The sequence below is a fragment of the Schistocerca cancellata genome, chromosome 7, assembly GCF_023864275.1.
Source record: "Schistocerca cancellata isolate TAMUIC-IGC-003103 chromosome 7, iqSchCanc2.1, whole genome shotgun sequence".
Lineage (NCBI taxonomy): Eukaryota > Metazoa > Arthropoda > Insecta > Orthoptera > Acrididae > Schistocerca > Schistocerca cancellata.
In genome coordinates this window covers 252,252,499-252,396,677 of record NC_064632.1, presented here as the reverse complement: position 1 = coordinate 252,396,677, position 144,179 = coordinate 252,252,499, and the positions used below count along the sequence as shown (strand labels likewise).

At 40.4% G+C, this 144,179-nt stretch overlaps 1 protein-coding gene across 1 annotated transcript; it reads right to left on the bottom strand.

Moving 5' to 3' along the window:
* Positions 1-29,517: 29,517 nt before the first annotated feature.
* Positions 29,518-143,898, bottom strand: LOC126092214 (WD40 repeat-containing protein SMU1). Its single transcript, XM_049907710.1, has 11 exons — positions 143,783-143,898; positions 143,636-143,702; positions 121,769-121,912; positions 119,050-119,164; positions 100,651-100,839; positions 93,917-94,146; positions 79,746-79,969; positions 67,616-67,717; positions 48,246-48,429; positions 45,333-45,485; positions 29,518-30,679 (listed from the first exon to the last, which is right to left on the bottom strand). The coding sequence occupies exons 1-11, from the start codon at positions 143,806-143,808 to the stop codon at positions 30,581-30,583; spliced, it is 1,533 nt and encodes a 510-aa protein (XP_049763667.1). The 5' UTR covers positions 143,809-143,898; the 3' UTR covers positions 29,518-30,580.
* Positions 143,899-144,179: the final 281 nt, after the last annotated feature.

Here is a 144,179-nt window from a genome sequence, read left to right as displayed (position 1 = left end):
ATCTGTATATTGAGCAAGCATTAAACAAAACATAAGAAAGATTTGGAGTAGGAATTAAAGTCCATGGAGAAGAAATAAAACCTTTGAGGTTAACCAACGATATTGTAATACTGTCAGGAACAGAAAAGGACCTGGAGGAGCAGCTGAACGGAATGGACAGTGTCTTGAAAGGAGTATGTAAGATCATCAACAAAAGCAAAACAAGGATAATGGAATGTAGCCGAATTAAATCAGGCAAGGCTGAGAGAATTAGATTAGGAAATGAGACACTTAAAGTAGCAGATGAGCTTTGCTATCTTGGAAGCAAAATAACTGATGATGGTCGAAGTAGAGAGGATATAAAATATAAACCGGCTATGGCAAGTAAAGCGTTTCTGAAGAAGAGGAATTTGTTTGCATCGAAATATATTTGTCAGGAAGTCCTTTCTGGAAGTATTTGTATGGAATGTAACTATGTATGGAAGTGAAACATGGACGATAAAAGTTTAGACAAGAAGAAAATAGAAGCTTTCGAAACATGATGCTACAGAAGAATGCTGAAGATTACACGGGTAGGTCATTAACAAAGGGGAAGTACTGAATAGAATTTGGGAGAAGAGGAATTTGTGGCACAACTTGGCTAAAAGAAAGGATCGATTGGTAGGACCCGTTCTGAGGCGTCAAGCGATCACCAATTTAGTACTGGAGTGAAGCGTGGAGGGTAAAAATCGTAGAGGGAGACCAAGAGGTGAATAAATTAAACAGATTCAGAAGGGTGTAAGTTGCAGTAGTTACTCAGAGATGAAGAAGCTTGCACAGGATGGAATAGCATGGAGAGCTGCATCAAACAAGTATGTGGACTGAAGACCACAACGCAACATTTCTGAATAGGAGTCCCCACAGTTTGTCAGAGCTACGGGCTTTTACTACCGTGGTGTTTCCCGCGTCAAACTGTGACAATGCCCTGAAACTTGACTTGGTCTTGCCCTCTGCTGTCACCCACCTCTGAAGTCACTACTACCCTCGCGTTGCGCTCATCTGGGAGGCATCTGGTTCGATTCTTGGCGCCGCAGGATGTTTTCACCCGAAGGAATTTGGCCAGCAACAGCAGCAGAAGTGGTGGCGTACCTACTGGTCCGCAAATTGAACGCCCATGCTGTTTGTTGAGTCCCAGGCAGTTTCTAGCGGATTGTGAGACTGTGAAGCTGTCGTGCTGATCCGTCCATCGAATGGGGTTCTTAAACTCGACGGCCTGTTTGGTGCTAATGGCGAGGGGTGAGCTATGCGCCTATACTGAGATTCATTAGGCACTTCTTTGCCATCGTCAGCAACGATATAAACACTACATCAGACCACATACACCAGTCGGTCATCTGCAGAAAACGGCGTATGGCCTTTTCGAAGGAAAGATGCCGGTTACAACCAAGAAGAGAATCTTCCCATCCAGGTGGTCACCCTTTTCCTTGGATCTTTTTTTTTATTTTATTTTTTCATTCTCTAAACACAGCGGCTGTTTGAGAAACGACCCATCGCAGAGTGAGGGACTCTTCAGGCAAATACTAGGCGACGTGATAGTGAGGGCGCGAAGACCCAGTTGCGAAATCAGCGAAGAGGTTCAGATTCCGCCATTTGTCATACAGTCAGGGGAGACTTCCCGAAAACCTTCGTCATAACCGAGGGGTGGCAGCTATTTTTTATTTAATTCTGGATTAAAATGTGTCACGCAAAAGACTGAAAGCCTGGTGTATGTGAAAGTGTATTTGTTTGCAAAGTAAATTTAGCAACTTGCTGCACTTACACAGTGTATTTGTCGTTGACAGTAAGAGTTTCACGCAACAGTATTCCTACTTTTTATGTGAAATTCATGTCCGAGCGTACTTCTTTCATTTCTCAGTTCTTCTAGCAATCCGTATAACCAGCAAAGCACAGCTGAACGAAATCGGCATGTATATATGAATAATGACTCTAACTGTAGACATGAACGATACCATTTCAATTCTAAGGCGATTATTTACAATGTTAAATCCTTGCTGTTTAGAAAAAGTACCTGCGAGTGACACACGTTTCATTATTAATATTATTATTATTGTTTTGGGGAAAGCAGTTTCTCATTTAGTAAAGCACTGCTAGGTAGTAATAGTTCACGATTTCTTTGATAACGCAAATCTCACGTTTCGTAGCAGCACATCTATTAAGCAAGACTTTTGAAGAATTATCTAAGGGCTTACCCTCAGACTTCAAGAAGAATATAATAATTCCAATCCCAAAGAAAGCAGGTGTTGACAGATGTGAAAATTACCGAACTATCAGTTTAATAAGCCACAGCTGCAAAATACTAACACGAATTCTTTACAGACGAATGAGAAAACTAGTAGAAGCCGACCTCGGGGAAGATCAGTTTGGATTCCGTAGAAATACTGGAACACGTGAGGCAATACTGACCTTACGACTTATCTTAGAAGAAAGATTAAGGAAAGGCAAACCTACGTTTCTAGCATTTGTAGACTTGGAGAAAGCTTTTGACAATGTTGACTAGAATACTCTCTTTCAAATTCTAAAGGTGGCAGGGGTAAAATATAGGGAGCGAAAGGCTATTTACAATTTGTACAGAAACCAGATGGCAGTTATAAGAGTCGAGGGACATGAAAGGGAAGCAGTGGTTGGGAAGGGAGTAAGACAGGGTTGTAGCCTCTCCCCGATGTTATTCAATCTGTATATTGAGCAAGCAGTAAAGGAAACAAAAGAAAAATTCGGAGTAGGTATTAAAATCCATGGAGAAGAAATAAAAACCTTGAGGTTTGCCGATGACATTGTAATTCTGTCAGAGACAGCAAAGGACCTGGAAGAGCAGTTGAACGGAATGGACAGTGTCTTGAAAGGAGGATATAAGATGAACATCAACAAAAGCAAAACGAGGATAATGGAATGTAGTTGAATTAAGTCGGGTGATGCTGAGGGAATTAGATTAGGAAATGAGACACTTAAAGTAGTAAAGGAGTTTTGCTATTTGGGGAGCAAAATAACTGATGATGGTCGAAGTAGAGAGGATATAAAATGTAGACTGGCAATGGCAAGGAAAGCGTTTCTGAAGAAGAGAAATTTGTTAACATCGACTATAGATTTAAGTGTCAGGAAGTCATTTCTGAAAGTATTTGTATGGAGTGTAGCCATGTATGGAAGTGAAACATGGACGGTAAATAGTTTGGACAAGAAGAGAATAGAAGCTTTTGAAATGTGGTGCTACAGAAGAATGCTGAAGATTAGATGGGTAGATCACATAACTAATGAGGAAGTATTGAATAGGATTGGGGAGAAGAGAAGTTTGTGGCACAACTTGACCAGAAGAAGGGATCGGTTGGTAGAACATGTTCTGAGGCATCAAGGGATCACCAATTTAGTATTGGAGGGCAGCGTGGAGGGTAAAAATCGTAGGGGGAGACCAATAGATGAATACACTAAGCAGATTCAGAAGGATGTAGATTGCAGTAGGTACTGGGAGATGAAGAAGCTTGCACAGGATAGAGTAGCATGGAGAGCTGCATCAAACCAGTTTCAGGACTGAAGACCACAACAACAACAACAACAACAACAACACATCTAAGGGCTGTCTAAAAGAACATCGTTTTTAATGCAAGCCGGCAGATACAACAGAACAGTTCAACCCAGTTCGATACTCGTCTTGTGACAGTAGCGAAGATACATTCATAGGAAAATAGATCTCTGTAGCAGTCTAGAGTCAAAACGTATGCCTCTGAGCACACTTACCTTGCTGCAGGGGTAGGTACTTTGATCAGTGCAGCTAGGGTAAGACATATTTTTGTGAAGATCGATTTATTCGCTCTCCAACTTGGATAACGTGAGGCATTTTTGCGTTCTAAGATTTGCAAAATATTCTGGATTTGAAATGTTTAACAACGAAACAACTTCGTGCATGTGACAAGTAAAGTTCACTGTGTAAAAACGTCGCAATTCACCTGATGATGACGACAACAAGACCATTCAGACATGTAGTAGTAGTCATAATAATAGTGACTGAGGCAGTCAATCGATGATTTCCCCTGGACAAATTGGGAGAGCTAATTAACAGTTCATTTGTTATTTACAAATTGTGCACCTGAGTGAGTCAGAAAACAATCAGACGGATTACTTAAAGTTTTGCGCGTTGCTGTGGGCAGATGTATTCAAAATAGTAGCAAACAAGCTGCAGGACTGTAGTTTAAACACAGGACAATTGTTTTTAATTCCACATGTGATATCCATTTCGGGTTATCATGTAATAAATGCAGGATCATTATAGAAACAACGCAGTCTTCGGGAAAGCAAGCGTACTGCCGAAATACGTTACTCAGTTTTTGCTCGCAGCTTCGTAATTTATATTGTACGGCGGACGCCACAACATCTATGGTTGAGTGACTTCAACAAAATATATTAATAATGACAGACGGTAATCTAAACGACAAATGATGAATACTGCAAAGAGAGCTTACCAGTTTAATTATTCAGCCGAAGTACAATAGTGTCTACGCCTCCTGAGCGTACATAATAATACGGATCTCAATGTATATTTTCAGTTCAAATACTACTTCAGCGAGAGCCGTCGTGTTTGCGTCCAACTCTAACGAAATATGCCGGTGGAAGACGATCAGAGACAAGGAGAAAGTTCCAATGTATTGATAAAACAGAAGACTCATTAAATTACACCAACGAGGCTATATCATGAAGTGGGCGTTTTTATGTTACGTAAAAAACGGTAATAATATTTGTGTAAAACAGTTCCTGAGACATTTGATATTACAAATAGAATGGCGATGTGGAAGAGACTGACCAGAGTCTTCCTTCTAGTATATTGGAGAAGTTGGGGAATGTTGTAGAATGTTCCAGAACATTACAGAATCTTCCAGAAGTTTCTAGATTGTTTCATTACACTGTTGTCGTGGAGATATTATCCAGCGAAATGTCGAATGCACGTGTCAGCAAACTTTTGGGAATCGATCACAATAGATCAGGAAAAGTGAAACCAATAGAAACTGAAATACACTGAAGTGAAAGTGGATTGCTGAAGATACTAAACAGTGTGTTAAGTAGTACAGTATTAACATTTAAAAGCATGCCGAAACATAAAACAGAAAAGGATCTTGCAGTGGTGAACTGAAAGGTCAAAGCAGAAACAACGAAGAAATGAAACGGATGAGCAGTGAGAAGCAATTTAGCTTCATAAAGGAAGAGAATGAATAGACTGAGAAAAAAATTTAACAGACGAAGATCGAAATGAAGTTAGAGAAGGGGACCAATGAGACACTCAACAAGCAGGCACAAAGGAAGTTCTGAAGAAATAAGATAACGAAATGATGGGCATCAATTCATTCCAGTGTTTTCAATCAAAGGAAATGTCCAGCATAGAGTGGAATCATTGTTACAATTGCCAAACCAGTGGCGGCTGCTGTATAAGAGCACAAGAGCACGAGACACCCTTAACATTCGACACATTGCGGATGTATTGGTTATTTTTCTTTGAATCCTATTAAACATAACATAGATGCTGCAATCTGAAAGATACGGCACTTAAATCTACCGCGCTTCTGCTCCTCTAGACTCTGTGAAACTTGGCATCATGGTCGTGAGTACAGCTTCAGTTGAGCAGGTTTCAAGGTCCTTTTGCGCATGTGCAACTCGCATGACGTAATTGCCTTACGGGCCAAATATATACGGATTCGATAAAAAAAAAACGTGCATGGTTCATGATGTGCGCAGTTAGCCCTGGCCACTCAACTAGAAGTTGGCGTCAGAGCTGCCAGGTGGCAGCACACTGCGGAAGACTTCTATCCCCGTTCGCTCGGCGTGAATCCTGCTAGATACTATATACTGTAGTAAAATTAGATCGGACGTCAGTATACGTTGAAGTTGTACTGGCAGTAAACCTATTTTGTGGGTTTCTGAAGGAGTTATAGTATATTAAGTTGTGAATATTATCATACAGTAATCCATTTGAGGCGCTGACAAGGGAAATTCCCCATCGCACCCCGCTCAGATTTAGTGGTAAGATGGCCGAGTGTATAGCCTGTCAAAAACTGAACACAGATCAGGCATGAAAATAGGAAAACTGTGGAAAAAAGCAAAATAGAAACAGTGAAAGATCCAAGCTCAGCGCAGCAAGTGCAACATTGAGCAAGCTGGAACAGCAATGGTGTCCTGGTTAAGTGGCCCTGATGTTAGACTGCAAAGTGGATGAGCTGCGTTCAAAATTCACTACTGCTATTTATTCACAACATGATGAACTGTTCATCCGGTCATTGAAATTTTTGTTCTCTTTGTGTAGTCTTGGCTGTTGTCATACTATCCATTGGTTATAGAATATGAGTCATGTAGTAAGAACGTATTAACGTCGCAAGTAAATGGGATTAATACTGAGAGTAGGTGAGATACCACATAGACGTTCCACAGAAATGAAAACAACAAATAAACGGATGTCGACTATGTTACAACAAAGGAATTCGGCCGGCCAGAGTGGCCGAGCGGTTCTAGGCGCTTCAGTCTGGAACCGCGCGACCGCTACGTCGCAGGTTCGAATCCTGCTTCGGGCTTGGATGTGTGTGATGTCCTTATGTTAGTTAGGTTTAAGTAGTTCTACGTTCTAGGGGACTGATGACCTCAGATCCTCAGATATTAAGTCCCATAGTTCTCAGAGCCGTTTGAACCATTTGAACAAACGAATTCAAGAGTCAAAACTTCCAATAGCAACTTTAAAAACGTTAAAAACACCTATTTTGATAGAAACGGCGAAAACTGTGTGATTGTGAAACTCTTGCCTTCATTTGTTGCAGCTTAGATGACAAACTATTATGTCTTCAGCATTTCCCTGGCAGTCATTACATTCATATGATGAACACCTAAATCGGGCAACGAGGCATATCTCACTCACTCACCAGGCGTACAAATTAGTTGCGTCGATAAGCAATTTCTGTCGTATGACACACGCATTGTCACTAATGCCTTGTATGACACACCAGACGTGTTTCCAGGTGAAGGATTCGGTTGACTTGTCACCTTGTCATCAAACATTTGCAGTTTCCTTTCGAAAGCCACTTCCTTTCGACTGCTAATAGACTAGTTGTGCAGAATCAAATTTCTTTATTCAAAAGGACGTTACACCACGACACAGACACAAATTTGAATACAGCGACAGGGAAAAAAAAAAACAGAAATGGCACGAGGGAACTTTGAACACAGCTCGCCCACTTTGCAGTCCAACACCGTGACCACGTAATCACGGCGCCGTGGCTGATCTACGTCGCTCGATGTTGCACTTACTAAAATTGGACAGTTCACTGTTTCTACTTTGCTTTTTCACAGTTCAACACACCTTCTTCCTGTTTTCATGCTTGATCTGTGTTCAGTTTTTGAAGGGCTGTCTACTGGGGCCTCTTACTGCTAAATCTGAGGGGGATGCGATGGAGCGTTTCCCTTTTGAGAATTATAAGGGCCTAAAGCACATCACTGTCGATTGTGAAACACTAGCAATTATTCATGCTTCTGAAATCTATTGATCTTATGGTGAGTCAGGTTTACCTGTGCTGTAGGCCCACGATGTATTTATCAAAATTCACGAAAAGCTGTTCTCACTGGTTTGTCTGACAGTCCCTAAATTGTGGAATCGACGGCATGTGCTTTAGGCCCTTATGGACCTCAGCTCTTCATTTGTTTTCTAGTCAAGTGACCGTGCTGGTAGACATTACTAATTGTGTTTAATCATTACCACAAACGGCACTTTGTGTTTGGAGTTGGCTGTTTACTGTGCAGGAGTCAGCTTTCTTGGGCAATATAAACATGAACTATGTTGATTCCGTTTTAAATGTTAAGAGACAAGCTAAGCCGTGGGGAGGGATTGTTCGTCGTGCTTCAATATCTCAATCGGTAGAGCACTTGCCTGCGAAAGCCAAGGGTCCTGAGTTCGAGTATCGCTACGGCACACACCTTTAATCTGCCAGTAAGTTTCATATCAGCGCACACTCCGCTGCAGAGTGAAAAATCTCATTCTGGGAAGAGAAAAATAAATTACCAGAAAATTAGCTGCAAAGGAACAGATCCTTTGATTGAGAGAGTGACAAAATCAGATTAGCTTGACTACAAGCGAACATTTAAGAAAGAAGTGTACAGTTATCACAAGGTGTTTTATAGTACAGCGTAAGAATATCTGATTTTCAGCCCGGAAGTAAATTCATGAACTAATACATCTGTTAGGGATCTTGTATATCTGTCCGAAAAAATGGAAAAGCACAAACAGTACCACTTACACAAAAATTTGAAATGGAGGGTTGCCAAAAGCTACACATTATTTCGTTATTGTCCTAAACCGTACTTAATTATGTATAAAACAACAAAATTCCACAAAACAATTCTTTTTTTGTCAGGTACGTTATACATTTTATTATTATCATTATTATTTGTGCAGCGGCTGTAGTTGCGTAAACTTGTTGATAAGCATAATTATTATACAGCAAATGCTATTAATTGAACACTCTCAAATTTTTCTGAATCTAAAAATTTGTGAATACCCGAAATGTACACTCGCGAGCCGCCACTGTGCCAAACTAATCTCACAAATTTTTGCAACTATATTTCATTGGCGACGAACAAAATGAAGTCAAACATTGCTCCGAGTGAGGTAAGAGATCATGAAGAACTGCAAAGGATTTTATTCATGTACAATCAATTGATTCACGCATTTAGAGCAGCACTAGATCAAGTTGTATCCGATGCGTATAAATCTGTGACTCGAGCCGACGAAAGACCAGATGGCGAACACGAATGTCCACTGAATGCACCGTCAAGTAAGTGAAACTGACGTTTTAATTGTGGCCAGTGAGTACACAGGTCATGATACAATTTTTAAACGAATAAGAAAAGGATTACAACGTATCGCAGAATGACACCGTTTTTACGATGCACTTCACTATAGATCAATTTTTATTATAGGACAAGGCGTTACCACTTCAGTCTAAAAAAAGTTAATCCAATACAGGTGCACAAACAAATAGAAAAGTAACTTCGAAGGAATTTTATGCGTATTGCCTAATGCTCTGAGGCAAGTAGGGATCTTATCATAGCACGAGTTTCTGCCAATTATTTCAAGTCTGTAGTTGATATACACGCCAAAATAAGGGGCGGAGCGAATGATATTCATACGATAGAACCAAAAGAAACTGTGTACATCTGTAATATTTTCAGAAAACAAATGAAATTAAAGACCAAGTGAATTGGGTTTTTCACAACCAGCAGTAAATACAAATTACGTTTATGATTGGTAGCGTATAGCCAAATGTAAACTCAAGTGCTAGTAGCTGCTGCGAACCCGTAATGGAAGATGTAACTTCAAGAATTTTATCTCCCAGTGACCAACATCGTGGCATAGTCCCTGTCATTCTAGGCAGGGTGTCGAACAAAAAAGACGTAACATATTGCCAAGCGTGCAGCGCAAGCAAGATTGTATTCATTGAACAAATCTATCGATGGGGAATCATATAATGAATATATCCTTCCTTTGCTAGGCGTGGAACGTGAAGTAACAACTTAATCTCATTAACATAAGAATCGTTCACGCGAGAACTAATCTCGCAGCATGAGAACTGTATGAACTTAAACCACTATTAACATGAGTGATAACTTCCAAAACCTCAGCTGGTTACGCTGAATATTTTCGAACGCATTCTGGCTGTATAATTTCATCTGTCGTTGCCCTGATGCGTTCATTGTCTAATATATTAACATAAGAATCGCTCACGCGAGAACTAATCTCGCAGCATGAGAACTGTATGAACTTAAACCACTATTAACATGAGTGATAACTTCCAAAAACTCAGCTGGTTACGCTGAATATTTTCGAACGCATTTTGGCTGTATAATTTCATCTGTCGTTGCCCCGATGCGTTCATTGTCTAATATATTGGAGGTCATAAAATAATCATTCATCAAGATGAGGGAGAAAATTTATTTTCAAACAGCTGGCGATACCGTATAAGACATTATAACCTAAATATTTGTTGTGAACTTTGTCTATGAAACATCTCGACTTTGTATTGTGTATTACTTACAATTATTAGTTACTCGAGGAACCAAAAGCCTTCTGGAGTATTACTGCGCGGTATGGGATCCTTAACAAGTAGGTTTGACGGTGGACATCGGAAAAGCACAAAGAAGGGCAGGTCGTTTAGTATTATCGCGAATGGGGACTGTCACTGATGTGATACGCGACATGGGATGACCGTCTTCAAAAGTATTTTTCGGCCTGACGAGATCTTTTCACGAAATTTCAGTCACCATCTTTTAAAATAAGAGAATTCAGAGCTCTAACGGAAAGACGTAAGTGTTCGTTTTTCTCGCGCGCTGGGAGTGGTACGGTAACGAAGCAACCTGAAGCTGGTTCGATTAACCTTCTGCTAAACACTGAAACGTGAATCGCAGTGCAGTCATACTGATGTAGAATGCACAAATTTATTTTCCAATGACAGTTTATTGGATTAGGTAACTTCACCTGGTATTATTAACCGAACACAACCAACTGCGCCATTCCAGTGAGGACATTTGTAAGTGTCCGTTTTTATCGCGCGCTGGGAGTGGAACTGTAAAAAAGTAGTCTGAAACTGGTTCGATTAACCTTCTGCTAGGCACTTAAACGTGAATCGCAGTGCAGTCATACTGATGTAGAATGCACAACCCTTTTTTTCAACGACAGTATGATTGATTAGGTAGCTTCACCTGGTATTGTTAACGGAACACAGCCAAGTGCGTCATTCCAGTGAGGATATTTGTCCAGATATTGAGACATACCAGAAGTGCGTAAAAACGTACCAACGACATCAACATTACACAACAATTTTAATTTATTTTATCATGTATATGTTTTTAATTTTCATTCGTTAGTGGCCTTGTAGCTGCACTGATAAAGTGGATACTATAATCAGCAACTTACAGAGCTATACATCTCATTTAAATGATATCATGTCGATGAACCATGATAAGATACGCAAAATCTGTTGATTATATATTTGAAAATATTGGATATAAAAATAAGTTTCATGTAAAATGGTAGAGAAATTTTTTCCTAATCGTCACAAAGAAAGAACGTTTAGCTCAAGTGTTAAAAATATCGATATGCAACAACAACACCAAATATTACATAACCAGATTTAGTGAGAACGCAAGCAACAACCTACGCATTCTGGTGAGAAGTGTGTGCGGTAAGTGCGTGTGACAGTTTGTAAGTCGCAGTAAGACAGTCGTGAGACAGAGAGAAATACGGAAACAATCGATGGAAAAGTGTCAGTCTTCTTTTCTAGTAAATGACCAGTCGTTGAACTACGCAGTTAATTGCTTTCCCACAATACTTTCCAGAACCGTGGTATTATCTCTGCCAAACAATATCAGATTAACGAAGTTTTATTTCGGTACAAATCGAATGTAAATAAAGAAGTGTGAAGTTTTCAAGGTCACGGCTACTCCCAAACAGTGCAGCTTGAAGGCCGCCGCTTGGGGCGCCAAATTGAGAGGGCCACAACTGTAAAGATTTCTATAAAGTGCATAACCATTCTCTGTTAACTATTGCAATATTAGCAGAGGCCGCCTGACGCCGCAAGCTGATGGGCGTCAAGGCCACCTAAGTGTAAGATTTGGGGAAAGTGTACGAGGGAAGGGAAGGAGAGGGCAGGTGGGGGTGGAGTACCTAATGAATGACCAGTCGCACGTGTGGAAAATGTTCTCGAACCGATCTTGCTCACACTTTTCATAAGTAGCCTTCCCATACTATACTGCTGGCCATTATATCTACAACTCCAGGATGGACTGCAAATCAGCTGCCCCTGCCAGTGTCGTTTTATGCAATCCGCAGTTCTACACTGATCTGCCAAAGAAACTGGCATAGGCATGCGTATTCTAACACAGAAATATGTAAACAGGCAGAATACGGCGCTGCGATCGGCAACGCCTATATAAGACAAGTGTCTAGCTTAGTTGCTAGAACGGTTACTGCTGCTACAATGGTAGATTGTCAAGGTGTAAGAAATTTTGAACGTGGTGTTACACTCGGCGCACGAACGATGGGACAAAGCATCTCTGAGGTAGCGATGAAGTGGGGACTTTCCCGTACGACCATTTCACGAGTGTACCGTGAATATCAGGAATCCAATAAAACATCAAATCTCCAACATCGCTGCGGCCGGAAAAAGATCCTGCAAGAACGGGACCAACGACGACAGAAGAGAATCGTTCAACGTGACACAAGTGCTTTCGGCAAATCGCTGCAGATTTCAATGCTGGGCCATCAACAAGTGTTAGCATGTGAACCATTCAACGAAACATTATCGATACTGGCTTTCAGAGCCAAAGGCCCACTCATATACCCTTGATGACTGCACAACACAATGTTTTACATCTTGCTTGGGCCCGTCAGCACCGACATTGGACTATTGATGACTGAAAACATGTTGCCTGGTCGGGCGAGTCTCATTTCAAATAGTATCGAGCGGATGGATGTGTACGGGTATGGACACGACCTCATGAAGCCATGGACCCTGCATGTCATCAGGGGACTGTTCAAGCTGGTGGAAGCTCTGTAATGCTGAGGGCGTGTGCAGTTGGAGTATATGGGACCGCTGATACGTCTAGGTACGACTCTGACAGGTGACACATACATAAGCATCCTGTCTGATCACCTGCATCCATTCATGTCAATTGTGCATTCTGACGGACTTGGGCAATTCCAACAGGACAATGCTACACCACTCACGTCCACAATTGCTATAGAGTGGCTCCAGGTACACTCTTCTGAGTTTAAACACTTCCGCTGGCCACCAAACTCCCCAGAATTGAACATTATTGAGCATATCTGGGATGCCTTGCAGCCTGCTGTTCAGAAGAGATCTCCTCCCCCTCGTACTCTGCACGATTCGCACATTTTCGCTAGAGGCCGTTGTTTTCGACTTATTTAACAAAAACATACAAAAGTAACCTTCAGGCGCACACCCATCCCACACGCAGCCTGCATGAGTCAGGATTTCTACACAGTATGTTGTTCATGACAGTCCGTCCTACCCCTGCACAAAAATTTGCGACTTCATAACGTATTTCCCACATTCGACCTGTTTTGGTCTTCATTGACTGGCCTTATTACGCCATCGGCTTAGTCGAGAACTGAAGGATTGTAAACTTGACATTTGTGTAAATTTTACTGAACAATTTTGTGTATTCGCCAGGCCCTCTGACTACGTAACCACTTTCATTGTGAGGGTTAAGTTTGGATCGAATTGTCAAAGTAATTCCTTTTTGAGTAACGCTTACAAAAGTCATTTTTCGTTCGTTAACCTCATGAGCACGTTCAAATTAATAATATTTCCGAAGTGGCCGACTATGCTGGTCGCATAATAACCACAGAGACCAAGCCCCCCAGGGGGCTCGCCATTCTTCAGCGAGTTCGTGCTTGGCTACCACGAGGCCCCAACCTTTGCAGCATTTCTTCCCTTCTGTGCTGCATGTCTATCCTCTTGATATTCTTTTTCCCCTCACTTGGGAAACATGTCTGGGACGTTATTGCGAATGCTCTGCAATGTCTGTCACTGGCGTAAGAACAGTCTCACCTTTGTTTTTAGCTCCCTTTTCCTTTCTTTGTTTCCCTTCTCCCCTCGTTCCTCCTCTTCCGCGTTTGAGGTTCTTCTTTCTCTTCTTCCTCGCTATGCGCTCCTGAAGGCCGGCCCACGCGTCTGACGTGTAACAGGTGGCTGGGTAATGAGCAATTCTCAGCCCCGGATCGACAGGTAGGGTTCGCACATACCCCTTGATACAGGCCAGGAAGGCGCGACTGCCTGAGCTGCAACCTTCTCAAATTGACGATTGGTCCCTCTGTCAATTGTGTTCAGGAGTTGTGACCTGAGGTGTGAACAATCACCTAAGGCGGGTGCGCCGCCTTGTGAGGGGGGCCCCCAGTTGGAAGGAGTGCAGCATCGGCGACGCTGGCAATTATGGAGGATTTTCTCGCAATGAGTCAGTCATTTTCCCAATCAATGTCTACAAAACGTAAACGTTATGAGGCTACTGATTCAAAGACCCTTCCTGCTGCACCACGGTTCCTCATGGTCTCTCATACTGAGGACGGTCAGTCCTTTGCCACAGTAAATCCGTTTATTATTCAGAAAGGTGTTGATGCAACTGCCAGCCGTGTGAAATCCTGCTCTCGTTTATGGAATGGCACTTTGCTTTTAGAGACTACTTCTGATTCTTAAGCACAACAACTGCTTGCTGCCTCGCTTCTCCACAGCTACCCTGTTCATATCGAGGCCCATAGAACTGTGAATTCTTCCCGTGGTGTAATTTACACCAGGCTGCTCGACGGTTTAACCGATGCCAAAATCCAATCTTAACTCTCTAATCAGCGTGTCATTGCTGTCCATCGTGTAATGAAAAATGTTAGATTCCTCCTTAGTGCCCACGCACACTCTTTGTCTCACCTTTGATAGAATGGTGCTTCCATCCAAGATCAAAGCAGGCTATGAAATTATCACAGTCGGCCATACATTCCGAACCCGATGCACTGCTACCAGTGTCATCGTTTCAACCACACTAGAACGTCTTGTCGACACCCAGCCAAATGTGTCACTTGGGGTAGAAATGTGCACAAGGGCGATTGTCTGCCTCCTTCTCCCCGCTGTATCAACTACAATGGCGGCCATGTCGCCTCCTCTCTGGACTGTTCTGTGTATCTTGATGGGTGGGCTGTCCAAGAGATTTAGCTAAAGGAGAAGGTGCATTACCCAGTAGCTCGCTAGACTGGTTAGTAGCAAACCCTGCATTCTCCCGTCTGGCACCTATAGTTCTGTTATTGCTACCACTCGCTCCTTCATGGACATGGCCATGAAGACATGTGACCTCCAACTCAGCTCTGAGGTCGTGAAATCGCCCAGTGTCAAGGTAGCATCGCCATCTCCCCGTCCAGCTGTGCAACAACTCTTGCCTCAAGGGTTGAAGCCACCAGTTACACAATCAGTAGGCCGGGAAGGACAGAAGGAGTACTCCTGTGAAGACTTTCTCCATCCCTCCAGCCAAACAACACCTGAGTCTTCCTCTAATTGGAAAGGCTTGAAGAATTCCAACAAAGGCAAACGGTCTTCCCCTTTGCCAATTTGAAGATCCTCTTCGACGGTGTCGCCACGTGATACCTTAGCCCAGCCGGCCTCCTTGTTGCCGGTGCGTGCCACCAGCAGTTCTTCAGTGTTGGACTCCACAGACTGACCGCACAAGCAAGCTTCTGTGGACACCATGGAGTAGATTCCTCCTGCCTCTGTGCCCTGTAGTAGCAACTCTTGACCGGCTGTCACTCAGCAGCTGCCAAGGTGGCACTCCTACATCTCTTTCTTATCATGACTCTCCTCCAATTGAATGTTTGTGGCCTTTGGTCCCATAAAGAGGATTTATGGCTGCTTTAAGCATCGCAGTGTCCCCTTGTACTCTACCATCAGGAAACAAAATTGCGCCCTCATGACCACTTTGAGCTTTCACATTTCCTACTGATTCGTTCTGAGCTTCCCCTGAGGTCAGCATTCTATCTCATGCGGCCGTCATGCTGCTCATATGGGACGACATTCATAGTCAACCCATCTCCCTCACTACTCATCTTCAAGCTGTTGCAGTTTGCCTTTTCCTTCCTCACTTGACCTTTTCCCCCTGTACCATTTATGTCCCTCCGTCATTCAGTGTCAAACTTCCTTCAGCTTATTGGGCAGCAACCTCTTCCATTTTTGCTACTCAATGACTTTAATGTGCATCATCCCCTTTGGGGTTCTCCCAGGACCTGTCCGAGAGGTGCCCTCTTGGCCAATCTTCTTAACCAACTTAACCTCCTCTGCTTCAACACTGGGACATCCACTTTCCTTTCCAACTCCTCACATACCTATTCCCATTTGGACCTATCCTTCTGCACTGACCGCCCAGTTTGCCCATTGTCTTGAGTGGTCCGTTCTTTCTGACACCTACTCGAGCGACCATTTTCTGTGTGCTATCTGTTTGCTGATGCCTACGCCCAAATGGCAGCTTACTAAGGCTGACTGGTAGTTTTACTCCTCCCTGGCGACCTTCGGAGAACAAGATCTCCCCTGTTGTGATGACCAGGTGGAATATCTCACAAACGTTATCCTTAGTGCTGCAGAACATTCCATTCCTCATATTTCCTCTTTATCATGTTGCGTCCCAGTCCCTTGGTGGACTGAGGCATGCCACGACGCAATTCGCACACAGAGACGTGCTCTCCGCGTTTTTAACCATCATCCTAAGATGGCAAACTGCGTTCTTATAAACAGATGCGTGCAAAGTGTCGTCACGTTCTTCGAGGCAACAAAAAAACTAGCTGGATTTCATTCAATAGTTCATCCTTCCTCTGTTGTGTGGGCCAACCTCCGAGGCTCTCTGGAACCAAGATCCATTCCCCAATTTCCGGCCTGACAGTAGCAGACGATGTTCTTGTGGACCCTATTGGTATCTACAACATCTTGGGCCCCCATTTTGCTGAGGTTTCGAGCTCTTCCCACTATCACCCTGCCTTCCTCCATTTGAAACGAATGGACAAGGCCTGGGCGATACCCTTCTCTTCTCCGAATCGTGAGTGCTACAATGCCGCCTGTCAGTGAGCTAGATCACGCTCTCAGTTCATCCCGATCCTCCACCCCAGGGCCAGGCGTCATCCACAGTCAGATGTTGCAGCACCTTTCTCTTGCTGGCAAGCACTTCCTGCTTAACACGTACAGCTACATCTGGGTAGAGGGCACATTTTCTGCACGCTGGCATGAAGCCACTGTCATACCCATACTTAAGGCCAGTAAGGACAAAAACCTTCATTCTAGCTACCACCCCATCTCTCTTACCAGCTGTGTTTGCAAGGCGATGGAACATGTGATTCATGCCAGGCTGGTATGGTGGTCGAGTCTCGCAATTTACTGACGAATGCACACTGTAGATTTTGAGTGCAGCGTTCTGCAGTTGACCATCTCGTTACTTTGTCCACCCATGTCATGGATGGTTTGCTGCAGAAATCACAGACTGTGGCCGTGTTTTTCGATGTGAAGAAGGCCTATCACACCTGCTGGAGAACTGGTACCCACTGTAGTCTTTACATGTGGGGCTTCAGTGGCCACCTACCCTGTTTCCTTCAGGCATTTTTAAAAGACCGAGTTTTCAAGGTGCATGTCGGTTCTGCCTTCATCCAGGAAAACGGTGTGCTTCAGGGTTCCGTCCTGAGCGTCATCCTCTTTGCTTTCGCCATTAACCCTATGATGGCCTGTCTCCCGCCGGGCATCTCCAGCTCCTTTTTTGTTGACGATTTTGCCATCTACTGCAGTTCTCCACCGACCTGTCTCACTGAACGACAACCTCAGCGATGTTCTGATCGTCTTTACTCCTGGAGCATTGACAATGGCTTTCGTTTCTCCACTGACAAAACCGTCTGTAAGAATTTCTGGCATCCAAACTGAAGAAGGTGGATCAATTGCCCATCTAGGTGAATTAATTATATGAATGCATGGTGTCTGTTCTTTTGGACATGTCCGCTCAGGACATAATATCCAAAGAATACCCCAGTAGAAGCTGACCACCAAAGCCCCAAACTAATAAGCGAAATGCATTCAAAGTTCCAAATGTGGACAATAATCAGCTATATAATGGAGTAACAATGAAAATTTGTGCCAGACTGGAACTCGAACCCAGATATGCTACTTATTGTCAGCAGTCACCTTACCATTAGGCACTCTGAGCATGACTCATGGCCAGACCCAAACTTCCTTAACCTGTACTCGTACATCCATTATGTATGTTCCCATACAGGGGAGACATTTTAATTGAAAGTCGCTTGTCCGGTGTCAGCAGGAAAATATGATATTGCGGTGCCTGTGTTGTTCAGAAGAATGATGAAATGTTCCTTCAGACATGTATGCATGTCCAAAGGAACAGGCACTGCTGCGACTACTGCTGTTAACAAGTACATCACAACATTGCTGCTCGCATTGGTCGAGATCCAATGACTGTTAGCAGAATATGGAATTGGTGGGTTCAGAAGGGTAATACACAACGCCGTGCTGGATCCCAAGGTCCTCGTATCACTAGCAGTCGACAGGCATCTTATCCACATGGCTGTAACGGATGGTGCAGCCACGTCTCGATCCCTGAGTCAACAGATGGGGACGTTTCTAAGACAACAACCATCTGCACGAACAGTTTGACGACGTTTGCAGCAGCATGGACTATCAGCTCGGACACCATGGCTGCGGTTACCCTTGATGCTGCATCACAGACAGGAGCGTCTGCGATGGTGTACTCAACGACGAACCTGGGTGCACGAATGGCAAAACGTCATTTTTTCGGATGAATCCAGGTTCTGTTTACAGCATCATGATGGTTGCATCCGTGTTTGGTGACATTACGGTGAATGCACATTGGAAGCATGTATTCGTCATCGCCGTACTGGCGTATCACCTGGCGTGATGGTATGGGGTACCATTGGTTACACGTCTTGGTCACCTCTTGTTCGCATTGATGGCGCTTTGAACAGTGGACGTTACATTTCAGATGTATTACGACACGTGGCTCTACCCTTCATTTTATTCCTGTGAAACCCTACATTTCAGCAGGATAATGCACAAACGCATGTTGCAGATCCTGTACGGGCCTTTCTGGATACAGAAAATGTTCGACTGCTGCCCTGGCCAGCACATTCTCCAGATATCTCACCAACTGAATACGTCTGGTCAATGGTGGCCGAGCAACTGGCTCGTCACAATACGCCAGTCACTACTCCTGATGAACTGTGATATCGTGGTGAAACTGCGCAGGCAGCTGTACCTGTACACGCCACCCAAGCTCTGTTTCACTCAACGCCCAGGCATATCAAGGCCGTTATTACAGCCAGAGGTGGTTGTTCTGGGTACTGATTTCTCAGGATCTATGAACCCAAATTGCGTGAAAATGTAATCACTGGTCAGTTCTAGTATAATATATTTGTTCAATGAATACCCGTTTATCAAGTGCATTTCTTCTTGGTGTAGCAATTTTAATGGCCAGTAGTGTACTTAAACATGTGGTACCAGCAGGACGGCGCTACATGCCACACAACTGATGCTACAGTCGATTTGTTGAGGGGAAGTTTGGCGACTGGATCATCACAAGACGTGGATCTGTGAAGTGGCTACCACAGCCTTGTGATGTAACACCCATGGATTTTTTCTTTGGCGGACTTATCACAAAAAACACTCTCAATGCCATGCGTGTACTGTCTCTTCAGGTAGCCCACCAAGAACTTCAGCTCAAAAAAGAAATGCTTTTCAGTAACAGGACACTTATTGCATCTCAGAATGTATTTTTTATCTTTGAAAGACAGGAGGAAAGCTTTGAGATAGTATCATCTTCCTACATACATGTGTAGCAAGTACAGGGTAACAATTATTGAGCTATATGAAATAAAATCGTCACAAATTCTGAACGGTTTGCGTTAGGACGTTCAAACTGCACGGTTGGCTATGGGGCATGATGGGAATTAGTGTGCACACGCGCACACGTCTTCTTGTTGTTTGCCATTTTCACACGAAAATGTCAAGGTACATGGTGCTTGAGCTTATAGCACTCGTGAAGGCTACTATGCGAACAATAACAGCCCAGTTGCGGCTCAAAGGAAGTTTGCGACCGAGTTCAAGCTGAAGACAACCGGTCCAAGTGCGCTGACATTCATGAATTTGATTCGCAAGTTTGAGAGAACAGATAGCGTTCGTGATGACAGTGTTGGAAATGTCGGTCGTGCAAAAACGGTGAAAACGCCTGAAAACATCAAGAAGGCACGCGCTGTGTTTCAAACAAGCCCCAGCAAATCGATCAGACGAGCTGCACAACAGTTGGGAATCAACCGGGAGACACTGTGACAAATTGAAGACCCGCATCTCTTCCCATACAAAATTCAGACCCACCAGCCATTAAGACACAGGACCACAGAACAGCAATAGTGTTTCGCCAACACTATTGCCCACAGAATTGACGAACAGGACTTTGATGTGAATATGGTTTGGTTTAGCGACAAAGCCCACTTTCATTTGGATGGTTTCATCAGTAAGCGAAATTGGCGCATGTGGGGGACTGGGAATCCGCATTTCGCGATCGAGAAGTCTCTTCCCCCTCAACAGGTCACTGTGTGGTGTGCAGGGTCTGTCACAGAATAATTGGTGCAATATTCCTTAATGACATGGTGACTACCAAACGGTACGGGAAGGTTTTACAAGATTATTTCATCCCCATTATCCAGAGTGACTCTAATTTCGACAAGGTGTGGTTTATTCAAGACAGAGATCGATCCCATCGAAGCAGGACAGTGTTTCATGTCCTGGAAGAGCATTTTGTGGACTGCATTCTGGCTCTGGTGTACCCAGAGGCCACTGGCAAGGGTCTCGATTGGCCGCCATATTCACCGGATCTGAACACGTGCAATTGCTTTTTGTGGGGCTATATTAAAGACAAGGTGTACAGCAATAACCCCAAAATCAACGCTGATCTGAAAACAACCATTCAGGAAGTCATCGACAACATCGATGTTCCGACACTTCAGCAGGTCATGCAGAATTTCGCTATTCGTCTGTACCACATCATTGCCAATGATGGCAGGGATATCGAACATGTCATAACCTAGATAAGAATATCTGTAGTGCCATTTACATGTTGAGTAGAATGTGTAAACGCCATAGTTTGTAAATAATTTGTGTTTTTTTCATACAGTTCAATAATTGTCACCCTGTACATCATGATTTGTCAAGCATTTGAGGAATGGCACACTACTAGTGTGAACTGATACATTAAGCTGAATTATTACAAAAAGCAGAGGCTTTTAGGAATTTCACTATTGTTACTGAATTATATAACACCAGCAATTCTGCAAAAGGTTTGCAACATGCAACGACCTACTGAATTTAGATGCAGAGGAACTGAAGGAAATGTCGGTAGATGTTGGTGCGACAAATGTCAAAATTAAATAAAGCAAGTGAATGGTGAATTAGGAAAGATGGCTACATTTAATCTGACCTTCAGTCCTACATTGTTGTGTAAGTTCTGTGAATGAGTCATTCTTGGCCAGCTGAAGTTCCTACCCTGCCAGCAGCTGGTGCCAGCAATGTTGTTGCATTGCTGCCAGAGAAAAATGCACCCACTAGTGCAAAACTGAAGAGCACAGAGCCATCCTGACGCTAGGAGTGGCTTGAGGTGACAGCACAGAGAGAGTAGGTGTTGGAACAGGGAAGCTGCGTCAACTTGAGCCAGTTCTGAGGGCTGTGGGCAGCAGGAGGGCAAGACTTTAGATACGGTGCTGGGCCACAGTTGACACACCATTCGGTGTTGTTTACATTCCAGCATGGCTAATGAGCAGTGGTGACATCAAGATGACAGGAAGAGCATCAATAGAGACGCAACAGTATGAATAGGGTCAGTACTACAGGAAGCATGTATCTGAGAAAGCAGCTATCTGGACATGGCAGAGCAAGAAGACTGTATAACAAAGCAGTGGAGGCAGCCTGGTTGGATTCTTGGGTGTGGGCTTTGGTGGCTTCTCGTCAACACAGACCATCAAATTTTGTTTGGGCAAAAGGATGCTGCTCGAGTCTGGGGTCCAGCAGAGGCGGTGCTGACAAGAGACAAGATGATTTTAGCCAATGTTTGTGCTCGGTAGTGACAGTGTTAAATGAGATTTTGCTGGTTGTGTTCAGTGCAAAACTATAGTTGTGCTGACATCTGTGTGTGGCTGGGTTTCAGTTTAAGTTGTGCAAGTTATCATATTGTCATAATGGCGAGGCCATTGCACGGTCCTAATGTGTTAAGCACTATTGAATCTGTATTTTACTTTTAACTGGACTCAAAGAATTTTTTGTTCTAGTTTTTATTGCTGGGGTTAGTTGAATTATTGATCCCATTTACTGTGGTCAGCAATGGGTTGCCTGATTCTGCGTATTTTTAGGGTCTGTTTACTACTTTTCTTGTTAATTACTTGAATTACTATTAGTTTGAATACAATATTGACGTGCCTGTGTTGTTCAGAAGTACGATGCAATGTTCGAAGGAACAGGCACTGCAGCAACTACAGTCATTATGAAATATATGAAAGGTATTTGCAGTTGTGAATAAGGACAACCATCAGCTGTATATTGGAATGACAATAAGAATTTTTGCAGGCTGGGACTTGAACCTGGATTTCCTGCTTTACACAACTGCTCGCCTTAACTGCTTTGGCTATCAGTGCACGATTCATGGCTGGGCTCTAATTTCCTTATGTCATCAATCCGTCACATCCTGTACTCCTACACACATACAAGGGTTGGAACTTAAATAGTGGCATCTACTAATTCACAACCGATACAAAAGAGTTACATGTTTGCACCTGTTCCTGTCCTTCAAAGTAGTCACCAGTATTGTGTAGAGTCCGTTGCCAGCGATGTGGAAGGCGTAGTATGCCGTTAGCAGAGCCTGTTCTGTTGGTGGTGAGAATGGAGCGGTCTAAAGTTATGGTGATTCTCGTGTATGACTGTGATGGTGTTATCCTAACACATTAAGTTCCTCCACGGCATACCGTCAATGCACAGTATTAATGTTCGTTTTTGGAGCATCACCTGCAATCAGTATTGTGAAAGAAGTGGTGACACTTTCTGTGCAACCCACCCCTCATTTCACCCGGCAATGCGCAGGCGCATACAGTGCAAGCTGTGGCTGCTCTGTTCGGTCGATGGGACTGGGAAGTACTGTACCATCCACCATACTCCCCGGACTTAAGTCCTTATAAATGATTTGATTCTGAAGATGAAGGAGCCACTTCATGGTATTCACTTCAGAACTGTTCCAGAGATTTCACAGGCAGAAGACCACTCCATTCACACCATCAACAGAACAGGCACTGCTAACAGTATACTACGCCTTCCACATTGCTCACAACAGGTTCTACACAACGTTGGTGACTACTCTGAAGGACAGTAACAGGTGCAACCACGGAACTCTCTTGTATGTTCTGAATAGATAACTACCACTATTTAGGTTCCAACCCTCGTATTATGTAATTCCTGTACAGGGGATGACATTTAATGTACTTGTTAATAGCAGTAGTCACTGCAGTGCCTGTTCCTTTGGACATGCATACATGTCTGAAGGAACATTTCATCATTCTTCTGAACAACACAGGCACCGCACTATCATATTTACCTGCTGACACCGGGCAAGCGACTTTCAATTAAAATGTCTCCCCTGTATGGGAACATACATAATGGATGTACGAGTACAGGTTAAGGAAGTTTGGGTCTGGCCATGAGTCATGCTCAGAGTGCCTAATGGTAAGGTGACTGCTGACAATAAGTCTGGGTTCGAGTTCAAGTCCGGCACAAATTTTCATTGTTACTCCATTATATAGCTGTTGTCCACATTTGGAACTTTGAATGCATTTCGCTTATTAGTTTGGGGCTTTGGTGGTCAGCTTCTACTGGGGTATTCTTTGGATATTATGTCCTGAGCGGACATGTCCAAAAGAACAGACACCATGCATTCATATAATTAATTCACCTAGATGGGCAATTGATCCACCTTCTTCAGTTTGGATGCACAGGTACATCCTTACCTCCTGCAGGAATCACAGAGTTGAGCATGGAGGAAATGTACAGGGACTGTGGAATAGGTGGCACTCAGTGGTTGTGTGTGTTGGCCATGAAGCATGCTAAGATAGTCTGCACAGTTGCAATAACAATGTGTCCTGGACGGAGCAGTGGTTAATGCACCTAGCTGGTTAGCAGATCCCGAGTTCAAATCCCAGTCCAGTACACAGTTTCACTCGTCGCCACTGATTCTGCGTAATGTTCCAATGCAGCTGACATCAGTTATCCCTTCCCTTCCCTTTCCTTTCCTTTCCTTTCCTTTCCTTTCTCCCCGCTCTATCTTCAACTCAAATATACTTTATAATATTGTTGTATATTGAGACTTACCAAACAAAAGTGCTGGCAGGTCGATAGACACACAAACAAACACACAAAATTCAAGCTTTCGCAACAAACGGTTGCTTCGTCGGGAAAGAGGGAAGGAGAGGGAAAGACGAAAGGATGTGGGTTTTAAGGGAGAGGGTAAGGAGTCATTCCAATTCCGGGAGCGGAAAGACTTACCTTAGGGGGAAAAAAGGACAGGTATACACTCGCACACACACACACACACACACACACACACACACACATCCATCCGCACATACACAGCAACAAGCAGACATTTTAGATATATTTTTCCCACGTGGAATGTTTCCCTCTATTATATTCATATTGTTGTATATTATTTCATAAATGCTTATTATTGTGAAGCTAAAGGTATTTTAAGAAGCAGAGGATTTTACTGTTTGTTATGTTGCACAAGATATCAAATTTTGCAATTTGTGAATTGAGGGCATACTGTTTTACTTGAGTTTGATATTATTTATGAGTTCGTTTTTGTTGAATTTTATTGTCGATAATTCTATTTAAAACTTGTTAATTATTTACACCCACACAACCCCAGTCACTTTTCACTCTGATAGTTCCCTGCACCATAATTGGTAGCTGAGCATGTTTGTGCATTTTGCTGGCATGTTGTTAGTACATAAGGTATTGGTGATATTTCCTGTATGCTTGCACTGTTTTGCAATCATATTGCAAGAACAGTAATTAGAGTGTTCCCTGGATTGAACTGGCTCAACACGGATGAGTTAGCCCCTAAATCTGCTATTCGCACAGAGGTCCCTCGAAGGTAGTGTGTCCAAGCAGACATAGCAGCTTCACCAGGTAGTGAAGGAGCGGAGGTGGTTAGCATCAGGAAAGCAGCTGTATGTAAGTAGTGCAAGTTCTACAATACAGTTAACCTCAACTAAAATTTTATTGTTAATCAAGTTTTTGGAAGGTGAAATGTGCTCCCAGTCACAATTAAAGAGTTATAGACCTGGGTAACACAATATTTGGTTTGACTGAATGAATTAACATTTTTCACTAAAAATGGTGTAAACATTGAGGGACTGCACACAAAGGGTGCACACATAAAATTGACATTAAAATGTAGGCTGGAACTACTTTGGTGCAAGGTAGTATGGTTAATTTAAACATGGTGCAGGAAGATAACAGTTGTCAAGTTCAGGAGTTAGCAGCCCCAGGTGTGGAAGTGGTGCACTGAAATAAACAGTTCTCTAGCTTATACCACACTCTCATAGGGAAGATGAAAGAACAAGTATTTTTAGTGGACTCTAGCCAGGGTATTGTACAGTTTTTGTACTATTTATTGTCACCTGATGAGGAAAAAGAAGTGTTTGGTTTAAGGGATATTGAAATTTTACAGATGTTGTATTCAAAACATCCACATTCTAAATGAAGTTTTCTCAGTGGGTGACTAGGGCAATAATATCATGACAATCGGTAAGAAATGACTTTTCAGGCTTTCCCAGTGGATCTGTTGCAAATACAATACCCAGGTTTGCTGCCAGATGACATTGTGTGAATCCCCCATATTTCACTGATGCAACCGTTTGACATCTTCAGGTGGTGGTCTTCAGATAGTGCTGTTGTCACTACTGCAAGACATGACTGACGATAATCACGTGGCAGACACGTGGCAGAATCGAAATTTATCATGCCAGGAATAGGCAATACGCGCGTGCAGGAAGACGCCCACAGTTGGAGGAAAGCGGCACTCCTTGTGCCACCTGCTGGGGGCCACAGAAAGACCTTTCATGCATGTGTTGTGGGCAATGACTGTGCTGCTGGACACTCCTGTTGTTAAAAGCTGTGTGTGTGTGTGTGTGTGTGTGTGTGTGTGTGTGTGTGTGTGTGTGCGCGCGCATGCTTGTACACTCAATGTAAAGTTACCAGTGCCCTTACAAAAATTGGTAGAAATGAATGAGGATAAAAAGTCTAAAATATTATAGAATAAATAGTCATTCTCACACAAAAGTATGCTCACTCTCTCCAAATCTCACTCACAGTCTCCTATGATAACAGTATCTTATATCGTTTAAGACAATGTAAATTTGATTAAACACTAAAAATGTCAATTAAAACACAAGTAATACAAGAGAAAAGCTAAAATAATTACACAGTGATATATGGCTGGCTACTCACTTACAAAAAACATAGATGATCCAGCAAAAATAATGAAAACAAGTTGGATATTTCACAGAACCCTAAGAATTGTACCACATACATATCAGTGACTTTTAAAATAGGTGACAAAACTGTAGGTAAATTAGCTGCTGTTCTCTTGTGCGAATTAACACAAAGTCAACAAAAATGCAGCACACACTTATCCATGTGCCACAAGCGCCACACACTGAAGGGTCATTCGCCTGGAGCTAGAAGCCAATCACCACAAGGCTGTTCCTATGTAGAAACAACTGAGAAAGAATACATTCTGGCTGGCTGGCTGGAAGGATGTTTGCCACAGCCGAGCTGTCCAGTTTACTAGGTGCAGTTTAATGTCTGTCACTTCCAGCCACTCTTCTTCCAGTCTTGCGAGGGTTCATTTATATTTTAAGTTAGCTTGTTGTGATGTACAGCTCGGAGTAGTCTTCAAACCCCCGAGTTGCTAAATATTCTTCTTATTTGTAGAATAATTTAATTTTTACTAAAAACAGGATTTTGCACAATTCTGATCTTTTAAGTCTTTTACAGCATTTTTATATACAACACATATTAGAAGGTAAGTATCTTGTTACAAGAGACCTGAGTAGTGAACAAGTGATTTTTCAATACACAGATATAAAAATTATTGATATAAACTTCTGGTCATTGGTAACCTTTAAAAGTGTGACTGGCACAGAAGGCTTTTTACCACCTTTGACTACTTTGCCTATCAAGACTCCAAGTACGTCTCCAATTCTATTGGAAAGGACTGGCTACCAGGTGGAATACCTCATACAAATAATAAAATACACAAAACAGGACTTGTCTCCTAATAAATCTTCTTACATGATAATTAAAACTTTTTATTCTGAACAATTATCCTCGATAATAAAAATGCATACAATTCTAATAATAAAGCTTGTTAATTTATATTCAAAATTACTATGAGATTTCACTTTCAATCAACGAAGCAGCAGAAAGCGGATCCTGGCGGACAGTGGCAGCAGTCACTGCAAAATGTTCTGCCATTGCGTGGGCAACATCTCTGGGCATCATTTGGTAAAACTGATGCTGGTATAAGTAAACAACTGCATTTACCAGAAATCATCCTGCTGGCTTCCCATACTTTTGTTGAAAAAGTGCAGTGGTCGATAGAGTCCAGAAACACTTGCCGTGAACCTTTCTTGTTCCCCTCGATTAATCGTCGAGCTTCAGCTATTGCTACTTGTGGTTTTCTGCTGTTGGTAAACCCTTAAACTGTTGCACAAATGCACACCTCACATGAATTGCTGAGGGGCACTCAATGTCTATCAAGGTACAGGCTGCCTTCTAAGACAAACTGAGGACTTTGGTATACGTAAGTTTCTTTTTGAGAAACACTATTGAGAAAATTTAGTGAACTGGCATTTGAAGCTGACTGCCGAACAATTCTACTACCACCAACATACATCGCGTGTAAGGAACACGTAGATAAGATACAAAAAATTTGGGCTCGTCAGGAGGCGTACAGACAGTCGCTTTTCCCTCACTCTATTTGCGAGTGGAACAGGAGGGGAAATGACAAGTAGTGGTACAGGGTACCTTCCGCCATGCACCTTTCAGTGGCTTGCGGATTGTCTAGGTAAATTTAGATGTAGATGGTGGATCACATGTGATCCATCCATTACTGGACACTGCCTTGGTGTTCAAACACAGCCAGCTGGCTGAACAGCATCCATCTTGGCAGCTTCCTTTCAAGGACTGCTCCATCTGGTAGTGGACCCACGGTAGTGGACCCACAGTTGGAAATGGTCATTGGCATGAAGATCATCAGCGAGTCCCCACTGAGCAGAATCCGCAAAGGCTAGAGAGCAGAAACAGAGGTCTACGGCTGAGGATGACCCAACGGCAGCAACGAAATGAGTGGGATGGCCCATGATGAGGCCAACACAGCTGCTGAGACATCATAAAACTCTCTAAAACTCAGCATGTGAGGTAGGTAGGGCATGAGCCTCTTAATAGATTACGGTTATTCACTTTCCCACTGGAAAGAATGATCAAGGACTTGTTCTGTAAGATCTGTGAGAGCCTTAAAATATTATCATATTACTGAAAAAATTAGAGACAAGTCTTCATCAATACTAAATACTTTGAACAATATTATGAAAAGGGGAAGTTGCTACTCACTATATTGTGGAGATGCTGGGCTGCAGATAGGCACAAATAAAGCTTTTGGCCATGAAGGCCTTTGTCAACAGTAGCACACACACACACACACACACAAAACTGCAGTTTCAGACATCTGAAAACACACTGCAAGCAGCAGCACCAGTGCATGATGGGAGTGATGACTGGTTGGGGGTAAGGGCGGCAAGGTAGAGGGATAGTATGGTGGGGATGGCAGACAGTGAAGTACTGCAGGTTAGATGGAGAGCAGGGGAGAGGTGGGGGGGCAAGTAGTGGAAAAGGAGAAAATAAAAAGACTGGGTGTGATGGTGGAATGATGGCCGTGGAGTGCTGGAATGGGAACAGGGAAGGGGCTGGAAGGATGAGGACAGTGCCTAACGAAGATTGAGGCCAGGAAGGTTGCAGGGAAAGCTCCCACCTGTACAGTTCAGAAAAGCTGGTGTTGGTGGGAAGGATTCATATGGCACAGCCCACCCAGTCGCCACCCCCATCATGCACTGGTGCTGCTGCCCGCAGTGTGGTTTCAGCTGCCTGGGACTGCAGTCTGTGTGTGTGTGTGTGTGTGTGTGTGTGTGTGTGTGTGTGTGTGTGTCCATTCCTAGATACTTGAAATCGCATCCGTTACTGTACAACCAAGAAACTCATCAGTCATATCGTTCTCTACAATCTCAACAAAATCAATTACAGCCTCACAAATTTCCTTGAAGAAACTGAGTGCCTCAAAGACAACACAGATGTTCTCAAGCAAAATGAATTACAAAGATCATTGAATCCCTCTTATGTTAACACAAAAAGTTGCTAAAACCTTCACCTTCATTTGGAGGAAAAAAAGAAGAAAATTACCACAATTAAATAATGACTGCCGCATTACATCAAACTCTTTCAAAATAATTAGAGCAATTTGGCACCAAATGGATTACATACGTCCTGAAATGTGCACTACTTAAGTCATTTCTAAAAAAACAGATACGACACCAAAGCTGCTATAATCATTCTGTGAATAAACATATTCTGAAAATGGGCATCAGATAGCAGTGTACACGTGAAGTGTAATCTGTATCTGTTTCTTATATGGATAAGGAAACATTTAAAGTGTTAAACAATGTCTTTATATGAAAAACTATTTAAGTAATTATAGTTCAACTACAATGGAACTTAAATTTTGTTTTCAAAATAAGATAAAAAATTTGAAGTGAATATAAAAGTAATTTACACCAAATATCTTAAAACTTTTTTATTATATACATATCACAAATCATCTTTAAATTACTGGCATGTTCTTAAAAACACCCACAACGACAAATGATAATGTTTGTTTTTACTCTGCCACTGGTCACCATCGTCAAAATACAAGACATCAAACAAAGAATCCAGTAACAGTAGCAGATGTCCAGAAACAATCAAATCTGGCAATTATGTAAGCCAACATTACATCAATCTGATGTTCAGATAGACACTGGTGTCACAATCGTAATCACAAACACATTCACAAGAGACACTTGTTTTATTGCCCTAGTATAACATGTTCATCATACAAACATAAATCTACATGAAAACAGAATGTAAGAGTGGAATTTATTCTTGCTAAACATCATTTCAAATTTTCTAAACAAAGTTGCCTCATGTTCCACAGTAACCTCTTGCGATTACGAAAAATAAAGAACATCTTTTCAAGGAGCCAAAAATGTTACAAAACCGAGGCAATTTCAATGCAAACTGCAGAAAACATTTGTGTATCAATAATTTTTATGGATAATTACTACTAAGCAATTTGAGAAGAAAGGAAACCACATGTACAAAAATCCTGATACATACACAATTTGTCCACAGAGCAAATAAATCATAGAAACAAAAGATTAATATCTATTGACATAGACAACCACTTCAGGACTGATGGGTGTCTCACCAACATCAGTTTATTTCAAACAAACACAAATTCATATCCATTAATAAAATATTTCTGGAATAATTAAATTATAACTTGAAACATTCGGCAATTGTGACGACCTTCAAGGAAATCACAGTATGTATGATAACTGAGTCTTAGTTGCTGTAATCAGGCACTGCTGGAATGATCCGAAGAAGCAAACTTTCTCAAAAGACATGTAGGAAAAAAAGTCATTAAGACACCAAAACACCTCGTTTTAGATGCCACGAACAATGTGCTGTATAACTAACTTCTCACTTTTATCAAAGTGTCCAAGACACTTCCAGGTCTATTTATTACACTGCATGCTTCCGTAGCATTTTTAGAGGCACCTTCTAAACTGATATAGGAGGCCTTAAGGCTTCCACAGCCTCAGAAGTCCATCTTCACTGTATGTGCACAGTAGGTTTTGATGGGGATGATGGGCAATTCCAATGACATCCTTCTCATGTACCTGGAAAAAATAATCACAGAAAAATTATTTTCATTTCTCCAACAAAATATGACAGAAAAACAGCATGAACACTTAGTACAATAAAATACATGGCTGCAGTTGAAATACTAAGATGTAATTTCACAGACAAACTACAAATGTATTTACCAGAAAAACCACAACAAAAATCTTTTTTGAACCAATAAGAGAGCATGTATATATCTAACTAGAAATTCGGAGGTTTCTTGTATGACTTACGGGTTCCTCCTATTCATCACATTAATAAACACACAAAAGTGTTATGCTGCCAGAGAAGGTCTGATAACGCAGCAGGAACATTAAGGAAATTCTATTTACTTATCAATTCCTCTACCTCACACTTATTCCAGTGAATACACAAAGGCAGGATCGTTAATTCACACACTCTTTGAGTATAATTTTGTGGAATTTTTTATTTTATATCTTTGGCTCCAGCTTTACTACCTAGGTCAGTTGGTCCCAATATTTATGAGTCAACTAACACCATGCACACATCTATCTGTGTCATATTAAAAGTTTGAAACCAATAACCGAGTCATGTGACAGAAGGTAAAAAGTTGAGTTTCCATCATTACACATTATGCAATGCGGAGCCAATATTTACAGTTTTTCTCATTTATCGCTGAAATCAAGCACTGATTTTAACAACTGATCAACTTCTTGTATTAGTGTTACATATTTAGTGGAACACTTAATCTAATTTTTTTTTGAAATTCTTGATCTTAATGCGTTGGTTATAATTTCTTTATTTTGCTGGGTGAAAGGGTAACAAACAGTAGAAAGCATTGTATTGACCCCCCACCTCTCTCTCTCTCTCTCTCTCTCTCTCTCTCTCTCTCTCTCTCTCTCTCTCTCTCTCTTTACAAGCTATATAACTACAGTTCTTTGGTAATTTACATTCTCATGTATGTTGCACTGAGAATCAGTTAGTTCACCACTTTCACAGGACTATAAGACAAAATATTGGTCTGTCAAGAAGAATTTAGTTTTCTCAACAATAAGTGTGAAATATTTTATTGTGTTTTTATAAAAAAAATTGCACTGTTTATATCCAACTAACTAACTAGATAATGTCCAGCTTTTACAACAAATACATGTTTATGTCTTATGGCTTTTGCTTCATCCAGTACAGATACTGAAACAATATCAAATATGAAACGAAATGCTATCACGTCAAAACAACAATCACATCATCCACATCTGAAGGCACGGTTGTCAATGAAGTACAACACTTAGACCTGCAAGCACATTTATTACCAACACCAAAGTACAGCCAAAACGAAATAACCTCCTTGATGAAGAGTGCTCCTATCAATAGAAACACTGAATATTCCAGATCGTTGGTATTTATGCAAACATCACATGTTCAAGAACGTATATTTCAAGAACCTTCCAGAAATGATAAATTCTAAACTACAAATACTTGTCAGTGGTGGATTTGAACTTGTGACCCACAGCGCACCATCAGAATGCTTACTACTATGTCACACTACATGCACCACAGCTCACAGCAGCACATTAGAAAACATTGATTTAGAGACACCTTTGTAGTGAGTTAGATATTAATATTCTAAATCATTCATTGTGTTTCAGATCTGACAACCAACATATTTTTACAAGATAGATATACAATGACTCTTATTAATAAATTCATTTTATTCAGACACAAACAGATACTCTCAAACAGAAGACACTCTCATCTGCTTGGTAACGAAATCACTCCTTAGCTTCACCCAGTAAGTCACTGACTTAATCTGGGAAAATATGTTCACAATATTTTTTGTGTGTTTGTAAGACACCATTACCTGTAGAACGAAATAGTACTTCATTTCACAAGTCCTTCACCACACTTAAATGCTGCAAGAGATTTCACCTTTGTAACAAAGAAATCTTTACTGAAAATACTACAAGTATGATAAACTGAAGAGTATTCCAGATATTGCTTGCAAATGTTGTAATGGTCTGACTACACCAGCCATACACTTCCACCCCCCTAGGTCAATACCATAAGATGTTCGCTGAGTGATGGAATTAGGGCTGCAAACTGGGGGTAACCATTGTATTAACAGTTTTGGAAAACTGTTTTATGCTGAGTAACGAGCCACCACAAAGTATCTCAACCTGCCAGGAGATAGAGGATTTGGGTGAAGGAGGCACGAGTGGCGACAGCAATACTGCAACAACTGCAACAACAACAACAACAACAACAACAACTTGGGCAACACAGAACTTGCAGATGCTGTCAAGGAGAGTAATGAATACTCTGAAATAATTTTGTCAATGCCAGTCATGCTAGTTATCACCTTATATATCCAGAAACAAAGATGATGTGACTTACCAAACGAAAGCGCTGGCACGTCGATAGACACACAAACAAACACAAATATACACACAAAATTCTAGCTTTCGCAACCAATGGTTGCTTCGTCAGGAAAGAGGGAAGGAGAGGGAAAGACGAAAGGATGTGGGTTTTAAGGGAGAGGGTAAGGAGTCATTCCAATCCCGGGAGCGGAAAGACTTACCTTAGGGGGAAAAAAGGACGGGTATACACTCGCGCGCACACACACACATATCCATCCACACATATACAGACACAAGCAGACATATTCAAAGGCAAAGAGTTTGGGCAGAGATGTCAGTCGAGGCGGAAGTGCAGAGGCAAAGATGTTGTTGAATGACAGGTGAGGTATGAGTGGCGGCAACTTGAAATTAGCGGAGATTGAGGCCTGGTGGATAACGGGAAGAGAGAATATATTGAAGAGCAAGTTCCCATCTCCGGAGTTTGGACAGGTTGGTGTAAGTGGGAAGTATCCAGATAACCCGGACGGTGTAACACTGTGCCCAGATGTGCTGGCCGTGCACCAAGGCATGTTTAGCCACAGGGTGATCCTCATTACCGACAAACACTGTCTGCCTGTGTCCGTTCATGTGAATGGACAGTTTGTTGCTGGTCATTCCCACATAGAATGCGTCACAGTGTAGGCAAGTCAGTTGGTAAATCACGTGGGTGCTTTCACATGTGGCTCTGCCTTTGATCGTGTAAACCTTCCGGGTTACAGGACTGGAGTAGGTGGTGGTGGGAGGGTGCATGGGACAGGTTTTACACCGGGGGCGGTTACAAGGGTAGGAGCCAGAGGGTAGGGAAGGTGGTTTGGGGATTTCATAGGGATGAACTAAGAGGTTACGAAGGTTAGGTGGACGGCGGAAAGACACTCTTGGTGGAGTGGGGAGGATTTCATGATCCCTACCCTTTGACTCCTACTCCTGTCGCCATTTTGTCTTACTCCGCTCTCGAGCGCTCTGGCGGCAGAAACCTGAAGTGCGGCTTCAGCCGAACAAAACTTTATGAGTTTTTCTACGTATCTGTAGTGTGTCGTGACCATATGTCAATGAATGGAGCTACAGTGAATTTATGAAATCGCTTCAATCATTTGTAATAGCCCTGTACATTCCACGCATTCTGAGTCCTACATCATCTTTCACAGGTCTAAAGAGTTGTCAAATTCATCTGGAGGCACGAAGACTGAATCAATTCTGTGCCTCTTTAGGACCCGGCTAATCATTCCTGTTACTGAGTCACAGAATGGCAAAAACATAAGCTCCTTCATGACATCCTGAGAAGGTTTGTGATTACGGATCTTCAGCAAAATGGATTCTGAAATTTATTGGTTGTTGTAGCCGTCTTTAAGTTGCTTGGTCCTTTCGGTAGGTTTTCAGCATCTCAAATGCCTTCTCCTCAATGTACCAAGGCTCTCAGAATAAGTAAATCTCAGGTATTTTTGGAAGCATTTTATAATACCTAGAAACAGTAAGTCAATTAGATTGGTGGTACTGCTCTTTTGTAATATCCCCTCCCCCCCTTCTCTCTCTCTCTCTCTCTCTACTTATCCACCTATCTTAGTTCAACGTACATTGTAAGTAATGCTTTAAGTTCATTTCATGTCACATCTTTGTTTTCATGACTACTACATTCTACAGTCCAATTTAACATTTTTCTTCATGCTTTTTCTGATAAGAATGCATGCTCACCACCAACCTTTCACTAAAACGTTACTGTTTCTGTGCTATAAAAGCCTATTTTCAGTGTGTTATCCTCGTGGGACCTAAGAAATCTTGCTTTGTATCGAATTTCGCTTTCTGAAAATATTCATTCACTCGTTTATTCATAGACAATGGGCCTAGTATACATGCATTTATTCTGGAGTTTCCAAATCAGGTAAACAGATGCTAATACAAAGCAGAACAAATGACAAGTACAGACTACTAGGACTGGATGCACAGCAAATGAAATAAATGTAAGAGTAAACCTGGTGAGGTGTGGTTCTGGCATACTACATAAAAAAATATTCCATTTTGTCTGAAACAGTAATATATATATACAAACAGTATGCATTACCAGTTCTGAATTGTGGTAGTGGGACTTTGGTGGAAGCCTTTACCCAGCAGTGGATGGCCAATGAGCTAATAAATATTAGAGCCATATGAATTAGTGTTAATGGATGTTACTTTTAAGGAAGAAGCAACTGAAATCACTTAATAAAAGCAAATCTTCCAGTCTAGATTACACAACAGTCGGGTTCCCTGCAGAATATACATTTTTAGCAATCAACTGCTTGCTTGAAAAAATATCCATACCTAAAGACTGCAAAATTACACAGCTGTCACCAGCACACAATAATGTAATCTGTTGACTTGTAAATGTATATCACTGACATCCATCTGCCATAGGATTTTGTAGCATACACTGTAATTGAACACTGTGAAATACACTCCTGGAAATGGAAAAAAGAACACATTGACACCGGTGTGTCAGACCCACCATACTTGCTCCGGACACTGCGAGAGGGCTGTACAAGCAATGATCACACGCACGGCACAGCGGACACACCAGGAACCGCGGCGTTGGCCGTCGAATGGCGCTAGCTGCGCAGCATTTGTGCACCGCCGCCGTCAGTGTCAGCCAGTTTGCCGTAGCATACGGAGCTCCATCGCAGTCTTTAACACTGGTAGCATGCCGCGACAGCGTGGACGTGAACCGTATGTGCAGTTGACGGACTTTGAGCGAGAGCGTATAGTGGGCATGCGGGAGGCCGGGTGGACGTACCGCCGAATTGCTCAACACGTGGGGCGTGAGGTCTCCACAGTACATCGATGTTGTCGCCAGTGGTCGGCGAAAGGTGCACGTGCCCGTCGACCTGGGACCGGACCGCAGCGACGCACGGATGCACGCCAAGACCGTAGGATCCTACGCAGTGCCGTAGGGGACCGCACCGCCACTTCCCAGCAAATTAGGGACACTGTTGCTCCTGGGGTATCGGCAAGGACCATTCGCAACCGTCTCCATGAAGCTGGGCTACGTTCCCGCACACCGTTAGGCCGTCTTCCGCTCACGCCCCAACATCGTGCAGCCCGCCTCCAGTGGTGTCGCGACAGGCGTGAATGGAGGGACGAATGGAGACGTGTCGTCTTCAGCGATGAGAGTCGCTTCTGCCTTGGTGCCAATGATGGTCGTATGCGTGTTTGGCGCCGTGCAGGTGAGCGCCACAATCAGGACTGCATACGACCGAGGCACACAGGGCCAACACCGGCGATCTCCTACACTGGCCGTATACCACTGGTGATCGTCGAAGGGACACTGAATAGTGCACGGTACATCCAAACCGTCATCGAACCCATCGTTCTACCATTCCTAGACCGGCAAGGGAACTTGCTGTTCCAACAGGATAATGCACGTCCGCATGTATCCCGTGCCACCCAACGTGCTCTAGAAGGTGTAAGTCAACTACCCTGGTCAGCAAGATCTCCGGATCTGTCCCCCATTGAGCTTGTTTGGGACTGGATGAAGCGTCGTCTCACGCGGTCTGCACGTCCAGCACGAACGCTGGTCCAACTGAGGCGCCAGGTGGAAATGGCATGGCAAGCCGTTCCACAGGACTACATCCAGCATCTCTACGATCGTCTCCATGGGAGAATAGCAGCCTGCATTGCTGCGAAAGGTGGATATACACTGTACTAGTGCCGACATTGTGCATGCTCTGTTGCCTGTGTCTATGTGCCTGTGGTTCTGTCAGTGTGATCATGTGATGTATCTGACCCCAGGAATGTGTCAATAAAGTTTCCCCTTCCTGGGACAATGAATTCACGGTGTTCTTATTTCAATTTCCAGGAGTGTAATTTGGAGCGTCGTTATCAGGAGAAAGAAAACTGGCGTTCTACGGATCGGAGCGTGGAATGTCAGATCACTTAATCGGGCAGGTAGGTTAGAAAATTTAAAAAGGGAGATGGACAGATTAAAGTTGGATATAGTGGGAATTAGTGAAGTTCGGTGGCAGGAGGAACAAGACTTTTGGTCAGGTGATTACAGGGTTATAAATACAAAATCAAATAGGGGTAATGCAGGAGTGGGTTTAATAATGAATAAAAAAATAGGAGTGCGGGTTAGCTACTACAAACAGCATAGTGAACGCATTATTGTGGCCAAGATAGACACAAAGCCCATGCCTACTACAGTAGTACAAGTTTATATGCCAACTAGCTCTGCAGATGATGAAGAAATAGATGAAATGTATGACGAGATAAAAGAAATTATTCAGGTAGTGAAGGGAGACGAAAATTTAATAGTCATGGGTGACTGGAATTCGTCAGTAGGAAAAGGGAGAGAAGGAAACATAGTAGGTGAATATGGATTGGGGGGAAGGAATGAAAGAGGAAGCCGCCTTGTAGAATTTTGCACAGAGCATAACTTAATCATAGCTAACACTTGGTTCAAGAATCATGAAAGGAGGCTGTATACATGGAAGAAGCCTGGAGATACTGACAGGTTTCAGATAGATTATATAATGGTAAGACAGAGATTTAGGAACCAGGTTTTAAATTGTAAGACATTTCCTGGGGCAGATGTAGATTCTGACCACAACCTATTGGTTATGAACTGCAGATTGAAACTGAAGAAACTGCAAAAAGGTGGGAATTTAAGGAGATGGGACCTGGATAAACTGAAAGAACCAGAGGTTGTAGAGAGTTTCAGGGAGAGCATTAGGGAACAATTGACTGGAATGGGGGAAAGAAATACAATAGAAGAAGAATGGGTAGCTCTGAGGGATGAAGTGGTGAAGGCAGCAGAGGATCAAGTAGGTAAAAAGACGCGGGCTAATAGAAATCCTTGGGTAACAGAAGAAATATTGAATTTAATTGATGAAAGGAGAAAATATAAAAATGCAGTAAATGAAGCAGGCAAAAAGGAATACAAACGTCTCAAAAATGAAATCGACAGGAAGTGCAAAATGGCTAAGCAGGGATGGCTAGAGGACAAATGTAAGGATGTAGAGGCTTGTCTCACTAGGGGTAAGATAGATACTGCCTACAGGAAAATTAAAGAGACCTTTGGAGAGAAGAGAACCACTTGTATGAATATCAAGAGCTCAGATGGCAACCCAGTTCTAAGCAAAGAAGGGAAAGCAGAAAGGTGGAAGGAGTATATAGAGGGTTTATACAAGGGCGATGTACTTGAGGACAATATTATGGAAATGGAAGAGGATGTAGATGAAGATGAAATGGGAGATAAGATACTGCGTGAAGAGTTTGACAGAGCACTGAAAGACCTGAGTCAAAACAAGGCCCCGGGAGTAGACAACATTCCATTAGAACTACTGATGGCCTCGGGAGAGCCAGTCATGACAAAACTCTACCATCTGGTGAGCACGATGTATGAGACAGGCGAAATACCCTCAGACTTTAAGAAGAATATAATAATTCCAATCCCAAAGAAAGCAGGTGTTGACAGATGTGAAAGTTACCGAACTATCAGTTTAATAAGTCACAGCTGCAAAATACTAACGCGAATTCTTTACAGACGAATGGAAAAACTGGTAGAAGCCGACCTTGGGGAAGATCAGTTTGGATTCCGTAGAAATGTTGGAACACGTGAGGCAATACTGACCTTACGACTTATCTTGGAAGAAAGATTAAGAAAAGGCAAACCTACGTTTCTAGCATTTGTAGACTTAGAGAAAGCTTTTGACAATGTTGACTGGAATACTCTCTTTCAAATTCTGAAGGTGGCAGGGGTAAAATACAGGGAGCGAAAGGCTATTTACAATTTGTACAGAAACCAGATGGCAGTTATAAGAGTCGAGGGGCATGAAAGGGAAGCAGTGGTTGAGAAAGGAGTGAGACAGGGTTGTAGCCTCTCGCCGATGTTATTCAATCTGTATATTGAGCAGGCAGTAAAGGAAACAAAAGAAAAATTCGGAGTAGGTATTAAAATTCATGGAGAAGAAGTAAAAACTTTGAGGTTCGCCGATGACATTGTAATTCTGTCAGAGACAGCAAAGGACTTGGAAGAGCAGTTGAACGGAATGGACAGTGTCTTGAAACGAGGATATAAGATGAACATCAACAAAAGCAAAACGAGGATAATGGAATGTAGTCAAATTAAGTCGGGTGATGCTGAGGGAATTAGATTAGGAAATGAGACACTTAAAGTAGTAAAGGAATTTTGCTATTTAGGGAGTAAAATAACCGATGATGGTCGAAGTAGAGAGGATATAAAATGTAGACTGGCAATGGCAAGGAAAGCGTTTCTCAAGAAGAGAAATTTGTTAACATCGAATATAGATTTGGGTGTCAGGAAGTCGTTTCTGAAAGTATTTGTATGGAGTGTAGCCATGTATGGAAGTGAGACATGGACGATAACTAGTTTGGACAAGAAGAGAATAGAAGCTTTCGAAATGTGGTGCTACAGAAGAATGCTGAAGATAAGGTGGGTAGATCACGTAACTAATGAGGAGGTATTGAATAGGATTGGGGAAAAGAGAAGTTTGTGGCACAACTTGACTAGAAGAAGGGATCGGTTGGTGGGACATGTTCTGAGGCATCGAGGGATCACAAATTTAGCATTGGAGGGCAGCGTGGAGGGTAAAAATCGTAGAGGGAGACCAAGAGATCAATACACTAAGCAGATTCAGAAGGATGTAGGTTGCAGTAGGTACTGGGAGATGAAGAAGCTTGCACAGGATAGAGTAGCATGGAGAGCTGCATCAAACCAGTCTCAGGACTGAAGACCACAACAACAACAACAACATGATCTACTGACAGAGACAGCATGGTTTCAAAAAATCTCATTCTTGAGGAACATGCATGGCTCTTCATTCACACAAAGTAATGAGTTCTATTGACAGAAGATATCAAATTAGTTCCATGTATCTGGAGTTCCATGTTCTGGACACAGTTTCCACTTTAAAAAAATTGCATGCCTATGGAGTACTAGTGCAGTTGTGCAACTGGATTCAAGATTTTCTGTCAAAAGAGTCACAGATCATACCGAATGACATAAACTGAAATGTAACTGATATCTGGAATTCCCCAAGGAAGTGCTATAGGCCCTCTGCTGCTCCACAATCCAAGAAGCTCTATCAGATTGTTTATAAATGATGCTGTTGTTTATCATTAAGTAAACATATGATAAGATCAAAACAAATTGCAAAATTATCTAAATAAGACATCTATATGGTGCAAAAAGTGGCAATTAAATCTAAACAATAAAACATGTGAGGTTCTCCATATGACTGCTACAAATTTGTGTTAAATTTTGGTTGCATAATAAATAACACAAATTTAACCATTGTAAATCCACCTGAAGGCCTAGTAAATAAAATAACAAATTTTTAGAAGATGCAGGAAAAATCTACTGAAGTGGTGGGATATACTACACTTGTCCACCCCTTCTGGCACATTACTGTGTAGTATGGAATTCTTACCAGAGATAGCATTGATGGAAGACTTCAAAAAAGTTCAAAAAACGGACAGCTCACTTGTGTTATTGCAAAGTAGGGGAGAGTGTATCACAGATATGATAAGTGAGTTGGGATAGCAGTCACTAAAGCAAAGGGTTTTACATTGTGGTGAAATCTTTACACGAAATTTCAATCACAAACTTTCTTCTCTGAATGCCAAAATATTTTGTCAACTCCCACCTACCTAGGAAGAAATGACAGTCATAAAAAATAAGATAAATGAGAGCTCACAAAGAAAGATTTGGGAATTCATTTTCCTCGTGTGCTATTCGAGTCTGGAATGGTAGAGATATAGTATAAAAGTGGTTCTACAAACCCTCTGCCAAACACTTAAGTTTTAATGACAGAGTAATAATGTTACGCAAATGTACAATAAATCACAATTACATCCCTTCTGTTTTTACCTCTCAGAAAATAATACCACTGCCACCTTGCCACTGTCCGCTCCTCTGGGAGGCTTCCACTGGAGATGAATTTTGTGAAGGTCGACCCAAATCAGTTGCGCCAAGAAAACATTGACGCTATGTGCAACACGACTGAAGAGAGTCAGCATACGACTTACCATTATAGAGAGCGGCATCCTTACGCATATTGAAGACTGCAGTACATTCGTTTCTGTATCAACATTTAGCTGTGCTAAAAATGTGTTCCCAATGGATTCTGCACAATTTAACCAAAATTCAAAAACATGCTTGTGCCAAAAGATATAACAAAATGCTAAAAAAAATTAATACTGTAATAGGAAATGAATCTTTAACAGATTTGTATGATCGTGCATTACAAAACAAACCAAAACCAACACAAATGGTTTGCAGGCAGACCACTTCCAAGACAATGATCTCTCATTCCAGTGGTTACACTGGCCATGTCATAACCATTACTTTAGTGTATCAAAAAACAGTTAATACATGTATTTGATTGCTATAGATTATGGAGGAAATCAAGAAAAACAAACAAAAATAATAAATTAAAATTTGGTAATTTATTTTTATTCTGTCCATCTCAGTTGCATTAACATAACATTCAGCCCAGAAATGAACAGCTGTGAACCTACCATCCCATGGCAGCACGTCTCGAATAAGCAAATAAATAAAAAGCTCAATACTGTGTATGTTCTATAGAATCCTGTAGGACACACACACTATTGTGTTTTTCATTTATTGTTATGTTACTCTACTAAGTGGTGACAGAAGAATCAGTTAGCACAATCAAAAATGTCGCATCATTCCAGCTCTCACAATCGCATCATTCCAGCTCTCACATGTCACATTAATGTGGCACTGCCGGCATTAACCTGATTTACTTCCTAATGACTTCTTTTCATTCCCTTGTGGGAAATTTAAAAAAAAATGTAGAGAGAGATTTTCACCACATCAGGAAGCTGCCAAATCTTTTCAAAAGGTTGTCTTTAAGGTACAAACATTATCAGACTAGAAAAAAGGATATCTGAATTGTGTAAATTTTAAAGATGAGTGTTTCGAGGAACAGTAAGATAATTTCTACCAAAATACATTATTTTTAATTGATTCTGTAAAAATGTAAAAGGCAGTCCTTATATCTTATTTCCACCAACTTTGTCCCTACTCTGCTTACATCTCCCTATAAATTTTTTATCACAGTCTTCTATTTAGCTCCTTCCTCAGTTAACATTCATTTCTATTATTTTCTGTGTCAGATCTTATACTGATATAAGATGTCCCTGAATATAAGACGATCCCCCACTTTTTAAGAGGGTCCTTGAGAAAAATAGATTTTTAATGTGTTCTGACTAATCAAACCTGATTCACCGTCTTAAACTATCTACCAAAAAGTTAACATTATGCCTGTTCTAAACTAATGCAATTGTCTACATTTTGATAATACTAGGAGAAATAAAATAAATAAAAAGAAATGCTTTACATTAATCTTTGGACCATTTTCTTTTCTATCCTTCTTGCTTATTAACCCTGTAGTCCATGGTGTCACTATTTTTAATCTTAATCATAATCATAATCATCATCATCATCATCCTAACAGCACAGCTGTGAAATTTATATCTTCATCATCACAAATAATTGGCAGTTTCTTCTGAATATGTTGCTATTTCTGAGGTTGCTGCTATAGTGGGACCTGAGAACACGGTGTTTTTCTTTTTTTTTTTTCCAAATACATATCAGATTTCGCTTCTGTACTGACATGAGAATGTTACAACAATTCCAAACAAATCACCGCCCACTGCTCTCCCATTGGCTGTGTGGAAACAGCTGAAATGCCCCTTTCATTCCCGTCATATGTCACGGCAAGCATCAACAACACTGCAGCAAGAAATGCTTCAGTATGCCACCGGCCCCATCTAGACTTCTACCATCTCCTGCAGAAATGAATACTATTGTTGAGTATTTGTCCAATTTTTAAGTCAGTTTGATTCTGACTACAAGTGGATTCAGGCAAACTGCAGTTTAAACATGGTCGATGTTCATAAAAAGCCAAAGTATGTAGTATGTATGCCCATGGTTGGCAACATGACAACATTTGCTGCTCGCTCACTGCTCAGCTCCCCACAATCATGCTTGCTCTCAGCCAAGCTCATGTGTCTGTTCTGCTTCCAACCCTTTCTCATTGCTAAGCCTGAACAACTGTGAAAAACAGACTGCAACTGTGAAAAACAGACTGCAATATCTTCTAGTGTGCAGGTCATATCTAACAACACCAACTAATGCATACGTAAAAGATCACAAGTATGATTCCGTCCCATTCTTGAGCTTTCCCTTGTCCCACAATCTAGTGACATTTGTTGGTACTATCTCCACAACAGGTCTAGCCACTGCAATTTATTCTTGCGAAAACAATTACAGTCAGTTTACTATGATCTACTTACTTTGTTAGACATTTCATTCTGGATTAATTTTCCTTCTTATTCGAAACTACATGTCACCCTCATGTTTAATGCTGATTAAAAGCTGGTAACATTTTTACCTTGTGTTCTAATACATGAATAGCTACCGAATTTCTCATCTGCCATCCACTTTGTAAATCATCACAGCCTCTCATAACCAAATAAAATATTGGTCTGGGTTATGAATGAACTAATGGAGGACAACAGTTACGTTTTTGAATGTTACCTTTACTTAAAAAGCTGCATTAATGTTTGTATACAGTATCCATACATGTACGAGAATGTTTATCACAAACTTGTTCAAATACTACAAAAGTTTGTAAGATGACAGAATTTAATGCTATTTCCTCTTGTGTTTCACAAAATTGTCAAATTTTAACCACTGCTATAAGACTGTTGTATTGGTTAGTTCAATGTGAGTATCATTTGCCAAGCCCTTCCCTTCCGAATTCTTCAAAATACATCTGCATGATCTCAATAGCCAAAGCTTCATCTCTAAATGTAAGATGACCCCTATAAATGTAAGACTACTACATTACTAAACAATGAAAAAATGTTGACATCAGTAGCATTAGTTTAATCCGCGTAAGTCAATCATAGATTTCTCAAATTATGACTTTGGAAAAAAAACTTATCTTATAATTGGTACTTTCACCCATCTGATTTTGATTCCCATTTCATTTTTCCTTCTTTGATCTCCGTGTCTCCAATATCCCTTCCAAAATCCTCTGTCAGATGACCCTGGTGTTTGTTTGTAATTTTTGAGGCACTCTATTTAGCAGTGTTGTTCTTACTGCAGGATCCTACCCAAGTATCCACCTGGTCTTAAAACATTTGTCACACACACCCTTTCTTTCATCACATTTAAAGACCAAGAGAGCTCATATAAATGTTCTAGAGTTGTTCTCGATTTACATATCATGACTAGATCTTAATTCAGTTTAAGATATAAAACTGCTAATATTTTTAGTTTCCCAGTTGTGAATATTTCTCATTTTCCCTGTTATTTTATTGTATGCCCTTTTTCTATTTCTTTAATTTGTTTCTTATCGTAAAATTGGTTGTGTTTGAGGTCACAATTCATTTCTACTGCCTTTCTTAAACACGAAGTTTTCATGCTGTAAGTGCAGACCTTTATCATCACTATCTAATCAAAGTTTAAATCAAACATAGGAAACTCCAGGCTGGAATATCAACAATACTAGGAAATGGATAGATTTCTACTCACCATGAAGATGACATACTGAGCTGCAGACAGGCGCAACAAAACACAGTTACATATTTAACTCTCAGCCAAAGCCTTCATCAGGAAAGAACACACACACACACACACACACACACACACACACACACACACACACAAGCAAGTAAATCACACACATGACCACTGTCTCCAGCAGCTCTGACCGGAATGCAACTGTCATGTTGAATGAAGCAAGCAATCTGGAGAGGGGCTAGGAAGAGTAGCAGAATCTTCCCCGTCCCACTCCAAATTGCTGGTTTCATTCACCACGACAGTTGCACTCTGATCTGAGCTGCCAGAGATGGCGATCATGTGTGTGTAAGGTGTGATTGTTTGTGTTAGAGAGAGAGAGAGAGAAGGCCTTTGTCGAAAACTAAATGTGTACCCGTGTTTTCATTTTGCCTGTCTGTAACTCAACGAGTGACAACCTATCCTTTTCCAAATACTGTTAATCAAAATTTAATCCATGCATGTCACACTTCAGTGGAGAATATAAGGACAAGGCAACCACCCAACTATAGTAGAAAATCGGTGTGAACCATAGAAAGACATAACGGAAAATATTATTCACAGTGGCTTTCAAGTCTCTGCTCTGATTTTCTGGTAAATGTACACACATTCACATATGCAACCACACAGGAACCATATTTCTGTGCATAGTTTAAGACAGAACACCATATTACTAAACAAATAAGTGATCCAAACAGGAGACATAACACTCACATTTAGAGTTCTTTCCAGTTTACCAGAGGCTGTTGAGAAACAATAAAGCACTAGATCTTCACCAACACAATATATCCATTCACCACGTGGTGAGAGAGTAGCACACACAAAATCACCACCTTCACGCTTACCGCTGGAGAATGAACGCACAATCTGAAATAAAATTAACAACATGAACAGAGTATACACATTAGGAAGGCTATATATACAAAGTGACCAATAAGAATCACTTAATACAGGGTAAAAAAAAAAAAAATAAAAAGAAGTAAAATACACATTGAAATCACTATATAGCAACTGCATGCATGGGTAAGGTGAGTAGATCTCAGCCTGGTAGTGAAAAACTGATTAAAATGATTCGTTCTTTTGCACAATTATATGAAATTTCAAATGGAATCTGGTTTCTACCATCATCCACGGTCTTCAGCTCGTTTAACTGACAGTCTAGTTTTTGGAAAGTGCTTATAAATGAGCTCCTACTTCCTCTTATGATCTGAATATGGTGAGATATTGTCAAACTGGTAATTTCCATGTGGAATTTTATACAATTGTGCCTAACAAACTATTTTAAAAAGAATTTTATCAAACACAGCTGTCTACAACATGACTGAAATGTGATTTTTTGGCACAAACACAAAGACTGAGACATTTAGGTAACAAATGCATCTATTTTTTTATGTTGTCAACTGTTAGGTCAATCCACTTTTGAGCAGATTCCATTCTGAGTGTAGGTCAGGAAGTTCTGCAACATATGCACTTCCAGCTATCATAACCCATCATTGGACTCAAAAATATGTGTAAACCACAAATTCTTTTAGCCCATTTAGGGAGTAAAGGTAACAACTCATCGAATAGTTGAGGTGTTGAGTCATTAATACTACATCGTGCCAGCAGTGCACGTTACTGGTGAGAGGGGTTGTGTCACTCCACTTCCCATTACCAAATTTCTTTTGTTGTAAGAGGTGGAAGTCACTGTGTGCATTTTCCCAACAATTCATACTTCAAATTTCTTAGTTTTGTTATAATTCTATCTTTCTACACAATAAGACAGATCCCTTTTGCACGTCAGAAAAAATTGGTTATAATCTTTACAGCACTTAAAATACATTCCATTTTAGTGTAAGACCATCAGCTTCCAATCCACATGCTTGTTGTTTTGTTTCTGGCATGAAGCAACAGAAACACGTCATTCACAATGATAAATCAATGCATCACACCAAAAAAGAATTACCACATTTATGTTTAAAAACAACTATCCATGTTCTAAGTGTTAAGAATCAATGTGAAGAACATTTACAATATTCTTTAGCTGTGGACAATTTTCCACTGTCCTAAATAAGAAAATTTATGAATGCACAGTACTGCAGTATATTTAGACAAAACATAAAAAACTAATTTTAACAAGCACATAAAAACTATATATTTGGAGATCAAGTTGAAACTTCACTTAAATTATTGTGCAACATTTACCAACAAAAATACAACGAATTTTCATTGATATCAATGCCATCTCTGTACCACATTAAGTACCTTACACCTCACCCTTTTATTCATAGCTCCTCATAATCTTAATTGCATTTGTTCTACATATTTTTCTTTCACCTGTTTTCTTCAGTTTTAACAGGTGAGTTAACAATGACAATTTACAACATGATTTAATGGCCTTCTCAATTTGTTCTGGAAATGGTCCCCTTAAGTACATGACTTATGTCAACAACATACAAGGAGCTGTGGGTCGAAGACCTACATGTAATATATTAATCCAGTCAATTTAAAGAAGGAAGGGAACTAAAGGTTCAATGTCACGCTGATGACAGCCATTACAGACATTATGTGCTGAACTGAGAAAGGAAATTGGCCACATCCTTTTCAAACATACATTCTTGGGATTCTACTAGAGAGATTTAGGGAAACCGCATAAAATCTAATCTATACAGTTGAACAAGGATTTGAACCATTATGTGAGGTATTGGTGAGAGTGGAGTAAATACTGAACAGTGGAGAACTGAGGCACTCTATATGTTGATCTTTCAGAAAGAAAAATAACCATTCACATGCCACAGTTACACCAAAAATTATTTATTATCTTGAAACTGGTTCTTTATCACAAAATGAATACAAGCACATACACTTTTTCTTAGTGCACTAAGCCTAACAATCCGCGTTTCTACTTCTGACAACAATAGCTTTTGGTATGATGTTAGTCATGAGAATAATGTGCAAACTACATGTGCTCCACACCTCAAAAAACCGAAGAGCACTTAAGGCACAGATACCTTACATATGAGGGTCCAGCGTTCTGTCAGCATAATACACTACTAAAATGTCACTGATAATAATGTTAAAGGAGCTAAAATATACTGAAAAGAAGTTGGTTATTCACCATACAGTTCTGCACATTTAATGAATCTTAAAACATAACATTTGATACATTTACATACAGTAAACAAGTCATAATAATTTATGTAGAAATGAAAAGTTATGGGCTCATTGGCTACCTTTTCAAAGAAATAGCACCTTCAAGATATTACAATAACTGTAAAAAGAGCTTATGTTTGCCTTACAACATAGCAATCATAACACATACATCCTTAAAAGTGGTTGTTCACCAGTGAACTGCCTAGACTTCAGAAAAATCAGTCCCTATTTAAAATATATACATTCTGAATAGTTAGCAACAATTAAGTGTCATGACTTTCCATAAACAGACCATCAGGTTGGGAATAAAAAGATTATAAGCTATTATGTCTAATTAATCTGGGTAAGTGTTTCAAAAGCAATTTGTACATTCATCTGCAGTAGCATAGATCATTGTATCAATGCAGTCATTTCTGTGATTGTTACTATTAAGAGTCAGACTGTAGTTTCAAAGAGAGAGCAACCTATGATAGAGGAAATCTGATAACTTCATACCTGTCCTTGCATGTTCATGATGACAACAGTATTTGATCGATTGCATACAACAAAATGTTCAGGGTTTTTGGGTAAGAGGTGTATGCTGTTAACTGTTATGTCAGCTGCTCCCAGTGATTTAAAGGTTGCTGTGCACTCAGTTGATTTTGTGCTCCATACCTTCACTGTACCATCAGATGATGCACTATAATATATAAACAAAACAACTGTTTAAGAAACACTACTGCATTTTTTTCTAATTTAAAGTCTGTAACAAGCAATCCATATTACTGCAGAGATATACACTTCATGAGTAATTCATACAGTGTGAAAACAGCACTGAGAATATTACATAGAATTTTCACTAAAACTGCTAATTATTTTTCTGCAAAAGCAATACCACTTAATATACAGAAAATGAGTAAATAAAACGCTATGTGATACAGGACATAACATTAAAGAATGGTTAAGGTGAATCAGTTACCGTATTTACTCGAATCTAAGCCGCACTCGAATCTAAGCCACACCTGAAAAATGAGACTCGAAATAAAGGAAAAAAAAAATCCCGAATCTAAGCCGCACCTGAAATTTGAGACTCGAAATTCAAGAGGAGAGAAAAGTTTTAGGCCGCACATCCAAATCGAAACAAAGTTGGTCCATTGTAGTATGAGACAATTTGGATCGAATGAATGACCATACAGCTGCAGTAGTTTGGTTCGAGTCGTAAGCTTAGCAGTTAAGCTTTACCCCGTAGCCATTGCTATGCGTCAGGCGCTCCGTCCGTATTTATACGGTGCCCTTCCTTTTTCACGTGCTTCGTCTGGTTTGAATCGATTGCTTATTTTGCTTTGATCTGATAAGTGCCGTTTTCTTTGTTATAGGTGTTTGCGTCACTCTTAAGCTGAAAATGCATTACTGCACTGTGTCAAGCATTGTTTGTCGCATTCTGATAGTGCGTGTTTACGGCCTGTCGCGGGTCGCGGCATGGCTTGCTTTTGTGCGCGCTAGCGCCGCTTACAACTAAAAAAAGAGAGAGAGAGAGAGAGAGAGAGAGAGAGAGAATGAGAGAGAGAGAGGAATCGTCTCATTAGCGAAACAATGGCAAGAGATTGCTATTTGTTGTTACTTACACTGCTGCTTTCTTTGATAATGATCAACAAGAATCAAATAATAGACTGCGTATGATAGAACATGTTCTGAACGAGAGTTACGCGAAAATTTTTCTCTGTTTGAAAATCTTTGCGGCCGCTTCTTTATTACATCAAATTCTGCACAGAAATTAGAGTCATCTTAGATTTAAAAATCTAGTCACTTGCCGTGCTTCATTTGTGACTGTATCACTATTAGGCATAAGAATAATACGAATATAAACATGACACGATACGTATATTCTTCCGCGTTTGCTGTTGTCTCACTCTAGTTTCGTAGTTTATTAGGCAGACAGGATTTAAATGAGATAGCAGCAAACACAAAAGAATACATGGCAAAATGTTTATATTCGTATTATTCTTATGGTGAAGAGAATACTGTATGTGATTCAAATTTCATCAGGTTCCTATTAGCAACCATTTCTTCTCACAGATAGGAAAAAATTCAGAACGTAGAGTTGGCCATATTGACAAATATCCCAAACAGTCTTGCCAGTCAGATTTTCGTAGTGCACTGAAATTGTGCTACATTCGAAGATGAACAATACGGAATTTGTATTTACTTCGTTGGATAATGTATGAAAATGCAGTGGTCGAAACTCGCGGCGGAGAAAAAAAGCTCGTCTTCCACTTTTTTTTTTAAATTTATTTACTGACGCAGAGGTTTTGGCGCCAGTATTTATCTTTGAGCCTACAAAGCATGCCTGCGTAGCGCTACATATATTCGACGGCAGAAGTTAGTTGTGACGGCACGTACCAACATTATTCATAACTTCCGCTTGCTTTGCACTCGATTCTAAGCCGCAGGCGGTTTTTTGGATTACGAAAACCGGAAAAAAAGTGCGGCTTAGATTCGAGTAAATACGGTAGTTCAATTTCTCTATTATATATGCTAATAACAGCTAGAAACATTTTAGGTTGCTTTCAATTCTCAATTTCAAAAACTCTTACTCTGTACATTATTGAAAATGAAACTGCCTGAAAACTTACTCTTTGTATTTCCATTCATCAGTATCATAGAAGATAAAATTTTGTGGAAGTTCTTCACTTACACACTAAGTAACTGGAAACAAATGTTCTACAATAATGTTGGTAACAACTTCAACTCAGTAGTAACATGCATAAATATACGAAGTCAGACAAATCAAAATGAAAATCAAGTGCCAATAACAGGTCACATTCTACCAGGGGAGAAAGCTGACCACTGACACCACTAAAGGAATGACAATGGCATAGGCTACTTGACCCACATGTGTATGAAGGGACCTACTTCCCAAAACAGGGAGAAAAGCTACTACATTGGGACAAAGAAGCCATATGAGTAGATAAATATATTAAAAATAACACTACGGAAGTTAAGAAATTGTAAAACACAGTTAGTAACAAGGTAAGCCAAATTTTACACAAATAACCCAGTCCATTTTCTGTGTCTAAGTAATTGGCAATAAAGTACAAATTAAATAAAATTTGCATGCATAAGGGGTCACACACAAGAGAAAAACAAAGATTACATTCACAGTGAAAGGTGTAATCAATAATTCTGAATATAACAAATTGCAATTTATAGCTGATGAAGGCGTTCCACAGAGCGACAATCAGAATAGGACAACTACAAGTCATATACATAACAGTAAGATTGAACAAAGCAATACTAACATGGGCAACAATAACTGGATGATGAACAGCCTCTATAGCCAGTGAAGAAAATGTTTCAGCACATAATCTCATCCATGTCTTAATACACATACAGCTGATGACATACCTCAGAATTCCAATATAAGTCACGGATCAGTATATATGTTACAATCCTCAACCAGTTGCAGTACTGTAAAGTGCGCAAAGTCCGAGACAAAATACTTCAAACAAGAGCAGAAATAGAGATTCTGTTCATATTGCAAATATTTTCTTATATAGTAGAATGTCAATGGGTGAAACGTGATACAAGCCCTATGAACCATATGATCAAAAAACGGAAAATCCAGAATGAAATAAAAGTATGAATATTAAGATAGACTACTACTATTAAACATGCATTTCTGCTATCCAATGCCTCCTTTAATGGTGACTAACAATCTATCCTAGTTTCATATAGAACCATATAATCAGTAAAAAAATGTATTACTTTTATAAACTAAATGATATATTCCACATCATTGCAATATATTGTGAATATGATCTATAGGACACCCTAAAAACAGTTACTCAAGTCACAGCAGACTTCTTGTTATGTCTCGAACACAATGGTCTTCATTCACTCCCCCTGAGTCATCAATATCATAATTCAGTGCAGTCATAACAAAATACCTATCACTTCTTGTTATACAAGGCCGTACTAAAACGATGCACTTAGCAAAACAATACTACACTTATTGATGTAGCATCTAACACCTGTTCAACTTCAATATTATATACAGACAAGAAAACAAAATTTATGACAGCCAACAGTATACCTACATTTGTTTACATCCTCTACTAGAAATCGGGTATGGGATGTATAGCAAATACAAACCACAGATGTTTACAGACAAGCAACGAAACAAGATCAAAAAGAAACAAGATGGAAAAATCCAATTTATTAAAAAAGTAAATGACATATGATTGCAAGGTGGTGGTGGTGGTGGTGGTGGTGGTGGTGGTGGTGGGAGGGGGGAGCAGGCAATGCTTGCCACATCTGCTGGCTAACCACATGTGCCACTTTGGTCATGTCAAATATCAAGCTTCACAGAAATCTCGGTCTCCATTGCCCGGTACAGATTTGGCGATTCTATGTTTTCCAATCTGGGGCTGGTGAGTACTGCCAATACTCTGTAACTGCAGGTAATGTGCAAGCTTCAGCAATTATAGTGTGGTATGGTAGTGGAATGTTATGTGTCATACTGCCTGAGTACCATGATGGTACAAACTTCTGTTAGACTAAAAACTACACATCACGGTATGCAATGTGGTGATGGGGTGGCTGGCTGCTGAGACAGAATGGAAGTTAGCAGGCAACCTCTGGGGAACCTGCCCCATTCCATTTGTACAGGGCTATTACAAATGATTGAAGCGATTTCATAAATTCACTGTAGCTCCATTCATTGACATATGGTCACGACACACTACAGATACGTAGAAAAACTCATAAAGTTTTGTTCGGCTGAAGCCGCACTTCAGGTTTCTGCCGCCAGAGCGCTCGAGAGCGCAGTGAGACAAAATGGCGACAGGAGCCGAGAAAGCGTATGTCGTGCTTGAAATGCACTCACATCAGTCAGTCATAACAGTGCAACGACACTTCACGACGAAGTTCAACAAAGATTCACCACCTGCTAACTCCATTCGGCGATGGTATGCGCAGTTTAAAGCTTCTGGATGCCTCTGCAAGGGGAAATCAACGGGTCGGCCTGCAGTGAGCGAAGAAACGATTGAACACGTGTATCTGGACATGCTGGAAAATTGGCTCATGCCACAACTGGAGACCGACAGCGCCGACTTCATCTTTCAACAGGATGGTGCTCCACCGCACTTCCATCATGGTGTTCCGCATTTCTTAAACAGGAGATTGGAAAACCGATGGATCGGTCGTGGTGGAGATCACGATCAGCAATTCATGTCATGGCCTCCACACTCTCCCGACTTAACCCCATGCGATTTCTTTCTGTGGGGTTATGTGAAAGATTCATTGTTTAAACCTCCTCTACCAAGAAACGTGCCAGAACTGCGAGCTCGCATCAACGATGCTTTCGAACTCATTAATGGGGACATGCTGCGCCGAGTGTGGGAGGAACTTGATTATCGGCTTGATGTCTGCCGAATCTCTAAAGGGGCACATATCGAACATTTGTGAATGCCTAAAAAAACTTTTTGAGTTTTTGTATGTGTGTGCAAAGCATTGTGAAAATATCTCAAATAATAAAGTTATTGTAGAGCTGTGAAATCGCTTCAATCATTTGTAATAACCCTGTATACTGCTTACCCGGCCAATGAAGGCTCTGTCTGGGTGGACACTGGAGGCTCTGTCTAGATGTATTTCTTGTTCTCATACCTGCTCACGGGATGTTCATGGATCCCATTACACACAATAAAAACACTTCCTGCCGTTTGAGTGGACCGTTAGGTACTACTTAATACCCAATTCATTAAGAGAAGTCATAAGTTTATACCACCTGAAAACACATTGTGTAAGATGTAAGAAGATGATAACGGGACAACTCAACTACCGTGATGTGTTTTGCTAATTATAAAGTGAAGAGGGTACATTGGAAAGCTTGTCACCTTTCTACGTTTAGAAGCCCTTATATTCCTTATCAGGAAACCTCAAGGAAGTGAAATGCCTCTAAAGTGGAATACTGATAGTAGAGACTACTACTTAACATCAAGCAACACTGCTGCAAACTGCAAAACAACTTGATGAGTACTAAGTCATGAAGGGGCTCAGTAACACCTTACATTTTAGCACAGATTCCCTGACTTGTAGCAGTATAATAGACTTAATTAAAAGAAAAATGGGAGATCGAGGCAGTGAAATTTGTAAATGTCATCATGGGGGAAAAAAAAAAATCAACGGTGGAACTGCAGAGAACAGCTAAATTTGTTATTTTGACTTTAAATATGTCTTTTCTTTCTGAATGGTTTATCTGTTTCGGAGTCCAGCCCTAGACAGTAAACACATTAAGAAGTTTTCCTCCTAAGCTGTTGTTGACAGGTATTCACTTTATTACACCTTGCACGACTGGCTAATTCTGGCCTTACAGGTCATTACCAAGAGCAGTGGATGTCAATGTATTGTTCAATTACCTGTTATTGTTCAACATATTGAAATCAACTGCACTTGAAAATGCATTTTAAGGCTAAATTTGGCCAATCATGTAAACTGTAATAAAGTAAACACTTGTCAAGAACAGCCCAGGAGGAAAATTTCAAAGTATCTTCTAACAAAGATACGGCTGTGGTACACCCCATGAGGAAATCATCATTTCAGGTGTTCAATATACCAACATTTTGGATTCACTACGCCATTATGTAAAGATCGGGCAACTTGCAAAACATGGACCAAAGCTGCCCATGACCTTGGCATCACATGCACATCTCTGCTGTCATGAGTTATAATTTTGGCGGAAGCCTTGCTCTTTGAAGGTGAGATTGTCCCATTTACTTTGGAAAGAAATCTCAGCAAATCAATGTAAACAAACTAATGATGTACAGCAAAGTAAAAAAGATGTTTAAGGCAACAACCACCTATTTTTAATTCCCAGTACATAAATTTAATGTGTTTGTCTGCCTGTGGCATCGCAGCTCCCAAATGAAAGGCCCGATTGTAATCCAGTTTTTTTTTTAAATTTTTTTTTAAAGCTGGTTCAATCAGGATGGTTCTTGGCTATGTTCCATGAAAGTTTGTTCAGTCAATCAAACTTCATCAGCTGAATTGAGTACAAATGTTTTCCACCAGTGAGCCCCGTTAATATATGCTAAATAACATAAGAGCAACATCATCAAGTTATGTAGTACCAGATTGTAGAGCTCAGAAAGATCTAAAGAAAAGTCCATGGGAACATATGTTCATTTTCATGATTGACCATCAATGATGATTTTTGCCTTTTGAAATTGCCCACTTCAGCAGCTACAAAGCAGAAAATGGGAGGTTGTGACTCAAAATAAAATATAAACATATGCTCTTGCAGATGTTTCTGTAATTCTTTTTAAGGTCTACAATTCAGTACTATATCAAATGATTTTGCCCTAATAGTTACGGCAGCCTATTGCACGAGATCGCATGGCAGCTGACTTTCTTCCAACTTGATTTAGAATAATCACCATTGCTTATTGCTTATGTTATTTAAATTAGCTAAATATATACTAAATTAATATCTGGGTGAATTAATAAAACAAACATCACACAAGTTTCAATGGTAAAATACAATTATAATGTTTAATGTGTTTTAATTATTAACAGTAGCTGCAAGTGAGAATCGCAAAAGTATTCTAAATATAGAAATATTTTTTAAATAATGAAGTATGACACTCAGTACATAATTAGAGTACTGAAGAACTGTTTCTCAGTCTTTGCAATTCTGCTAAAACCAATCTGTCGGATGGATTATTAAACAGTTTCCTCTGATTGAATTTACAAATAGCAACAACCTACAAGCTTTGTAAGCAACTTAAGGTCACATAATTTTGCCCTTCTACAAAAGTACTTTTGCCTAAATAAATTATAGATTTTTCCACAGTGGTCCCTTGCAACTTAAGGACAGTAACAGACCCAACTTACAATTATCAGAAACATTATTTGTTTTATGTTGCCATACTCTCTAAGACCTTGAAATGTCAAGACTTCGGGGCCTTCCTGGAATCTATTCATTTTTGTCTTTAAGGCTCCCCCCAATCAATTTGTCATTGAATTCCACAAATATCTTTTTCACAAATTCCTCTTTTTCTAATTGATCTCTGTGAAGTCCATTCCAACCCAGCTAAATAAAAAGTGCAAAAATCATGAAATAAAACTTAAATTAAAAATTTTAAAAAGGACAAAAAACCCTAGAATTAAAAAATAATATATGTTGCAACTATATGTTTAATGTAAGTAGCAATATTTTGATCCAGGTGGGACCACTTCAGTAGACTAATAAGTAAATAAAATAATAACAGAATACATCTAAAAATAATAAAATATGAAATTAAAATACCAGTAAGCTACTTAGGCAACGCAGGTAAATATCAAAACAACATCAAAATGTTACTCTGAGAAATTTGCAATATAGACACAATCATTAACAAAGCCTGCGCTCATAAGATAGCCCATTTGGGTCACTGCACATGGTCACACCCCAGGTGCCACATACCACGCACTACAAAACTTGTGCTCGCGATTTAATTAAGTGTGATTTATACATTATCATCAAACCACTGCAAGGCATAGGCCTCGTAAGCTAGATTAATGCATGAAACTAATCTCACTTGTGTAACTAGGTAAAAATAAGGTATAAAATAAATAGGTTACTCTATTCTTTAACAATGTTAGGCTACTAACAGATGGATTGGTTTTAATATTTTATATAATAAGTAATTATAACTTCACTCGCTATTTTGAGGTGTGGATGTGTGACATATAGGACTAGTAGAGATGATGTCAAACAGAAGAGGCTTATACCAAGCAATAATGAAAGAATGTGTTCTAGAAAGGATAGCTGCTGTTAACTTCTTTTTTTATTTACAGGTTTTTGTGGTTATTTTTTTTAAGTTTTCAACATTATCATTTGTATCTGCTGCAAAAAAGCTGATGCCAAATTACAGATATCAGTGATGAGAAAGAAAACATGGGCCTGCCAACATATTTGCAGTGGCACAATAGCTACAAAGCAGCCTAACTCCTTTAAGCAGCTAAAAAAAGCAAACCACAACAACCTGACCACCCTGTTGCTGAACACGCCACCCATCATGACATTCCTCATTTCAACGACTGCTTCAAAGCCTGTGCCATCTGGATCCTCCCCACCAACACCAGCTTTTCCAAATTGCAACGGTGGGAACTCTCCCTGCAATGAATCCTACATACCCATAACCCTCCTGGCCTCAACCTACATTAGTCATTGTCCTTACCTACCTAGTCCCTTACCTGTTCCCATTCCAGCACAATACAGCCCTCTATTCCACCAACGCACCCAGTCTTTTTACTTCTCTCCTTTTCCGCTACCCCTTCTCCTCTCTCTGTTGCCTTCCATCTAACCTCCTGACCACCTAGCTGCCCTACTCTCCACTTCATCCCTGAATGCTCCCAGCAGCACTTTACTGTCCCCCACCCCTAACCTGCTATCACTATATCACTATCCTTCCCCCTCCTCGCCCCAGCCTCCTCCTTACCCCCACCCGGTAACCTCTCCCATAATGCGCTGCTGCTCACAGTCTACCTCCAGCTGCCAGGGACTGTGGTCATATGTGTGTATGTGTGTGTGTGTGTGTGTGTGTGTGTGTGTGTGTGTGTGTGTGGTGTCAATTTTTGACAAAGGCCCTGTTGGCTGAAAGCTAAATTTCCAACAGTCTTTTTTGTGTCTTTCTGCGACTCAGCATCTCTGCTATATGATGAGTAGCAACTATCCTATTCATAATATTGTTACATTCCATCCTGGATTTTCCTTTGTTTGTAACTATCAATGACTTACACACTATGTTGTATGAGGGACAATTGCAGCCATAAGTAGACATCTTGAATAATAACTGCTTGGCTGCTCTTGTAAATAATTTCTTTAACAACCAGTTTTGTAAACTATAAGCCACATCATCAGGTTCGATCTGTTAAATTAGAAAAAAGTGTTACCTACAATTGTTGTGGAATTATAGTTACAGTCAATAGTGAAAAACAGGGCATGTTGAATCTTAACATGAAAGTTGCAATATGGATGTTCTAGCCCATTATTAGTCTTTTTTCGCATTAGAATGGGAGGTGATTTCTTGACGGTTCTGCGGTTCTGATAGCAAAAAAAGGAGAGAGAGAGAGAGAGAAAAGAAGAGAAAAAGGCACATTTCAGGAACTGTGGATCTATACTTTCTGCTTACACGATGACCCACGAACTGCATTATTTATTCATAGACAAGGAAAGTTCAGTCCTGTCCATGTTGCAACTTTAATGTCATGATTCACCATGTAAGTAGTTTTCTCTATTCCTCACTATTGATTGTAGGTATAATTCGATCACAATTGTAGTGAACACTCTTTGTATTTAGCATACCGTATTTACTCGAATCTAAGCCGCACTCAAATTTAAGTCGCACCTAAAAAATGAGATTCGAAATAAGGAAAAAAATTTTTCCCGAATCTAAGCCGCACCTGAAATCTGAGACTCGAAATTCAAGGGGAGAGAAAAGTTTTAGGCCGCACCTCCAAATCGAAACAAAGTTGGTCCATTGTAATATGAGACACAATTTAGGTCGAATGAATGACGATACAGCTACAGTAGTTTGGTTCGAGTCGTAAGGTTAGCAGTTAAGCTTAACCAGGTAGCCAGGTAGCTCCATCCGTATTTATAAGGGTACCCTTCCTTTTTCACATGCTTCGTCTGGTTTGAATCGATTGCTTATTTTTCTTTGATCTGATAAGTGCCGTTCTCTTTGTTATAGGTGTTTACATCACTCTAAGCTGAAAATGCATTATTTTAATATGTCATGCATTGTTTGTCACATTCTGATAATGAGTGTTTACGGCCTGTCACCGCTCGCAGCATGGCTTGCTTTTGTGTGCGCTACCGCCGCTTGAAAAAAAAAAAAAAAAAAAAAAAAAAAAAAAAAAAAAAAAAAAAAAAAGAGGAATCGCCTCATTAGCGAAACAATGGCAAGGGACTGCTATTTGTTGTTACTTACACTGCTGCTTTCTTTGATAATGAACCAAATAATAGATTGCATATGATAGAAGATGTTCTGAACGGAAGTTTAGCAAAATTTTTTCTCCGTCTGAAAATCTTTGCAGACGCCTCTTTAGTACAGAAATTAGAGTCATCTTAGTTTCTGACTGTTTCACTATTAGGCATAAGAATAGTACAGGGTGTCTACGTGGACAAGGAAAAAAAATTCCCGGATTTCCCGGTTAAAAACACACTTTCTCCCGGATGACAGCATATTTTCCCCTATCACTCCATTGAATGGTTATGGTTTTGTACACGGGCGTACAATTTCCTGGCACTTTAGAAAACGAAACTCAGAGAAAAAGACACATTTTGGAAATATCTTTGATGTGCAGCAACATGTACGCTGCTTATTTTCGTATTACGAAAACATACATTAGAAAATCCACCAAACACCGCATGTTACTTTCCGAACCATTGAAACCGAGATTTCGATGCGCTTTTGTAAGCCGTTCGTAGCTCATGTGACGTGATCTCGCCAGCCGATGGCAGAGGATATTGAGAGGATAGTCAGCCAATAGCAACATCAGTGTTAAGTAGCGCGCCAAACAGGGAAAGTTAATAGTTTAAATTAATATACATAGTGCTGTTACAAGAAAAGCAAAGCTTTCACATAAAATATTGGTCTCAAGCTGCAAGAGAAGCTAAGCTTTCGCATATACTGTTGATCTTTTTTGCGCGTGTTACACTTTAAGAGATATCATACAAACGTGCCTGTAAAATTTTTAATAATGACATAAATGTCTGATCTTCAGGGTTCGAGGGTTCGAAATGCTTCTAAATGGCTCGTCATCAGACACCTGATTTTTAAATGAGAGTCAAACGCTTTGTGATTTAATAAATTCACGGTCCATTCTTGTACGTAGTTCAACTTAAGTAAAAGGATATTTACTTTGAAAGTAACGCTTTTCAAACCACCAATCGTAATATTTTCCCGCGACCTGTTACAAATAGGTTCGTTTCAGCAGTTGCAGGAGAGCTCAGGTAACAGGCGACAACACGCTTGGGTAGATATCATGACGTAGGAAGCCCGTATGTACGTACGTGTAAAAGATCGTCAATGAAAGATGATACTGCAAAAGCATCGGAATTTCGTGAACCATATTAAAATGTGCACATTTAAAGTGCATACTTAAAGGCACACTCATATGTCCAGATTCCCAATGAAGTACCGTAGACCCCGACCTGATATTAAGCTTTTAAGTGTGGTTTTCAGGATGTAAATTTTCTTGGAGCACCAGTACTGTATTATATCATGTTTGGTTCTTTATTATGGCATAATGCCATACGTGCTAGAAAATGAAAACGTGCACTTGAAATGCAGCGAACAGTTGAAACTACCCAGTACTGTGGAATTAAACATTTCGTTTCAGTTACATTGACTGCCTCTGCGGAAAAGATTAGCAAAAGTCAAATTTCTTTAGCAAACAGACAAAAATAACTTCATTGTTCCGCAAGGCGATTAATGCTTGACTGTCAGAAAGGTGGAAATAAAATAAAATAAAATCTGAAACTAATGACATATTTCAGCCTTTAGTAATTATGTGAATGCGTTTTAATTCACTTGATAGCTCCTGGCCACGGATATCCGTTTTGTTTTCATTTGACGTGAGAGTAAGCAAAGGGGAAACAGCAAAATCACTGAATGTAAACACAGGTCATGTGGAGACTACGCACTATAGCTCAGATTGCTCTGCGCATCAGCCCCGGATCTACAACATTTGCGAACCGTGTCAATACTAAAAAAAATCGAATTTTCAAAATATGTTCATCTTGTAGCGCACATCTTTCTGAAAAGTCTGAAACATAAAACGTATGTATTCGAGGAAATGTAAGACATATTATTTGGTCGTAAGTATGCCCAAGTGCAGTTCCATGCCTCTTCATAAAGCATTTTTCTACTGCACATCCAAACTATATTCAGGAGAGTGGAAATTGAAATGTCCTGTGGTGCCTCTCCTGCTCCCAGTCGGCCGGTTTGGCAGCCTGCCTCTCTTAAAAAAAAAATCTCGCAATTAATAGCGGATGGGATTATTTGTAATCGAGAGAACAAGAACTCTTTGGAAAATCTGAACTCTTCATTGCCCATTAGTTAATAACTTGCTGTTTTGTGTGTCATAAAATTAAATATAGGATATATAAAACCTGTATTGACAAGAGATAAGCAAGAAATTACACATTTCTTCAAACCTTAGCTCCTAGCATTTTTTTCTCTCTAATCTGGCTACAGCTTTACATGGCGTGTTTTCCTTTCTGTGAAAGAATCTTTTACCTCATCAAAGTCTGTCAAACGTTTTGCTACATGGAAAATCGAAATGTAGTTATCTAATACTGAAAATGCTGTTAATACAAGTAATACCCAAGACTGGTGTGGTTTCTCGATCTGATTACGTCTATTTTGTCACTGTCTGCTAGATAAAACAAAATAGGCCTTTCTAATACGGCAGCAATTTTATAACACACCAAATAAACAAGACTGTTTTGGCACAAATGGTCATTTTATAACACGATAGAATATAATCCAATAACTATCAATATCAAATGCCTATTACGCCTACTACAAGCAAAAAGCTTTATGTTAGAAAATAGTTTCACGTTCCATTCATATGCACCAGCTTCTCTAGCATGACATCGAAAACTAGTATTACGAAATTTTTATATAAATTTGGAATCGTCTTATTCTTCCATAATTTGTGTGATGTCCTCGTTTCTTCTCCGTCCTCGTTCTAACAAACAATCCTGTCATCACCAATTCTGTAGCTATTGCTGCCACTGTCAAAATTTGTTCGCCGATTAACTTCACTAACCCTGCCAGAATCACTGGTTTAGTTCTCCCGCAATTATTCTCCGGTTATTCGTTGTTACGTGTTCGTACAACACGTTTTCCGTGTTACTTCCATAATAGAACTTAAGCGGCTGGTAGCCGGGGACTGTACTACTGGTCCTTACTAGTGTAGCGATCTGGCCAAACATTTTCTGTCAAAACTTCATTTTCTTGGACACACCGAGAAGATAATACATAATCTTTCTCACCTGTTATTCCTGTCAGTCGTTTATTTCCATTCTGATAGTATGAATCTATGGATTTCGCTAGTAATTATAACAACGCTGATCATTCCCACACCCAATCAGCCACATAATCAGAAGGGCGATTGCCATTCATCCATTCGGCTTTGCTCCACTCAGCTCGCATAGCCCTGTCCCCTTTTGTCTGTGGAAAGTTTATTTCTAGATGCGACGAGGATTCTCCTGACAGACATCACGTACACTATGCATGCATTCAAAAGTCAGCTTACGATTCATTCAGAAATCAACTTAAAATGTGTTCAAATACCAACAGAGAAGCGTTTCAAAATCATATGACTAATTGATAGGCAAATGTGCGCTGGATGCTAGGTGCATTGTGAAACAAGTTTTTTTCCCCCTCAAGAATATGAATTAGGTGCCCCCTTTTCCCGGAAGTATCTAGCTGCTTGCTGCGACTGCTTGCACAGCCAACAGCCACATTCCTGTTGACAGAAGCGGGAGAATCTACTACTCAAACGTGACTCTACTGTGCATGCGCATGAGCCCGCGCGTTAACTGCTAAAACAAACCGAATGTAAACAGTTGCGACTTCACGCTCATTGGAGGCAATTTGTTGTTATGAAGCACTGCATAGTCTTCCTAAAGCCTTCGACACATTGTCAATCGGCAGACGCTTGCATGAGCACTTGTGTCGTCGTCGTATATGGCGCATTTCCTTTGCAATTTAAGTTATTTTCGTTTTCGTTTTTTGTTGAAGTATTATTCTGCAGTAGCGGGATACAGTAATATCCTTTGTTAGTGTGTCGGTTCTTACTAGTCAAAATTACAAAAATTTAACTGAAAACTAAAACAATGAAAAATTCCCGGAATTCTAAAAATATCACGGGTTTTTCCCGGTTTTCTCCCGGATGAAAAAAATCCCGGGTTTTTCCCGGATCTCCCGGTTGTCCCGGGTCGTAGACACCCTGTAATACAAATATAAACATGACATGATATGTATATTCTTCCGCATTTGCTGTTGTCTCACTCTAGTTTCGTAGTGTATTAGGCAGACAGGATTTAAATGAGATAGTAGCAAATACGAAAGAATACATGGCAAAAAGTTTATATTCGTATTATTCTTATGGTGAGGAGAATAGGCCTACTGCATGTCATTCACAATTCATAAAAGTTCCTATTAGCAACCATCTCTTCTCACAGGTAGGAAAAAATTGAGAATGTAGAGTTGGCCATATTGACAATCATCCCAAGCAGTCTTGCCAGTCGGATTTTCATAGTACATTAAAATGCTGCTACATTTGAAGATGAACAATACGGAATTTGTATTTACTTCGTTGTATAATGTATGAAAATGCAGTGGTCGAAACTTGGGGCGGAGAAAAAAGCTCGTTTTCCACCTTTTTTTAAATTTATTTACTGACGCAGAGGTTTTGGCACCAGTATTTATCTTTGTGCCTGCAAAGCATGCCTGTGTAACGCTACAAATATTCGATGGCAGAAGTTAGTTGTGGTGGCACCTACCAACATTTTTCAGAACTTCCGCTTACTTTGCACTCGATTCTAAGCCGCAGGAAGTTTTTTGGATTACAAAAACCGGAAAAAAGTGTGGCTTAGATTCGAGTAAATACGGTATCTAACCTTATGATGTGCCTTTTACACTACAAAGCTGGCCATTAACTAAATTATTTACAAGAGCAGCCAAGCCGTTTTATTCCACATGTGTATGAATTCTTGTATACCATTCATCAAATACTATAAAAACATTCAACTCTCACCTTGGAAGAATTTTGGCTGTTATCAGATATGTTTATCATTACACCACCTAAAATACAAATCTTTTTAACATAGTAATGTAGTGAAAACAAACAGTTATCCTTTTGACAAGTTAACAATTATGAAAGCACAAAATTTACGTCAAATATTAAATTTTGCAGTAAGAGATTTAGAGTTTAAGTTTCTTAGCCAAATCTGAAATTTCAACATCTAAAACTCCAGCTTCTTACTTTGCCTTTTCTTTAATCATCCTTTTTTTTTATCTTGGAGCTCTTATTTCTTGGACTGTTCTCCCTTTAAGACTGGTCACGTCGTTTTCATTTTCACCTGTTTCTTCTTTTTTAAGGCTTGTATTCATTTTGATGAAGTGTTCTTCACAGCTAGTATCAATGATTTTGTAATGTCCACATTCAGCTGTTTCTCATTATTAAATAAACTGCTTAATTGCAAACATTTCTTGTAATGTCCACTTTCAGCTGTTCCTCATTATTAAATAAACTGCTTAATTGCAAACATATCTTTCTGCAACAGTTGTACTTCTTCTCTTATTTCAACAACATGTCTTTGTCAACAGAAAAGCCTTTTTCAACTGCAGCATTTCCATGAAACATGCATAACACCATCTGTACAAACCTGATGTCATGGTTTACGCTTTGCAGTAAATTCACCAGAAAGTGACTGTGTTCGCCCTTCTTAGGACTGTACTCTTTCATTTGTATTTCAGAGTATTCAAAAAATTTAAAATATTTGCTCTTCACTACCTCTGTTTCTTGACACACATTCTTCCAATGCAATTGTCACTCGAAAATTTCTCAAAATGAAAATCCTCATTACTTCAGGAATAAACACGAGCCACCTCTGACATACTTTAATTTCAAAGGACTCTCCTCAGCAATTTTTAGATACACACTTTGCAAAACATCTGTGCAGTCATTTCCGAAAATTTTCGATGTAGCTCTTGCTAGCAGCAATAGCACGAAATCCAATAACTACATTATGACTTCTTTTATGATTATGTGCTTTGGTAAAATCAACAAGTAACATGCTAGAACTTGTTGTCATTTCCTTAACAGTTTTCTTTATGAACTGAGAAGCAACACTTTACATTAGCTGAACAAATCTTTGTACAAAAAGGGGTAGAGAGAGAGAGAGAGAGAGAGAGAGAGAGAGAGAGAGAGATAGAGATATTTCACTGACACTTAGTTACAAACTCCTCTAGTTTAACTGATAATGATATAAGAAACTCAAGTTTTGGACAAAGGACTGTCTTCTAAATGACATTACAATACTTTTATATGAGTTGTTAAAAACCTTTACAGCAAAGCCTTTCCAACAAAGATGCAAATTCAAGAAATGTAAGGAGAAGAGGAAGCAAACAGACCTAAAGAAACAGCTCCACGAACTGATATGCCTCCAGCAACAGAGCAAAGCTACAGTTTACACATCATTTCACTAGTTGTATATACTTCATATACCCATAAGTATGTGTTAACAATGCTAGACCTCCAAATTTCTCCTCTGCACCTTAAGGTTCGAAACTTCTGGAGGCAGAGGTAATGTTAACATGGCTTACAGAGATGGACGGACATATGAGGTCCCTACAGACAGCAAATACTTTATAAGAGTTCTGACAAATCTTTATAAAATATATACTATTGTTTATTAAATTGGCTGCTGGATACAACATTTTTGGTGCTACTTTGCTATTCCCTAGGAACTGCACCTCAATGACACACAAAACAAATTTCATGATCGCTCATTCAATTTCATTACTTTCAAAATCATGTTATCTTTTTCATTACTTTTTCACAATGTTGACAACCAGTAGAAACCCTGACCCCAGATTCCTCTGACCACCTTAGGAAGCAGTCAGCACATTAGCAGAGTGACAAGTGCCACTCAGCAGACAAGGTCAGGCATGTAGCTCTACAACCGTTTATATACCAACCAATGACAGACACTTCACAGCCTTTCGAGAAGTTAAGACTAAAGCTTGACAAATAATACAAGAGAGTAAAGAAAAGATTCAGGGCCAATGTTTCTTTGATTTCCATCAAATGCAGCCAGCTATTTATAGCAGTGATGCTGAGGCAGGAGTGTCTCCAAACAATGGTACAATCCTGCAACTATGGAGAGGGGTGGAAGACCTAACTATCCCTTCTCTGTATGGGTGCTGGAACTAACACTGCCTGAGGCTCATGATACTGCACCCAGTCACAACTAAATCCAATACAGTATACCGCAACACTTGCAAAAGGTGTTGCAAAAGCAATCAATGGAAATCCTGCTTCAAACTATGAATGGACCAAATGTGTCTCAGTTGTTACAGACACATCACCTTAATGAGCTGTGTAGGAATGATCCTGAAGCAACTGTCATTTGGTTTGAACATAAAAGAACAGGCAACTTCTTAGCCAATCTCAGTGCATATTCAGAAAGTGTCAAATAAAGTTGTCAACCTGATACAGATGGCTGCAACTATACAGCAGGTTTTTTTTTTATGTAAACATCATTGCACAGCAAAATTTTTTGACATAAGTAAGGCATAAGACACTACTTGGAGACAGAAAGTTTTAGGATAATTTCACCAACAGGGCTTTTGCGGCCATCTGCGCATATTCACATAGTGCTTCCAATCACAATGCTTTTTTTACATACTGAGTTGTCAAAGCACTGGCCAACAGTTTTGAACAAAAGAATGGTGCCCCTGAAGGGGAGAAACAGGAAACATCTGCTTTTGTGAGGCATCAACTAGATTATGGGACTTAAGATCACTGACACTATACACCATGAGGTAATTAGGCTGGCCACAGGTGGTTACAGTGACATACCCATACCCAGTCTCTGTACTGATGCTGCAGATCTGCCACTTACGATCTGGTGGCAACTGTTGTTCATCCTTTTGCAGAACAAATTTCCTCATACTGGCTGTGAGCTATGACAGTGTGTAATGTGAACTCAAAATGTGGGGAAACTATCAACCCAAACACAGAGCTGGAAGACAGTGCCGTCCTTGTTACCGAAGAGGGCAAGAGCAAGTGAAGTACAGGAGAAACTGCTCTTCTGCCTATGTTTATAATCCAATATTTTATTAAATTTTTAATTCACAGCTGAGTCTAAGCATTTCTCTTAACTGCTTTGTGGTTTGCACTGATTATGATGCAGAAAACTCGATGCCTTTGGAAGAGAGGATGGGTGTTTGGAGTGCAAAATTCGTCATCTACTCAGTCTCCCTGCATATCCTTCACTCTATAAATTCTTTTACTTGGCAGATAAAGTAGTCCAGAATACCCTTCTCTGCCTACAAAGCCTGGGAAAGGACATGTCGTTCCACTGGGTACCAGGCTATACGGGAGTTCAGAGAAATGTATTAACAGATGTAGCAACCAATGAGGCATACAGTCCTAATCAGATAGTTCAGTGTACCATTCCCCTGGATACTACCATCTCACTGTTGAGGTATGGCGTCATGGTATGAAAAACAGCTGGAAATGACTATAAGCCATAGCTAGTAAAAGCAACAATGCAGCCAAGACTAGGTCCTCCTCACTACTCTACACAAAGGACACAGTGCCCCCCCCTCTCCCCCCCCCCCCCCCCCCACACACACATACAGCATATGGGTTCATACACACAGCACACTATAAAGATCTTTTTGGCAGGTTTCGTGCTAGAATGATCTATTTAGCTGTATCAACATTTCAAGTACAAAAATTCTTTCCCTTGTTTATATTAGGCAGCCTACAAGAAAACACTACCATAATTTTCTCATCAACATAGATTAATACTAATGTAGGGAAATTTACTGGAGTAACAGTGCGAACTGTCATAGATAAAAATTTTGTCAAATTCTAAAAATCTCTAATTCTATTATGAAGGATTAATATCTCCATGAAATAAATAGCATTATTTCAATTTAAAGAGTTTAGTTGAATAAATCATTAAAGGACAAAATGCAGCAAGAATCATTGAAACAAACACTATGACTACAGCTTCTTAAACAAGCAAATATTTTTAAGGCCTATCTGCAGGTAAAAATGCTGTGGCATTAAGAATCAAAAGGAAAACAAACCTCAAAACATTATGTCCATCTAGTGTAAAGGCTACTTCATTCACAAAGGAGCTGTGGCCCCGGAATTCCTTGAGTGTCTTACCAGATTTCAAACCGTGAATCCTGAAACATAGGAAGTTAACATCATAACAATATCGAAATATCACAAATGTGCAGTGACGATTACAACCTTAACAATACAAAGGCTAACTTAAAGAAAAAATATTTAAAATTTATTTACATGAGCTAAAAATATTTTTGAATACAAATTTAGGATAAACTGATAGGTAATGAGAACTTCGAATTGTGTCCAGATCATACTATTTCCAAATGAGACTTTCAAAGTTTTTTACATCCTTCAAAGCCAATGCCATAAACTTTATCACTCCCTGTGATTAACATGTCATCACATTATTATGCATTTAATATAATAACTGACTCCACAATGCCTACAAGTAAAACACAAATTGCAATCTCTCGTGTGTGTGTGTGTGTGAGAGAGAGAGAGAGAGAGAGAGAGAGAGAGAGAGTCGTTTTTCTTTCTGTCTACCTTCTTTACCAAGCTCCTGAAGGTGTATTATGTAATAGCTTTCATAGAGGCCACACATTTTCCACTGCAGTTAACTAACCAGATCACCTAATCTGCATCTGGAACTATCTATGCCATTTGCAAATCTGTTTATTTTAGAAGGTAATGAAATTGAGATAAAATTCATTGAAGATAATCATGATGATAAATAAAACAGACCAATCTCAAGACTAAACTGCAGACTGACTTCATGGTATTGAGGTCCTATCATGGCACAGGTGGGAAATGAAGGAGAGATATTATTTGATGACAGTAAAAGAAGGGCTATGAAACTGTGAAAAAGACAGGAAAATAAGAATTTTTTACCACACCTTGAGCTTCATAACTTGTACCCATAAATGTCACAGGAGGATTACTTTCTAACTGTAACTGTAACTAGTAATGGTAAACTGTCAGTATTTGATACAGATGAACATCTAATTTGTAAATGTAGGAACAAGAACAGTTGATGCAAGGATTCTGAATAAAAGAAAAAGCATACACTGCCTCTTTAATAATACAATGTTTTAAACAGTTCCTTCTTTAGAAGAAAGGGAAATACATAAAACACAGTGCAAAAAGAAATGGTAGGATACAGGGTAGACTCAAGTTACAAGAAAAACAATGTTTACTTTCAACAGATGATAGCTTATATAAATTACAATGTAACAGTAACAAGCACCCACTCATCCACAAAAATATAAGTTCTTCACTCAAAAACAAATTACCATGTACAAATGGATATGACACTTCCAAATGGACGAAAATGTATTAACAAGAAAATGTAATTGAAAGGAAACAGATATTAATATACTTAGAGAACATAGAATGTACACTGAATAGAATACAAAGGATGTGAAGTGAATGAAGAAGAGGAAAGAAAGAAAGAATTTGTAGAAATAACATTAAACTGTTAATGAGAGCCAAGGTTATCCATTCATCAAGGTTCTCTATATCCGATCAAGAGTTTGTCTTTCAGTGTCACTTCCCACCTCCTTCATTTGGTACGCTGGTGTAAATTATCCTAACCGTGAAACCAGAACACAGCTTTCTGCTGCTGCTGTTGTTGTAGTCATATTATCAGTCCAGACACTGGTTTGATGCAGCTCTCCACACTCCTCTATCCTGTGCAAGGCTCTTCATCTTTGTCCAACTACTGCAAATAATATACATTTGAAAATACTGCATTCATCCCATGGTCTCCCTCTACAATTTTTTCCCTCCACATTTCTATCAGTTACCAGACTGATGATTCTTTGCTGCCTCAGAATATCCTACCAACAAATCCCTTCTTTTAGGCAAGTTTTGCCATAAGTACCTTTCCTCCCATACACAATTCAGTACGTCGTCATTTGTTATATTGTATACCCATCTAAATTTCAGTATTCTTCTGCAGCACTACATTTCAGAACTTTCTATTCTCTGCTTATCTGAACTGTTTATTGCCCACATTTTACTTTCATACAAAGCTGCATGCACGACTAATACCTTCAGAACAGTCTTCCTAATACTTAAATTTATATTCCGTGTTAATAAATTCCTCTTTTTTGGAAAACACTTTTCTTGTTATAGCCAGTTTGCATTTTATATCTTCTCAACTTCAGCCATAATCAGTTTTTGCTGTCCAAATAGGAAATCTCATCTACTACTTTTAAGTGTCTCATTTTCTAATGTAATTCCTTCCTCATCACCTGATTTAATTCGAGTGCATACCATTACTCATTTTACTTTTGTTTATTCTCATCTTATAGTCTCTTTTCAAGACACTATCCATTCCATTCAACTGTTCATCCAAATCATTTGTCACCTTTGGCAGAATTACAGTGTCACTTGCAAATTTTTAAGTTGTTCAAGAACTGCATTATGCAATACACTCCTGTGTCAATATATTTTATCAGAGACAATTGATTTCAGTCTAGGATCAGACCATGATAAGGTCCAAAAACCATCTCAGCTGTGCACTTTTGAAACTGGAATGACAGTAATCAGATGTAGATTGTTCCACCACTAATAGAGCTGTATGTATAAATGTAACCTCAGACATTTTTGACACAAACATCTATGAGGTTAAATGAAAACACTCAATCTCAGACAAAATAATTTAACTGGATAAATAAAAAATCTACTCACCAAGCAGCGGCAGAACACATACATAAAAGAAGGTTAGGCAAGCTCTCAGAGTCAGTGGCTCTTTTTTCAGGCAGAATGTTTGAAAGAGAAGAAAGAGGGGTGAAGGAAAAGGACTGGAGAGGTCTAGGAAAAGTGGTAGATTTTGGGAAAGTCACCCAGAACTGCGGGTCAGGGGAGAATTACTGGACAGGATGAGAAGGAAAGACTGATTGATGGGGATTGCATCGATGAGATTTGAAAATCTGAGAGCTTGAAGGTGGAAGACAGGTTAATATGGAAGACAGAGATTACTGCTTAAACATCGTGCATGAGTTAATAAGAGTGAAAAGTAAAGTGCACTGCACATAACAGAGGTTGGGTGGGGGGTGGGGGGTGGGGGGTGGGGGGGGTGGGGGGTAAGATAAACGGGTAGGACAATGAAAGATGCCAAAAATAGTGAATAAAAGAGTAGTTACTGTGAAGAAATGCTGAGACAGAAGAAATTAACGTAAATTACGGCCAGGTGGTTGGCAAGAACCAAGGACATGTTATAGTGTTAGTTCCCACCTGCTGAGTTCTGAGAAACTGGTGTCTGGGGGAAGAATCCAAATGGCGCGTGTGGTGAAACAACCACTGAGGTCACGACTGTCATTCTGTAGAACATGTTCTGCAGGAGGATATTGCATGTTCCAGTATACACCCTCTGCTTATGCCCATTCCTCCTAACTGATAATTTGCAGTAGTCATGTCAATGTAAAAGGAAAAACACTTGTTTACATAACCTGCGTCCTTTCGCAGGTGGCTCTCCCTTTCATAGTATATGTTTTGCCACTTAACAGAGCTGGTATAGATGGTGATTGGAGGGTGCATAGGGCAAGTCTTACAGTGGGAATGGTCACAGTGGTAGGGGCCATAGGGTACCGAGATGAGTGCAGAAGGAGCATAGGGTCCGACAAGAAGTTGTGGAGGTTGGGAAGGTGACGAAAAGCTATTCTAGCTGTGGTGGGCAAGATCTCAGACAGAATGGATCTCATTTCAGAGCATGATTTTAGGAAGTAATGGACTTGTCAGAGTAGCTGATTAATAAATTCCAGACCAGGATAATACTGAGTGACTGGTGGTGTGCTCTTAAGATGCCTTTTGGAGAGATCAGCAGTATCAGGATTGAATGTGATGGCCCAGGAAATCTGTTTCGAACTAGGCTTGTGGGGTAATTACGTCCAGTGAAGGCTGTGGTGAGAATGGTGGTGTATTGCTATAAAGAGTCTGCAGTTGAACAAATATTATTGCGTTGAAAGCCAAGGCCGTATGGGAGGAAACATTTAACATGGAATGGATAGCAACTGTCAAAATGTAAGTACTGTTGTTGGTTAGTAGGTTTAATGTGGACAGACTGAATGTGTGTAGCTGACCTTCGGTGAGGATGAAATCAGCATGGGATTCAGAATAGGATCATGTGAAATTTAATTGAGAGAAGGTATTCAGAGATTCCAGGAATTTTAACAGGTCAGCCTCACCATGACTCCATATGACAAAGATAACATCTATGTATCTAAACCAAACAAGAGGCTAAAGACATGGATCCCAGGAAAGCCCCCTCCAAGTGGCCCACGAAAATGTTGCCATAGGAAGGAGTCATCCTGGTTCCCATGGCCTTACCCCTGAATTGTTTGTACGTCTGCCACTCAAAGGTGAAGTAGTTGCTGGTAGGCATAAAGTTGATTAAGGTGAGCTAAAAGGATGTCATGGGTTTGGAATCAGGTAGGCACTGACTGAGGAAATGTTCAGCAGCACAGACCATGTAGGTGGGGGATGTTTGTATAGAGGGAGGTGGCATCAATGATGACATGCAAAGTGTGTGGTGGAAGTGGGATGGGCACAGGTTTCATACAATCTAGGAAATAGTTGGTATCTTTGATGTAGGAGGGATGTCCTTGTACTATGGGTTGCAGGTGCTGATCAACTGAGGCAGATTTACATTTGGTGGGTGCTTTGAAGCCAGCAACTATAGGACGTCAGGATGATTGGGTTTGTGGATCTTTGGAGGGAGGTAAAAGGTGGAGGTGCATGGTTTGGGAGAGATGAGATTTTCTATGGATTGAGGTGTTAGCCCTTGCGAGGTGCCTGTGGTTTTAAGGAGGGACTACTGGCCACTTTAAATCACAGGGATGGGATCTAGATGGCAGATACTGATGTAAAGGTACAGTGCACTTAGCTTTTCACTTTTATTAACTCATGCACAATGTTTAAGCAGTAATCTATGTCTTGCATATTACCCTGTCTTCCACCTTCAATCTTTCAGATTTTAAAACCTCGTCCAACTCAGTCCCCAACTATCAGTCCTTCCTTCACATCCCATCCAGTAAGCCTCCGCTGACCCATGACTCTGGGTGAGTTTCCAAACATCTACCCCTTTTCATAGCCTTCTCCACTCCTTTTCCTTCATCCCTGTTCCTTCCCCTTCAACGCTTCTGCCTGAAGGAGCCACTGGCTCCAACAGCCTGCCTAATTACAGCCTTCTTTTATGTATGTGTTCTGCTGCCACTTCATAAGTAGATTTTTTATCTATTCAGGGTGTATACGTGGACAAGGAAAAAAAATTCCCTGATTTTTCCCAGATCTCCCGGTTAAAAGTACGTTTTCTCCTGGGTGAAAATACACTTTTTCCATGTTAAGTGACAGTATACTTTCCGTCGGAACTGTAAAACTTATCAATCCTTTGAATGGATATGGTTTTATACAGCAGCGTAGAATTTCTCGGCACTTTAGAAAACTAAACTCAAGGGGAAAAAAACACGTTTTGGAAAGATCTTTGATATGCAGCAACATATACGCTGCAAATTTTCGTATTACGAAGTATAAATTCGAATTCCACCAACAGGAATAGTTAATGGTTTAAGTTACTATACATAGTGTTGCTACAAGAAAAGCAAAGCTTTTGCATAAAATATTTGTCTCTAAGATTAATAAGCTACAAGAGAAGCTAAGCTTTCACATATAATGTTGATCTGTTTAGCGCATCTTAAACTTTACGATACATCATACAAATACGCCAGTAAAATTTTTAATACCGACATAAATCTCTGATCTTCTGGGCTCAAAATTATTCTAAATGACTCATCATGAGAGTTGATTTTTAAATGAGAGCAAACGCTCTGTGATTTAAGAAATTCATCGTACATTCTCCTACATAGTTCATCTTGCGTAAAAGATGGGAATAACGCTTTTCGAACCACAATTCGCAATATTTTCTCGCGACCTGTTAGACGTAGATTCATTTCAGCAGTTGCCAGAGAGCGCCAGAAAATAGGCGTCACCGCGCTTGCGCAGCTACGGTGACGTAGGAAGCCCATATGTTCATAGGTGTAAAACATTAAAAGATCTTACTTACATTATGTCATAAAAGAAACACAACTTCGTAGGATACTCCATGAGCATCGGAATTTCGTGAACCATACTAAAATGCATAGTTCGCCTTAGAGCGCACATTCGTATGTCCAGATTCCCAATGACGTAGGCCTCGACCTGATATTAAGCTTTTCGGTATGGTTTTCGGGACGTAAATTTTCTAGGAGTACCAGTACTGTATTATCTCATGTTTGGTTCTTTATTATGGCATAATGCCATACTTGCTCGAAGATGAAAATGTGCACTTGAAATGCAGCGAACAGTTGAAACTAGCCAATAGTGTGGAATTAAACACTTCGTTTCAAATAAATTTACTGCCTCAGCAGGTAAGCTTAATAAAGGCCAAATTTCTTTAGCAAACTGTCAAAAATAACTTTATTGTTCTGCAAGGTGATTAATGCTTGACTGTCAGAAAGGTGGAAATAAAATAAAATCTGAAACTAGTAACATATTTTAGCCTTCTGTAATTATGTGAATGTGTTTTACTTCACTTGATAGCTTCCAGCCACATAAATCCGTCTTGTTTTCATTTGACGTGAGAGCAGTAAACAAAGAGGAAATAGAAAAATCACTAAATGTAAACACGGGTCACGTGGAGACTACCCCCCGCCCCGCTATAACTTAGACTGCTCTGTGCACCTCAAAAATAAAAATGAAATAAAAAATAAAAAAAATAAAAATAAAAACCTTTTCCCTTCTGAAGAGTAAACATATATCTTCGAGGAAATTTAAGATATGTTATTTGGTCTTAATTGTGTCGAAGTGAAGTGCCACGCCTCTTCAAACAACATTCTTATACCGCACGTCACTGTATTGCGCTCTGTGGAACTCAAACATGTATATTTTGCAATGTATGCCATCAAACTATTTCAGGATAGTGGAAATTAAAATGTCCTGTAGAGCCTCTCCTGCTTCCAGTCGGCCGGTTTGACATCCTGCCCCTCTAAAAAATTAAAAATAAATGCAATTAATACTGGACGGGATTATTTGTAACCGGGAGAACAAGAACTCTTCAGAAAATCTGGACTCTTTTTGTCTATTAACTAATAACTTGCTCTTCTGTGTGACAAATTAAATATAAGATACCTAAAACCAGTAAAGACAAGAGACAGGCAAGATAGTACACATTTCTTCAATCCTCATGTCCTAGCGATTTTTCTCTCTAATCTTGCTACAGCTTTACATGGTGTGCTTTCATTTCTGGGAAAGGACTATTACCTCAAAGTTCGTCAAAGGTTTAGCTACATGAAAAATTAAAATATTGTATAATACTGAAAAAGCTATTAATACAAACAGTACCCAAGACTGGTATGGTTTATCGATCTGATTAGGTCTATTTTGTCACTGTGTGCTGGAAAAAACAAAATAGGCCTTTCTAATATTGCAGCAATTGTAATACACACAAAATAAGCGAGACAGTTTTGGCAATAATGATCATTTTTATAGTACGACAATATAATCCATGAAGTACCAATACAAAATACCTATTTGGCCTACTACAATCAAAATGCTTTATGTCAGGAAATAGTTTCACATTTCATTCATACGCTCCAATTTCTCTCGAACGAGACCAAAAGGTAGTAGAACGAAATTTTTGTATAAACTTGGAATCGTCATATTCTTCCATAATTTGTGTGATGTCCCCGTTTCTTATCCTTCCTTATTCTAACAAATAATCTTGTCATCACTAATTCTGTAACTATTCCTACCACTGTCAAAACTCATTCTCCGGTTAACTTTACTAATCCTGCCAGTCACCGGTTTAGTTATCCAGTGATTATTCTCCGTTAGTCGTTACTATGTGTTTGTATAATACGTTCCCGCGCTACTCCCAGAATGGAACTTAAGCGGCTGCTAGCCAGGGACTACAGCTGGCCCTGTCTAGTGTAGCAATCTGGTCTAACATTTTCCGTCAGACTTTCACTTTCTTCGATACACCGAGAAGATAATACATAATATTTCTTACCTGTTAATCCTGTTAGTCGTTTATTTCCACTCTGGTAGTCTGAATCTATGGATTTCGCTAGTAATTGTAACAACAGCGAAAATTTTCAAACCGAATCAACCACATAAACAAGCAGCAGTTGGCATTCACCGGTTCGACCTTATTCCGCTCAGCTCGTATAGCCCCGTCCCGTTTTGTCTGCAGGAAATTTCATTTCTAGATGCGATGAGGATTCCCCTGGCAGAGATATCACGTACACTATGCACGCATTCAAAAATCAACTTATAATTCATTCAGAAATCAATTTAAAATGTGTTCAAAAATGTCCAAAAACCAGCAGGGGTGCGTTTCAAAATCATATGAATAATCGATAGATCAACGTGGGCTGGATGCTAGGTGCTTTGTGAAACAAGGATTTTTCCTCAAGAATATAAATTTGTCCCCTCCCTCGAAACTGCTGCCCAGTTCAGATACCCCGGTTTGCATCCGAGCCTGCTGCGCACGTGTGAATCTGGCAGCTTGGGCGCGCCAGTAAAATTTTTCCGGGTACCCCATGTGGGTGGTTGCTGCTACTGCTGCTTACACAGCCAACAGCCACATTCCTGTAGCCAGAAGCGGGAGAAGGTATTTATTACTCATATGCGACACAACTGCGCGCGTGCATGAGCCTGTTCATAATTGCTTAAATGAATCCAATGTAAACAGTTGTGACGTCACGCTCATCGGAGGCTATTCGTTGTTATGAATCATTACATAGTCTTCCTAAAGCCTTTGACACATTTTGCTATTGGCAGACGCTTGTACGTGCACTGTGTTATTTTATATGGCGCATTTCTTTTGCAATTTAAATTTTAATTTTGTTTTTTTTTTTTTCTCTCGTTCATGTTTTAATGCCGTGGTATTATTCTGCATTAGCGGGATACAGTAATACACTTTGTTAGAGTATCGGTTCTTACCGGTTAAAAAATAAAAAAATTTAACGGAAAACTAAAACAACAAAAAATTCCCGGAATTATAAAAAATTCCCGGGTTTTTCCCGGTTTTCTCCCGGATGAAAAAATTCCCGGGTTTTTCCCGAATCTCCCGGTTGTCCCGGGTCATATACACCCTGCTATTCAATTATATTATTTTGTCAAAAATTGTTTGTTTTTGTTGTTATATTAGCCCATGTGGCCACCATTCCTTCTTATGTAACGCTCTTCTCAATCTTCTTTGTCATCCATCTGATTCAAACTGTTTCTGTTTTCTACCTTATGTGCTAATCTGTTCGTTTATTTATCTGTATCACCAAGATTAATCAACACTTTGCACCTACATCTCTTTTAGTACTGATTTCCGTGCACGTAGATGAGTCCATTTTTATTTGCATACAACAATCCTATTGTTATTAAATTAAATTATGAGGTTAAATGGACATGTATGTTACATATATACAGCTATTATTAGCAATGGAACCATGTACATCTGATAACTGTTATTCCAATTATGCAAATGTATAGCTAAGATGGTTTTTGGACCCAGGGGTGGTCTGATTCTAGATTAAAACTGGTCATCTCTAATAAAATATACTGACACAGCAGTGTATTGCATAATGCATTTTTTAAAATGCGTTAAAGCTGTGCAATACCAGCTCCATAAAATATTTCTTTAAGTTTTTATCTTCTTTCATGAACTTTAAGCCTGTTTCCAAATTTCTTGTCATTTCCTTTACTGCTTACTCAGTGTACAGATTGAATAACACCAGGGACAGGCTACAACACTGTCTCACTCTCTTCTCAACTAACTCTGCTCTTTCATTCCTTCGACTTATAACTGCAGCCCGCGTTTCTATACAAGTTGTAAATAACCTTTCATTTCTGTATTTAATCCCAGCTACCTTCAGAATTTCAAAGTATGTCCATTCAACAATATCAAAGAATTTCTCTATAGCTACAAATGTTATAAACCTAAGCTTGCCTTTCTTCAGTCTACCTACTGAGATAAGTCACAGGGTTGACTGAGATTCCAACGTTACATTTTAACTAAAGCCTTACATTATCTTAGATAATGAAATCAATGGCATGACCAGTGACACAGTAAAATTAGAAATCCTCTGTTGTGGTGAGATTCTCATATTGAAATGTTAACTAGAAATCCTCTGTTGTGGTGAGATTCTCATATTGAAATGTAAACATCTACTACTAACACCACAAATTTGTTTAATGTTATTACAAATTTGTTTAATGTTATTAAAGTGTGTGAATTATTTCATCCGTCACGAAAGTATATTTGATACCTTATGCGTCTCAATGCCAGACATGCAATAGCAATCACTGTACCCCAGGAACAAAAAAAGTTTCTCTTGTTAATTTACAAATACACAAATTGAAATAACTTAGATCTACAAGTCAACAAATACTGAAAATCCTGGCCCACCATGTTTTTTATACAAAGGCATGTTGGTGGTACAGATACACTATCAGACTCTAGTTCGCAAGTTTAATAATGACAATATCATTCTTACAATATTATGAAAAGAATAGTTGCTACTGACCATATAGTGGTGATGCTGATTCACAGATAGGCACAACAAAAAGACTGTCACAAATAAAGCTTTTGTGTGTGAGTTGGGTTTGCGTGAGTGTGTGTGGTGTGTGTGTGTGTGTGTGTGTGTGTGTGTGTGTGTCATCTATTTTTGAAGAAGTCCTTACTGGCTGAAAGCTTTATTTGTAACAGTCTTTTTGTTGTGTCTATCTGCGACTCAGAATCTCCACTATATGTTGAGTAGCAACTTTCCTTTTCATAATATTGTTACATTCTATCCTGGATTTTCCATTGTTTAGTAACAGTCTTAATAATTTAACCAGTATCTTTCTTGGCACTTCACATTGTTGAGTTACGTAAGTGGAAACTGTGTACAAATTCAGGTTAGTATTTCTTACACCCTTAAATTCTGTATGGATATCACCTGAACTATCATCTAGCTATGCCGTGCCGTTCTCTTGATGGATGACTACTTCTCTCCCACAACTACATCTGTGCTGAAAATCTGAAAGTGCTTATGTAATTTTTGACGCGCTACTAAATTAACAGAAATCGCTCCTTCTCATATGTGATTATATTGAACCATCAATTACAGTACTTAAAAACCTCACATAATGTTCATATACATTATGTGCTATGATATTAGATGTGCTCAGTACAACTTCAATGACAGTTATCTTTAGAGCAACAGCCTCGCCTTGCAGAAGCAATGTCTCCAACTGCACCAGAAATCATACACAAACAAGATAAAACTCCCAAGCAGTATACCAGTGTAAATCACTATTTGAAGTAAAAACTGTTTTCGTGGTGGTGACCACCATTCATTGGTAATTTACCAAAGTGATATCTTACACCATAACATCTACTGAAATATTAGTGGGTTGTGTGAGCTCTTGTCCACTTTATGATTTCTCTCAATGAGAACATCATGTCTCACTCAATGAGAATGCATCACGCAAGTTCTAATATCCAGAAATTGATAATGAAATGGCAAATAATATAACAATGATCAGAACTTCAAGTTTTAAGCTCAGGCTGCTTTGTACGTATCACACACATCAATGGAAAAATTCAATTGAGAAAACTGTTTAAATTACAAAGTGACAGAATAATGTGCTAATATTTACCTTCATGAGGCAAAATGTACTTTGAATATATATATTAACAGCAGAAAATGCTAATCCCATCTTTCAGAACTTGCACATTCTTTCTTCTCTCTGATTGGTTGGGAAGGGTGGAAAAAGAAAAATTGAAAGGGGGGGGGGGGGGGGGGGGGGCACTGGAAGGGAGATTGCTCAGAGCCTAGATGAGAGAGAGAGTATGTATGTGTGTGTGTGTGTGTGTGTGTGTGTGTGTGTGTGTGTGTGTGTGTGTGCCCCCCCCCCCCCCCCTTCCAACCTTACCAACCTTTCCTCTCTCAAGAGAGAACATGCAAGTTTTGAAAGTTGGGATTAATATTTTATATTGTATGCACTTCCATTAGCAGTCCTAGGAATTATTCATCCTGAAGGCAAATACTGGCAAGTCATTCCATCTTCCTGTAAACATAAGACATGCAATGAAGAAGAAAATCACAATAAATTTGAATATTTCCTCACCTGATAGTTGTATCAAAAGATGCACTCAGGACTTGACTGTTATCTCTGGAAAATTGGAGACATGTAACCCCCTTTGAATGAGCTTTCTCGAATCGCCGAAGACATTGCCCAGTCTGCACACGCCATACCTTGATTTTGCCCTGTTGGGATCCTGATACTAACATTTCTGAATCACGGCTGAATGACATACACAGAACTGCTTCTTCCATCATCATGAAATTATCCTGCAATTTAAAAAATAATGAATGTTTTATTCTATCCTTTTCAATGACAAGTGACTTATTATAAAATCAGAAACAAAATACACAACAATTACTTAAATTTAAAAATACAGTACATCTCGCCCCTGCTCTCGACACACACACTGTGACATTTGCCTGCTTTATTTCTTCATTGACAGTCCTTGGTGTCAATGTACTGCTTTGTTATACTGGCTGAAAAATAGAGGGTGGAAGATCAACACTGACTACTTTAAATAATGTAGTCAACAGATGCACAGTTGTGTTTCATAGTTCTTTACTTTCACTGCTCACAACCCCCCCCCCCCCCCCAATATACACAATTAGTGTGGTCAGTGCACTATTGGTTAACTTTTGATAAGCCTTATTAATAGTGTGCAGGCATACATCAGCATTCTGCTACAATAGTTTACTGTTGAACATCTAACAGCAGTAAAAACCTAACCACACAGTTCACAGTTCTTGCAGAATAACATGGTACATACTGAACAGATACTGTCATTGTTTTAACACATGGCCCAATTGTGTTACACTTATTTCATGGATGCATTGTTGTTGATCTAACCAATATGGGTTTCTCATTGAAAACAGGCCGTGGACTGACTGTCTCAGGACCAAAAATCAGGCCCTTATACATCCTCACAATAATAGGCACTGAAACTATACATTGTTTGATATGTAATTTACAGAAATTAAAATTGAAACTCATTCAAATAACTGCATATATCAAAAAATTGGTTCTTACGGTTTCTTCTCGCACGAGAGTTAGGCTGAATTATTTGTTTCAATGATGAAATTAACAGATATAGTTACACAAACAACACTTTGGACAAAACTGGTAATTACTTTGGAATTAATTAAGAGCTGGCTTTGCTAACGTATTTTCGAATAGAGCCAAATAAATACTTTAAGGATGCTATCTGTTGGTCCTCCAAATGTTTATAATTAGTACAGAATTTATATTTGTCAACAATGGAATTTAAGTTATGAAACAATTACTGATTTCACCCTATAATAAAAGACATTAACTAGTAATAGTCAAAATAAATTAAAAATCAATTACATACATAAAACCAAGCACAAAAGTAGAGCTGGTGTTATATTCTTTAACACTGAGGGCCAACCTTTCTCTTTTATGAAAATGCAGATTATACTCACATATGTTAATGTTAATCAGTCAGACATGGAAAAATGAATTTTAAGGAGGCAGATGGCAAAACAAGAGGGGAAGTAAAAATATCCCAGCTTGCTTTGTCACAACACACAATACTTCACTGTACTCTAATTAATCACCTTATAATGAAAATGGTGAAGTTGTCGTAAACTGGGCAGAAGGCAATAACTTATGATGCAAAGGATGAATGAACATTTAACTGTCTACATCCAGAGCACCACAGGGGGAGGGGGGGGGGGGAGGTTCAAATGGCTCTAAGCACTATGGGACTTAGCATCTAAGGTCATCAGTCCCCTAGAACTTAGAATTACTTAAACCTAACTAACCTAAGGCCATCACACACATCCATGCCCGAGGCAGGATTCAAACCTGCGACCGTAGCAGTTGCATGGTTCCAGACTGAAGCACCTAGAATTGCTCGGCCACCGTGGCCGGCACAGGATAAAATTCATACAAGATACATCAGGTGCCAACATATACCACTCAATAAGAACACTAACAAACAACCTGAGTTCTCAAGAACTTTCTCTGTATCTGAAGTTTGTGCTGCTCTTAAAACTCAAAAACACAGAAAAGCAATGGGAAGTGATACAATCCATCCTGAATTTCTTTTGTATCGTTGGAACTATGCAAAAAGATTCCTGGTAGGTTTCTTCTCTGACATTATATCTGGTCCAACCTCACAAAAAATAAAGCAATAAAAAAATCACAGCAATATTCACACCTGGCAAGCCATCAGTCCAGCCAAAGAACTATCACCCAATCACACTATTTATAAGTTCCTTGAAAGAATTCTACAAAACTGGAGTAGTACAGTGATCTTTCAGAAACTTCCTGTTGAAGCTGGATTCTGGCCAGGATGTAGCTGCACTGATCAAGTTTTATCATTAAAACATTTACTGAAACAGGATACCAAATGAAACAGAAACCACGACCAGCTTTCATTGATCTAAGTGGAACATATGACACAGTTTGGAGGCATGACCTGTTTTATACATTATTACAGTTTATTTCAAGCAGATGGACAACAAAAGTAACTGACAACATGTTAGCTGGAAGGACATTTACTGTAACTACAGGAAAAGACAGTAACTGTGCAAAAGTACTGAATAACAGCTCGCCATAGGGATCCATCCTCATTCCTCACCTGTTTAATTTATATGTAGCTGGTATTCTACCAACTCAGTCCGGGAAGTTCGGCTGTATGGACGAATGGACAACAGCTGTTGTTGTTGTGGTCTTCAGTCCTGAGACTGGTTTGATGCAGCTCTCCATGCTACTCTATCCTGTGCAAGCTTCTTCATCTCCCAGTATCTACTGCAACATACATCCTTCTGAATCTGCTTAGTGTATTCATCTCTTGGTCTCCCTCTACGATTTTTACCCTCCACACTATCCTCCAATGCTAAATTTGTGATCCCTTGATGCCTCAAAACATGTCCTACCAACCGATCCCTTCTTCTAGTCAAGTTGTGCCACAAACTTCTCTTCTCCCCAATCCTATTCAATACCTCCTCATTAGTTACGTGATCTACCCACTTTATCTTCAGCATTCTTCTGTAGCACCACATTTCGAAAGCTTCTATTCTCTTCTTGTCCAAACTAGTTATCGTCCATGTTTCACTTCCATACATGGCTACACTCCATACAAATACTTTCAGAAATGACTTCCTGACACTTAAATCTATACTCGATGTTAACAAATTCCTCTTCTTGAGAAACGCTTTCCTTGCCATTGCCAGTCTACATTTTATATCCTCTCTACTTCGACCATCATCGGTTATTTTACTCCCTAAATAGCAAAATTCCTTTATCACTTTAAGTGTCTCATTTCCTAATCTAATTCCCTCAGTATCACCCGACTTAATTTGACTACATTCCATTATCCTCGTTTTGCTTTTGTTGATGTTCATCTTATATCCTCCTTTCAAGACACTGTCCATTCCGTTCAACTGCTCTTCCAAGTCCTTTGCTGTCTCTGACAGAATTACAATGTCATCGGCGAACCTCAAAGTTTTTACTTCTTCTCCATGAATTTTAATACCTACTCCGAATTTTTCTTTTGTTTCCTTTACTGCTTGCTCAATACACAGATTGAATAACATCGGGGAGAGGCTACAACCCTGTCTTACTCCTTTCCTAACCACTGCTTCCCTTTCATGCCCCTCGACTTTTGTAACTGCCATCTGGTTTCTGTACATACTGTAAATAGCCTTTCGCTCCCTGTATTTTACCCCTGCCACCTTCAGAATTTGAAAGCGAGTATTCCAGTTAACATTGTCAAAAGCTTTCTCTAAGTCTACAAATGCTAGAAACGTAGGTTTGCCTTTTCTTAATCTTTCTTCTAAGATAAGTCGTAAGGTCAGTATTGCCTCACGTGTTCCAACATTTCTACGGAATCCAAACTGATCTTCCCCGAGCTCGGCTTCTACCAGTTTTTCCATTCGTCTGTAAAGAATTCGTGTTAGTATTTTGCAGCTGTGACTTATTAAACTGATAGTTCGGTAATTTTCACATCTGTCAACACCTGCTATCTTTGGGATTGGAATTATTATATTCTTCTTGAAGTCTGAGGGTATTTCTCCTGTTTCATACATCGTGCTCACCAGATGGTAGAGTTTTGTCATGACTGGCTCTCCCTAGGCCATCAGTAGTTCAAATGGAATGTTGTCTACTCCTGGGGCCTTGTTTTGACTCAGGTCTTTCAGTGCTCTGTCAAACTCTTCACGCAGTATCTTATCTCCCATTTCGTCTTCATCTACATCCTCTTCCATTTCCATAATATTGTCCTCAAGTACATCGCCCTTGTATAAACCCTCTATATACTCCTTCCACCTTTCTGCCTTCCCTTCTTTGCTTAGAACTGGGTTGCCATCTGAGCTCTTGATATTCATACAAGTGGTTCTCTTCTCTCCAAAGGTCTCTTTAATTTTCCTGTAGGCAGTATCTATCTTAACCCTAGTGAGACAAGCCTCTACATCCTTACATTTGTCCTCTAGCCATCCCTGCTTAGCCATTTTGCACTTCCTGTCGATATCGTTTTTGAGACGTTTGTATTCCTTTTTGCCTGCTTCATTTACTGCGATTTTATATTTTCTCCTTTCATCAATTAAATTCAATATTTCTTCTGTTACCCAAGGATTTCTATTAGCCCTCGTCTTTTTACCTACTTGATCCTCTGCTGCCTTCACTACTTCATCCCTCAGAGCTACCCATTCTTCTTCTACTGTATTTCTTTCCCCCGTTCCTGTCAATTGTTCCCTTATGCTCTTCCTGAAACTCTCTACAACCTCTGGTTCTTTCAGTTTATCCAGGTCCCATCTCCTTAAATTCCCACCTTTTTGCAGTTTCTTCAGTTTCAATCTGCAGTTCATAACCAATAGATTGTGGTCAGAATCCACATCTGCCCCAGGAAATGTCTTACAATTTAAAACCTGGTTCCTAAATCTCTGTCTTACCATTATATAATCTATTTGATACCTTTTAGTATCTCCAGGATTCTTCCAGGTATACAACCTTCTTTTATGATTCTTGAACCAAGTGTTGGCTATGATTAAGTTATGCTCTGTGCAAAATTCTACAAGGCGGCTTCCTCTTTCATTCCTTCCCCCCCAATCCATATTCACCTACTATGTTTCCTTCTCTCCCTTTTCCTACTGACGAATTCCAGTCACCCATGACTATTAAATTTTCGTCTCCCTTCACTACCTGAATAATTTCTTTTATCTCATCATATATTTCATCTATTTCTTCATCATCTGCAGAGGTAGTTGGCATATAAACTTGTACTACTGTAGTAGGCATGGGCTTTTTGTCTATCTTGGCCACAATAATGCGTTCACTATGCTGTTTGTAGTAGCTAACCCGCACTCCTATTTTTTTATTCATTATTAAACCTACTCCTGCATTACCCCTATTTGATTTTGTATTTATGACCCTGTAATCACCTGACCAAAAGTCTTGTTCCTCCTGCCACCGAACTTCACTAATTCCCACTATATCTAACTTTAACCTATCCATTCCCCTTTTTAAATTTTCTAACCTACCTGCCCGATTAAGGGATCTGACATTCTACACTCCGATCCGTAGAACGCCAGTTTTCTTTCTCCTGATAACGACGTCCTCCTGAGTAGTCCCCGCCCGGAGATCCGAATGGGGGACTATTTTACCTCCGGAATATTTTACCCACGAGGACGCCATCATCATTTAATCATACAGTAGAGCTGCATGTCCTCGGGAAAAATTACGGCTGTAGTTTCCCCTTGCTTTCAGCCGTTCGCAGTACCAGCACAGCAAGGCCGTTTTGGTTAATGTTACAAGGCCAGATCAGTCAATCATCCAGACTGTTGCCCCTGCAACTACTGAAAAGGATGCTGCCCCTCTTCAGGAACCACATGTTTGTCTGGCCTCTCAACAGATACCCCTCCGTTGTGGTTGCACCTACGGTACGGCCATCTGTATCGCTGAGGCACGCAAGCCTCCCCACCAACGGCAAGGTCCATGGTTCATGGGGGGGGGGGGACAACAGCTAGCCAACACAAAACATTCGAAACAACTGAAGATATCCTAACTTCTGATCTAGATATCTTACGCCGTAACTGGATGTTACAACCAAACTCATATAAAACAAAGTTGCACATTTTCATCTGTCCAACAGACTGGCCCTTGATGTCTATTTTGAAGGAGACAAACTGCATCATAATACACATCCAAGCCACAAGACATCTGAGGACTAGCAAGGGGATAGCGACTGAGATGATAAAGTGAGGAGATCACATACTATAAGTCAGCAAAACAAAGTTTATTAACAAGATCTGCAGGACAAAAAAAATTCCCAAATGATGCAAGAATGTAGTGACTCCTGCAATAAAAAATTGGCCAAGTGCAAGTAGGATTTGTGTATTGACGGTTCTGTACAACCTTAATTTTGTATACAGATAGTTCACCCATATCTGGAACTGAGAATCTCAATGATTTTTGCCTGTTATTGATATCAATACTGGCGAGATATCAGTCTCAGACATTTCAAGAATATATCAAAAGCTCTACAGTAGTTCCTCAAACTAGATTAGACACACAAAAAGAAGTGAGCCAGGGACTTCAGTTCATACATGCAGAGAGGGATGAATTCATGCAGGACAAACAAGAAATTTGAGCTGGATACAATGTGTTACATATTCCAAGAAATATCCTTATAGTGTTATTATTCATTTAGTGCTATTATTTATTAATGTAAAAATCATTGTAACTGTATTACAAATTTTTGACATGTCTCCTGTACGCAAACCAAATGGCCTGCAAATGTACGTCATGAGATGAATAAAACACAATTCACAATTCACTTAAGGGGAGTTACAACAGAATTTTTTTAAACATTTTTGGGTTTTTATCTCACTATAATTGCAATTTTCCAAATAAAATGATATATATGTCACTTATAAACTCACAAGGAAAGTATTTTATCTTATTTTTTTAAATATAATGTACACCGCTTGAAGATGTTAAAATTTTTTCTTGTATTACTTCAAGATCTAATAAAATCGGTAATTTTTATATAGAAGGCTGTAGATTGTTGTGTTATAAAGGTTAAATATGTGTTTGTATTGGTAGCACTGTCAAAAACAGTATTGTATCGTTTCATAGTATAAACATGCGTTGTATGTCAAAGTGCTAACACTTTTCCGAGGAAAAGTGACAATAGATTGGTAAATCTCTCAAAAAGTAAAGTATGACACCAAAATGAAATGTTTTTAAGAAATGTGGGTTTCATGGTAATAGATTTTCGAATAAAGGGAAATATTGTGTTCAACACGTGGCGTGTGAAGTTACAGACAATGAAATACAAGCAAACTTGTTAGTATCTAGAGAAACACCCATTAGTGCTTCAAAGATTAAAATGAAACGTTGTGATACACAGTTTTCTCAAAACGAAAGTGATGTAAAGGGTAGGTTGGGTTATATTCTGATAGATTTACACATCCTAATAAGGGTGTTAGGTGAATGTATGTGTTCTAAAATATGTCAATTAGTCTACATGAAGACAGTGAGGTATCAAATGGACTAGCCAGAAAACTTATCATTAATTGTGCCAGTTGTAAATATACTCATTCATTTTGGAATTCTGATAAGTGCAAAGATAATTATTTTGAAGTAAATGTTAGGTGGTTTTATGGATTGAGAGCTATTGGCAAAGGACTCACTGCAGAAGAAACAATGTGTACCGTGATGAATATGCCATGTCCACCTTGTAAAATCGACAAGTATGCAGGATTTATTGGAGCTGCTGCGGAATCTGTTGCATGTGAGTCAATGAAGGGTGCTGCAAACAAAGCTGCTGAAATAAATGATGGTATGACTGACATACCAGTAGCTTCTGATGGCACTTGGCAGAACTGTGGCTACAGCTCTAAGAATTCTGTTGCTACGGTCACCAGTGCGAGTACTGGAAAGGTAATAGATTTCCAGATTTTAACCAAACATTGTTATAAGTGTAAATCAGGGAACGAAGAAGAGCATATCTGTGACAGAAATTATGAAGGAACAAATGGTGGTATGGAGACCTCTACAGCTATTGAAATTTTTAGTTGATCCTTGAACAAAAGGAGAGTGTGTTACACTAAGTTTTTAGGTAATGGTGACTCAAAAGCATATAACAGTGTAGTAGCCGCTCAGCCTTATGGTGAGAAGATTATCACAAAATTGGAATGTGCTGGTCATGTCACAGCAGTATTATGGGATGGCCATTAGAAATAATACTAAGGATTTGTTGAAAATGAAGCAGGCAGTATGGGCTACCTCCTTCCAGACTGTGAACTAGTACTCAAACAATCCATACAGCCATAAACATTCCATCCCAGCAGCAGTCATGGATATGATAAAACCTACTTACAGAGACCTAGCAAATCCTGAATCACTGAAGAAGTGTCTGCATGGTCAGACTCAAAATCCCAGTGACTCGTTCAATAATCTTATATGGACTCGCTTACCAAAAAATGTTTCTGTTGGAATAAAGACACTAAAGTGGGGGGTCAGTATTGCTTTTAATGATGGCAACATTGGTAGGGTGAAAGGGATACAGCATAAGGGAATTAATCCTAGAGCAAACTGCATCAGATAACTTTAACGGATGTACAAGGTTCGCACTGATAAAGCAGAGTTTGCAGCACAGTTGGCCACTAAGGAGTCCATAAAGAAGAAAAAAGTTGGAAACAGATCAAGAGGATGATATACAGTATGGTGCAGGGTGCTTCTGAGTGACTAAAAATAAAAAATTAAGCATATATTAAGTGAGTTACAGTCTTTTGAAACTTTAGAAGCCGTTCCTGAAAATTTATATTTTCTGTTGCATTTTTCCCTGAATCTCAAAAACCACTTCGAGTAGAGTATTCAAATTTTCAGGGAGTAATGACATACATATCCTGAGTCTACTGAACTAAAAGAAGAAGAACATAATGTTATCTATAATTAAAATTCCTTAGGATAACATACAAAAAAGATACATAAAATTTTAACCATATAATTAAAAAATTGTGTTTCCGAAAGCAGTGGCTGAAATGCAAATATAGACTCAGAACATACAGTTTAATGTCCTGTAAAAGTTTCATGTCAATGGCTACAATGGTTCCTGAAATACAGGGAAGCCAATTCACTAAATTTAACATTGTTGGGATAGGGCATTCCAACTCCCCTTAATAAATTATTTTTTATTTACTTGCTAAAAATGACAACAACTTACATTTCATGTTTCCTGCAGTAATATTTGTCTATTACACTTTTGACAGATGATGAATGCAATGTAAGTAAAAAGGGAAAAAGATATTTCCTTCTCATCCTGTCCGGTAAGTCTCCACTGACTTGTAGTTCTGGGTGACTTTTCTGAACTGTAGCCCTTTCCCTAAACCTCTCCAGTCCTTTCCTTCATCCCTCTTCCTTCCCCTTCAACTCTTCTGCCAGAAGAAGGAGCAGTAGGCTCCGAAAATCCTTTAGTGTGTGTCTTACCCTGCCATCGCTTGGTGAGTAGATTTTGTATCTATCCAGTACATTAAAAGTAAATTTTTGTGTTACATAATTACAATTAAACAATATTATGAAAAGGTAAGTTGCCACTCACCATACAGCGGAGGTGTGTGTGTGTGTGTGTGTGTGTGTGTGATCTATTTCTGATTAAGGCCTTGCTGGCTGGAAGCTTATTTGTGACAGCCTTTTTGTTGTTCCTATCTGCAACTCAGCAATCTCCGCTATATGGTGAGTGGCAACTTTCCTTTCATAATATTGTTACATTCCTTCCTGGATTTCCCATTGTTTGGCAATTACAATTTAACAATTTTCAGATTTTTTTTTCTTTACTTGTACTGTGATACCTTGCTTCTTGCCAAAATTTCACAATTTCAGGTCAACAGGTTTCAATGAGAGTGTTTGCAAATATCAAAATATGTGACCTAAATGGCCATATCTTTTGATTACACTGACTTAGACATGTACATCTATTATACTGCCAAGAGACCTTAGACATTAATATGTGACATAAATGTCAAATTAATATCAGGCATTCTAGCAAATGTAGAGCTCAGCTGAGCAGTTCTGGCTGGTAAAAGAACACGTCTGGGGACAACCAACTGCATCAAACACCTGTGGCATTTATTAGAATAGTTACCTATACATCTTCCAAACACAGTTCTAGCACCCACATTTTCCAGTGGTCTGATACATGACGAGTGTCATCCTGACAGTTAATGAACATGAATAGTAGGCCATCTGAATACAGTGCTGTGAGGTGAATGGAATTGTGGGAGTGTCACCAAGGTCGTAGTGTGACTGACAGAATGGCCAGGAAAGACTTTTTTGATAAATTAAGCTAACCTATGACTACCAAATGCATTGTTACTCCTGATGATAAGACACTCTGAGACGTGTTGCCAGACAGAACAGTGCATACACAACCTGTATTGCCCTGTTCACAATCGGAGCCACAGCGAGCTGCACTGACCTACTTAGAGAATGCTGGTTTACTTTAACCTCCTATGTAGTGATTTCCCGTATTGGAAGGAGTATTGAAAAAGATTAATCTGATAAATAAATAAATAAAATGCAAAGTATGAGGGTGATGCAAAACCATATAAGGTGGATATAATATATTTTGGGTTTGGTTACCAAGGTATCAAAAAATTTAGTTATTTTATTTTATTTTTGCTGTTGTGATCTATTATGTGCTGCATTTTCATGGAAAATTAAAACATACTATATTGCATAACTGACATAATGCTTTTTCTGCTTCTTTTTTATTGTGTATAGTTTGCAGACAACACTTTTAAGATAATTTCATTCAGAGCAACTTTGGATAGCATATTGTTTTTGATACAATAAACATGTATGACACTAATTGTAGCGTATAAATTATAAACACTTAATTGCAGATTTTTGTAGGAATTAAAACTTTTTATTCACGTCTTCTCGGGTTCAACCAAATCATTAAGTCCACATTTTCCCAGTTAATAGGTTGTCACATAAGCTACAAAAATTGAATGCAACCGTTTCACAATCAGACAGTTTCTCTGAGCTCCGTCAAAACATATGTTTTTAATGTTTTTGTAGATTCTTTCCATTTTGGAAGTTCTGCCTCTTGAATTCCATTGTTGTAACATAGTTCACACCTATTTATTTGTTGCTCTCATTTCTGTGAGATGTCTATGTCGGGTCTCACCTGCTATCACTAGTCACACATTTACTTGCGACGGTAATGTATTCTTACCATAGGACCCGTATTCTGTACCAATGAATAGTATGTATTCTGTACTAATGAATAGTATCACGGCTGCCAAGACTACAGAAAGAGAACAGACATTTCAATAACCAGACGGACAGTTCATAATGTTGTGAAAAAAATAAATAAATAAAAACACATGGTACGAAAGAGTTTTGAACACTCCTTGTCCGCTTCACAGTACAACACCGTGACCACTTAGCTGGGACGTCACGCCTCTTAATGTGCGCTTAATATTGCACTTGTTAAGCTTGAACCCTTCACTTTTTTGATGGGCTACTCACTAGGCCATTTTACCACTAAATCTGAAGGGGATGCAATGGGGAGTTTCCTCTGTGCGAATCATAGGGGCCCAACACACATCATCGTCTATTGTGAGCTTGTAAGATTTATTCAAGCTGCTGAAATCTGTTGATCTTATGGTGGATCAGGTTTATCTTTGCTGCAGGCCCACATTTTGTATATGAAAACTCAAGAAATGCTGTACCACTGGTTTTAACAAAGAGATAGAGGGGCTGGCCAGTACTTACCTCAGCTCAGTACAGCCGATAGATACACAAAACAGAACAGAAAATTTTCATTCCTAGCTTTGGAACTTTTTTCCTTCATCAGGGAGGAGAGAGGGGAAAAAAGGGAAGAAGGGAAAGTGGATTCAGTTACTCACTGCCCAGGTTATGAAGCAACAGGGAAAGGTAAACAGGGAGGGTAGTAAAGATGGAGGCATGGTCGTCAGAGGGAAGCCAAAGATATTCTACTGTAAGTACTGTGCCAGCTTCAAACCAAAGAGGATGCATACAGAAGTAAAGAGGTATATAGTATAAAGACAAACACAACTATGTAAGAAGAAAAGATGCATGAATGGCTAAAGAGGAGAGGGAAAGAGGAGAAGACAGAAGAGTAAATGGGAGTGAGGTTGGTTAACGTAGGTTCAGTCCAGGGGGATGGCGGAATGAAAGGATGTGTTGGAGTGCAAGTTCCCATCTCCGCAGTGCTGAGGGATTGGTGTTGGGTGCGAGAAGCCAAATGGCATATACGGTGTAGCAGGTTCCTAGGTCCCTAGAATTATGCTGGAGGGCATGCTCTACTACTGGGTATTGGACATCTCCTAAGCGAACAGTTCGTCTGTGCCCATTCATGCACTCAGCCACTTTAGTTGTCGTCATACCAATGTAAAAGGCTGTGCAGTGCAGGCATGTCAGCTGATAAATTACATGTGTTGTTTCACATGTGGCCCTGCCTTGAATTGTGTATGTTTTATCAGTAGTGGGGTTGGAGTAGGTGGTTGTGGGAGGATGCATGGGGCAGGTTTTGCAGCGGGGTCAGTTACAGGGGCAGGAACCGCTGGGTAGAGAAGGTGGTCTGGGAAAATTGTAGGGTTTGACAAGGATGTTATGGTGGTTAGGTGGGCGATGAAAGGCAACTCTGGGTGGTGTGAGGAGAATATTGTCAACGGATGATCTAATTTCAGGGCTTGACTTGAGCAAGTCATATCCCTGGCAGAGTAATTTGTTGATGTATTCGAGGCCAGGATAATATTGGATGACAAGAGGGATGCTTCTGTGTGGTCTGGGTGTAGGAACATTGTTGTTGGATGGGGAGGAATGTATTGCTCGGGAGATCTGTTTGTGGACAAGGTCTGCAGGATGGTTGCGGGAGAGGAAAGCACTGGTCAGTTTATTGGTGTAATTGTTGAGGGATTCGTCAATGGAGCAGATACGTTTGCCACAAATACCTAGGCTGTAGGGAAGGGAGCGTTTGATGTGGAATGGATGGCAGCTGTCAAAGTGAAGGTACTGTTGTTTGTTTGTGGGTTTGATGTGGACAGAGGTGAGGATGTGAGCTTCAACAAGATGAAGGTCAACATCCAGGAAGGCGGCTTGGGTTTTGGAGAAGGACCAAGTGAAATTCAGATTCGAAAAGGAGTTGAGGAAATTAAGGAGTGTTTCTTCACCATGAGTCCAGACCACAAAGATGTCATCTATAAACCTATACCAGGCCAGGGGAAGCAGCTCTGGGGTCTTCAGGAAAGCCTCCTCCATGCGGCCCATGAAGAGGTTGGCATAGGATGGAGCCATCCTGGTTCCCATGGCTGCTCCCCTGATTTGTTTGTAGGTCTGGCCTTCAAAAGTGAAGTAATTATGGGTGAGGATGAAGTTGGTAAGTGTGATAAGGAACAAGGTTTTTGGAAGATCTTCAGGTGGGCGTTGGGAGAGGTAATGTTCAAGGGCAGACAGACCATGGGTATGTGGGATGTTTGTATAAAGTGATGTAGCATCTATGGTGATAAGAAAGGTTTCAGGTGGGAGGGGAGTGGGAATGGATTTGAGGTGTTCTAGGAAGTGGTTTGTGTCTTTGATGTAGGATGGGAGTCTGCAGGTGATAGGTTGGAGGTGTTGGTCTACCAGAGCTGAGAGACATTCTGTTGGGGCTTTGAAGCCTGCTACAGTGGGACGCCCAGGATGGTTCTCTTTGTGGATTTTGGGTAATAGGTAGAAGCTTTTTGAGGCTGGAAGTAAATTCGTGAACTAATACATCTCTTAGGAATCTTGTACATTAGTCTGAAAAAAATGGAAAAGTGTGAAAACTCCCACTTACACAAAAATGTGAAATGGAGAGTTGTGAAAGCTTACATATTATTTCAGTATTGCCCTAAACTGTACTTAATTATGTACAAATAACAAAATTCCACAAAAACAATTCTTTCATTTGTCAGTTAAGTTACACATCTTATTATTAATAATGTTGTTATTATTATTGACAGTGGCTGTAGTTGTACAAATTTGTTGATAAACATAACTGTTACACAGCAGATGCTGTTAATTTCACACACTCAAATTTTCCTGAATCTAAAAATTTGTGAACACCCAGAATGTATACTCATGAGCCACCACTGGATAGATGACACTGCAAATCCAAAAAACCATTCTGAGGAACTGTAATTAAAATGGATTAAGCACATGAAAAAAAGAAATAAAACTTCATGAAATGTTTTACTAGCCTGTGCTTGGTATTTAAGATCTTTTCTTATTTTTCCTGTGGTGAAATTCCAGACCTCAATGAAACCATCCACAGATCCTGTTACGAGGTACTGACCATCAGGTGAAAATCGAGCACACTCTACGTGTGACTTTTGTCCAAATTTTATCTGCTTTGATAGTTGTGTAGGATATTTCTCTTCTTCCTGGTCACGTATAGCGGCCTTACCACGGAACAGATCAATTGTTGTTCCTGGAAAAAAAAAAGCATACATTTTATATACTACAAATAAATGAAGCACTTATAAACAAAAACAACTACAAATCAACATATTTTTCCCACAACAATCAGCCTAGGAGATGTATTACATGAACTGCCATATAGAGAAGAAAAAAAGGCTGATGGGTTGTGGATAGAAACTGCACCCTCAAAACTTTATAATTTGAATTTATTATCTGATGATGCTGAATGTTAACAGTTAATCACCTTGTTTTACACTTTTCACTTTCAAAATATTGATAAAAGAAGGAGAATTAGACTGGTAACAGGTGCAGTGTCGGGAGGCCGTGGGGAGAGGAGGGGGGATGGAGAGGGGGGGGAGATGGTGCAAAAAAGGAGAGGAGCGGGGAAAGATGGGCAGGTGCATTGGCACACAAACAGGGTGGAAGACAAGAATAGAGAAGAGGTGATAGGACAGAGGGGGTGGAAACTGTTGATTGGAGGGTTGAAGGCCCTGGTGGGACCCTCAACATATTGTGATACTGGGCAGGGATTTCTTGCCACTGTAGATATGCCATCCCTGGGAGGCCACACTGTACAGCAAGGATTTGTGTGTGTGTGTGTGTGTGTGTGTGTGTGTGTGTGTGTGTGTGTGTGTTTTTGTGGAAGGGGTGGCAAAGTCAAAATGCAGGTACTGTTGGTGGTTGGTGGGTTTATTGTGGGCAGAAGTGTGGGTGGGGCCATCAGAGAGGAGGAGGGCAATGTCCAGGAACGTGGCATACTGGGTTGAGGAGGACTAGTTGATGCAGATGGGAGAGAAGAGGTTATGAAAGAATGATGATAAGGTTTCTTGGCCATGAGTCCAGATCATGACGATATCATCAATGAATCTGAGTCAGACTAGGGGTTTGGCATTTTGGAAGGCTAGGGAAGTCTCCTCTACGTGGTCCATAAACAGGTTGGCTTGGAAGGATGTCATGTGGGTGCCCATGGCTGTGCCATGGATTTGTTCATATGCCTTCCCTTCAAAGCAGCTGTGAGTTGGGATAAAGTTAGTAAGGTGTATGAGGGATGAGGCAGTGGGTTAGGAGTCTGAAGAACATTGGGAAAGTTAGTGTTCAGTAGCAGTAAGGCCATGGGAATGAGGGATGTTGGTGTATAGAGAGGTGGAATCAACAGCAACAAGTAGGGATCCAGGATTTTAAGGGGTGGAGATGATGGAGAGTCAGTGAAGGAAGTGGTTGGTGTATGTGACGTGAGGCTAGATTATGGACAATTGGTTGGTGGTGTTGATCAATGAAGGCCAATTTCCTTTCAGTGGGGACACAATAATCAGCACAATGGAGCACCCAGGATTGTTGGCTTTGTGGACTTTGGGGAGCATGTAGAAGATAGGTGTGCAAGGTGTCACAGGGGTGAGGAGGGAAATGGATTCAGGGGAGAGGTTCTGGGAAGGGCCGAAGGTTTTAAGCAGGGATTGGAGTTTATGCTGGACTTCTGGAATGGGATCACACTGGCAGAGTTTATAGGTGGTGGAATCAGATAATTGCCAGAGGCTTTGTGCCAGTAGTCACTGTGATTCATAAAAACAGTGCTGCAACCTTCGTCTGCAAGTAGGATAATTACGTCAGGATTTGTTTTGAGGTTGTGTATGGCTGTCCTTTCTCCTGCTGAAAGGTTGTTGTTCTGAGAAAGGAACCTGGGCAACGATGGTTAGGCCAAGCTGGAGGTATGAAATTCCCCGAAGGTAACCAGTGGGTGGTTAGGTGGGAGGGGGGAGTAGTAATCATGCTTGGATGATGGTGTGAACTGGGAGAGGCAGGGTTCAAAGTTGGGACCAGGTTGGCTTTGGTTGGATGGGGGGGGGGGGCTGTAGTGCTAAAGGAGGTGAGGGCATTGTATAAGGATGAAATTTCTGTGGGGCTGATGGGTTTTGTGGACAGGTTAACAACAGTGTCATGGGAATGTTTGGGCTCTGGATCTGGTGGAGCAATGGTAGGGAGTTTTGGGGGACGAGGCAAGTTGAAAATGTCAGCTAGGCTGTGTTTGGGCGCAATGAGGTTTTAATGAGGAAAAACATTGTGGGTAGGATAGTGGTCCCTGGATTGGTAGCAGGATGTCAGCAGGTTGGATAACTTATGGAAGTGGTGTTGGAATGCTCCTCCAGGTGCTGCAGAGCTTTGTGTTTTGATTACCTATCATCATGCCCTAGCATAAGGGAAGGGACATCCTGCCCAAGATTCTTCTCACTCCTCTTAAAGCAGTGCTCCGTCGCCCATCAAATCTCCACAACATCCTAGCCCACCCCTATCCCAAACCCAACCCCTTGCCACAAGGATCGTATCTCCGTGGAAGACCCAGGTGCTATGTCTGCCCAATCCGGCCACCACGAACTTCCTATTCAAGCCCTGTCACAGGTGTACTTATGCCACAGAGGCTGAGCCACCTGTTGAAGTAGTAATGTCTTATACGAGCTCTGATTGTCGCACAGTTGACAAAATGGTAGATATCAAAACAGACGACAGAGGGATAGAGAAACAATTAAAATCGCTCAAAAGAGGAAAGGCCGCTGGACCTGATGGGATACCAGTTCGATTTTACACAGAGTACGCGAAGGAACTTGCCCCCCTTCTTGCACCGGTTTACCGTAGGTCTCTAGAAGAGCGCAGCGTTCCAAAGGATTGGAAAAGGGCACAGGTCATCCCCATTTTCAAGAAGGGACGTCGAACCGATGTGAAGAACTATAGACCTATATCTCTAACATTGATCAGTTGTAGAATTTTGGAGCACGTATTATGTTCGAGTACAATGACTTTTCTGGAGACTAGAAATCTACTTTGTAGGAATCAGCATGGGTTTAGAAAAAGACAATCATGTGAAACCCAGCTCGCACTATTAGTCCACGAGACTCAGAGGGCCACAGACACGGGTTCACAGGTAGATGCCGTATTTCTTGACTTCCGCAAGGCATTCGATACAGTTCCCCACAGTCGTTTAATGAACAAAGTAAGAGCATATGGACTATCAGACCAATTGTGTGATTGGATCGAGGAGTTCCTAGATAACAGAACTCAGCATGTCATTCTCAATGGAGAGAAGTCTTCTGAAGTAAGAGTGATTTCAGGTGTGCCGCAGGGGAGTGTCGTAGGACCGTTGATATTCACAATATACGTAAATTACCTTGTGGATAACATCGGAAGTTCACTGAGGCTTTTTGTGGATGATGCTGTAGTAGATAGAGAGTTTGTAACAATGGAAAATTGTACTGAAATGCAGGAGGATCTGCAACAAATTGGCGCATGGTGCAGGGAATGGCAATTTAGTCTCAATGTAGACAAGTGTAATGTGCTGTGAACACATAGAAAGAAAGATCCTTTATCATTTAGCTACAATATAGCAAGTCAGCAACTGGAAACAGTTAATTCCATAAATTATCGATCGTTGGTTAAGCAGATGCCAGTCTGAGTTTCATTGGAAGAATCCTAAGGAAATGCAATTCGAAAACAAAGGAAGTAGGTTACAGTACACTTGTTTGCCCACTGCTTGAATATTGCTCCCCAGTGTGGGATCCGTACCAGATAGGGTTGATAGAAGAGATAGAGAAGATCCAACAGAGAGCAGTGCGCTTCGTTACAGGATCATTTAGTAATCGCGAAAGCGTTATAGAGATGATAGATAAACTCCAGCGGAAGACTCTGCAGGAGAGACGCTCAGTAGCTCGGTACGGGCTTTTGGTGAAGTTTCGAGAACATACCTTCACCGAGGAGCCTAGCAGTATATTGCGCCCCCCTACGTATATCTCGCGAAGAGACCACGAGGATAAAATCAGAGAGATTAGAGCCCACACAGAGGCATACTGACAATCTTTCTTTCCACAAACAATATGAGACTGGAATAGAAGGGAGAACCGATAGAGGTACTCAAAGTACCCTCCACCACACACCATCAGGTGGCTTGCAGAGTATGGATGTAGATGTAGATGTAGATGCTGCAATCATTGTATACCTTTTTACAATGGTATAACTACCAACCAGCTATCTACCAGGAAACAGCCACTACCAAACTGTAGCCAAGAGCAAAATAGGCCACCCTGTGGCACAACATGCAGCAGAACATAACATGCTTGATTTCAATGGCTGCTTCACTACTCCTGCCATCTGGATGCTCCCTCCCACCACCAGCTTTTCTGAACTGTGCAGATGGGAATTACTCTTACAACACATTCCCCACTCCCAAAATTATTCCAGCCTCATCTTACACTTACATACTGTCCCCAAATCCTCCACCCAACAGTTTGTATCCCCTCTGTCCTGTTAACTCCTCCTGATTCTTATCTCCCACCTTCTTTGCGTGCCGTTCTCTGCCAATGCAACTGCCCATCTTCCCCACTCCTCCCCTTTTTCACTCTATCCCCCCCCCCTCTTCCTCTCCCCATCTCCTTGCCCCCAAAGCTCCCGACACTGCATCTGTTGGCAGTCTAGACCCTGCATGCTCTACCAGACATCGATGCTGTTCTCTCCCACCACTTGTTTCCTCCCACCACCCATATACGGCTATCATTTTCCCTTCCCCGACTCCTCAAGACTTCTGCTTCCATTCCATGTGATAGGTGCATTCTAGTCCGAGCTGAAAGAGATGGCGGTCATGTGTGTGTGTGGGGTATGCTTCATTGAACAAATAAGTGTGTGTGTGTGTGTGTGTGTGTGTGTGTGTGTGTGTGTGTGTTTTTCTCTTTCTTTTTCTGACAAAGGCAGTGGCCAAAAGATTTTGTGTAAGTGTCTTTTAATTGCACCTCTCTGCAACTCCATATGTCATCTTTACATTATGTAGCAACCTACCTTTCTTTTCCCTACATTACTGAAATATTATATAAAACATTTACTAAAACTAATACACTGCAATACAGTAAAGCAGTTCTATGGATAATGGAGTTAAGAAAGCTCTGAATAAACATAAACACATTTTAATTAACAATTTTTTCAACTGGCCCTTAAAAAGACGTCTACAGAGTTCCTTATATTATTTGGTAACCTACTACAGAAGCAAGCAAAATGTGATATGTAACTCTTTCATTGCTGGGAATATTGTGATAATTCTGGTTCATGTATTGTAATTGTGAATGTCACTTATCATTATGCTTATTTTATCATTCTCTTTTACAAACTGAATTACCTTGAGGACGTACAAAGAATAAAAAGTTAGTTAGTTTCTTAGTTAGTAAATTATATTTGATGAAGTAATCCCTGTAGGACTGGTGTCTGTTTATAGCAGCAGTTTCCTAACTGGTCCCTTCTGAAGCCTGAATATCCCACCCATGTAGACTGTGGGTGCTCCCACCCCAAATTTCAATCCCATATTGGAAATGCAAGTGGATTAGTCCACAGAATATTAATACAATGGAAATTTAACTTTAATTTACTTGATAACTAGTTTCGGGCTGGGGCCCATTTTCAAATAATCCAGATAGTCGAAATGGTATTTTCCAAAATATAAGAACCATGTCAAGATTGTATGCTCTGTAACTGTTCATTTGAAGTAAGTAAAAGAGAAATTTGCAAATTTGGTTATTTTTCCATTGTATTTATTAACACAAGTCGATGTCCTGTAGTTATTCCAGCAAGCTGGAAGTTTGCACAGAATATTAGTTTAAGGGCAAGAGAGCTTACTATATTAAAGTGAGAGTTTTAGTAAGTAAATATCACAGCTAATCTTTTTACAGATGTAGCTGATATGCTCTTTCCATGTTAAGATGTTCATCAAACAAAACGCCAAAAAACTTATATTTATCAGATGTTTCAGGTGTAGACAGTGATTCAATATTTATGTCCACTTGAGATTGGTTACAAACTAACAAGAATTTCATCACAAATTGTCCTCATTCAGTGTAAGTTTATACATGAATAGATACCCTGCGATCAGTTCAAAGTTCTCTTTGTTGTTTTGGAATACTAACTACTCTGGATGGCCCCAGACAATAAATGATGAATCATCAGCATAGTTCACTACCTCAGCATCAAATAACTTCAGCACAAAATGTGGAAATATGGACTTACTTGACAATATGTATAACCCCAATTACCTGCCACCCACCATCTCTCCCTCCAACGTTACACACATACGCATAATTAATCTTTTCACAACTCAGTAATTATGCATAAGCTGCAGCTTGGATGTAGCAAGCAGAAAGGATTGAAAAGTCATGAATCATTATCTGAAAATGAGCATTCCTGACTAAAAAAAACGGCACCAAAATTAAAAACAAACCAGATGGCCTCAAGTGTGAGCTCACCATCTCCCATACCCATAGGAAATGTACAGTTAAAATTAATAAAACCACGAACTATGAACATCATGACTACACATTTCCTCCTTTCCCTTCTTTTTTTTTAATTTTTATATTTTTTAATGCACCAGTAATTAAGACTCAACATATTCACATCATCTTTGTGAACAAAATAATTAAAACTACAGCACATTTTTTATATATATATTTGTAATCACAGCTGTATGAAATATAACAGAATTCACTCAACCCACCTGGCGGCAATAAGCCTTGATGCTGCTGCCATTTCAGTGACTGGCCAAGCAAAGCGAGCAGACGTGACGAAGGCACGACAGACACCTCGCCTGACAGGGCTTGTGCTATTGCTGCACGACGCTTCTCCTTGCTGCTGCCATCAGGATACGCCTCCCTGGGATCAAAATATGACCTTGCTAACAAATTTTCTGAAAATAATGGAAACATATATAAATTATATATTCAGGCAGCTTAGGAACAAGAAAAACCATGAACAGGTTAAATTCAATGTATTTCATTAAAATATTTGAAAAAAAAAAAATAACAACTGAAGATGATGATGTCCCATACTCCGAGGAGAGTAGGGAACAATTTGGGAGACCACAGAACGACAATGTTAAGGTAAGAGAGTAAAGGGAAACTTTGTTCACATGGATATGGTATAATTTATACACAATGAAGCAAAGGAAATAAATGTTGACTAGAATTCAATGGCAATCGAGATCTTGAGTGTAGAAGTTAGGACGTTGAATGTAAAAGTTAGGAATGAAACGAGTATATGTTTTATGGAATGATGTTTCCAGTCCTTGATTTGGGGTGTGATAGAACTGCAAGGTAGTATTTCAACAGCTAGTTTTAAGTATCTAGTGAGAGAACAAGACAATGGCACATTTTCTAGCAATGTTTTTGCCCTAACTACTCACGATCTAAACATCTTGTTTAGGCGCTGGTCAACAGCATGTAAGAATTTTACAAAATGCATTACACTGTGCTGTCTGTGATAATGATATTTATTCTGCTAGCAGTTTCAGTCTTAAAACATCTTCAATTGCAGAAAACTTATAGCATGCTACGCATGTTATCCTTTTGTGAGTGAGCCTTCATATTATATTCTTGCTACGATTTTCCATTTATATTGGCAATTATCATTTTCAGAATTAACACATGCCAAACCATGTGTGACACGTGAAATCTGTGATAAGTTTTCTGCTGTTGAAGATGATTTAGGAATGAAACCGACAGCAGAATAAATATCATTATCACAAACTGCACAGTGTAATGCATTTTGTAAAACACTTACTATCTACACTAGCAATAATAAAATGGGTATCAACAATGTATAGCAATACAGCAATTTAAGCCAAATTTCATGTCTCTTCCTAACCACAATGTTTACCATATAGAGGAGGTGCTTAAAACTAGCTGCTGAAATACCACGTTGCAGTTCTGTCATACCCCAAATTAAGGGCTGGCAACATCATTCCATAGAACATATAGCCGTTTCCTTCCTAACTTTTACATTCAACATCTCAATTTCATAATATTTTTGCATTCCGCCTTGGATTTTCCATTGTTTGATTTAACCACAATAAGTACCTGCACAGTCAACACATTTGCATAACTAGTGGTTAGCGTATTGTGTAGTTACTATATAACTGTTCCCAGTTTCTCTCACACCGATTAAATGAAAGCTGCACTGCCCAACCACGAACAGTATAGGGAAAGCAACCTAAACCGGAATGATTTTATGTTTAATTTTACACGCAGAAATTTCTAGTCTGAATGTTCGAGGTAGATGTGTCACAGAGAGAACATTGATGGCCAACACTTGGGTATTTCTGATGCTTTCCTGTTCTTGGTTTGCAGGAATAAGTTTTGGCCAAAACAATTGTTGCGGCCACATGTAGTAAGCGTTCCTTCACGCAGTGGAGAATGGCAAAACATAAGCAGCCGGCGATCGTGGCACTGCGAAGTAGGCGCGGCACAGATAGCCTTGCTGACAGTTGCAGTCTACCAACCGGCTGATGCAAGGACGCACGCAGACTGAGCGCCGAGTGAAGCCTGGAGAGTGCTGAGTAAGGGAAGTGAGGCCAACACACTAAGTTACGCTGCAATATGCTGCAGGAGTAATAACAAGAAGCTGCCACCAAGGGTAAAAAACGTCCTCCTGCCGGATATAAATAGTGGAGCGCAGGCAGCAACGGACAGAAGCTATTAGGAAGCAGTTTGGATCTGAGGACGGACGTTGTCCATGTCCGAATATTCAATCTTCGTAGGTGACAATTCCGGAAGTCTGTTCCAGCTCGCAGGAGTCATCCGTTTGCCGCCAGATGTCTACTTCAGGTCTGGGGGTCGGCCCGAGTTCGGTCGGCACCATGGCTGACTAACTACAGCAAGAACTTCCAGTGGGACCGGCCGCAGCGCGGTCTTGGGCACAGGCGCCGATGGGGACTGACACCCGGACTCCACGGCGACCAGGACCCACAGCACGTGGTCCGTCCATGACGGGAGCTCGCGAACATCGCTACTGACGGATTCCCAGCCGCCGGTGCAGCAGGTGGTGGCAGCTGACCTCACAGCAACGCAGCTTGGTGGGGGTGCCATACTGGGCTGCTGAGCGGCGACGAGTTCATCTCAGCCACAGGGCATCTTGACTTCAGCTGAGCACTGGTGGCACGCGGTGTGCGTATTGTCGGAGAATCTACACAGTAGCAGCCAGGCGGAAGGATCTGCACGGCTGGGCAACGATGACGAGGGAGAAATTGTAAAGAAAGCTCAATAAATAATTGTAAAACTCCACGCCGTCTCAGTCTTTGGCACAGCCACTGTGTCTGCTGCTAACAAGTACTGCAGAAGTCGTAACATGTAGCAAACGGCCATAACAAGTACTGCATAAGTCGTAACAGGTGGCCATCTGACATAACACAATTAATACAAGCAGCTTGAAAAGAAAGTAAAGAATATGTGGACAATACATATATTCCTTACCATAAAATCCTTTACGAAAAAAAGAAGAAAATCAGAATTTAAAAAACAAAGATATATCAACAAAACAAAGAGACAGGTACAGACCTATGGAATAGCACCCAATGAGTTGTATGAATAAAAAGAGAACATTCTTCGGAGAAGGTTCTCAGACCAAAAGAACATTCTCTGAGGAAGTTCTCAATTTTGTATGAATAAAATATTTGAAGCATATTCCGTGATGAGGGAGATCTTTCTCACTACCTCCTCCCCTCCATCTTGAGAAGTGTCTCAGTGTGTGTCGTCTGCCGCATCCAGCACAGAACACACACTTAATCTTACATTTCATTCACCTCACTCAAAGAGGGAAACTATTTAATGTACAAATATTGAACTGGCGTAAATGTGTTCTGGAAGAGTCACGCAATGTTTCAATTTTAAGTTTATGTGAGGCAACAAATTATTCAGATGATTACAAACAGTTCGCATTTTATGACCATGTTATCAAATTTTCAACTTGTGGGAAACCTTTTGCAAACAAAATCTTAGGAATACATCACATTTTTATCTACTCTGAAACTGAGCTCTGTTAGAGTTTTTTAACATGAAATACTTTTGTAATAATATTATGAAAAGGATAGTTGCTACTCTCCATATAGCGGAGATGATGAGTCGTGGAAGCCACAACAAAAAGACTGTCGAAAGTGAGCTTTTGGCCAACAAGGCCTTCTTCAAAAATAGACAAAACACACACACACACACACATGCACGCACGCACGCACGCACGCACGCAAAGCGCGCGCGAAACTGAAACTCAGCCCTTCTGGCCAAACGCTCACTTTCCGACAGTCTTTTTGTTATGCCTATCTGCGACTCAGCACCTCCGCTATATGGTGAGTATCAATTATCCTTTTCATAATATTGGTACATTCAACTGTCTGATGAGATATGATGCATAATGGCCCGTGACAAGTACTTAAACCATAACCTGTGTGGTTTCATTATGAGACTCACTCAATTTGTAATAAACCAATTATTAATTTTTCAGATCCGCCTATTTATTTCTAACATCACAGAATATAAGGTTTATGCTGTGAGAAAACAAGATGAAGAACATCTGAAAATTTCAGTGACACAGTTGTCTAGTGTATACCGAAGCCTTTCCCTACACCAAAACCTGGGTCTGCTAAATAGCATTAAAATGCTTCATTTTCCCTTCATTTGACAGGTCACTGCCCACTTCTTTCAAAATATTCAGGACAGAAGTTCACTGGAAAAACAAGGTTTTTTTTAAACCTGTATAAATTATACAGTTTCTCTCTTCAATATTTCTTCATATTACACATACCTTTATTTGCCTTCTGTGCAATACAAATTCTGGAATTTTTCCAAAAAACTGGGTAAAACTTAACCTCGAAAAAACTTACTCAGCTCAAAGTATGCTGTAGAACACACTTCAGAAAATGGAAAATGGCCTCCGCTTGTCAGAAATTTCACTAGTTTTATTCATACTGAATCAGAGGGAGTGTTCACAGCAGTTGACAAAATTATTGTCTCCACTGAGGTAAAAGTTGAGTGTCACAGTGAAGTTATCTGCTTGCATACGACATGTGTAGGTGAAACCACATTAATTGCTGGATGTTTTTACCAGCCACTTGATACTGCTGTGACAGTTCTAGAGTCATTCACAGAAAGTCTATGGTCAGTTGTGCGTAAATACTCACATCGTACAATACTAGTTGGAGGCAACTTTAACCTCCCAAGTACAGACTGGGATGTCTATGGATTCATTGCAGGAGATACAGACAAAGTCATGCGAAATACTTTTGAACGTGTTTTCTGAAAACTGTCTTCAGCAACTAGATTGGCAGCCTATAAACAATGGAAATATTTTAGACCTTGTAGCTACAAATAGGACAGACCTTATTGACAATGCCAATATAGAATCAGGGATTGGTGATCATGATGTCATTATAGCAACTATGATTACTAAAGTTAATGAATGAGTCAAGAAGACTAGGAGAGTGTTTCTGCTAGATACAGCACACGAGCAGTTGTCAGCCTCTCACTTAGACAGTGAACTGACATCACTTAGTTCCAATACGACAGATGCAGAGGAATTATGGGAAAAGTTTAAGCAGACTGTAAATCATGTTGATGGGTTTTTTTTGGGGAAGGAGGCCAGACAGCGAGGTCATCGGTCTCATCGGATTAGGGAAGGACGGGGAAGGAAGTCGGCCGTGCCCTTTGAAAGGAACCATCCCGGCATTTGCCTGGAGCGATTTTGGGAAATCACGGAAAACCTAAATCAGGATGGCTGGGCGCGGGATCGAACCATCGTCCTCCCGAATGCGAGTCCAGTGTCTACCCACTGCTCCACCTCGCTCGGTCACTGTAAATCATGTTCTGAAGAGTTATGTACCTAGTCAGTGGATAAGGATGGAAAAGATCCACCAAGGTTTAATAACAAAATTCAGAAGATGCTGAGGAAGCAGAGGCTGTTGCACTCTCAGTTCAATAGAGAATGCATAAATGACAGCAAGTGACGGTTAATACAGATTCAAACATCTGTGAAAAGATTTATGCATGAAGTATACAACTACCACCATCACATCTCAGTAAAAAATATGAAAGAGAACTCAAGAAAGTTCTGGTCCTATGTAAAATTGTGACGCTTCCATCCTCTCCAGAGGACACCACCTCGAAGTAGCACAGTCCGTGTGGATGGAGAGGCTTGTGTGTTCGCATGAAGCTGAGGGCTTGCCGGCTGTAGGAACCCCCTGGTCGGTAAGGTCTTGGCCCATGGGCCAGACTAAGCGTGTCCCACAACGACCTGTCATCCCACATCCATTCCTTGTCCTTTCCCAACTCCTTAATACCCAACCCAAAGTTTGTTGTGATCCATGCCGAGGGGTGCATGGCACATGGGAAGATGTGTTGTGAATGGAGCCTCAGGGATACCAGTCGACCTTCCTGAGTAATTAGCCTTGCACCGCATGAGGTTTCCTTGGTGTGGACCGATTAGATCCACAACTCTCGTGGGACCAAAATGAACATGAAAGAAAACAGAAATACTTCTCAAAACCCGAAAGTCTTGAAAGAGGATTGGAAAGTAATCAACTGGAAGGTTGGTGCAGCCTTCAGCTTAGGCTGTGATTTCTGCTGAACCATCTGTATGCTATGCAATATATGTAACATTTTCTAGCTTTGCATATAGCTGAATGTTTGCAGGAACTCAATGCAGCACCTGTGAAGGTTGAGATTGACAGAAGGGAGGAGCAAGGGAGGTGGGAGAAGGGGAGAAGGGGGAAAGGGGGAGGGGGGGGGGGTTGTGTCACGGGCTGAACACTGAAACACTGAGATGATCACTCCCTCATTCAACTTATTGTCCATGTGGAGTTTGTGATATCAGCCAGAAATTTGAATGACTTTAGTGATGAATTGCAGCTTGCTCACAATGAGTGAAAATAAAAGATAATGACAGCGAGTAGGAAAAACATTAATGTTTGATCACAGTATTGGCAGTATGCTGCTTAATCATTTGCACTCCATAATGCAGAAACAGGGTGTCTCAGTGCACTCTTATTAAAATCTTCACCACCTGGGCAGCAAATGTGCCACAGAGGATTGTGCAAGTCTCTTTGTGGAAATAATGAGGCCACTAACAAACAATTACAGTATACATTAAAACAAAAAGTGTGCTTTCACTGAAATATATTTACGTAATCATTGCAATACAAAAGCATTCATTGTGTGATATTTATTGAAACCCTTAATTGTTTAAAATGAATGACTGTCATCATCAAAATCGTCCTTATATTTGTTTGCACATAGACATTCCTCTAAAAGCTTTACAATCTCTTCCTCAGAAAGGACTGGGCACAAAGAACTAGCCATTTTACACCTACTAACTTGAACATAATAATTACAAACTTTCTCTCAACACAATTGTTACAGTGTGGCACTGGGTTAATATAGGCTTCCTGTGATAGTAGCACTATGCAGCACTGATGCCTAGTACAGACAGATTTGAGACTGGTGCAATGGAGAGCTATGAAAAATCGTGTTGACTGAAGTTCAACACAGGAGGGGAAAACAAAATTTGCAATGACAAGTGCCATTCGCTGTTGGGAGTGAAAAGGGTTAACACAGTCATATTGGTTAAATATGTAGGTGAAATGTTGCAAAGATGAGCATGTAAGGTCAATGTACAGAAGGAGAAAGGTTGACTTCAGTTTACTGTGAGAATTACAGGGAAGTTTAGCTCATCTACAAATGAAACAGCATATAGATTACCTGTGTGACCCATTCCTGAGTACTACTCAAGTGTCAGATAAGAGTGTCAGCGCTCCTACAGAGGCATACAATCATTTTTCCCTTGCTCCATTTTTGAACAGGACGAGAAAGGGATTGGGAGAAAACCAGAATGTGAGGTGAACAAGTTTCTGCAGTTTCTTGGTTCTGCATTCCTTCCATGGAATGGTCAAGGAAGGAAAGTTCTTCGGCTCGTAATGATATGAAGTGAAGTATTTGATTTTAGAGGTGAAGTCTGAGAAAAGATTTAGTCAAAGAGTAAGATTGCAGCACAGGATAAGGACCAAGTCCTGCACTAGCTCAGTGTCAGACACTTCCCACATACGTACTCACAAAAGAGCAGTTAGTCCCCAAGGGAGTGATCTGCCAAGGAACTGTTCAGTCAGAAATCTTAAGGAGAAAAATGATAAGTGCTATTTCTAAAGCTGACCACCTCTCTCTAGTATCTGTGTGCAGAGGATCTTTTAACAAAACATACTCTACTGTGGCTCCTAAATACTTGCAAGATTTAATACTGTGCAAAGAAGCTATCCTAATCCACTACTTACTTTACTTTATGCGATCAGCCCCAGACGATCATGCACAGTCACAGTTAAAGCTCTCTATCTGCTTCTGTCTTCTGCTATCTGTCCCAAGTTCTCCAAGGCTGCCAGTCTACTCTATCAAGGCTGCCAGTCTACTCTATCCTTCCATCTCTTCATAGGTCTTTGACTGCTCTGCCACCTGATAGCACCTAGTCCACAGAAATTTTGGGCCATCTCCTTTCTGTCATTCTTGTTATGTGTTTATTTCACTGGAGTCTTTTGCTTTCCATCACTCCAAAGATAATAGGTTCCTTGTATAGTTAGTTATTCTAGTTCTGCATTGTGATGCCTTCTCCGTTCACCAAAAGTTGGTCACCGACAGGTACATGTATTTACTTGAGGACCTTCCTAGCAATCAGTTAAATTCTTGTTTTTGGATGCTCCAGGTTTAACAGCCATATGGTACTCTCCCCGATGCTATTCAATCTGTATATTGAGTAAGCAGTAAAGGAAACAAAAGAAAAGTTCAGAGTAGGTATTAAAATCCATGGAGAAGAAATAAAAACTTTGAGGTTCGCCGATGAAATTGTAATTCTGTCAGAAACAGCAAAGGACTTGGAAGAGCAGTTGAACGGAATGGACAGTGTCTTGAAAGGAAGGTATAAGATGAACATCAACAAAAGCAAAACAAGGATAATGGACTGTAGTCGAATTAAGTCGGGTGATGCTGAGGGAATTAGATTAGGAAATGAGACACTTAAAGTAGTAAAGGAGTTTTGCTATTTGGGGAGCAAAATAACTGATGGTGGTCGAAGTAGAGAGGATATAAAATGTAGACTGGCAATGGCAAGGAAAGCATTTCTGAAGAAGAGAAGTTTGTTAACATCGAGTATTGATTTAAGTGTTAGGAAGTCGTTTCTGAAAGTATTTGTATGGAGTGTAGCCATGTATGGAAGTGAAATGTGGACGATAAATAGTTTAGACAAGAAGAGAATAGAAGCTTTCGAAATGTGGTGCTACAGAAGAATGCTGAAGATTAGATGGGTAGATCACATAACTAATGACGAGGTATTGACTAGAATAGGGGAGAAGAGAAGTTTGTGGCACAACTTGACCAGAAGAAGGGATCGGTTGGTAGGACATGTCCTGAGGCATCAAGGGATCACCAATTTAATACTGGAGGGCAGCGTGGAGGGTAAAAATCGTAGAGGGAGACCAAGAGATGAGTACACTAAGCAGATCCAGAAGGATGTAGGCTGCAGTAGGTACTGGGAGATGAAGAAGCTTGCACAGGATAGAGTAGCATGGAGAGCTGCATCAAACCAGTCTCAGGACTGAAGACCACAACAACATGGTACTACTGGCATCACTAAAAAAAGTCTTACTTACAGTAGTTGTGATACACTTCTAGATCATAATTCAGGATTTAGAGAATAATACCATGTGTTTCCTACCAGCAGTCTTGCCTTAATCTCTGCTTCAGTTAACATTACTTCAATTGAAATCGATCCAATATATTTGAATTCTTTCACAGATTTGTACCTGGTACAGCTCATTGTTGATTTTGGGACTTGCAAGCCTATCTTTGTTTGATCATGTACTCTGTCTTTCCAGTGCCAGATTGGAAATGACAGGTGATAATCCAACTCTTTATCTTAATACTGTGTGTGATGCCATTGATTTCAGGGTCAAAATACTTCTTTTCAGTTCTTCTTGTGTGCAGGCTATTAGGATAATAAGCTGCATATGCCAGATAGGTTGTATTTTAGTTGTTGATTTGAACAACCATAAAAATTACTTTGTTGAACTCTTGCTTTTCAAGTGCCAGATTGGAAAGGACAGGTGATAATCCATCTCCTAATCTTAACACTATGTATCATTCCATGTAGGCTTAACACTATGTATGCTTGGAAACTTTTTGTCATTTCATTGCCAATTTTAACTTTATATTTTGTGTCATTTAAGCGCATCTCTGTAAATCTCACCGGTTTATTTAATATGCCAAATTCTGTTATGGTTTTAACCAGATTTGGTCTATGGATACTATTATAAGCCTTCTTGAAGGCTTGACATATAATGAAAAGAAATTTAGTTACATATCGAGTGAAGGTATAAAGACTGTAAGACGTGGAAAAATCTAATTTTTTCATCTAATAGCTTTTGAAATATTGGACGATTAGTATTTCATATTGGCCAGAACGCCATCTCTTCAGCACAGGCAACATAATTAGGCAAATGTACAGCCATAAGAAAAGCCTCCTCAGTGTGGAATGCAGAGAGCACATCTGAAGCAGCGAACGGGTTAATTCACTTGGGAATTACTTCTTGGGCTACTTCTTTAATTACACCTGCAATTACCTTCCAATTCTGATCTATCTCAACATTTCCGTCATCTTCATTCTCCAATGCTTCAAAACCATTGCTCAATTTGATCTATAAAGTGCCGCCTGTCTTTGTTCAGGGCTTTCCTGATCATATCTAGTAATGTTTTGTATTCCTTTGCATTTTCTGGGTCACCACATTGCCTTCTTCACTGTTCTACAAGCAAGTGGTCCGATCCACATTCAGCACCTCTTGCGCCTTGACATTTTGTATCCCTTCTTTATTCTTGTCTATACCAGTACAGAATTCACTGTCTTTCCATCTGGAGATACCCAAGTTGCTTTACAACAATATTCTGAAAAGGAAAGTTGCTACTCACCATATAGCGGAGATGCTGAGTTGCAGACAGACACAAGAAAAAGATTTTCACAGTTAAAGCTTTCGGCCTATGGCCTTTGTCAACAATACACACACACACACACACACACACACACACACACACACACACACGACTGCAGTCTTAGGCAACTGAAACCACACTGCGAGCAGCAGCACCAGAGCGTGATGGGAGTGGCGACTGGGTGGGGGAAAGGAGGAGGCTGGGGTGGGGGAGGAATAGTATGGTGGGCAGTGAAGTGCTGCAGGTTGGACAACAGGCAGGGGGAGGTGAGGGGGAGGGGGGAGTAGCAGAAAAGGAGAGAAATAGAGAGAAACAAATAAACAAATTAAATAAAATACAATAAATAAAAGACAGGGTGTGGTGGTGGAATGACGGCTGTCTAGTGCTGGAATGGGAGCATGGAAGGGGCTGAATGGGTGAGGACAGCGACTAATGAAGGTTGAGGCCAGGAGGGTTAAGGGAACGAAGGATGTACTGCAGGAAAAGTTCCCACCTGCGCAATTCAGAATGGTGTTGGTGGGAAAGATCCATATGGTACAGGCTGTGACGCAGTCATTGAAATGAAGGATATCATGTTTGGCAGTGTGCTCAGCAACAGGGTGGTTGACTTGTTTTTTGGCCACAGTTTTTCGGTGACCATTCAGGCGGACAGACAGCTTGTTGGTTGTCATGCCTACATAGAATGCAGCACAGTGGTTGCAGCTTAGCATGCAGACCACATGACTGGTTTCACAGGTAGCCCTGCCTTTGATGGGATAGGTGGTGTTAGTGACCGGACTGGAGAAGGTGGTGGTGGGAGGTTGTATGGGACATACAACATGAATATAACATAGATATAAGCAAAATTCTTTAAAACTGGAACCATGACCCACTTAATAAAATCTGATTACCAATTCTCTATGGACCAATGAACAAGGATTATTCCCTTTTATGAGAGCATGTGAACTTGAGCCAATCAAAGTTTTATTTTCTATTCTGCCTAAAACCTCTTCATTAATTCACTGCACTTCTTCTTCCTTTCATCTGCCCATTTTTCCCCTGATGTTTCTTTTGTTGAGATTTGTCCAGTTTTCTTATTTCTGATCTTTTTTCTGAACTGTTTTCTGGCCTCAATTTCTTCTTCTGAAATTTTTCTATTGTTGGAGGTCTTCTTGTGTTCCTTTCATCCACCTGGTCTTCCATTTGCTTGCTTTAACAAAGCTACTTTTTTGTTAGTGTGTCTGTTTTCATCCATCCTACATAGATGTCCACAGAAGTGTATGCATCTTTTTCCTAAATTCACATGTGATGTCTGTGTGTTCTTAGAGTAGCTTTGCAGGTTGTCTGACACAAATGCCATCTCTGAGAACAGTGCTATAGATTTTTCTGAAATTTTTTCATTCTTGGTTCCTATGTGATAAATTTTTGTCATCCCTCTAATTACAGTTGTTTCTTCTGCATGCAAGGCTTTTGGTATGACAACCATATTGTAATGAAGTAGTCTTGCATTACGAGTTGTCTTTTGTTGTTGTGACTCCATGTCAGTTTGGTTTTTGCAATTTGAATATTCTTTCTGTGTTGGAGACTGTGTTCAGTCCTTTGGGTTGGATGGATTCTCCTCTGATTTGGTGTCCTTATACTGAATTTATTCATAGGAAATTTGGAGTACAGTTTTGCAGAAGATTTGATATAGTTTATCAAGTGCTAGTTTCACTTCATCTTCGTTGTTTGTTGACATAGCCAGGTCATCTACATCTACATCTACATCTACATCCATACTCCGCAAGCCACCTGACGGTGCGTGGCGGAGGGTACCCTGAGTACCTCTATCGGTTCTCCCTTCTGTTCCAGTCTCGTATTGTTCGTGGAAAGAAGGATTGTTGGTATGCTTCTGTGTGGGCTCTAATCTCTCTGATTTTATCCTCATGGTCTCTTCGCGAGATATATGTAGGAGGGAGCAATATACTGCTTGACTCTTCGGTGAAGGTATGTTCTCGAAACTTTGACAAAAGCCCGTACCGAGCTACTGAGCGTCTCTCCTGCAGAGTCTTCCACTGGAGTTTATCTATCATCTTTCGCAATTACTAAATGATCCTGTAACGAAATGCACTGCTCTCCGTTGGATCTTCTCTATCTCTTCTATCAACCCTATCTGGTATGGATCCCACACTGCTGAGCAGTATTCAAGCAGTGGGCGAACAAGCGTACTATAACCTACTTCCTTTGTTTTCGGATTGCATTTCCTTAAGATTCTTCCAATAAATCTCAGTCTGGCGTCTGCTTTACCGACGATCAACTTTATATGATCATTCCATTTTAAATCACTCCTAATGCGTACTCTCAGATAATTTATGGAATTAACTGCTTCCAGTTGCTAGTTTGTAGCTAAATGATAAGGGATCTATCTTTCTATGTATTCGCGGCACATTACACTTGTCTACATTGAGATTCAATTGCCATTCCCTGCACCATGCGTCAATTCTCTGCAGATCCTCCTGCATTTCAGTACAATTTTCCATTGTTACAACCTGTCGATACACCACAGCATCATCTGCAAAAAGCCTCAGTGAACTTCCGATGTCATCCACCAGGTCATTTATGTATATTGCAAATAGCAACGGTCCTATGACACTCCCCTGCAGCACACCTGAAATCACTCTTACTTCGGAAGACTTCTCTCCATTGAGAATGACATGCTGAGTTCTGTTATCTAGGAACTCCTCGATCCAATCACACAATTGGTCTGATAGTCCATATGCTCTTACTTTGTTCATTAAACGACTATGGGGAACTGTATCGAATGCCTTGCGGAAGTCAAGAAACACGGCATCTACCTGTGAACCCGTGTCTATGGCCCTCTGAGTCTCGTGGACGAATAGCGCGAGCTGGGTTTCACACGACCGTCTTTTTCGAAACCCATGCTGATTCCTACAGAGTAGATTTCTAGTCTCCAGAAAAGTAATTATACTCGAACGTAATACATGTTCCAAAATTCTACAACTGATCGACGTTAGAGATATAGGTCTATAGTTCTGCACATCTGTTCGACGTCCCTTCTTGAAAACGGGGATGACCTGTGCCCTTTTCCAATCCTTTGGAACACTACGCTCTTCTAGAGACCTACGGTACACTGCTGCAAGAAGGGGGGCAAGTTCCTTCGCGTACTCTGTGTAAAATCGAACTGGTATCCCATCAGGTCCAGCGGCCTTTCCTCTTTTGAGCGATTTTAATTGTTTCTCTATCCCTCTGTTGTCTATTTCGATATCTACCATTTTGTCATCTGTGCAACAATCTAGAGAAGGAACTACAGTGCAGTCTTCCTCTGTGAAACAGCTTTGGAAAAAGACATTTAGTATTTCAACCTTTAGTCTGTCATCCTCTGTTTCAGTTCCATTTTGGTCACAGAGTGTCTGGACATTTTGTTTTGATCCACCTACCGCTTTGACATAAGACCAAAATTTCTTAGGATTTTCTGCCAAGTCAGTACATAGAACTTTACTTTCGAATTCATTGAACGCCTCTTGCATAGCCTTCCTCACACTACATTTCCCTTCGCGTAATTTTTGTTTGTCTGCAAGGCTTTGGCTATGTTTATGTTTGCTGTGAAGTTCCCTTTGCTTCCGCAGCAGTTTTCTAACTCGGTTGTTGTACCACGGTGGCTCTTTTCCATCTCTTACGATCTTGCTTGGCACATACTCATCTAACGCATATTGTACGATGGTTTTGAACTTTGTCCACTGATCCTAAACACTATCTGTACTTGAGACAAAACTTTTGTGTTGAGCCATCAGGTACTCTGTACTCTGCTTTTTGTCACTTTTGCTAAACAGAAAAATATTCCTACCTTTTTTAATATTTCTATTTACGGCTTAAATCATCGATGCCGTAACCGCTTTATGATTGCTGATTCCCTGTTCTGCGTTAACTGTTTCAAATAGTTCGGGTCTGTTTGTCACCAGAAGGTCTAATATGTTATCGCCACGAGTCGGTTCTCTGTTTAACTGCTCAAGGTAGTTTTCAGATAAAGCACTTAAAAAATTTTCACTGGATTACTTGTCCCTGCCACCCGTTATGAACGTTTGAGTCTCCCAGTCTATATCCGGCAAATTAAAATCTCCACCCATAACTATAACATGGTGGGGAAATCTACTCGAAATATTTTCCAAATTATCCTGGTGCTCAGCCACAACAGCTGCTGAGCCCGGGGGCCTATAGAGACATCCAATTACCATGTCTGAGCCTGCTTTAACCGTGACCTTCACCCAAATCATTTCACATTTCGGATTTCCTTCGATACTATTGCACTTCTTATCACTATAAACACACCTTCCCCTTCACTGTCCAGCCTGTCTCTGCGGTATACATTCCAATCTGAGTTTAGGATTTCATTACTGTTTACGTCTGGTTTCAGCCAACTTTCTGTCCCTAGTACTATATGGGCGTTGTGACTGTTTATTAATGAGAGCAGTTCTGGGACCTTTCTATAGACGCTCCTGCAGTTTACTATTAGCACATTAATATTGTTATTCCCTGTTGCATTTTGCCTACTCCTACCTTGCCGCGTCTCACGAGGCGTCTTGTCGGGCCTAGGGAGGGAATTCTCTGACCTAAAAAACCCCCATGTGTACTCCACACGTACTCCGCTACCCTTGTAGCCGCTTCCGGCGTGTAGTGCACGCCTGACCTATTCATGGGGACCCTACATTTCTCCACCCAATAGCGGAGGTCGAGAAATTTGCACCCCAGATCTCCGCAGAATCGTCTGAGCCTCTGGTTTAAGCCTTCCACTCGGCTCCAAACCACAGGACCGCGATCGGTTCTGGGAACGATACTACAAATAGTTAGCTCTGATTCCACCCCGCAAGCGAGGCTTTCTGCCTTCACCAATTCCGCCAACCGCCTCTACGAACTGAGGATGACCTCTGAACCCAGATGGCAGGAGTCATTGGTGCCGACATGAGTAACAATTTGCAGTCAGGTACACCCAGTGCTCTCTATCGCCGCCGGTAGGGCCTCCTCCACATATCGGATGAGACCCCCCCGGAAAGCAGACAGAGTGAACAATGCCCTCCTTCCCCGACCTTTCCGCTATTTCCCTAAGGGGCTCCATCACCCGCCTAACGTTGGAGCTCCCAATAACTAATAAACCCCTCCCCCCATGTGCCTGCTCGGACCTTGCTGAAGGAGCAGCCACATGTCCACTCACAGGCAGAGCGGGCGATGCCACACGGCCAGCCTCCACATTTACCCTCCGCCTCCGCCTCGCCTCGTGCGCCGCGAACGACGCTGAACCCGCCACTCCCCTTGGGGAGAGGGTGGCCCAACCGCGCCCGGTACCCGCGAAGATGTCTCGACAGCAGGGACAGTGGGTGAAGCATGTAACACCTGGGGTGTACCTTGCGACACACCAGACTCCCCACTGCCGCTACACTCCAATGCAGCAGCCTGAAGACGGCTGACCGCGGCCATCAACACGTTCAGCTGTTCGCGAACAGTGGCCAGCTCCTCCTGCGTCCGTACACAGCAGTCACACGTCCTATCCATCCTAAGGAATCAATTTACTGAAGAGAGTTAATCAACTTTTACTAGACTGCTAATTCACTAAAGGCGGCTGATTATTGACTAAACTGTGATTGCTAGCCACTTCTTGTAGAAAACAATGAAAATAGCACTACCTGTCTCTGGACTGTATTGAAAACAAACACTAGCACTACTGGCACTATGGTTGACTAAAGGGACTCTCTCTGTCTGTATTCAAAACAAACACGAAATCTATGGAACACTATTAATAGCACTCGACAATTAAAGCTTCCTAAAAGCAAAAACACATGGAAGAAGAAGTGACAAGTAAGAAAAATACAGTTAATACTTAAATTAAGGTAGCTCGCTGCACAGTAGACGTGAAGCAGACGGCGGTTAGGACCAAGGCCAAGGGCCAAGCATTTCCTCTCTTGTTTTCCAATTTGGATACCTTTGATGTGCTTCTCCCATTCCTGATTATTTTTCCAAAACAATGTTGAGCAAGATTGGCAATAAGCCATCACCTTGTTGGACTCCTGTGTGAACTTCAAATGAGTTTGAGATTTCTCCCACAAATTTCATTTTTAAAGAGTTTCCTGATAAGGTTACGTGGATGATGGCCCTGGTCTGTTTATCAACTCTTGATGCTTATGGGCTATTAAACAACTTTTGTTTGTCAAGCTTTTTGAAATCCACAAATGTGACTGTAGTGTTCTGGCATTGTCTGATGTGCAGTATGAGTTGCCAGATCTGTTCAATACAGGATCTCCCTTTCCTGAATCTTGCCTGAGGCTCGCCAGTATGTGGCTCTGGTTATGGATCAAGTTGGTTCAGCAAGGATTTAGAGATAATGTTATATGTTACTGGGAGAAATTTATATATGCAATCCTATATACCAGATTTATCAGATAGTTGCGAAAAGGTGGTCCTTAAGCTAAATTTATCCAAAACAAATAACATGCACAAGAAATACGTAACTGCAAGACAAATTATGTTGAATGACACTGGTGAAAAAAATTTTAACAAATATGTATATATGAGACAGTTAATTAGTATCCAAGGAAACTTAAAATTTGAAATTTTTCACCGAAACAATCTATGTTGGAGGATTCATGAAAGAAACACAAATGCTAACAAATCAAAAAAGGTTGTTTTCAAAAAGTGTGTTCATCCTGTACTAATGTATGGTTGTCAAGCTTAGATTTTAAACAAGTTTTTCAAAAAAAACTCCTAACAGCTCGGAGATCTATGGGAAGGTTACTGCTATGTCTCACTGAGAAGGATGGGAGGAAGGAAGGAAGGAAGGAATGAAGGAAGGAAGGAAGGAAAATCAGTGTTTAACATCCTGTCGACATCAAGGTCATTAGAGACTAGAGTACATGCTCTGAATATTTCAAGTATGGGGAAGGAAATCGGCTGTGCCTTTTCAAAGGAATCATCCCATCATTTGTCTAGAGAGATTTAGGGAAATTATGTCTCACGAAGAAGATCGAAAAAGAAGTGATGGCATATGAACACCAGCAGGAGTTCAGGATGTTGTGGAAAGGGAAGGGCTCTAAAATGGAAATGGGCACGACATATTGCATGAAGAAGTGATAAACATGATAAACAACACAGTGGCAGTACTAAACTGGAGGCCCACAGAAAGATCATGAGGTGGACCACCTGACCATTGAGATTTAAAAAAAAAAAAAAAAAAAAAAAAAAAAAAAAAAAAAAAAAAACTGAAGAACTGACAGAGAATATCAGAAGATGAAGAGGCATGGAAACAGTGATTGAAATTGTGTTTGTTAATTTAAAAGACTATTAAAGGTGTGCTGTTGTAGCTCCACTTTCACTGTCTGGTCATCAGCTGTATAATGTACCTCCACTGGAAGCAAACAGACTGAGGTGACACATCAAACCAAACTAAATTAAATTCTGCCTGAACAGGCTATGAAGGTCCAATGGTACCAACTGGCTACCATGCCATCCTCAGCCCATAGGCATCACTGGATGCAGATATGGAGGCACATGTGGTCAGCACATTCCTCTCCCGGCCATATGTCAGTTTATGAGACCTGAGCCACTACTTTTCAATCAATAGCTCTTCCGTTTGCCTCACTAGAGTTGAGTGCACCCCACTTGCCAACAGCGCTCAGCAGACCGGATCGTCATCCAAATAAGTGCTAGCCCAGCCAGACAGCGCTTAACTTCGATGATCTGACGGGAACCGGTGTTACCACAGTGGCAAGGCCATTGGCGAAGCAACACTCTATCCTTCATAAATCCATCAACGTGTGCATAGATTTGACATTTACTTCAACACGAGCATACTATGCCATTTTCCAAATCAGTGTCGAACTGACACGTAATGTTGATTAAATATAATGTACACTCAAAACTTCAGTTATAGCAATCCCTGTCACCATTTCAGCCAACATGTGAGGAAGGGTTAATTTGCAGTCTGCTAGTCTCCAGTTATAGAAGTTCTTACAAACCACAATACTCATGAACAAAATGACACATCCACAAAGAACAACAACTCAAAGTTGTTATCGATTATTTTGCACATAAAGTTAACGTCTGCAAACAAAGGCATTTAAAAAAAAAAAAAAACATTTCATGTAACCAACCTAGATGAATATATCTCTCCGGTTCCTGCTGCTTCATCATAATCATTGGATCTGTCTGTCTAAGAAGTGATCGAGCTGCACCCAGTTCACGTAGTTCAATCAGTTCTAACACAACCTGAAAAAACAAACAAGCATTACACATTGCCAATACCTGGTTGCTTTTCCTAAAAAGGGCAATGAACAGGGCAAGAAAAATACAATGACCACAATAGGATAACAACAAAGATACATCATTAGGCTGACTTGACACTAAAGAGTTCTCTACAGTCTGATTTAAACTAGTGGTTACTTTACAGTTCACAGCCTGCATGGCTCCTGCCTCAAACAAACCAACAGGGCGTGTCACCATCAGCTCCCACAGCATTGCCACTTCCACTGCACTGCCCTGCCTAAGGCATTGTGCCAGAAAGTCCTCACGAAGCCGTTGTAGTGAGAGGTTTGGGTGACATTTATCTTCATGTGCCTTACAATGTGCGACGAAAGTAGTTGAAAGATGGGCACCCTAATGCTGTACACACCTAGAAAACTTTCAAAAAATGTCGGACATGGCGTGATTATACGCAGTCAGATGGTTGAATTCAAGTGTTCTTTGAGGGAGTATTTTGAGAGAGATGGGGATTCAGGAGTGCCTCTAGTTCCTTTGGATAAAGAGGTCGAGCAAACTGCAGCAGCTCTAGAGATCAGTGAATGATAAGTGATAAGAATCTGCAAGGAGAAACTTGTGAAAGAAAAATCAGGCGAGTCGTCTGACCTGGAGACACATGGGAAGAAGAGGTACCTCGAGAAGAGGGTCACAAATCTGAACTGTTTTCAGGAAAATGCAATTCACTGTCAGATATATGCATATTATTCAAAGAAGGAGTATCCGACACAAAAAGTGACATGCTACCTGTGTAGCAATGGTCCTCCATGTTAAGAATTGTGAAAAAGTTACAATTTCGCTATAAATCCATTTCTGGCGACAAGTTATTATTGTATCGCTAAGAAATTGCAGCCTGGCGATGCCGCTTTCTTAAAGAATACATAGGAACAAATTTTTACTGTATCATTTGGCTTGATGAAACATGGGTGGCTGCAAGACACAGTTTGAAAAATAGCTGGATATACAATACTGTCAGCAACAGTATGGCAGCTCCGATAGGCAGAGGAAAAGGAATAATTATAGCAAGTGCTGCAAATTCGAAGCTTTCATTGTCTGCTGTTATTCAGTTCAAACAATACTTCAGAGTACCATGAGGAGACAAATCACAATACCTTTGTGCATGATCAGAACGTAATGAAAGACTCTGTAATTATTATGGATAACACTATATATCATTTGATTGTACAAGATAAAATGCCCACAAAAGCTATGAAGAAAAATGACATCGTTTGCTGGCTAGACAGGTATGATATGGGCTGGTAGTAATTTGACAAGGGCACAATTATTAGAACTTTTGTCACAACTCAAGCCACAGAATCCAGTTTACATTGTGGATGAAATAACAAAAAAATACAGGCATTAAGTGCTCAGACTGCCTCCCTACTACTGCCACTTCCACGCAAAAGAGCTGATTAGGGGCACATTAAATGTCATATTGCTGCAGAAAACAAAACAAAAATTGCATTGACTGAAGTGGAATGCCTTTTGGAGGAGGCAGCTGAAAATGCAACACCGGAAGACTTGCTTACCCAGGCAGAATGTTTGCAGAATGGTTGGTACAAATTTTTGTCAGTCACACTCTTCCCGCAGCCAAGGTTGCCTTTGTAGATTCACATACAAACCACAAGCAGGCGAATTCCTCAGGAACATACCCCATTCCTTATTCATTCAGTGCCACGATGTTTAGAGGTACTGACTGTAGTGGCTTCACACCATGCTTAATACCCCATGTGGAATCATATACATATATCCAACTGCTGTGTATTTAACTCATGGAAAAAGTTAATTTCATTCACACATATCATTCCTGCAGTTTTATTTTAACAACATTCTTAACAATTTTACACACTGCACACTAAAATAATACAGGGATGTATTATTTTGACACAGCATGCAATTTCAAGGAATGCACATCTGAAAAGTTTACACTAGTGTATCCTCAGCTATTTCTGGCAAACTATACGTGATACAAGTAACATTGTTTTATCCTTTTGCAGCTTAAGATCTTAGCGAACTGCCCTTACTACATATTTGAAGACAACTGTCTTGTTATCCCTACCCACAAGAGGTGGCAGAGTTCATGCATGTAAACTGATAAGATCACATAATTACAACGTTATTTTTAAAATTATTTAATTGGGTAGATAAAAAATCTACTTACCAAGCAGCCGCAGAACCCACACATAAAATACTGTTGTAATTGGTAAACTTTTGGAGCAGAAGGGTTGAAGGGGATGGAAATAGGGTAAAGGAAAAGGACTGGAGAGGTCTTGGAAAAGGGGTAGATTTTGGGAAGGTCACTCAGAACCATGGGTCACGGGAGACTTAACATACAGGATGAGAAGGAAAGACTCAAAATTGATTTTAAATTCTTTCAAACCATACAGATGATCTTACATACCAAATTTAATGGAACCCTTGGAACCAAAGTTACTCACACACTGAATGAATCACTACCATAATTCACAGAAAGCGGATTAAAAAAATTATGAAACAAGGGATTTGTATAAAATACACTAATAACTGACAATGCAGTAAAAGACTAAGGTACAGTGATGAGCTGCTGTAAAAGTTTACCTGCTCATAGAGATCAATAAGCTTCTTGTCTGGAAGTTTAAGTGACTGAATTGCTTTAAGCACTGTATCCCAATGGCCATTATTGATGTCAGCCACAAAACCTTCAACACTGTCCACAGTGTTAAGGGAAACACCAGTCTCATCCTAGAACATAAACAACAAAACCTTTATCACTGCACACTATATGATCTATATATACATATTTTATCTCAAAACAGTGAGTAGTGACCTATAGAAAATTCAGCACAGGGTTATCATTTGCTGTCAAAATCGTTAGGTTAATATGAATATAAATCTACAGAATAAAAAAAAAACTATCATTCAAATTCTTACAGATCTTGCATTTATGTGTACAGTACACAATCAATGGTTTCAGGAAGGAAATATGAAAGATTACAGTTCAACAGCCCATCTACTACAAAGTCTCAGAGGTGGGGCACCAGCTCGGATCGTTTCAAGGATGGAAGAAGGAAATCTACTGTGCCCTTTCAAAGGAACCATGTCAGCATTTGCCAGGAGCAATTTAGGGAAATCGAGGGAAATCTAAACCAGAATGGTCAGACACAGATTTCAACTGTCATCCTCCCAAATGCAAGTTTGGTGTGCTAACTACTGAGCCACATTGCTCGATTTGGCATCAGGGTTTACTAACTTTATGCAACATTATCACAAACTTGTGTCTCCCCACTGTGTCAGCAGACCGTTTTTTTTATTATTATTATTATTATTATTTATTTTTATTTATTTTTTATTTTTTTATGTGATATGCACTACAAAAATTTTCCTTCCTGCAATTTCATAGTTGTCATAAGCAAAATCTTCAAATATTAATACTCTCTAACAACTTCACTGAGAAGTAAGCATGCTTTTATGGTAATGATGTCACCAAGTTACTCAAAAAATGCGTACTGTGTCAGATAAGACAAAGTGAGGAGAAAAGCCAAAAAGCATTGGTAATTTACTAGAAAAATACATTGTCCATCAGTTCAATGAGACAACATAATATTTATATTCAAATTCAGAAAGCAACCACAAAATATATGTTACAAGGTACTTTCAATGAGTATTAGTTAGTTAATTCCACTACAAAATTTTGAAAGAAAATGGTTCCCTTTATACTGAAGCCCTACCATATAGACCTAAAACTTGTAGAATTAGCCTGCAATCTTGCAAAAAGTAAGACCTGTAGCTGTAATATATCAAGCATCTCACACTCGAACCTGAAAAATAACGGTTCACACATTTACTGCTAATAAATAAATGTCATCCATTACTTCACCTGGCACAAGCCTTTTGACAAACAACAGTTCGGCAACTCGTGCCTAAATTTTGATGATTTCACTTTCAAGTGGTGTTTCAGTTGGCCTCACAAGGCTCAGTGAACCTCCTTACAGATCTTTCCACCAAGAAAAGGTGGTCAACAGAAATCAAATCTGAGACCTCAACTTTACTAACCAAAAACGCTAACCACTAGATCACATGGTCAATTTGCTTCTGCTGCTTTGACATTAGATTTCGTTGTTGCAACATTGGAAGATTAGAAAGGCCATGTATCATTCCGAACAAGTGTATTGACAACTGGAGGGAAGATACTCTTACAGACGAAGAAGCTGAAAATATAATAAAATCAGTTGCCATGGATTTGAATAAAGAGTCAGCATCATCATCTGTACCTGAAACAGCTGACAATGGATCAACACAAAGTTGTGGACAACAGCAACATCATCAGGGAAGGAAACTTTCACATAATGCCAGCAAAGTGTCATGAACAGCCAAAATGAGGTATATTGTACGTCCTATTTCTATCCTTATTCTACATAAGCACTTCATTCATACAAGTAGCGCTTGACAGTTCTACATTTGTAACAATATTGTAGTGTGTGTTATTGCTACATCTCCCCCAAATTTCTCAGGCATATACACAACGGTGATTCCACCCCAGCCAGGTATTCAGTTTGATTTGAGGGGTAATAACAAATACTATAATACAGGGTGATTCAAAAAGAATACCACAACTTTAGGAATTTAAAACTCTGCAACGACAAAAGGCAGAGCTAAGCACTATCTGTTGGTGAATTAAGGGAACTATAAAGTTTCATTTAGTTGTACATTTGTTCGCTTGAGGCGCTGTTGACTAGGCGTCAGCGTCAGTTGATGCTAAGATGGCGACCGCTCAACAGAAAGCTTTTTGTGTTATTGAGTACGGCAGAAGTGAATCGACGACAGTTGTTCAGCGTGCATTTCGAACGAAGTATGGTGTTAAAGCCACCACATTGGCACTTATCTGTCCGTAACTACCTGAGCGTCAACTACCCGAGGCGATGGACCGGCTGCCAGGCAGCCCGTGAGCACTTCATCACTGGCCTCCAAGAAGCCCTGATCTTACCCCCTGCGATTTCTTCTTATGGGGGTATGTTAAGGATATGGTGTTTCGGCCACCTCTCCCAGCCACCATTGATGATTTGAAACGAGAAATAACAGCAGCTATCCAAACTGTTACGCCTGATATGCTACAGAGAGTGTGGAACGAGTTGGAGTATCGGGTTGATATTGCTCGAGTGTCTGGAGGGGGCCATAATAACAGAAGGTTATATTATGTTTCTTTCATTAAATACACATTTTTAAAGTTGTGGTATTCTTTTTGAATCACCCTGTATAATGATCACTTGTTTATAGACATGGAACACCTGGATATTCAACAGATATCACATATTATTAAGAGCAATAATGGTTCAAAGTTGACACAAAGACCACCAAAAAGTACACACAGGTAGCACAGGCCAATTCGTTCATCCATTATGCATCACTTTTCAGAGTCATTTATTTTACTTTTCAGTTTAACCATGTTTTCTCATTTTATCTTCGTCTATTTATTGGAATCCAAATATTTTTGAAAATGTTTCTTTCATTGTAGCAGAGCTTCATCTGTGTATTTTTTTAAGTAATGTGCATGAAAAACAACATCTATGACATAAGCTTTGTTACTTGAAAACTATGTGATACATACAGCCAATTTTAATTTCAGATACAGAGAAATTGTAATGTTTGAATTGCCATTATTATTTTTAGATTTATTCCCAAAATTTTAAAGCTTTCCGTACATGGGCTATAAGATATTAATGGGCTGCTTCTTTATCTATTAACATTAATTACATCATAGAGTTTGAATTCTATTTTCTTCACAGATATTTCCCATAGGTAAAATTCTATTATTGACCTGAAAAAGTCCTGTTCTTGTAGTGTACTATGTAAAACAGAATAAATTCCGATACTAACAGAAGATAAACTTACAGTGTATTGGGACTAATTTTAAAGATATGCACATACATTAATGAGCAGCATATTTTAGCCCGGAGCCAGCAGTCTTAACGCAGATGCAGACACATAGAGTTAAAAGATATGTGTACACCTAGACATTCCAGCTTTGGGCATTGTTAAGGAAACAGATCATTATGCCAGCATGAATGAAGGCTGACAATTTTAGATGCTGAAAGACTTATTTTCCATGTTAACAACTAAACAAGTTAAATACAGGCCATGAAATACAATAAAACTTTAATGATATGCATGGCCGAAACTTTGTATTTCTACACTGCAAATGCCAGCTTTATTAAATTTGCACCACATAGTTTTAATAAGATAAACAGCGGCCCTTCATAGTTCATTTTGTAACTAATATCTTTGTGTAGTTAGGTAAATTAGTTGTTTTTATTGTGCATCACTATAAAAAGTTACTCACACTACAAAATTAAGTTAGTGGAGTTAAAATTGTGAACCTGCTCACTCTGATTGTATAGTATCTCTTGCATTTTACCTGGGTTTTTGTATTCTCATGACAAATGAGTGTCTGAAATTTCTGAAGTATGTCACACCATTAGACAAAACAAAAAACTTTATTTTATTATTTATTTAAAATGTTTACAAGTTACTTACAATATAAAAATTCAGGGAAATCTTGATTCATCACATGTCTGAATACATGAACCCATCAGCTTCAGTACCCTGTCATGTAATCTGCTGGACAATGAACATTTTATAGGAAGAATAACCCACAGGGAAAAAATTTCAAGAAAACAGCAATAAAAAATTTAAATGTCCAGACTGTGGTTCATGGTGTGGGTTCCTGTAGTCATGTCCCAGTTCACGAACCACGGGCAACGTATGAGTGGCCAAGTAAGTGGTCCCGACAGTCGAGATACCAGTTACTTTGGAATAAAGGTGGGCATCTCGGACATATTCTGAGTCGTGGTCACCTTTGTGCTCATACGGCAAAGACTACCAAATCCACCGGTTAGTCCCTCAACCATTAGGGGTAAAACTCAATGGGACTCGGGGCAAGTAAGGCTAACAACCTGCTTCCCTGGTACTTTAAATATGATGCTGGCAACAATCAGAGCAAAATGCCTTGGACCTTTGGAGGTGACGGAGTCCCACCTCTAACTGACAAACCAGGGACTCCTAAGATACGACTTGGCAAACAAATGGTAATGAGATGAGGAGCAATTAATATCAATGGGGGCTACTCTGGGAAGAAGGTAGAGCTGGCAGAGGCTGCAAGTAAGATGGGGCTGGACGTTTTAGCTGTTAGCGACATTCGGGTAAGGGGTGAGAAAGAAGAGGAAGTGGGAGAATACAAGGTCTACCTGTCAGGAGCCAAAGCAGGAATAGCACAATGGGGCGTAGGGCTTTACACCAGGAAAGAAATGGAACCCAGCGTAGTTGCAATAAGGTATGTAAATGAACGACTGATGTGGATAGATTTGACAGTGTCTAGCAAGAAAATTAGGATTGTGTCAGTATATTCGCATTGTGAAGGGACAGATCAAGATGGATAGTTTTTATGAGGCACTCAGTGATGTAGTTGTTAGAGTAAAGGACAAGGACAGTGTTCTGCTCATGGGTGATTTTAATGCCAGGATTGGAAATCGAACAGAAGGGTATGAAAAGGTTATGGGTAAATTTGGAGAGGATATGGAGGCCAACAGGAACAGGAAACAACTCTTGGATTTCTGTGCTAGTATGGGCTTAGTAATCACACACTCCTTTTTTAAACATAAGAACATTCACCGGTATACTTGGGAAGGCAGGGGAACCAGATCTGTCATTGACTATATAATAACAGATCAGGAATTCAGGAGGGCTGTGAGGGACACACATGTATTCAGGGGATTCTTTGATGACACTGATCATTATTTAATCTGCAGTGAAGCTGGGATTGTGAGGCCAAAAGTGCAGGAGGTCAGGTCCATATGTAGGAGGATAAGAGTGAAGAAACTTCAGCATAAGGAAATCAGGCACAAGTACATAACAGCGATCTCAGAAAGGTACCAGTTAGTTGAATGTAGTCAATTACAGTCACTGGAAAAGGAATGGACAAGGTACAGGGACACAGTACTAGAAGTGGCTAAAGAATGTCTTGGAACAGTAGTGTGTAAAAGTAGGATGAAGCAAACAGCTTGGTGGAATGGCACAGTCAGGGCAGCCTGTAAATGGAAAAAGAAGGCGTATCAAAAATGGCTACATACTAGAACTCAGGTAGACAGAGACAGTTATGTTGAAGAAAGAAACAAAGCAAAACAGATAATTGCAGCATCCAAGAAGAAATCTTGGGAAGACTTTGGAAATAGGTTAGAGACTATGGGTCAAGCTGCTGGAAAACCATTCTGGAGTGTAATTAGCAGTCTTCGAAAGGGAGATAAGAAGGAAATGACAAGTATTTTGGACAGGTCAGGAAAACTGCTCGTGAATCCTGTGGATTCCTTGGGCAGATGGAGGGAATATTTTGAAGAGTTGCTCAATGTAGGTGAAAATATGATCAGTAATGTTTCAGATTTCGAGGTAGAATGGGATAGGAATGATGATGGAAATAGGATCACATTTGAGGAAGTGAACAAAATGGTCAATAGATTGCAGTGCAATAAAGCAGCTAGGGTGGATGAAATTAAGTCGGAACTCATCAAATACAGTGGAATGTCAGGTCTTAAATGGCTACACAGGATAATTAAAATGGCGTGGGAGTGGGGACAGGTTCCATCAGACTGGACAAAAGCAGTAATCACACCAATCTTTATAAACATGGAAACAGAAAAGATTGTAACAACTACAGAGGTATCTCTTTAATCAGCGTTGTGGGTAAAATCTTCTCAGGTATTGTTGAAAGGAAAGTGCGAGTATTAGTTGAAGACCAATTGGATGAAAATCAGTGTGGGTTTAGGCCTCTTAGAGGTTGTCAGGACCAGATCTTTAGCTTACGGCAAATAATGGAGAAGTGTTATGAGTGGAACAGGGAATTGAATCTATGCTTTATAGATCTAGAAAAGGCATATGACCGGGTTCCTAGGAGGAAGTTATTGTCTTTTCTACGAGATTATGGAATAGGAGGCAAACTTTTGCAAGCAATTAAAGGTCTTTACATGGATAGTCAGGCAGCAGTTAGAGTTGACGGTAAATTGAGTTCATGGTTCAGAGTAGTTTCAGGGGTAAGACAAGGCTGCAACCGGTCTCCACTGTTGTTCATACTATTTATGGATCATATGTTGAAAACAATAGACTGGCTGGGTGAGATTAAGATATGTGAACACAAAATAAGCAGTCTTGCATATGCGGATGACTTAGTTGTGATGGCAGATTCGATTGAAAGTTTGCAAAGTAATATTTCAGAGCTAGATCAGAAATGTAAGGACTATGGTATGAAGATTAGCATCTCCAAAATGAAAGTAATGTCAGTGGGAAAGAAATATAAACGGATTGAGTGCCAAATAGGAGGAACAAATTTAGAACAGCTGGACAGTTTCAAGTACTTAGGATGCGTATTCTCACAGGATGGCAACATAGTGAAAGAACTGGAAGCGAGGTGTAGCAAAGCTAATGCAGTGAGCGCTCAGCTACGATCTACTCTCTTCTGCAAGAAGGAAGTCAGTACCAAGACTAAGTTATCTGTGCACCGTTCAATCTTTCGACCAACTTTGTTGTATGGGAGCGAAAGCTGGGTAGATTCAGGTTAAGTTATCAACAAGGTTGAGGTTACGGATATGAAAGTAGCTAGGATGATTGCAGGTACTAGTAGATGGGAACAATGGCAGGAGGGTGTCCACAATGAGGAAATCAAAGAAAAACTGGGAATGAACTCTATAGATGTAACAGTCAGGGTGAACAGGCTTAGATGGTGGGGTCATGTTACACGCATGGGAGAAGCAAGGTTACCCAAGAGACTCATGGGTTCTGCAGTAGAGGGTAGGAGTAGTCAGGGCAGACCAAGGAGAAGGTACCTGGATTCAGTTAAGAATGATTTTGAAGTAATAGGTTTAACATCAGAAGAGGCACCAATGTTAGCACTGAATAGGGGATCATGGAGGAATTTTATAAGGGGGCTATGCTCCAGACTGAACGCTGAAAGGCATATTCAGTCTTAAATGATGATGATGATGATGATGATGATGATGATGACTGATATGAAAATAATGATGATGATTGGTTTGTAGGACGCAATCGTGCTACTTTCAGGAATGATAATGAAATGATGAAGAAAACACAAACACCCAGTCATATCGAGGCAGGTGAAAATCCCTGACCCCGCTGAGAATCGAACCCAGGACCCCATGCTCGGGAAGTGAGAACGCGACCGCAAGACCATGAGCTGCAGACTGATATAAAAAGCCTCTTGGTTTGTGTGTGGGGCTGTCAGAAGCAATAATCTTCTTATCTGCTGTCTCCCTCTTCTTTCATTATCTTTCTTCTGCAAAATTTCTCTTGTTGCTCATATGACACAACTGTGATCCCACAACACTGAAAGTCTTCTTGCAGAATCTACAAGTGTTACTTGCCTCAAACCTTGTGAGTAACTTTTTTGGAAGCAACCGAAATGACCCATGTTACATCTACATGTTATGCAGTGGAGGGATTCACTCACTTTATGCATTTCACCTTTAGTACATCTTTCCACTAGTGCATCAGAAGTCAGTTTCCATTCCATGGGCAGCACTGTTGCCATACTGTTTTCAGACAGCTTTACCTTCCTTAAAGTGTGGGTGTTTACACAATTTTGTTTGTTGGCTCAGCACCAAGAATTCCCATGTTTTGGACATGCTGCATCCTGTTTGTTTGTTTTGTTTTAGGGCACAAAAACAAATAACGTCAAACACGTCCATGTTAGAATTGTAGAACATGAAGACAAAAAAGGTGTTAAAAACAAATAAATGTCAAGCCCAATCGATAACTCATACAGCAAAAACAAATTAGAAAATAAGTGGTAAAAAAAAGCACATTTGGTGAGGAAATGGCAAACCATCAAAGTTGATGACAATGAACACAATGAACACCACTTAACAAATGGTAATGACTGAAACAACAGTGCCCAATAAGCAAACCTAGCTAAAATGATCTCCTTGCAGCGAGCGGGCTGAGAGGATGTCAGCCAAGCTGCTGGAAGAGGTTTAATTTCCCAGAAGTTGTTCCCATGAAGGGAAGACAAGTGGTGATGGCAAAGGGACAGCACCTGCCGACAGACAGCAACACAGACATCATTGGAGGGAATGGAAGAACTAGCATGCCGCGGAAGGAGGACTGCAGCCTTGGCAGCAGTGTGAGCAGCCTCATTTCCCATCAGAGAGACATGACCAGGGACCCACAACAACATCACAGCGTATCCATCAACAGTGTGCAAGTGAAAGCTTTCCTGGGGCCAATGTACTGGCTCTGAAGTGTTCCAGAAGCCAATACCAAAACTCGTTGGTGACAATAACAAAGGCACACCACAGTCGATCTGAGAGCGATCAGTGCACAAAAAGGTACTATCGCGAAGTTTTTTGCGAAGGTCGACAAAAAAATGGCGATAGATTGAGCCTGGAGTAGCGTCCTCAGGAAGCAAATGAAGTCCAAGGTGAACAATAGCTGCCGCACAAAGCCAAGATGGTGCTCAGGATTCACACCCATTGAGAAAGAGGCAGGTAGCGTGAAGTTAAGTTGCCAGAGCAATAGCCAAAAGCAAACTCCAGGAGGTAACTGAGAAGAGGGATGTGCCCCATACTGGCGGCTAAAGGAGTCATCAAAGGAGGTGGCATAGGATGAGTGGCCACACATGGTAGACAAACGGCATGCACATCTGCTGAGGAGAAAGTCACGGCGGTAAAACAGTGGTAGTACAGCAGCTTTTGCAAACAGACTCTCAGCCAGCCTCGTGTAAAACACGCCAGTGGCCACGCGGATGCCACAATGGTGGATCATATTGAGATAGCATAAGATGGACGGACTTGCAGATGCATAAACGAAACACCCATAGTATAGTTTCAAATTTTCAAATGGGCACGGGATAGGTACAAACGGAGGGACGTGGTCCGATCCACTCCCCATGAAGTACTGCTGAGGACACTTAGTATACGGAGGGACCGGGTACAGAAGGTTGCCAGGTAGGACACATGGGAGGACTAAGAATGTTTGCTATCAAGCATGATCCTCACGAATTTCATAGTTTCAACAAATGGAAGAGCAATAGACCCACGATGTAAGGACAGTGGAAGAAAGCCACTGCACCACCAGAAATCCATACAAACAGTTTTGTCAGGAGAAAAGCAAAAGCCACTGTTGATGCTCCACAAGTAAAGTTGTTCAAGACATCACTGGAGACACTGCCCCAGGAGATAAGAACGTGGAGAGCTGCAATAGATCGCAAAATCATTAATGAAAATGGAGTCGAAGATGCCCAGTGGGAGACAGACCATAATAGGGTTTATGGCAACAGCAAAGATTTCTCACGACAGAACCCTGAAGCACACCGTTTTCCTGGATAAAGGTGTCCAACAAGACAGAAGCCACATGTACCTCAAAAGCCCAGTCTTCTACAAATTCCTTACGGAAACGGGGCAGGCAACCTCAGAAGCCCCACGTATAGAGGATACAGAGGATAACAGACCTCAGATCAGGTGTCGTAAGCTTTCTCCAAATCAAAAAACACAGCCACTGTCTGGTATTTCTGCAGAAAAACATTCATCACATGGCTGGACAAAGTGAGAATATGGTCAACTGCAGAACACCATGCTCAAAATCCACATTGTGCAGTGATTAATAAATTTTGAGACTCGAGCCACCATGCCAGGCGGGCATGAACCATACATTCCATCACCTTGCAAACACAGCTGAAGAGAGAATTGGCGCAGTTGGTAGAAGGAAGGTGTTTGTCCTTATTGGGCTCAGGTATAAATATGACAGTGGTTTCATGGCAGTGACTGGGAAACGTGCCCTCTGCCCAAATGCGACTGTATGTATGTAGGAGAAAGTGCTTGCCCGCAGGAGAATGGTACTGCAGCATCCGAATGTGAACACTCTTCAGCTCTGGGGCAGAGGACTGGGATGAAGTGAGAGCATGATCTACTCCCTCATAGTAAAGGCAGCATTGTAGCACTCACGATTCTGAGAAGAGAAGGCTGTGGTCGGAACCTCCTCCACTTATTTCTGAAGGAGGAAAGCAGTACGATAGTGGGTGGAGCTCGAAATCTCCACAAAATAGAGACCCGAGGTGTTGGAGGTAGCAACCGGGTCCACTATGACAACATCTGCCATGGTCAGGCCAGAAATTGGGGAATGGACATTGGTCCCACAGAGCTATTGGAGGTCGGCCCACACGATGGACGAGGGAGTGGAACTCTTAAAAGAACTAGTGAAGGAAATCCAGCTAACTTTTCCGCTATCCCACAGTACACTACAACACTGCACATGCAACTGTTTACTAAAAATGCAGTTCACCATAATAGAATGACTGTTAACGCAAAATTCGATGCGGCACACCTCAGTCCCCTGAGGGACCGGGATATGGCACAGTAAAGATTAAGTGCGAGGAATGGACCATTCCGCGGCGGTAAGGATAACGTCTGCAGGGTATTCTACCTCGTCATCACAACTGGGAAAATGTCGTTCACAGAAGGTCTTCAGCGAGGAGTAAAGCCTTCTGTTGGCCTTATAGAAAGCTGCAATTTGGGTTTGCACATAGTTGGGGTAGGGTGTGAATGTCATCCCAACAAGCAGCATGACTCCTCCACGAGATGGATTGCCATCCTCAGGGGGGAAGGTTAAAGCAGGTGGAAACAAATTCAAGAGGTCAAAGTGTTTGTGAGGGCGCAATTTTGTTTCCTGGAGCCAGGGAACATGTGGACGCTGCGATTCAAAGAGCAACCGTAATTCCTCCTTGTTGGATCTAAGGCTACAAACGTCCCATTGGAGGAGAGTCACGATGGGGAAAGGGGAAGAGGGAAAAAATGAAGGGGTGCCACCTCAGTAACTGCCGATCGCCAGCCATCGAAGACTCTCAGCTACAGGGTGCAGATGGTGGAGGATCCTGTTCTATGATATCTACAGAGGTGTCGACTTTCTTCCTCAGTCAATCTGCAGATTCTAGTGCGACACGAAGGTCGGCTGGGTGAGGCTACCACGTGGCGAAACCATTGAAGAGGATCTCCAAGTCAGCGAAGAAGACCATTTGCCTTTGTTTGATTTCTCACAGCCTTTGCAGTTGGCAGATCAAGATTCAGATGTTTGTTGGCTGGAGGGACACAAAAATTCTTTGTGGGAGTGTTCTTTCCATCCTGTCTGACCTGCTAGTAGTGTAGCAGGTGATTTCACTGTGTGAGGCAGAAATTTGGTGGCTTGTCGTACAGCTGTAGGAGAAGAACAGGGATACTCGGTGACACTGGGTGAATTTACAACCACAGTGCTGAATCTGAGGTCACAAGTCTGTGTGGTCATGTCCTTCTTGGAGCGAGATGTAGCAAGATGTAGCAAGAACGGTAAAATGCAGGCCCTCTGACAACCCAACAAGTTGCTAGTGACAGGGTAAGGCACTTTCATTCACGCAGATCTCCTGGATGATACACTAATCGAGATACACGGGACATTCTCAGGAGGAGGTTGCATGGCCGCCATTGCAATTGATACAGTGGGGCGAAGGGGCGGGCAATTGCAGTCGTGAGCATACCAACCACTTGTAACACATTTGACCAGGTGTCAACAAGACATTCAAGTGTGGTTGTAACGATGACACTGGTAGCAGCGCATCAGGTCCAAAATGTATGGTTGGACTGTGATGACTTCATAGCTTGCTTTGATCTTTGATGGAAACACTACTCTATCAAAGTGAGAAAAGGAGTGAGTGTGGACACTAAAGATGTATCTACCTTTTCCATCATCCAGTGGACTGCAGTGATGCATATATGACCACTGTCTCTGGCTGCCTCGGCAACCAGAGATAGTGGTTTGTTTGTGTGTGTGTGTGTGTGTGTGTGTGTGTGTGTGTGTGTGTGTGTGTGTGTGTGTGTGTTTTGTCTAATTCTAATGAAGGTCTATTTGTTTGACAGTCTTTTTGTTGTACCTATCTGCAACTCAGCATCTCTGAGGGCGTAGCAACGCATCCTTACCAGAATATTGTCATTATTCTGTCCTGGATTTCTCAAGATTATTTATAGGAGATTATTTATAGGTAAAAGACACTGGGAATCACTTCAAATGAATCACACACACAATTGTTTCACATGCCGAATGGTATTCCTCCCCAACCAAACTGACAACTCCTTGAAGCCGCAGAGTATGTTCTATCAACCGATACCTTGTTTTACTCAAGTTGTGCCAGACGTTTCTTTTCTGCCCAATTCAACTTGTGACATTCGCCTTCTTTATTTCTTCGTTGATAGTCCTCGGTGTTGATGTACTGCATTGTTATACTCGCTTAAAAATGGGCGGTTGGAAGTTCAACACTGACTACTGTAAATGATGTGGCTGACAGTTGCGTTTCACAACTCTTTTCTTTCACTGCTTACAACCTTAAATCACACAGTTATATGACCAGTTCACCATTGATAAACCTCATTAATAGTTGCAGGTAAACATCAGCACACTGCTATGGTAGTTTGCTGTTGAACATCTATGAGCAGTAAAAACCCAACCACACAGTTCAAGCATAATAATACAGTAAGTGTGACACTATTTCTCAAACAAATTGAACAGACACTGTCATTGTTTTAACACACAGTCTACATGTGTTCCACTAATTCCACTGTTAAGTTACTGCATTATTGTTGCTCTAAGTGATACAGACTTCCCATCCGAAAATCGGCCGGGGACTGACTGTCTCGGGACCAAAAATCGGGTCTTTATATATCCTCACAATAATAAGTACTGAAACTGTACATCGTTCGATGTTTAATTTACAGAATTTTGGAATTAAATAAGGGCTGGCTTTTCTAACATGTTTTTGAATAGAGCCAAATAAATACTTTAAGAATCCTAGTAGTGCTTCTTCCAAATGTTTATAATTATTACAGAATTTATATTTGCTTGTAAGTCAACAGAATCTAAGTCATGAAACAATTACTGATTTCACCCTATAACAAAAGATATAACTAGGAATGTTGTTGTTGTTGTTGTTGTGGTCTTCAGTCCTGAGACCAGTTTGATGCAGCTCTCCATGCTACTCTATCCTGTGCAAGCTTCTTCATCTCCCAGTACCTACTGCAACCTACATCCTTCTGAATTTGTTTAGTGTATTCATCTCTTGGTCTCCCCCTACGATTTTTACCCTCCACGCTGCCCTCCAATACTAAATTGGTGATCCCTTGATGCCTCAGAACATGTCCTACCAACCGATCCCTTCTTCTGGTCAAGTTGTGCCACAAACTTCTCTTCTCCCAAATCCTATTCAATACTTCCTCATTAGTTATGTGATCTACCCATCTAATCTTCAGCATTCTTCTGTAGCACCACATTTCAAAAGCTTCTATTCTCTTCTTGTCCAAACTATTTACCGTCCATGTTTCACTTCCATACATGGCTACACTCCATACAAATACTTTCAGAAATGATTTCCTGACACTTCAATCTATACTCGATGTTAACAAATTTCTCTTCTTCAGAAACGCTTTCCTTGCTATTGCCAGTCTACATTTTATATCCTCTCTACTTCGACCATCATCAGTTATTTTGCTCTCCAAATAGCAAAACTCCTTTACTACTTTAAGTGTCTCATTTCCTAATCTAATACCCTCAACATCACCCGACTTAATTCGACTATATTCCATAACTAGGAATAATCACAGTAAATCAGGAAATTAATTACATACACAAAACTAAGCATAAAATTAGTTCTGGTGCCATATTTGTTAAGACTGACGGCCAACCTTTCTCTTATATAGCAGATTATACTCATGTATGTTAATGGTAACTAGCCAAAAATGAAAAAAATTAATTTATGGAGGCAGATGGCAAAACAAGAGAGGAAGTAAAGAGAACCCAAATTGTTTCTTCACGAATTCACTACCTCCTTATTAGCTATTCGATCTTCCCTTCCTATCTTCAACATTCTTGTGTAGCACCACATATCAAAAGCTTCTATTCTCTTCTTCTCTGAACAGCTTATCACTCAAGTATCACTTATGTACAAGGATACACTCCAGCAAATACTTCCAGAAAACACTTCCTATCATTTACATTTTTGTATTTGATCCAATTAAATTTTTCTTTTTTGGAAATGCTTTTCTTGCTACTGTTAGTCTATATTTTATATCCTAGAACTTCAGCCACCACCAGTTATTTTTGTGCCCAAATAACAAAACTCATCTATTACCTATAGCGTCATTCCATCTAAAGTGGTCTAGAGGTTCCCACACGGCCACCACGGATTTTGATGAAATTTTGTATGAACATTTGCATATACCCCCAATAAACATTGGTAAAGTTTTACAATAACTAATCCAATATTCTGGGGATATAATCATTTGTTTGATCCCGCAGCACAGCTGTCAACAGGGCATCCATGAGTTTTTGGCAAGTTTGAGACACAAAATCTCTGGCAATATCTTGAAAGAAACAAAACTAGGCCACCTTGTACAACTTTTTTGCACTCTCTCAAATGTAATAATAAGAAAAGAGTTTCTGAAAAATTTTCTTACAGTGCTACTTTGTGTGTTTTTACATTTCTCTCAAACCCAAACTGCATCCTCTAGTATGGTTTCTACCAGTTGTTTCATTCTTCTGTAAATAACTCGTGTTACTACTTTACACTGATAACTTATTAAAGTGATGGTTTAAATAGTTTAAATATTTAAAAAATTGGATAACGAAAAGTGGTTTACACAGTAGTTCATCAGAAATTAGCCTAAAACCATTCTCTGAAAGCAGCCACTGAACTATCCAAAAGACAAATACATAAGCAAGTTTTTCCATTCTTCCACAACTAATATGTGGTAGTACTTTATGATCATGACTTATTAAACTGATAGTCCAGTTTTATTTACACCCATCAGCAATGGTCTTATTTGAAACTGTAATTATTATAATGAATACAGATCTATTAAAGTAATATCATAATTGTGTGAAGAACACACAAGAAGCAAACAGGTATCACATCCCAGGATAAACAAAAAGTGGTTTATTCAGCAGCTCATCAGAAATGAGCCTAAAATCATTCTCCGGAAGCAAGCACTGAACCACTCACATGAGACATAAATTTATCAGTCTGTATAACGAGAAATTTGGCCTGATCAGAACCTTACCATGTGACAGTTGTCACAACAAAGCAAGGATAGTTAAGCATACCAGAACAGCCACCGTTCATCACTGAACACCCGAAACACTTTCAAGGGTTGCTGGAATTTGGATCTTCTGAGAAATAAAAACAGGTTTAATATTCTGGATGCATGATGCAGGGTTGGAGGGAATACACAGCCTTGCACAAGAAGAATAATGTTGCAGACAACTTCATGTCTTCACACCACATGATGGGTTACTTCCTTGTGCCGGCAACCATCTTGCTGTTGGGTCATGTGCTCGAGCCTGTGCTAAAGGCTGCCCAGCTACACCATCACTGTTCACCGGTCCTTTTGGGCACTCACTGTTGCCAATAAAAGCACTGTGCAGGCATATGCCTTCAACTTTGGACATCCTGGGTTCTACGGCTTAACACTGTCTGTTTCTGTGTGTTGTCCCTGCAGCCAGGGCCTTCCCTCACAAACACAATGGTGCTTGGTCCCCATGGTAGCATAGTCATCAGCAGTGACAACTACTGCATATGTTGCCTGCCAGGCCACTGAAGTGCTGAAGCTGGCATGCTGCAGTGTCCTATGTCACCAACAACAATAACCTACTACCGAGCGGGGTGGCGCAGTGGTTAGACACTGGACTCGCATTCGGGAGGACGACGGTTCAATCCCGCGTCCGGCGATCCTGATTTGGGTTTTCCGTGATTTCCCTAAATCACTCCAGGCAAATGCCGGGATGGTTCCTCTGAAAGGGCACGGCCGACTTCCTTCCCAATCCTTCCCTAATCCGATGAGACCGATGACCACGCTGTCTGGTCTCCTTCCCCAAACCAACCAACCAACCAACAATAACCTAACATCCAGACGAGTCCATCCTTGTAATTGAAATGAACAAAGCATTATGATAACCAGGAGTGTTTTACTGAACATTTGTCATACAAATATAGTCACCACCACACAGCAGCCCACGTTCAGGTAGGAAGATGTCGTGCATTCTGGGTTGCCATCAGCCATTTCACTTGTTACTGTAGTAGCCACATCCTGCCTCAACATTCCGGCGTCAAAAGTGCTCGCTGCTATGTTGACAGCCGCTATCAATCGAGAGCACACTCCAGCTGCCACATCACCACCATTCCAATTTACAGCTTCAACAGTACGAGTGTGGTGATTGAGCTTGTGCTCTATGTACAAACATAGACATCTGCAGGTGTGGTTTGTGAAAGCACAAGGACTTGCATATATGTCTCAGTTTAAAAGTAAAATTAAGGAATACTATTCACAGCGAGTAAGATGTAAGCAGAACAATTTGCAGGACCACAAGCAGCCTGTCACATGCTGAACGCGCTGACGCTATGGGCAAGGCGTACATCAGTGTTCAGAGTTGAGACAGCTCACAATTCATTGCAGAAATTGAGATAATTTCCTGATCTTATGTATTAGTGCTTGTAGTAGCTACCTTTGTTTCCTTAAATTTTAATATACTTTACCTGTATTGTATGCAGAATGAGGCAAGTAAACTGAAGATACTGTTTTGAGAATATGTGATAGTTTGTGCCATTTGGAACAGGCTATGTGTTCTGTGCTGAGGAAAGCTATGGCTTATTCTTTTTAAGTATGTATGGTCAGCCATTCAGGAAGAAATAGTACACTACAATAAGAAGTTTCTCTTAATTTAAACATTCCCATCAACATTCTGTTTTCTGCTCTTGTTTTCTTTGTGTAATCACTGCAAGGTACGCCACATTGTCTTTGATACTGCGGGGAGCCACCCTGGATGAAACAATGCCAGTTTTAGCAGTCCAAGTAGCACACTTGTGAGCAAACAGTGCAGACATGTCTAAGCCAAATGAAGGCTGTGGGATGAGGTCAGGTAGTTATAGCAGAGAAAATGAAGGTTGTGAGAGAGAAGTAGCATTCCACCATAGAATTACTTCAGAGGTAGTGGAGAAAATGCAGCAAATTGATGGGTTAGAAATAGGCAGCTGTGTGGTCATCTGCCAACAATTCATGATGTGTTTGTGCAAAGTATTACAAGATTAAAATAGAAAACTGTTCATGCGGGACCAGAAAGGAAGGAGAAAGAAGTCAGAAGTGTAAGTTTAAGTGATGTGTAAAGTAATAATATTGCAGAAGTTAAGGAGAGTAAGGTAGAATTATCAGCTCCAATACATTATGATAATGCAGTGTCTGAGTCATGCTAGTACCAGACAAAGTGAATGTATGCTGTACTGAAGTTACTGAGTGTGTGAACAGCAAGATGGCTGATATTGATTTAGGTGCAGTAATGTCTACCCTATTGGGTGCTATGTAGAGAACACTGAAACTGGGCTGTACGAACAGGCAATTACATGTGCCAATGATTTTTGTGTCACGCAAAGTGGAACTGCAGGTGATAACTTTGTTGTAGACACTGGATGCACAGGAAGCTATTGGTGATGTCAGCTGTGCTGCAACTGTAGTGGATAAGGAAGTATTTCCAAAGGATGTAGGCCTAGTTAGGTTGCCACCTGTGGTGCCGCCATCTCCTCAGGGGAGTGAAGAAGGAACAAAACGAAGAGGGGACATGCTTGTATGGCTGATGATTGTGCCAACAAAACAGAATCCCTTCAGGAATTTGCACATACAGGAGGTTTGTAAAGTTGATGGTATTTGCAATGTTATGTGTACTGAGGGTAAAAAAAAAAAAAAAAAAAAAAAAAAAAAAAAAACACTGTGTTAATCATTCTTTGGCAGCAATGCACCACCAAACTCAGGGAGACATTGTTTCAGCAGGAGCAGACAGTTGCAAATAATATACTGTCCCATTGTTGTATCGACATGAGGAGAGCATCAGCTACACAACACACAAAATCATTAAGATTCATGTGATAAAAAGCGCTGCAGGACACAGGGAAGTTGTTTTGGATGAGCAAAGGTACATGGATGAGTGACAGTCAATCTTTAATTAGCTTTAAAGTAATGGAAATAGGTGGAACTACTAGACAGTATATTGTATATGTGGTTATTGTGTGAACATAGTTTTAAGAATGTGTTTGCTGTGAAAATTTAAGGGTAACTTCAGTTGCATAGAAGGCAAAGTTACGGATTATTTGTCAAAACAGTCAATTAAGAGATGTAATGCCACACATGAGAAATTAATTGCATGGAACCATTTGCTATTAAACGATTGCTAAGAAATCCATTAAGAAGAACAGACTCTCATAATTTAGTTTGGTAGTTTGTCGTGTGATAATTCAAAATTGAATTCAGATTAATATAGAGCCAATGAATCATGTGGTTTATACTAAATCTCTAATCACAATAAGGAGAAATGGAGGCTGTTTATTTGTTTTTATTATGCCAACCTGTGAAATGTGGTAAGATTATTTTGTCTGATACTGTAAACAGATCACAATCCAGAGACAGGATTCTTCAAAAGAGGGTGGAATGTTGCACCGTGGTTTCGCAGAGGGGAATGTACTGTTCCGGTGCCACTCAGTGGAATGACATCATGAAGGAGGAACTCGTCGTCAGCCTGAAGCCCACATACCGTTTCACAAGAAAGTGTATTCAGAGAGAGAGAGAGAGAGAGAGAGAGAGAGAGAGAGAGAGAGAGAGAGAGAGAGAGAAGAGAGAATGCACATACAGGACACTGGCAATGTAGGAAGTGCCTAGCAGCACCTCAGAAAGGTAAAGTGGATGACAAATCTAAGAAGACTCTGGGGGATCTGACAAAACAAGAAAACCTGAGCGAATCAAATCATTGCCACCCAAAGGCAACGCCCTTTTGCCCGGAGATCTGTGGTAGAAGTGCAAGCATTGGAGAGAAACTCATTAACTGATTCATGTATACACCCCCCCCCCCCCTCCCAAATCAGACACTCACTCACTTATGCAGTATCCACATGTGAATTTGATGATGAACAATACAGTCTCACCAACCACTAACTTCAAGAGCAAGAAGCTGCAGTACCGGATGAAGCAGCAGCCACATTTCACAGACTTCTGACTCCAGCAGCTGCAGGCACCTGCCGGAGCTAGAGTTTGAATGCAGAAAACTTGTCATCTTCACATTGCTCAATGACTCTCTCCTCCTCGTGACCACACCTCCAAAGTGTATCGGGTGTTTGAGCCTGGACTAGGATCTGCCCGGATATGCTGTTGTTATCCATCACTCCTTGACAGCCATTAAGTTGCTGATCACCAACCGGTACAGACATAGGCCTTCAACTATGGACATGCTTGAAGACACAGCTCAACACAATCCATTCCAGTGTGTTTCCACTGTGGTCGTGGCCTCCCCTTAATGCCGGCACCTCACTCGCATGAGGGCTCCAAGACGGCTCTTATATCAGCAATCGCAGCTTCTTCATGTGTTTCCTATCTGGCAGGTGAAATACTGATGTCAATATGAAGTGCGCTCACAGTGTCCTACATCCACCCTTCAAGCTTGCAATAAGCATGTATAAAGTTAATCAAGGCTGTTTTACTGGGAGATCACTTTATGAGTACAATCATCATCACTTCTGTAGTCCACGTCCAAATCTTCCTGGGTATCCATCAGCTGCTTATGCAGTGGTCACATACCGACCCCCACAATACAGAGCTACAGTACATACACAAAAACACATGAATGTCACTCAGCGCTCATGTGTGTTATGAATTGTAAATCTGTAGTGAACTAAAATGACAGTGAAAATGACGAATATTCATATACTGGAGACAAAATATGCATTTAAGAAATAAATAATTAAGACTGGAAAAGAATTTGTATCTGCCAAAGATAAGCATAGTACCATGAATATTTAAGTACAGTTGTTGTACAGTGGTCCAAAGCAGCTGCAGGTCCCTCTCCCCCGCCCCCTATTTACCCTTGAATTATTGTAGGATCCCACACAATAAACCATCAAATAAAATTAATAATGTTCTGAAGTAGACAAATGAAATGTCAGTAGCAACAAAATGGAGACTGATAGAACCCATTAATAAACATTTAGGGTCAACTGAATCTACAAATTCTGTATGTTAACTTCCCCTCAAGATGTAATGGTGTTGTGACATCATACATGCACAAACTGGAAGAGAACATAACACGAATTTGGAATGCAGGTGTGGTAATAAGACTGCTCCGTAGCACACCCCAAAATATGGGCTACAATGAAACATGACAATCTGAAAGAGTTGATGAAGCCAATGAATGTGAATACAAAATCTTAACTGTGGTGGCATACTGATTAGTGGTAAAGGATACATATTGGACTCCCTTACACTTTTCAATATAACATGGATGTAAACATCAGTCTTAGCTACAAGTCAATTTGTTACCACAACCGGATTTTCTGCTTTCACATTCATTGGCATCGCCAACACTCAACTAAATTGTCACCTTCTAACCTAACCTAGACCTCACGCTGTGCTACAGATCAGTCTGTCATCACTTCAAAGATTTCAGGAACAGTTCAATACATAACTTCAGATCTGATTTGTAGTGCAGCCAAACATCTGGTTTAGGATGAAGATGACTAAGTTGGCGAAGTGGTACCAAGGCTTTCAATTAAACCAACAGTTACAAAGTGTACAGTAAAGTAGATGGGACGAAGGCATATTAAGATTGTAACACACTGTCAACAACAATGTCATCAGAGACGGAGCACAAACTTCGATTACTATAGGATGGATTTGGAAATAGGACGTGTCCTTTCAAAGTATTCCCTTCATTTGCGTTTAGCAATTTTGGGAAATCATGGAAAACATACATCTGGATGGCTGGAGATGGATTTTGAACCGTAGTCCTTCCAAATGCAAGTCCAGCTCTTTAGAAACTAAACTGATTGTTACACTTAGTCTGACACACTGAATGCTATGTTTTTTGTCATCTGTAGCAACTTCTGTGAACAGAAGTCATACTGTGTCAAAAGTTTCTTAAGTTGCAAATATGTTCGTAACGACAAAGAACCTGGAATTCAACAGGCACAACCATCAATATCAAAATTACTTTTTGTAGTTATTAAGTTACTTTCGCTCCATGTTATCACAATAATCCAGCTGCCTGAATAGTACTTATGTGCGAAATATTGACACCTGGTTAAAGCATTATTTTATTAGGAAGAATATGCTTAGTTTTTCCAATTCTTAACAGGGAACACGGCATCTAAACTCTTCTATGTCAATTCTAGTTAGAACTGATTAACCCAGTCAAGAGCAAAGATGAAATCCATACAACTCCCAACACTTCGTACACCCCGTGATGGTGAGCGCCAATAATGAGTAACGTGGGTACAGTAAAAGCCAACGTAGTGATGCCAGCAAAAAAGTCTGTCGACGTAAGTGAAGATTTTTTTTTTTTTTTCCTATTCACAAAAAATTGCTTTACCTGCAACGTCTGTAGAGTTCTCAGTAGGTTGGATTCTTTCAGGTACTGCTGAATTAGACGGACAACGCTACAAAAAGAAAATGTGTCACGATATTTCACAACAAGAAATTTATAAATGTACAGCGTTAACACGCTCCTTATACTCACTCCGCAGACTCGATTTCTATAGACATCTCTTAACAATATTATTATCCACTCTCTCAGAAACAACAACAATCCAATGAATTGTATAGTCGAAGACATATACATCTTTTCATATCGAGTATTTGGAAGCACAGAACGTCAAAATTCGATACAATTACTTGAATCTCGATTCTGAGTCCCTTCAATTCCATATTGAATGATAATCATCACCTATCACATTTATCTTACTGATTCACAGGAAGAAACGACAACTACAGAAATAGTTTAATAAATAACAAGGTATTATTTAATGATTCGAATAAAGGAAAGCAACACGAAATACCGTGAAATCAGAAAAAGGTAAAGATAAACAAATACTAAACAACCTTAGGATTAAGGACGTGATTGAGCTAACGAATGA

What these genes read in the sequence shown, in the direction of transcription:
- LOC126092214 (XM_049907710.1), bottom strand. Translation starts at nt 143,808, where the DNA reads ATGTCTATAGAAATCGAGTCTGCGGA. An exon ending in GAACTCTACAGACGTTGCAG is followed by an intron (nt 121,913 to 143,635) that starts GTAAAGCAATTT and finishes TTTATGTTCTAG; the next exon opens with GATGAGACTGGTGTTTCCCT. An exon ending in AACTGGAAAGAACTCTAAAT is followed by an intron (nt 30,680 to 45,332) that starts GTGAGTGTTATG and finishes TATTTTTTCCAG; the next exon opens with GTACATGAGAAGGATGTCAT.